The 114,000-nt window shown below is 49.1% G+C and overlaps 3 protein-coding genes and 1 long non-coding RNA gene across 6 annotated transcripts; 2 read left to right on the top strand and 2 right to left on the bottom strand.

The window, feature by feature from the left end:
• Positions 1-670: 670 nt before the first annotated feature.
• GLRX2 (glutaredoxin 2) lies at positions 671-5,248 on the bottom strand. Of its 3 annotated transcripts, none has more exons than XM_054712964.1 (4): positions 5,116-5,248; positions 3,424-3,487; positions 2,077-2,253; positions 671-887 (listed from the first exon to the last, which is right to left on the bottom strand). In XM_054712964.1, the coding sequence occupies exons 1-4, from the start codon at positions 5,220-5,222 to the stop codon at positions 747-749; spliced, it is 489 nt and encodes a 162-aa protein (XP_054568939.1). In that variant the 5' UTR covers positions 5,223-5,248; the 3' UTR covers positions 671-746. The 3 variants fall into 3 exon arrangements, with proteins under 3 accessions (XP_054568939.1, XP_054568941.1, XP_054568940.1); XM_054712966.1 differs by having other exon boundaries at positions 4,941-5,148; XM_054712965.1 differs by lacking the exon at positions 5,116-5,248 and adding an exon at positions 4,346-4,516.
• Positions 4,724-5,329, top strand: LOC114228708 (uncharacterized). The gene is made up of 2 exons (XR_003614840.2): positions 4,724-4,992; positions 5,155-5,329. It is a non-coding gene; the product is annotated as an uncharacterized LOC114228708 (long non-coding RNA).
• Positions 5,330-10,531: 5,202 nt separating this feature from the next.
• Positions 10,532-74,649, top strand: CDC73 (cell division cycle 73). Its single transcript, XM_028135373.2, has 17 exons — positions 10,532-10,834; positions 13,084-13,189; positions 14,127-14,196; positions 18,771-18,833; positions 18,914-18,966; positions 21,440-21,528; positions 22,729-22,945; positions 25,964-26,062; positions 27,203-27,281; positions 29,595-29,659; positions 58,023-58,080; positions 59,585-59,620; positions 60,108-60,195; positions 67,344-67,505; positions 70,277-70,377; positions 72,598-72,739; positions 73,973-74,649. Exons 1-17 carry the CDS (start codon positions 10,704-10,706, stop codon positions 74,007-74,009), a joined length of 1,596 nt encoding a protein of 531 aa, XP_027991174.1. The 5' UTR covers positions 10,532-10,703; the 3' UTR covers positions 74,010-74,649.
• On the bottom strand, positions 42,553-49,482 carry B3GALT2 (beta-1,3-galactosyltransferase 2). Its single transcript, XM_008158616.3, has 2 exons — positions 49,460-49,482; positions 42,553-45,110 (listed from the first exon to the last, which is right to left on the bottom strand). Exon 2 carries the CDS (start codon positions 45,003-45,005, stop codon positions 43,752-43,754), a length of 1,254 nt encoding a protein of 417 aa, XP_008156838.2. The 5' UTR covers positions 45,006-45,110; positions 49,460-49,482; the 3' UTR covers positions 42,553-43,751.
• Positions 74,650-114,000: the final 39,351 nt, after the last annotated feature.

The raw sequence follows: 114,000 nt of genomic DNA, 5'->3' as shown, positions 1-114,000 counted from the left end.
TCCTCATTTCTGTTGAGGAGCTGCACAAAATGAAAGGCTTTTATGGGCAGGAGGAGTGAGACTGGAAGCTTATGGTGGAGATTTGGGGGAGCAGGGGTCTCTAGGGGGGACCTCCCCATGTGCGGACCAGGCTGACCGGCTACCTTTGCATTCCTGGGAGGGGCCGAAGCTGCACTTAGTTCAGGTCTTAGGTGTTAGGTCTCCGTTGGTGACGTGGGCTTAGCACATGCGGCTCCATTGTGTGCCTGCCTTCTCTTTTTTCCACCCTGCCCATAGGTACAGTTCTGTTCTCTGGAACCACTTAATTCTTAAATCGTGTTTGTGTTTTTCTGGAATACGTTTCGTTCCATCCTACCAATTTCATCTGCTTCTCTGACTCTAGGAGTACTAAGTGGGAGGGCCTGTTGTCGCAATATAGGACAAGGACACGTCCCTGCCACGTTCACAACCGTATCAGTGAGAGCCTTACATTTTAAAGAGAAATTACACATCAGTCCTCATCAGTAAACCCTGTAAAAGGTAAGGAGTGAACTCCTTCGGAACAGTATACATAATAAAGAACACCAAATCTGTAAATCCCCAAGGAAACACATCCTTTCCTTTCGACACCACTCCCTTCCTCCAGTTTTAAACACCATCTCTTTTGCTCAAAAAATGGCAAGCAGGAAGATGAGGTTTCCACAGCGATTTATTGTTCATCATTTTAACAACGTTTTCATGAGGACTGTTCACACATTGAGACGTCCTCAAACACTGTCGCCAAAATGCCTGTTGCCTTTTTTTAAATAACACTGATGGACCAGAGGGAGCAATTTCCCTTCCTGGTGAAGCCTGTGGGTGTCGGTGGCACCTCCGATGAAAGTCCCATTGACAAATATTCTTGGCACCTGTCGGGTAAACAGAAGATCAGGTGTCACCCAGTGTCAGCAGCAGACAGCACTGCCCGTAATAATGATGGATGCTCACGTCTGGGTACTGTTATGGGCCCCGCACGACACTAAGAAAGCTCTTTCCCAAATTACCTATTTCAATCTTTCCACACCGAGTTATAGTTGTTAGCCTTATTTTGGAGGGAAATGAGGCAGTTACTTGTACAAGATCAAAATCAGTCAGTGATAGAGCTGGGATTTAAATTTAGGACCATCTGAGACTCCAAGCCCTTCCACCTAATCACAGTGTCATATAAAAGTCTCTAATTATTACTAATGTTTAACTTTCTTTTTTAAAAAAAAATATATTTTATTGATTTTTTACAGAAAGGAAGGGAGAGGGATAGAGTTAGAAACATCGATGAGAGAGAAACATTGATCAGCTGCCTCCTGCACACCACCCCATTGGGGATGTGCCCGCAACCAAGGTACATGCCCTTGACCGGAATCGAACCTGGGACCCTTCAGTCCGCAGGACCGACGCTCTATCCACTGAGCCAGACCGGTTATGGCTAATGTTTAACTTTCTTACAGTTCTTTACTAAACGGGAAGAGTACACAAATTTCTTCCACGCACATAAGAAGTTAAGTGGCAACATTGGATATTTTTCTGATAATGCATATTATGGAAAAATCCACCAATTTCAAGAATCTGCCCGGCTGGTATTTCTCAGTGGCTGAGCGTTGACCTATGAACCAGGTCACGGTTTGATTCCCAGTCAGGGCACATGTCTGGATTGTAGGCCCAATCCCCACTGTAGGGCATGCAGGAGGCAGCCCATCAATGATTCTCTCTCATCATTGATGTTTCTATCTCTCTCTCCCTCTCCCTGTCTTTCTGAAATAAATTAAAAAAAAAAAAAAGAATCTACACACATAGAGCACTAAAGCACTCCTATTGAAACAGTCACCTAAGAGCTCTGGTCTGTACTGTCCAGTCAAACACACACACACACACACACACACACGCTCTTGAAGGATAAAAATAAAACGAATTAACTCCCCTCTTTCCTCTTCTATGAGTCTGGTTCCCAGATCTGCCATTTCTTTATCAATGTCAGATTTTCAGAGAATGTCCGGGTCCTGTTCCCTAACACGAGGGTCAGCACCCACTCTGCGGGGGAAGCACCACAGAGCACGGACTCACGGTTCTCTCGCCAGTCATCTTGTCCAGCGCGTCCTGAAACTGGCTTCCGTACTCCAGCAGGTCCAGCTCCACCGCTTTGTAGGTCACGTTCATGTCCTGGAAGAGCTTCTTGGCCATGTCACAGTAGGAACAAGATGTCTTTGAGTAAATCACCACACAGTTATCAGAAATGGTTTCCTGGAATCAAACAAACAAATCATTTCAATGCCAGACGTCATCTTCTGGAAAGAAATGGTGATAGCGTGAAAGGGTATGAATGTTGGGGTCTCAGGACCGATTCAGGGCTCAGACTAAGTCTCCATCGCCTCCTTTCTCATCGGTGGCTAGAGGGTAATAGTATTCCTTTCCAAGGAACACTATTAGGAACAAAGGGTGCAACAGATGGGAAGTGTTGGCACGGAGCCCTAACAGCGGCAGCCAATTCATAGGCGGCAAACACCTGTGTGCGGGACACAACACTCAACATGTGACCTTCACCCGCTCAGTGAAGCCTTCCCTCAACCCTGAGAGAGGTCCTGCCGTTCTCCACTCCACACCGAGGAGAGTGAGGCCCGGAGAAGGGAAATAACTTACTTGTGGTCCCCAGCTACTCAGCGGCAGAGCCGGGATTTGAACCTAGGGTGTCTGGTTCCACAGTCCAGGCACATCCTCGCTGTTATTCTACTTCTCAGACATTCAGGATGTGTTCAGGGGTTAACTCCTCACCTGCCTCAACTGTCAGTGGTGAGGACTGATGCATGATTTCTCTTAAATGGCAGGCTTTGGCCCGGCCAGCAAGGCTCAGTGGTTGAGCATTACCTATGAATCAGGAGGTCATGGTTCGATTCCTGGTCAGAGCACATGCCTGAGTTGTGGGCTGGATCCCCAGTGTGGGGCATGCAGGAGGCAGCTGATTGATGATTCTCATCATTTATATTTCTATCTCTACTCCCCGTTCCTCTCTAAAAACAATTAAAAAATTAAACACAAACATGGATGAAGAAAGAGATTCCAGGGTGAGCTGAAACAGAGCACAGGGCCAGACGTTCTGGAACTCTCTCCTTCCCTCAAGCCCATCCTTGCTGAACAGCTCCTGACTCTGCCCTCACTTTAAGAGGCAGCTCCTCACAGAGGTCCTGGCATTGCGGTTACGTGACAGCTGTGCGTGAAGACGGTTTTCGCCAAAGACGTGAAAGGCGGGACTGTGATGAGGGGGGCAGTGGTCAGTGGTGAGGGACAGGGAAGGAGGACAGGACTGCCTTGTCGGCTGCCAGCGAAGGAAGACACGCAGACCAGAGGGATGTCCTGAGGGAACTCTCTGGACTGGGCTGTGCACAGCATCCTGCGCCCGCCTCCCACCCCACTCACCTGGATCTGACTCAGGGGAGCGGCTGCCGGCTTCCCCCACGGCGACGACGTGCTGGTCCCCATCCTAGGAGGAATTGTGAAGGTGGCGGTTCATCAGACAGAAAAGGTCACACTGCAGGGGAGGTTCCCTCCGCCAACAACCAAGCCCCTCGAGCCACGCCAGGGGCCTGGAGCGCCTACTGCGTGCTGAGCAGGCAAAAGGCGAACTGCCCCAGGGACGCATGTCCTTGGAAAAACACACCCTCGGGGGCCTCAATGTTACCCAGGTGATCAGCATCTTTCTAGCTCAGCACAGAAAGCTCCAGGGTTCCCAGACCTGCAAACTGGTCAAAGCTGCAGGATGAAGCGGGTGGGAGGGGATCCCAGGCGGATGCAGGGATGCACAGCGGCCGCACAGACGTGCCAGCTGGCAGGACGGCCAGGACCGTGGGGGCGAGCCCACATCAGCCTGAGAGCGGGCCCCCATGCCTGCCCGTAGCCAATGGTTATGGGGAGCGGGCAGCGCAGGGAAAGCACTGTCCCCGGTGCAGCCCGAGGCGACCTGCACAGCAATGTGGCAGCCCCGACCCTCGGAGACGCGGCCACTCAGCAGGAAGCGCCCCTGGCCTCCCTGCAGCGTTAGCAGATGGACCTGCAGACGCAGCAGCAAGTAACTGCAGCCCGGGACGCCCCGTGCAGCATTCGGGGTGTGCAGACTGACATGACGCCCCGTCCGGCTGAAATCCCCAATGGCAACCATCGGGGCAGGGCGGGTCCCAGCGGACGCGACTCCAGTGTTCGCACCCCGAGTTCCAGGACCCGTCAGGCGCTCAGAGCACCATCCTCTCCGCACCCTTTTGGGCCCAGCTGGATGGACTTGGGGCCCAGGTGGCGCCCCGTCTCCGCGCCTCGCTGAGCCCGCCCTGCCGGCCGCGCCCCGTACCTGGAGGCCGCCCCGCCAAGCCGGCCCGCCGAGCCGCTCCCGCTCCGGGCGAGCCGCGTCCCTGCAAGGACCGAGCGGCGCCAGATCATGGTCCTACAGCAGGACCGCAGCGAACCGAGGGGACACAGGGAAACGCGACCCGGGAGAGCCCGCCTCCGCACGCCCGGCCACGCCCCCGCGCATGACACCGCCCGAGCACGCTCCGCGACGCCTCCGCCAGCTGGCCCCGCCCCGCACGCTCCGCCACGCCTTCCGCTCAAGGCCACGCCCCCTCGCTCTCCGCCACGCCTTCCGCTCAAGGCCACGCCCCCGCACGCTCCGCCACGCCTTCCGCTCAAGGCCACGCCCCCTCGCGCTCCGCTACGCCTTCCGCTCAAGGCCACGCCCCCGCACGCTCCGCCACGCCTTCGCACTCCGGGCCCCGCCCCTCGGGTCTGACAGCGTCGCCGCAGGTGTGGGCGCCGCCGAGGGATTCTGGGCGCCGCCGCGAGGCTTCTCCCTCTCCCGTGGCCCCCGGGAGGCGGCCAGGAGCGCGGATGCCGGGCGAGTCCCCCCCACGTGCACGCAGCCGCCAGGTTGCCCGCCAGCCTCTCACCTGTCGGCCTCCATGTGTTTGTTGTCCAGGCCCCGCAACTGGTTCTGTGAGGGTCAGGGCCGCTCCTAAGGCTCACAGGCCGGTGCGGGCGGCGCGTGGGATGGGGGCCCACATCCCGGGGAGGCTGAGGAGGAGAGGAACGCCGGTCCCGAACAGCCCGCGCCTGGATGCTCACCTGAGGATGACAGCCGCCTCACTACTTCCTGTCGGACAGGTCTCCGTGTTGGTGACGTCACAGCCTGGGTGTGCCGCCTGAAGATAAGCCCTGGATCCGGAACCCATCGTAGCAGTCCTGGGCCTGCTGGGCTTTACATTCACAAGTGAAAGGAAGATGGAGAACGCTCATCCCACAGGTTTCAAAATAAAAGTAAAGCGAAGGTGAAACTTAAGGGGCCCAGAGGCGTGTTGCCATGGCTTTAAAAACAGGCCGGCGCTCCTAACGCCCAGCCTGCCGCTCAGCCAGGGTGATCATGGCCCTGCTGGCGGCAGAGTAAGAGGACACGGTGGGCCTTTGTCTTAATGGACAGGACATGGAAATCTAGGGTCAGAGGTCCAATGGCACGCCTAAAACTCTCAGCAAGTATTGGAACCATCCAGGCCTTTTGGATCCTTCATGCGCAACTAGCTAAGTTTAAGATTCACGTTACCAAGGTAAAAAGATTAGAATTTTTGACCATTCTCTTTCTACTTTTGCAAGTGGGCTCTGCATCATGACTTCAAAAAAGGGTGGAAGTTAGCTGTAAAATTACGTATCCCAAAAGGCGTGACGTCATTCTTCATAAATCCACAACTAACTTTAACCATTAAAGCATGCCACTTATAGTGCTGTGGGTTTTTTTGTTTTGTTTTGTTGTTTTTATAAAATGATAGGTGTTTAGACTGGACTGGCAGCGTGGCTCAGTGGTTGAGCATCGACTGGCCTGTGAACCAGGAGGTCGGGGTTCAATTCCCGGACAGGGCACATGCCCAGTTGTGGGCTCCATCCCCAGTGTGGGGCGTGCAGGAGGCAGTGATCAATGATTCTCATCATTGAGGTTTCTATCTTCTTTTCTGAAATCAATAAAAAATATACGGTATTTTTAAAAAATATAGCTACTTAGGAAATTTACTGTGCTGTTTTGGTTTTGTGGTCGAATTTCACCTCATTTGCCTCAAATTGTTTTACAAGATAAAGGCCATTATGAGGTAAAACAATCATGTCATAATTTAATTCTCCTATAGTAGAGATGTCCTATGCCAGTGGTGGGCAAACTCATTAGTCAACAGAGCCAAATATCAACAGGACAACGATTGAAATTTCTCTTGCGAGCCAAATCTTTTAAACTTAAACTATATAGGTAGGTACATTGTTATTAACTTAATTAGGGTCCTCCTAAGCTGGCCTTTGCTAAAAACGTCCTCAATCTGATTGAGGTACGTTCGCTGAGGTCGACCCCTTCCAACTCTCCCATCCACACTCGTCTTGTGTACTTGTTTCGTCTATCTCCTTTCGTCCATCCTCTCTCTGTGTCCAAACCATCTCAACATACCTTTCTCAGTCCTCGACACTACCATCTTCTTTCCCTCCACAACGTTCCCTAAAATTAACTTAATAAACTTAAAGTTTTAAGTCTTAGTTAAACTATAGGTACGTTGAATAAAACTTGATATCATACTTAATAACAGTATTATTTATTGATAAAATTAAATTCCTTACAATTTACCCTACAATATCCATAAAATTAAATCATGACAATGACTGACAAACACTAATGCAGGGGTCCTCAAACTCTTTAAACAGGGGGCCAGTTCACTGTCCCTCAGACCGTGGGAGGGCCGGACTATAGTTTAAAAAAAACTAGGAACAAATTCCTATGCACACTGCACATATCTTATTTTGAAGTAAAAAAACAAAACGGTAAAAACACCCGCATGTGGCCCGCGGGCCGTAGTGTGAGGACGCCTGCACTAATGTGAACAATGGCTTTGCATCTCCATGGAAAGTTTGGGTAAGTCAGGTTTGTATGTTGTTGTTTTTAATTTTAGGAACGATTCCAGGTTCTCATCAATAAGACGACGTCTCGATTTACTCTTGATAAGGTTCATGCTTGAAAATGATTGTTCGCATAAATATGTAGACCCGAATAAGGAAAGAACAGCAAACGCTAGTTTTTTCAGTTGATTATATGAGTCAGGAATACTATTCCAGGTGTTAAAAATCAACATATCTTCCTTTTCCAGGTCTTTCAAAGCAGACCACTTGTGCTGTGAACTAAGCTCACATTTGTTTTTCTCCAATATTTCTATATCAGCACAAAGACGTTCAAATTTCGAGCTCCACAATTCTTTGTTTTTTAAATCCAGCAATTGCATTTCAAAGTTGCCAATGTCAATATTAAAGGGAGAAAAATTTAATTCTGTTACAGTAGCATCAAGAGGTTTTTTAACAAAGGCTAACGTCGCTTTGCTGTTTCTGATTTCCTGAAACCTGTTGAGAAAAGCTTCCCTCATATTTAAAAGTGTTGTTTTGAAATAGCAAATGTCAATATCAGAATTATTTTCTTGGCGATGTTTCAACAGGCTTGGAAAGTGAATCAAAGTTTCTCTTTCAAAATCTTGAGCAAAAAGAGATAACTTGTTTTCGAATAAAATAACTTCTTCTAACATTGAAAAAATTGTGTTTCCTTTCCCCTGTAGTTTTCGATTAAGCTGACTTAGATGAGACGTAACGTCTACCATGAAATAAAATTTTTGGATCCACTGATCGTTCGTTAGTTCTGGATAGTGAACACCCTTCTCAAGGAGAAATGCTTTAATTTCTGTTAATAAGGAAGCGAAACGTTTCAAAACGTTTCCTCTTGATAACCAACGTACCTTGTTATGCAGCAGCAGATCTGCATACTCACTCTCCATTTCAATTAAAAATTCTTTAAACTGGTGATGATTAAGAGCTTTAGCTATAATGGAGTTGATAATGTTAATCACCAATTCCATAACTTTGCAAATTTCTTCTGGAAATGTCTGCGCACAAAGCGCTTCTTGGTGAATGATGCAATGGTACGTAAGTATCTCGTGATTAATTTTTTCTTTCAAAATAGCAACAAACCCGTTTCTTACGCTGGTCATACTTTTCGCCCCATCTGTTGAAATTGAGACAATTTTATCCAGTGGAATATGATGTTTTTCAATGCACTCAATTACAGCATTTGCTATATCCTCTCCACGTGTTTGACCTTTGAGTGGCAATAATCCTAAAAGTTCTTCTTTAGGACCTGTAGATGAAATAAATCGTACAAAAAGTGAAACTTGCGCTGTATCATTTATGTCACAAGACTCGCCAACTGCTATTGATAAAGCTGAAACCAACTGAAGATCTTCGACTTGCTGGTCGGTTATATTCAAAGACATTTTGACTGTTCTAGCTTTCACTGTTTTAGCAGACAATGGTAACTCTTTAATTTTTTTTATTATATCTGCTTTGTTCTTAAAATCCCGAAATAGCTCTTCGGATGCATTTATAAAACAACTTTTTATGTATTCACCGTCTGTATATGGTTTTCCTCTCTTAGCAATCTCTTGACTAACCACAAAACTTGCAATATTAACATTGTTGGAAGATTGCATCCAGTAATTAAATCCAGAACTTGATTTTTCTTGACTCTTCTGAAGTTCCTCAACTGCTTTCTTCCTTGCATCACCGACAGGATATTTAATACTAAATGACACGTGTTTAGTTGTAAAGTGTCTCTCCAAATTTGATTTCTTGTTATGCGCCAATTTTTCCTGACAAATAAGACAGGTCGGAAGGCCATTTAAGTTTTGAATAAACGCGAAAGTCTCGGTCCATTCAACTTTAAATTCACGGTTTTCGTCTTCCGTTTTTCTTTGCTTCTTCTTTGTAGCCATGTCAAACAGGGCACCTAAAAAAAAGTTTCATTTTATAATAATACTAGAGGCCCGGTGCACTAAATTCGTGTACGGTGGTGTGTGTCTCTCAGCCCAGCCTGCACCCTCTCCAATCTGGGACCCCTCGAGGGATGTCTGACTGCCCGTTTAGGCCCGATCCTGGTAGGTGGGATCGGGCCTAAACAGGCAGTCAGACATCCCTCTCACAATCCAGGACTGCTGGCTCCCAACTGCTCGCCTGCCTGCCTTCCTGATTTTCCCTAACCGCTTCTGCCTGCCAGCCTGATCACCCCCTAACTACTCCCCTGCCAGCCTGATTGATGCCTAACTGCCCTCCCCTGCCAGCCTGGTCACCCCTAACTGCCCTCCCCTGCCAACCTGGTCACCCCTAACCCCTAACTGCCCTCCCTGCAGGCCGGGTACCCTCCAACTGCCCTCCCCTGCCGGCCTGGTCACCCCTAACTGCCCTCCCCAGCAGGCCTGGGTCCCCCTCCCCCCCAACTACCTTTCCCTGCAGACCTGGTCGCCCCCAACTTCCCTGCCCTGCAGGCCTGGTCACCCCTAACTTCCCTCCCCTGCAGACCTGGTCACCCCTAATTGCCCTCCCCTGCAGGCTTGATCACCCCCAACTGCCCTCCCCTGCTGGCCATCTTGTGGTGGCAATCTTGTGTCCACATGGGGGCAGCTATCTTGTGTGTTGGAGTGACGGTCAATTTGCATATTACTCTTTTATTAGATAGGAAAGCCACCAACACAAAATAATTACAATTCTTAAATTGATGACAAAAATACCTGTAGGATTTGCAGCTGGTTGGACAAATACAGATAACTTTATGCTTTGAGTAGGTACTTTTGTCACCCCCGCGCGATTTGCGGACGCGACTAGCACTAACCACTGCACAATGAGACTGCTGACTGACTGGCTTACTCAACTCGTGCATGAATTGCGCGCACACCTCCCCCGCGCTGCGTCTCCCGTCACCCGCCCGACCGACACCCCCACTTCTTCTAACGCCACTTCTTCAAAATAGACTCACCCAGGCCGAAAACCGACTTCTGCGACTTTCAATCGCACTGTACATGCGCGCCTGCACGTGGAATTTTGGGGAAGAGCCACACTCAAGGGGCCAAAGAGCCGCATGTGGCTCGCGAACCGCGGTTTGCCGACCACTGGGCTATGCAATAGGACCTTCCAGGAATCACCCCATCAAACCTAAACTCATGTACACCAGAGAGGGCCTTGTTATGATAACAGAAGACTTCCACCGCCCAGTAAATTCCAAGGGTTTTAGGAGCCCAGTGCCAGGAACCAAACCAGAAGCCAAAACCGTGTGGGGGCAGAAGAGGGGGCTCAGAGCGGGAGAGGGGACATGAGATACTGTTCTGCGCGTGCGCTGGACAGTGACTTCCCCTTACGTACGTCGTACGTGCGCGCCCGCGCTCCGCGTGTGTGCGTCATACGTGCGCGCCGGCGTCCCCTGCGCCGCGAATTTCGCGCTGGGAGTCCGCACCTTGCGGAGCGGAAGGCTGGGCGGGGCGTGTTGCTTGGCGACGGGCACGCCCCCCTGGCGGCGGCGGCGGCGGCGGAGCGGCGTGGCGCTGGGGGCACGCAGTCAGGCGTTCTCCGCGGGCAGCCGGGGGCGGGGCCTCGCTTCCTAGCGCGGGGTCCTCGGCGGCCTGGGCGGCTCCTGCCCCTTTTACTGGCGACGGCGAGCGCGGCGGCCTCAGTGGGTGCGCGGCGGCGGCGGCGGCGGCGAAGAAGAAGGCGGGGGAGCGGCAGTCGGACGAGGCGGCGGGCGCGGCCGGAGGCGGGCGAGGCGCGGGCGGCGGCGGCGCGCGGGGCCGGCAGCGGCGGCGGCGGCGGCGGAGGGGCGGAAGATGGCGGACGTGCTGAGCGTCCTGCGACAGTACAACATCCAGAAGAAGGAGATCGTGGTGAAGGGGGACGAAGTCATCTTCGGCGAGTTCTCCTGGCCCAAGAACGTGAAGACCAACTACGTGGTGTGGGGGTACGTCTGCTGGGGGGGGGGGTGCCGGGCAGAGCCGGGCGCCCCGGGCCCCTGGGTGCCGGCCCCTCCCCCCGGGCCCCTGGGGGTGGGGACTCGGGGGGCTGCGGGCGGGCGGCGGGTGGGAAAAGTTTCTCCGCGGCCCAAGTTGCACTTTTCCCGGGGGGCGGGGGAGCGGGGGGCGCCGTGCACCCCTGGAGGTGTCTGGGCAGCGCGTCCCTGCCCCGTCCCCCCGAGCTACCTGCCCGGAGCGCCGGCGGGGCGCGGGGGTGCTGCGGGGGGCGCCCCCGGGACGCCCCTTGTCTGTTCCTGAGACTTGGGTTCCCTCGCTCCGGGTCGCGAGTTGTGTCCGCCGCCCCTCGCGGCGCCCGGCCGGGCTCCTGCGCTTTCGGGGTTCCCTGGAGCGAGGAGGCGGGGGGCGGGCCCCCTGGGGTCGGGACCTGGTCCCCTTGGGCGGGTCCCGCAGGGGGTGCGGCCGCAGGTGAAGGCAGGGGCTCCCGAAGGGAAGGGAGGGTGCGGGGAGCTCCAGGTCCGAGGTGGACGGGGGGTGTGATGTCGGGAAGAGAGACCTGTTTTGGGGTGAGGGGTGGGGGTGGGGGTGGGGGCGTTGATCCACGTGGGGCGCCCTGAGTTGAAGCCGTGCAGAGAGCACGGAGACCCCGGTCTGGCAGCCGCCTGGGCCTTTTCGGGGGGTCTCTCTCTCTCTCTCTCTCTGTCCCCCCCCCCCCCCCGTTGGTGTTTCCATTTGGGGTCGGAGGGGCCCGCGGCCGGAGCGTCCCTGCTCGTCGGGTTGGGTTTGGTTGGGTGGGAGCCGTGGGTTTTGGGGAGTCGCTGAGCAGCCAGGGGAGGGGATGGCGGGTGTGGGTTGGTTTTGAGGTGTTTTTTTCCGCTCCTTTGGTCTCCGGAGCTTTGTGACATGCGGATGAAGTGGCATTCTTCCGATTTTTCCTGTGTGTTGTTAGAAGGCTTTGCAGAGACAATTACATTGGCTTGAAGTTTTAACTGTTTTTTTTGTTTGTTTGTTTGTTTTAATGGTTAAAGAGTACTCTCGGGTTCAGTCTGAGAAAGGGGAACATTTTAGGGCCCTGGTGCCCAGCTGGAAGGAGGCTGGCTGGATGGGTCACCCAGATCTTGGGGGGTCAGGAGCGGCTTCATGACTCAGGTTTGGCCGGTAGACATGCAGGTTTTTCTTGAGTGAATGAATGAATGAATGAATGAGCGCATGGACAAGCTGTGGAGTGGGTAGGAATTCTGAGGGGGCAACGCTGGGTGGGGTGCGTCTCTCAGGACCAAGGAACTGGCTGCCTAACAGGCGTGAGAGCCGGAGAGCAAATGTTTGGACAGCAGCGCGGTGGGGCCGGGAGTGGAAAGGGGGTGCAAAGGGGGTGCGTGGAAGAGCAGCCTTCAGACTTTCCCGGCAGCGACTCCCCCGATAAGCGTCTTTGCACTGACTGTCCCCCTCCACGTGCCGTGTGAACATGTGCCTCTCCGTAGCGTTTCTTACCCTGGTTGCAGGCGGTGCGTTCGGTGACTTTTGTTACCCGTGTGTTAGATTGCACAGCGCGGTAATGGACAGTGATGTGCGGATTGAAATAGTCCCCCTTAGAGGAGACGTGGGGATAAAGGCTAGACAGGGGGGTTTGGGGCTGATTATACCGGGTGTGTTCAGATGAATTCAAATCCTCAGGTGTTTCTGGGGGGGGGGGGGGGAGTGTTGTAGGGAGGCTGGGAGTGATGGCTGATGTTGGCGCTGTTCCATCACGGAGAATTCCTTGTGCTTTTACATCATCGCTTTAGTCTGAGGGCCGTCAAAAGGATTATACCTCTGGAGCTCATCGCTGTGTTTGCTGTAAGAATGTTGCTTAGGAGACAGAGTCAGTTTCTTGAAAGTTTGGCACCTGGTCATAGGGTGCTGCTTTCTAATCAGTTTCATTCATTCTCGGTGGGTCCTCTTCAATGTGTTACTGATTAGTTTCTCCCTCGGCAAAGCCCAGAACCCAATGTGGGCCACATTCTGAAAAAGGCCTGGTGCCTGAGGGTACAAATATGTGTGCTTTCCTGACTTCCTGCTCTTTGTCGTTGTCTGCCTTTGTGCTCCTTTTGCCCAAATGACAGCGCCACTTCCTGGATCTCACACTCGGTGTCTCCTTAGCCACCTTAGGTCCATTGTGGGAGAGCAAACGGGTGTCGGGCAGTTCACGCGCAGAATTGAACTAGAATTGTGAGTAAAACGCTTGCCGTCATCATTTCAGGACCGGAAAGGAAGGCCAGCCCAGGGAGTACTACACGTTGGATTCGATCTTATTTCTCCTCAATAATGTGCACCTTTCGCACCCTGTGTATGTCCGACGTGCAGCCGTAAGTATAACTCATTTTAAAGCGTTTTTAGTTTAATCGATGGCAGCTATCATCTGGCACGGATAACTTCCCTCCCGGCTTTCAGATCCACAGGATGAGAGGCTCCTAGCGTGTCCTAATCACACCATTGTGATTAGTGTCGATTTTTTCACATGTAAAGGGGGCGTGGTGGTTACGACAACAGAAGTTTTGAGGTCATTTGTAGGGATGTTTTAAAAAACTTGTCTGTGGAAGAACCCTGGTATTCAGAACTCGAGTTTAATCGCTAGAAAACGTTTTTGACATCAGAGAGAATTAAGAATAGCAGACAACTTTTAAAACTAAATGTTTAATCAAAGTTTTCACACTTTATTAATAATTAATTAGTTTTCAGTTTTGCCTGATTTTTGCATTTCAGTGTTTGAACACCACTTTTCTGAACAAGAAATACATACCTAGTGTCAATTTTTAAAAAAATGTATTATATTAATTTCAGAGAGGAAGCGAGAGGGGGAGAGAGAGAGAGAAACATCAATGATAAGAGAGAATCATTGATTGGCTGCCTCCTAATGGCTCCACACTGCGATCGAGCCTGCAACCCGTGCATGTGCCCTGACCGGGAATCAAACCCGGGACCCTTCAGTCTGCAGGCCGACGCTCTATCCCAGGCGAACTCAAACTGCGGCCCGCGGGCCACATGCGGGTGTTTTTGCCGTTTTGTTTTTTTACTTCAAAATAAGATATGTGCAGTGTGCGTAGGAATTTGTTCCTAGTTTTTTTTTTAAACTACAGTCCGGCCCTCCAACGGTCTGAGGGACAGGGAACTGGCCCCCTGTTTAAAAAGTGTGAGGACCCCTGCTCTATCCACTGAGCCAAACCACCCAGGACATGACATTTGTCTTTACCAAGTTTCTTATCATGGTTACTGATTTCATTTCTAACAAACGTTTGATTTCAGACTGAAAACATTCCTGTGGTTAGAAGACCCGACCGAAAAGATCTGCTTGGCTATCTCAACGGTGAAGCATGTGAGTACTTTTTAAATGGCTGTCACTCTTGGGCAGACAGTTCTTTTCCCTCTGGAATAAGAAGCAGCGAAACCCCGACCTGCCTGCACCGTGTGCGTCGGCTCTCCTTTCCCTCCCGTGACGGCGCGTGCGTGGTCTCGGCTCCCGCGGCCAGGCACCCCTGGGAATGGGCTCCATCACCTCGCGCACGCTCACAGGTTTTGCCTTTGGAAATCCTGTTTTTAAAAGTTCTCCTTTTATTTATTTTTCTTTGTTAATCCTCAGCCAAAGATATTTTTCCATTGATTCTTAGAGAGAGTGGAAGGGAGGGGGAGAGACAGAGAGAGACATCCATGTGAAAGAGACACATCAATTGGTTGCCTCCTGCACACGCTCCAGCCAGGGATTGAGCCTGCAACTGAGGTTCGTGCCCTTGACTGGAATCGAACCCGTGTCCCTTCCGTCAGCAGCTGACGCTGTATCCACTGAGCCAAACCGGCCAGGGCTGCCTTTCAAAATTCTTGCTTTCCTCTTGTAGCATCCGTTTTCTCTGCATCGTTCCCTTCAGAATACAGACAGTAAGGGCTCATGTGAAAATGAATTTCGACCCCTACATTCCCACTGTCTGCTGCCCCACCGGCCTGACCCTTTGGCCGCAGAAACCTTTGCCAGCATTGGGTGGCGTCCCTGCTGCTGCCTTACCTCTGCTTCTCTCGGAGGCCACTCCCGCCCGGCCTTCTCCCTCGCCACCCGCTAAAGCCCTCCCGTGAGGTCAGCACTGACCTCCGGGCCGCCAGGCCTGGCCTCTCGCCCACAGCCACTCGCCTCTCAGCAGCGCCTGACCTGTGCTCTCGCTCTCCGAGAGCCTGTCCTCCTCGCATCAGGGCACTTCTGGTGTCTTTCTGCTCATCGTCCGCCTCTCATTCTGTTTTGCACACTTCCTTCCCTCAGTGTGAGGGATCACTCTCAATCCCTTCCCTCCGAGATTTCTAGGCAGATTTCTGGAAAAAAAAATTTTTTTTTTTTTTATTGATTTCAGAGAGGAAGGGAGAGGGAGAGAGAGAGAGAAACATCAGCGATGAGATAGCATCATGGATCGGCTGTTTCCTGCACGGCCCCTACTGGGGATCGAGCCCATAGCCCGGGCATGTGCCCTTGATCGGAATCAAACCCAGGACCCTCAGTCCACAGGCCGACGCTCTATCCACTGAGCCACACCAGCCAGGGCTGGGCATCTGGAATTGAACGTATCCAGAAATGCAGTGCCTGTCACTCTCCCGTCTCCTGGAAATAGACCTCATACCGCACCCTCACTCTCATGGTTCCACTCGGAAAGGGTTGCCTGTTCGTGTAGTTGCTCATCCGTTCCATCCTGACAGTCTGACAGCCTCTGGCTGGCCTCCTCCCACCCTGTCCACGCTTTCTCTTCAGACCTGGCATGGCCCTCCCACGGGTCCCCACACTTTGTTTTCTTCCTTCCTTCCCCCCCCCGCCCCCGCCTGCTGTCAGTGACCTGCTCAAGGCCATCCTGTGGTTTCCCTTCACACTTACCCTGCCCTACAGCAACTTGCTTCCGCCTGAGTCTCTAACCTCATCTTCCTCCAATCTTCCCTGCTCAGGGCGGTCCAGGCTTACCGGCTCTGTTACTGTCCTCACCGGAGAGCCTTTGCAGTCGCCGTCTCTCTGTGTTCAGTTCTGAGTCTCAGTTGTGACATGGCTCCCTTTGTCCCACTCCGTTCCGATCTGTGGTGGTCTGTCAGGGAGCACTTACCCGATTACACTAAAATAATAAAACACTGGTTTCTCTCACCCCCTTGTCTGTGTACTTCCTGACTTACTTGTCATCAAATCCCTGAGGTTGGCCTGAATTATGCATTTATTTGTTCACTTAGAGATGGTCTGTCTCGCCCACGAGAGGGTAAACTCTGGGGGGCAGTTGTTAATACCCCTCTTTCGAGCAGTGCTTAGTCGTAGGTGCTCACCTGGATAAGTGAGTCGTTTCCATTTGCATCTTGCGGAGCATGACTACAGCGATTCGGAAATGTCTGCTCTTGCCTTTCCCGGGGCGTGGTGTATTCTTGGGGTCCTTACTCGGTGTCTTGTCACCTGTTCTGCTCCACGGCTTTCACACGAGGGTGCCTTGCACAGTCCCGCGCGTCGTGGAGAGACCATCGTCGAGAGCATGGCCTCCTGCACTGCCCGCACGGAGCGCAGCCGGCTCTCCCGGGCTTGGCCTTGGGTGCTGCGCGGGCTGCTGTCGGGAACAGGCTCGCTTGGCGACCGTGCTTTAGAGCAAAGGTTTCTCTCCACAGCAGAACGGCCCTGACCCATCCTCCTCATCTCCTGTAGTTTCCGTGGGAGAGATCATTTTGGTCTTCAAGCATATCGCTTTGCTAATAATAATAATAATAATTATAAAGGCTAGTTCAGCGGTTTAATGAAAAGTTGACCAGATCTTAAGACAGTCCATGTTCTCAGAGGGGAAGACATAACAGCTGAAAGATACCAGTTCTTAACATATTTATATATTTAACGCAATCACAATAAAAATTCGGAGGGGTGGGTGGAACTAGCGAAGATGATTCTAAAATTCCCTTGGTAAAATAAATGTCACAAAAATTTGAAAAAGAGCAATAAGAAAATACTAGCCGTTCTAGAGTTTAGAACTTACAATAAAGCCCTAATAATTTAAAACATGTGAAAGAATAAGCTGATAGAACAACTTCTTTGTTAGATGTTAAGGTGTGTGAGTTCAATGTGATTAAAAAGACATTTCCAATTAGTGGTGAAAGGGGATTATTCAGTTAGTAGGTTGGTAAAAAGTAAAAATTGTGGCATTATACGAAAATGGCAAACTGGGAAAATGTATTTCAACTCCAAAGTAAAAGGGCCAGTCTCACTGATAATATGAAGTGCCTTAAAACATAACCCCAGTGCATTATGTTCCCACAGTTCACAGAAAGGGAAATAAAATAATGTGAAAAATGCTTCATCTCACTCATAATAATAGAATTGCAAACTTAAACTATACAGAGAAGCATTTTTTAATCGATTAAAATCTGGAAGCTTGATAATACACTCTGAAGCTGTGAGGAAACATATATTTTCATACAGTGTTGGTTGTAGTGTGAATTGATGCAACCCCAGTGAAGAAATTTTGCAGTAATCTATCATTCCAAAGCGACACAGAAATCCTGCATCTGGGGCTTTATCCAGAGCTCCATTTGGAAATGGATGAAGCAGTGTATTTATAAAGTTTTCATTGTGCCCTTGCTTGTAGTGGCAAAAGACGGAATTGAGCTGCCCATTAATAGGGAACTTGAAATTACAATTAATCCATACAGTAGAACACTGTGCAGCTATAAAAAAAGTAAAAAAAAAAAAACGCTCCACATAAAGGAAGGCTCAGAACAATGTGTAGTATGCTATCATTTGTGTAAAAACAGGGAAAAATAAAAGGGTGATTGTGTATTTCTTGTATCTACAGAAGGAACTGTGGAAAGCTGCACAGGAGATTAGCGGTAGTCACATGGGGGGTGGGGACTAGGTGAAGGGACAGGTACACCCCTGGGTTACCCTTCCGTTATTTTGAACCATTCAAAATCAAATGGTTTGTTTAAGATAACTTTTCTATCAATTATGAGTAAACATTGCATTACAGAGTGAATGCTAACTTAACAAATAACGCTTCTCTCGTATATGTACGTATGTGTACTTACTAATGATTAACTGCTTCCGTGTGCATGTGCTGGGATACTGGAGTGTGTTCTTTGAAGTGACCAGTGATTTTAGTCAGATTATATCAATAATTTGTAAGTTAAATTGTTAAACATAGTTTGTCCTACTAATAGACTTTCTAATACAAATTAATCTTTTTTTAAAAAATAAGTTTTTATTGATTTCGAAGAGGAAGGGAGAGGGGGAGAGAGAGAGAAACATCAGTGATGAGAGAGAATCACTGATCGGCTGCCTTCTGCACACCCCCTACTGGGGATCGAGCCCACAACCTGGGCATGTGCCCTTGACCAGAATTGAACCCGGGACCCTTCAGTCCACAGGCCATGCTCTATTCACGAGCCAAACCAGCCGGGGCATAAATAATTCTTTTATAATGAAAAGCACTTACAGCCCTGGCCATTGTGGCCCGATTGGAGTGTTTCCTGTTCACCAAAAGGTGGCAGGTTCACTTTCCAGTCAGGGTGCATGCCAGAGGCAACCGATCTCTCTCTCTCTCTCTCTCTCTCTCTCTCTCTCTCTCTCTCTCTCTCTCTCTCTCTCTCTCCCTCCCCCCCCTCTCCCCCTCCCTGTCCCTCTCCCTCTCCCTCCTTCTCCCTCTCCCTCTCCCTCTCCCTCTCCCTCTCCCTCTCCCTCTCCCTCCCTCCTCTTCCTCCTCCTCCTCCTTGCATCTCTCTAAGATTATAAAAATAAGTTAAAATGCATTTACAATGCTGCTTTAAAACTTATTTTTTACTTAGGAAAATCATTGTATGTGAAGTAATATAACAAAAAAAAACCTCCTTGAGCTTTTCATTTGTAATAACATCCACTATATATGTTCAAATATTGACCTCACACGAATCTTTTTAAATCTTCAGCAACGTCGGCAAGTATAGACCGGAGTGCCCCTCTAGAAATCGGTCTTCAGCGATCTACTCAAGGTATGTCTTGTTGACTGTTTACCTTGAGTTTTTAAGAGCCTGTTCCCAAACTGTACATTTATTGCTTTTTTCCCTTACAGTCAAACGAGCTGCAGATGAAGTGTTAGCAGAAGCAAAGAAACCACGGATTGAGGTAATAGAGTCTCAATGTAAAGTGGTTCATGTTGTTAAAGAAATTGGGATTGTGGAGCAGTAAGAAATCTCGGCTCAGTATCCTAGGAGCTTGTTTTCTGGAGAAATTGTAGACTGAGGCTACGTGATGGACCAATGAGTTTATATTCCTTATTCATGAAAGAGTTGGAATAGATCAGGGGTCGGCAAACGTTTTTTATGAAGAGTCAGACAGTAAATATTTTAGCTTTTTTTGGGTCATTTAGTCTTTGTTCAACCACTCCACTCTGTTCTAATACAATTTTACAAAACAGATGGAGGGCCACATCGGGCCTTGGGGTCGGAGTTTGCCTAACCCTGGGTAAGATGGTGTGGCAATTGGCTTCACTCTTACGAGCTGTGACTATGAAGTGCTTATTACAGTTATTTCTTGAAATATCGACACTTCAGGTTTGCATGTACAGCCACTAAGTGGACGGTTAATATCGGTAAATAAGGCAGCTCTTCGCCTGCAGCAGAAGTCACCTAGGGCAGGTGGTTACCTTTGGAAAGAGCAGTTGTTGACAGCTAGTGTACTGCCTACGACTAGGAATTGTATGATACTCTTTATTTAAATTTGTCACAAGCTCCAGATCAGTCACATATACGTCCCACTGAAATGGAGGCTTGTACAGCAGGGCCACACTGAAGGTCTGGAAAGTGACTCAGCTGGTCGTGTCTCAGTGAAAAATACAGGGACGACACCGTAGTCACCACCAGGGTCAGCATCAGGAGCCCGGTAGTTTATTTCCCACTGGCCAGGGGCTTGTACCTTTTGCCAGCTCTAGAAATAGCAAAGCACCTGTGGTTAAGGATAAGAAAGGTAGCTGTTAACGGGATAGGGTTGGTTGGTAAGTAAAAACACAAAGTGATGGGCAGTATTTGATGGTAAAGCAACGTAATTTTAATTAGCGTCCTCTGAGACATGGGTCTGCGTTTCAGGAGCCATCACAGTGGTCACTAGCTCCTTGTTCTGACTGTGGTGGGTGGTGTCCTCTGTACTTTACGCATATTAACTCCTGTCATCCCCCCGCCCCGCAAGCTCCTGCAATTGGCAGGACTGTGCGTGTCATCGGTGAGCAAGCCGGCTCGGAGAGAGGAAGTGACTTGTGAGGGCACAGAACAGGGACTAGCGCCCAGGCGGGCTGCCTGCTGGCCATTCCTCTGCTGGGTACAGGTTTTGTGGCACGAAAACTGAAATTTTCCCAAATCTCTGTATGAAAGGAGGCGGTGACCCTCAATACAAAACGAGTGAACTTAAGGATACTATTTATTTAGAAAAACCTTAAATCCACAGTATAATTATTAAAAGAACTGAACACGTCAGAAACACTAATTTTCTGGGATTCTGGTAATTTGAAAAGTCAGCAGGAAATAGCATAACAACATTTCTTCCAGAGCATTTGTAGAGTTAAATGAGCATCTACACAGCTACATTGCATAAACAGTTTTCACTGTAGCAGCTATAGATTGAGGACCTGCAAGGCTCTATTCTGGGAGAGAAAAAGCTTGAGGTGGGGTTACAATTAGGCTGCAGTTGTGTTTAAAATCTCAGGAGTCTCCTAAGGAACTTGAGTAGTAGTATGTTTTTGCCTTTGTTACAAATGGCAAACATTTATTGCGTCTCCTAAAATATTATCCTTGCAGTCATGTCAGCAGTCTGTCTGTTTTACGAGTTTCACATGAAAGATTAATATTGGAGCTGAATTGGAGCGTGGCATCTTTTTAGACCCAAATGCACTGATGCTTTTTATACCGTTTCCTATTCCATTGGTCAGAGACACTGACTCTGGTCCTCGGGTTCCTCACTTGTTGAAGGAGGAGATTAAACTAGGTCAGAGTTTACTCAGTTTTGTTTTTAAGTGACCAAACATTTTCAGACTAAATTTTATCTGAAATTCTAATGTGCAAATTAGGTAAAAGGTTGAATTCAAGCAAGAAGTGGCCCACGGGGCACATTGTGGGCAACTCCTAATGTTTGGAGGAACAGGCTAGGAAACCATTACAGTGTCACTTCTAGTGTTTTGATCTGCCCTGGCGGATTCAGGACCTGTGGCAACAGATGAAGACAACCTAGATCCAAAATGAGATTTTGATTGTGGTGAAAGTTTTTATAAATGTAGTTATAAACTTTCCCAAAGAATAGGAGCTTATCTGTTGTGTGATATCTTTCTGAATAAAGGTAGCTATGCTATCTTATGTGAAGACCTCTTAATCATAGAAAAAAGTAACTGAAGTTTTTTGATAAGTGTTTAGTCAGTTCTACTCTTACGTGATCCCACATATATTTATTATGATTGTCTTTATGGAAATGAAAGTAATCTTGAAGCTGACTTAGGGCTAGCGACGCCTGGAACTTTATAGGCGGAAGCATATGTGAGGGGACGTTACCTGCAGTGCTTTTTCCTTCTAAAAATTAAACTTTAAAATACTCACCGAGCTGCGACTGTCTCCAGGATGAAGAGTGTGTGCGCCTCGATAAGGAGAGATTGGCTGCTCGCTTGGAGGGTCACAAAGAAGGGATTGTACAGACGGAACAGATTAGGTAAGCATTTCTTTAGTAGAAGGCAGTTCAGGTGTGTGTAAGTGTATGGGGAAAGGAAGTTTAATGCACTTTAGGAAAGTATTTGATTTGGCTTAAGGTATGCTGGTATGCCTTAGATTTCTAGGGAAAGTTGCACTGTATTATGTAAAAGGAGTCAAATACTAGATGCATCTTCAGCATCTGCTACAAAGCACCTGCATCCTAATAGAAACAAACCAGTATACTGTATCAACTGTTAAGGTACCCAAACACTTCTTAACTTTACTCATTTTACATTGTGAAAAATGACTCTGAGGTTCAGATTGTTACCTTAATGAAATCTATACTCAGTGTTGTCTGTTTTTATGGTTCTGAAAGTCTCTGTGTACTGTTTTGCCTATTATTTGAAAATCAAGTAAAGAAAAGGAAACATCACAATATGGTTTCATCTTCCAGACATGAAAAGGAATATGTGTTTATGTGGCACATAAAAGCCTCCTGTTACAGTATATTGTACATTATGACATACAGGTTTGAAACCTTGAAGTAAATTTCAGGGAAAACCTAAGTTTTGAATTCTTTACAGATTGAATTTTTCACCCCTAGTCCCTTCCAAGGGTGTGTGTGTGTGTATACTTTGCATAGGTAGAGGGATGTAAACAAATGAGAGTATCAGAAAATATATAAATTAAAGCACCCATAGTAATGAGTTCTATTTTGGGTGGAGAAGACATGAAAAAATGTGAAGATTTCTGTTGCATTGGCCCGTCTAAGAAATTAGTAATATTTCTACAGGGGCTCTATAAAATCTTACATGATCATAAAATATGAAGTATGTCATTTTTGGATAAGAAGAAAACCTTAATTATTGCCACTTAAAGTATTTTTGCCGTGAACTTACAAATGTAACCCAGTGTATTTTGATGTGCTCAAGAGATCCTTTAAAAAATGATATCATGCCCTAGCCGGTATGGCTCAGTGGACAGAGCGTCAGCCTGCGGACTGAAAGGTTCCAGGTTTCATTCTGGTCAAGGGCATGTGCCTTGGTTGCGGGCACATCCCCAGTAGAGGGGTGTGCAGGAGGCAGCTGATTGATGTTTCTTTCTCATCGATGTTTCTAACTCTCTGTCCCTCTCCCTCTCTGTAAAAAAGCAATAAAATATATTTAAAAAAATAAAAATAAAAAATGAGATCATTTAAAAAAAAATGAATTGCTTTCAGGTCTTTGTCTGAAGCTATGTCGGTGGAAAAAATTGCGGCAATCAAAGCCAAAATTATGGCTAAGAAAAGATCTACCATCAAGACGGACTTAGACGATGACATAACTGCGCTGAAACAGAGGAGTTTTGTGGACGCTGAGGTAGACGTGACCCGGGACATTGTCAGCAGAGAGCGCGTGTGGAGGACGCGGACAACGATCCTCCAGAGCACGGGAAAGGCAAGTGAGATGTTTGCCGTGTTTGTGCAGTGAGCGTGGCCTGAACCTGGCATTGCCGATAGAAGAGGTTCAAGGTGCTCTGGGAGGTTCCACGCTGACCTCGGAAAGATCAGGAGAACGTGGATTTCTCGGTGGCGTATTTGCCGTGTAGTCTGCCTAGTGGTTGGTTGTTGGCCACCGAAGAAGCTGATGAGAAAGTCTTGATTTGCCCTCATTTGTCAATCCCAGGAGGGGCCCACTTTTCCTGTGGGCCAGATTTTTGGGTAAACCCAATGAACAGGGAATATTACTGTCAAGCTCTCTAGGTAACACTAATTTTTCTCTCCACAAAGTAGAGAACTGGGGAAATCAGTCAGTGAACATTTATTGCATGTATTTCATGCGTTATATTCCGGTTTGTGGATGTAGCAATATTTATTTGTTCCTTATTAATGGAGTCATTCTGTTTTTTAATCCTCACCTGAGGATATTTTTTCCGTTGATTTTTAGAGAGAGTGGAAGGGAAAGGGAGAGACAGAGAGAAACACTGATGTGAGAGAGACACATCGATTGGTTGCCTCCCACATGCTCCCGACCAGGGCTGGGAGCCTGCCACCGAGGTACGGGCCCTTGACCGGAATCGAACCCGGGACCCTTCAGTCCTCAGACAGATGCTCTATCCACAGAGCCAAATCGGCAAGGGCTATTTTTTTGGCTTTTTTGTTGCTGCTGGATTGTGGGATTTTCTTCTCTCTCTTCTCCCTTCTTTTCCCCCTTCCTAGTCACGATTCCAAATAATGCATTAAAAGACACCCTTGTGGGGGGGCGGTAATGGTAAGATATGTACACATATAATACCTCAATAAAAAAAAAAAAAAAAAAAAAAATAAAAATCCTTCCAAAAAAAAAAAAAAAAAAGACACCCTTGTACATAAACCTCTGCATTCATGTGCATGCAGCAGAAGTTTAAACTCTAGAAGCAAATTGCTGGTTAAAGGAGATGCGTGCTTTAAACTTTGAAAGACGCTGGTGTGTCCTTATCTTAAGGGGTCTCCAGAAAGGTGGCGTTGGTGTTTCACCTACATAGTGTCGGCTGTCTTTTCCTCCCCACCGCCCAGTGTTCCCCTAATGTTAGTTCTCCCCTGACGCCCAGTTGTTAACAGTGATGAGTGGTAAGACAGTTTGTAGAGGTGTGAGATTACTGATAAAACTGGACTGTCATACGCGTTTCATTTGCAGATTTTGGGTTCTGGCCTCACCTTTACTCCACCCTTTTAGCAGGAATACAGCTGCTAGAAAAGAGAAGGTGAAGCAAAGACTTGTTTTGTGCTCTGACTTGTACAGAGGACTCATTCCCCAGACCTTAGGTTATGGAGAAGTCAGACTGCGAGTAAGCTTCCACTTGTGTATTTACAGGAAATGGTCCGTTTGGTACTCGTTCTTCTTGCCTAAGGTGGGCTCATAGTTGAATATTGTCACTTACATTGTTCGACCAACATTGATTATAACTGCTGAAGAATCTGCATTTTACAGCAACGGAAGGAAACATAGGTGATATGCCCCATCTTCCTTTTAGACCAAACATGAAGTTTTCAGAAAACTGAGATGAACAACCTCTATGGAGCTCTAGGTGGCAGGATTGTACCATCATTCGAAAACGTAGTGTTATAATTTAGTGTTGGTACCCCGGTTACAGTTTGAAAAATAGGTTAGTTGAAGAATTGCTTGGTAGCTAGGTTTGCTTCTGTTTTACCATTTTTAAAATAACTAATTTGACTGGTGTTTTCTCTGTAGACTGTTTTTTTCCTGCTAAACTCAAAAACTTTCTAGGTACTCATAGCCGTACAACACCCTAAGATTTTAGACAGACCTTATTTTCTGAGTTTTTGGAATAAAAGATAGGTTGAAGATTCCATGAGAAATAGAAGTATGTACCCTTATGGTTATTGCAGGCACCCCACATAAAGCAACCAGATTTTATAATGCCATTAAAAACACATTTTTAAACGTGTACATTGGTATGTGTGCACTGCTGAAAAATTGACAAAAAGATAATTTCCGCCATACAAATATAGCTGATAACATTTTGACTGATTTTTCCAGACTCTGTGTCTCTCACACAGTACTATATTAAATTGACAGTAGTGAGAATTGATTTTCATCACTTGAAAATAAGTTTGGATTAAGACTTCATTTGCATTTGTCACTGTTGACCTTTGCACTGTCGGTGTGAATGGGGGACCTGGTGCACTGTGGCCTCTGGGCACGAACAGGCATTGGCCCCACTCTGCCAGCGGCCGGCCCTGTGTTCTTTGCCGCTGGTGATGCCTGTGCTGAGTTTGGAGATGGGTTGGCGTGATGTGAGAGGAAATCCACAGCCCCTGGAAAAGCTGTTGTGGTCCTCCTTTTCCAGGTGTCTGTGTGAGGCCAGATTTTCTTTCATACACTTAGACCAAAACAAAGCAAGATAAAGCAAATATTAACTGTAGAAATACAGCTCTCTCCTATTAAGCCAGACATTGAGCCTGGCAACAATTTTAAATAGCGCCCCTCTTTCTTGTCCTTACTTTTTGTGCATTTTGGAAAGTAGTTCTTCAAACCAGGGGCTGCTCCAGAAGGCATTGAGATTTCAGCCAGGGATCCCCTGAAATGAGTGACGTGAAGCCATTTCCTGTGAGGAATGGATGGTTACACAGACCAATTAATAAAAATCAATGAAGTTAAACAAATTAAAATAAAATTAGAAAAGTAAAAAATAATCAATTAAAAACATATTTAAGAAAAAATGGGGGAGGGGCATATGTAATGCTTTCAACAATAAAGATTGTTTTTTAAGTCCTGGAGAAGCTGTGCCTGCCAGTGAGGAAGCGGCTGCACATTCCTGGCGGAGTTGGAGAAAGGATTCGGGTTTTTACACTCTGTGCGATTCAGCATCCACTGGAGTTTCGGAGCATATCCCCTGAGGATGAGGGGGTTGTTGTAGCTGTTGATTCAGAATTAAGCCTCTCTTGACAACACATCTGTCGTGTTTTATTTTAGAACTTTTCCAAGAATATTTTTGCAATTCTTCAGTCTGTGAAAGCCAGAGAAGAAGGGCGTGCACCTGAGCAGCGACCGGCCCCCAATGCAGCACCTGTGGTGAGAATGGTTTACTGCTTACGCTGTAATTTTATTGAAAATGACGCTTGGTTTCCAGTATTATAATTTTGAAGACATGTAATCAAAGGTTTTCAGTTAGTAGGTTCTAAACCTTATGCAGCTTCAACATAGCCAAAGGATGTGAAAATCCTTCTCACCATTAAAAGTTACTTGAGCAATAAATCTTACCTGGAGACATACCTGTGTGGACTCCCATGACAAAGTAATCTTCTTTCTTATTGGCTGGGCTTTGAAGCTGCTTGATAGGTCAGTTCATAGTAGTTAAACAATCACATGCCTACCTGGAGGAAGGTCTCCATTAGAATATCACAGGCATCGTCCTTATCCTGGGCAATAGTCTTCCATAATAATGTTTTATTACTTAATTACGTAAATGCTTAATGTTACGATATAATAAATACACTTACGGCTACATTTTATTTCCATAATAAGCTAGATATACCAGCTTCTTTGTCACTTAGTCATCCCAAGAATCCTGTGATGCAAAAATATTATTCCCATTTGATAGGTGAGAAAACTGAGACATAGGTTGCAATTGCCCAAGTCAATAATCCTCCTATTTAATAAAAGGCTAATATGTAAATTGACCAAATGGCGGAACAACCGGTCAGTCGATTTACATATTAGCCTTTTATTATTTAGGATTATTGTTACAGTTGTCATTGTCATTGAAGATTAACAATTTGGAGAATAATTCAGTTAAAAGGCTCTAAAATGCCAGCTCAATAAACTTTGAATTAAAAGTGTTTTTGGTTTATTTTTTTTGTTAAAGAAAAAGTTCATAATTGGAGGAAGCTTATTATTTCATAAAAAGCTGTAAGTAATTGGAATGAAAATCCTAAGCACACACCCATGTCGTTTCTGCATCTCTAAGAAGTGTTGCTCTTTGCTGTGGTTTACGTTTACTTGGGGTCCTTTGCCTGACTTGGGTGGCAGTTTCCTGGTAGTGACCAGTATCTTGAAAATAAGCATCCATGACTCACTTTTGTCTACTTCCCACTTTGGTCTTATTGTCTATGGTAAGAAAAAAAGCTTAGAAAACAATATTATTATGGCTTTTGTAGTGAGTATAAGTAACAATAGACTATTAACATGTAAATCACGGTTAATTTTCTACAGGATCCCACATTGCGAACCAAACAGCCTATCCCAGCTGCCTACAACAGATACGACCAGGAAAGATTCAAAGGGAAAGAAGGCAAGTGACGTGATGTTTGTCTTCCTTTTCCTGGGGTGGGGCTCCCCGGGAGAGGCGGGAGGCTGACGCTGGGCCGCAGTTGGCAGCCCATCCGCCGCGGCCACGCTCCTTCCTTAGGTGCTTCCATGGCTCCCTGGGTGCTGTCGCCGTGGCATCGAGTTGTGACAGGGTTTGTGTGGTCTGCAAAGCCTGGAGACACCATCTGGTTTTTACGGACTGGTCTGCCTGCCCCTGCTTCAGTGCGTGGCTTCTGGACCCAGATTGCTTCTGTCACCGTCACTTTGTAAAGTGTGAATTTTGAGAAGTGACTTTAACTGCGTTCTGCCTCAGTGTCCCCCTTTGTGACATTGCAGTGCTAATAGCAGTGGTAGGTGCAGTGCCTGCCTCTTAGAGTTGCTGTGGGGAGTGAACTAGGTGATATAAAGTCCATAGAGTGCATGACTGGTATGTAATTAACCATACACACACACACACACACACATACACACACACACACACACACACACACATATACATACACACACTGGAGGCCCAGTGCATGATTGAATCATGCACGTGTAGGGTCCCCTACACGCTTTCGCTTTTCGCGGTGGAGCTGGGTGCCTGTCTGCTGCTGCACCAGGCCTTTCAGAAGCCTCCGGCTCAGCGGAGGCTCCCAGCTCCCCCATTTTTGATGGTCCGCGGCCGCTGAGGGGGGCTACCCTGCTGTTGAGAGGCGCAGCTACTCCCGCCCCCTGCGCCTCTCAACGGCCACTGAGGGGGGCTGCGGCAAACACCTGGCTACCCTGCTGTTGAGAGGCGCAGCTGGGTGTCCGTGGCAGGCCCCCTCAGCGGCCTTGGATCTGGCCGATGAGAGGCACAGGGGGCAGGGTAGCCCCCGTTAGTGGCAGTGGATCCGTGCCTCTCAATGGCCGGATAGGCCACTCCGAGTCCCGCCCCCCAGCCTCCCACTGCCCAATCGTGGGCATAGCAGAGTGATGGTAATTTACATGTTACTCTATTACTAGATAGGATATTATATTTATATGTTGTATTTGCTATTAGTTCTAGTTCTGCTTCTCAGAGGTTTGTTTTAGAGGGAGGTTCTACATATCAGTCATGTTCCCCAGATTATAAATCTGTACAATGAGCGCTTGGGAGGCGGGGATTGGTCAGCATATGAGGATGTTTTGTGGAAGCCCACGTGGCGTGCTGGCTAACTCGGTAGGATGAGTGCCACGCTAGTGAGGTGGGTAGTAAGTGGGACTAATGACGGTGTAACTTATTTATCTTGACTTGCATGAAAAAATGAGGTAGTAGCACATGGAAGTTTAACAGTTGTCATTTTTTTCTGCATAATCTGAAACTAAGTTTCATTAAAGGATGTATTACCTTGATGCAGTGAATTTTGTGTGTTGACTTCCTTTACTGGACAAAGGCATGTACTAAATACTAGTGCATTCTTTTATTCACTGCGATGTTTTTCTTGTGGAATGAGTTATGTGCACTCTAGGGGTTGGCAGATTACAGCCCACAGACCAACTCTGACCCTCGTTCATCTCGCTTCTGCCACCACACTGCAAAAGTCACTGGTGTGACAGCGACTGCTTGGCGTGCAACATGTAACATGTTTAGTATGTGGCGCTTTACAGAAAGGCATATTGGGACTCTGCTCTGGAGCCCTTATCTTTGTTTACAGCATTGCTTTTCTACAGTGTACAGACCTAATCATTGTCATTTTGGAACATGACTTTTTCTATATGTTACGGACTTCTTATGATAATAGGTACTCTTAGTGGTACTGTAATTGAGTGTTAGATGTGAATAATTTGGGGGTTACATTATAAAGTTTATTCAATCTAATTTTTAAAATATATATTTTTTTATTGATTTGAGAGAGAAAGAGAGAAACATCAATGATGAGAGAGAATCAATGATCGGCTGCCTCCTGTATGCCCCACACTGGGGATCAAGCCCGCATCCTGGGCATGTGCCCTGACCGGGAATCGAACCCTGACCTCCTGGTTCATAGGTTGATGCTCAACCACTGAGCCACGCCGGCCGGGCTCAATCTAAATTTTTGACACTTCGAACCAGCTACATGAGTGTTGAACACAGTTGTGGACATAGTGTGAACCAGCTTCTGCACACTGGGCTCGTTGGTGTGTATTGAATATATTTTTGAGACTAGGACCCTTACAAGTTTTTATCTTCAGAAGTGCGTGATTCAACTTTATGTGTATGGTAGATTCACGGTTTTATTATACTGCTGACCTGTTAAGATATATTATGGGTTATTCCTTTAGTCTAATAGAAAACCCTCTTTCTTTACAGAAACGGAAGGCTTCAAGATTGACACGATGGGCACCTACCACGGGATGACGCTGAAGTCCGTGACGGTAAGTTCCTCTGACCACAGAGCTTCCCTCCTCCAGCCACTCTGTGAGCCGCGGGTGCTGACGGAGAGCTTGGCTCTGTGTGTTTTCTGTTTCAGACGTTTGTCTTTAACGCCAGTTGTGCTGATAGATGTGTGTGGAGGTGATGGATTCACAGGTGTCCTTGTTACCTTTATTTAATTGTGTTGAGTGTGTGTGAACCTGCTGTGATTAACTGCAAGTAGGTGGGATGCTACCTGGTGAGAGGATTTAAAGACAACAAGGGGTCGCAAGGTCAACTTGGAGAGTTTCTTGCTCTGGTGTCTTATGCTCTTTGAAGTGAAGTTCCTTACACTCTTTAAAAAGACATCAAAATTCATTATTGTTGGCGTTTTCTTGGGGACAGAACTTGCCTACTGGCCATTCCCCAGTCGCACTGTTGTGGGACTGAAGTGGTTTTCCTTTGGCAGCCACCAGAGTAAGTCTTTTATGGTTATTGTCCTTTTTACTTTGGTCTCATCTGAAATGCCATTAAATTGGTTTCATTACTGAGCTGTGCAAATAGGGAAGTCAGTGATGGTTCTTACAGTGATTCTTCTGCAGAACAGTTTTTCTCAACTCCAAGGACAGCGTCTCCATTAAGAGTGTAGGAACGGTGGGGCGCTGCTGCCCACTTTGTGGTGTGTAATGTTACAGAAACAAGCACAACGGAGTGGTCAGGTTGCTAGCACTTCTAGTATTTTAAGACTCATTTTTAATCTCTGCTGTTGATGACCTGATTGCTTTGAGCAGGTCTTACAGAATACTTAGAGAAGTGTGAACTTGACACTTTGAAGTTGCTCTGATCATTGTTTCTTTTAAAAAAATATTTTTAAAATATTTTTTTTATTGATTTCAGAGAGAAAGGAAGAGAGAGATAGAAACATCAATTAAGAGAGAGTCATTGATCAGCTGCCTCCTGCACGCCCCCCACTGGGGATGGAGCCCACAACCCGGGCATGTGCCCTGACCAGAATCGAACCCAGGACCTTCCAGTCCACAGTCCAACGGCTCTATCCACTGAGCCAAACCAGCCAGGGCTGTTCTTTAAGTTTTTGCCTTTTTTCTTCTTCTTTTGGAATATGAGTTTCACCAGTTTGTTTACCTTGTTCTCCAATTAAGAAAGTTTCTCATGTGATATCCGCCCAGACATACAAAGCAGTTAAGTGTCTGCTAAAGACTTGGTTGCAAACATATGACTTCTTTCTAACTTATGTGTGGCTCATTTTTGCTTCCATTGTTCTTCAGGGTTTTGGTGCACCTGGTTGATGGACATAATTACTAAAATTAGGATCATTCTGCATTAGGCCTGATCTACATAACTTTTAAGCCCACGCTGTCAGAGTTCTGTTAGATGTAAGACCAAATTAATAAATTGACTTCTGCAGATGACTAGGAAATTTTTATGCAAATGAATTTTTCTGACATGTATTTTAGAGAAGAGGTATGTGTTTTGATGATAATATTTCATAACAATCATAAGTTATTGAGATTTATAGAAATTAATGCCCAGCCAGGGTATTTTGGTAATATTTCACAAAGCTAATAATTGTTATTATAGGAATAGAAGCATCCCAGGTGTCTTTAAAATTACAAGTTTGTATAGTTGGGTTGCTAATTAATTTTGACTTAGGCCAAGAAATGCATTTCCTAGTAAAGGCTCCAGAGGCCAAAGGCACGAGGGTTGCAGGTTGTTAGGGGCATTTTTGAGTTGGGAGTCTTTCCCCAAGGTGTGTACTTGGGTTCTATAATGTGTAAGAAACACGGGATTAAACAGATGTTGTGGTGCAGGAATCGCATCGTTTTAATAGTTGAATCACAAGTGCGCACTGTATCCAAGCTGATCTCGCCGCGTTTGCCTGTCCGCCCTCCGGTGAGCGTACTGGTAGACCTAGTGTGGCACCGATCAGTTCGCGTGAGGCCAGCGTAGGGTTGTGGGTTGAGAGTAGGAACAGTTTCGAACAGGAACACTTGAATATGTTGTCATGGATTCCTTCCGTGAAAGGGGCCACATTACACTAAGAAAATGCCACGGGTAATGCTTTTCGGTACATAGTGAGTAAGCGGAGGTGATGAAGAGCTTTCTTTGTTACTGGATAGCAGCAAGGAACTTAGCAGGACCAGAGAGAGAGAGAGAGAGATAAGCTCAGAGTTTCAGAGGTCAAATGCAGCGAATGTTCCGCTGTTGCAGCACAGCGGGCTGAGTGTGCAGATTCCCCTAGTTTATCACCGACCGGCAGCACTGGCCAGGTCAGTCCTTCATTCTTCTTCACCCGGAAGCTTCAGGCTGCTAATCTCCTCGTTACCCGGTGAGAGAGACTTCCTTCCACAACAGTCCCTGCAGGTCCTCCTCCGCACCGGCTCCTGGAAGCCGGATGTGACTGTCCAGTCATCGCCGGTCTGTGCAGGGAGGCAGAGGCAGGTTTTCTCTGGCCTCTCTCCATCCTTGATTTCTTCACTGTCTGACCAAGTGGAACGGATGTGGAGGATGGGAGACAGGCATTAGACCGTTCCCGCCGGCCTCACTAGCAGCATAAGGTGGCCCTGACTTTCCACGGAGAATAGCACCCTTCAGAACTTCTTCATAGTTTTCTTAACTTTATTTTTCTGAACGAGAGTGGCCCACTCCAAGGAAACAAAGAAACCACTTCCTTTCTTGTCCAGTTCTTCTTGCTGTGTTTGGAGAAGTAGGGTAACTATTGAACGTTCTTCAGCTCTCAGCAGTGAGAGACTGTGAATTACGATAAAAGGATTCCCTGGCTCTTCATTAAATAATCTCCCACTTTTTAGAAACATTATTTGCACGTTCACTTGTTCCAGTGAGAGAGAATCTTCCAGTTCATCCGACAGGGTAACCCAGGTGGGAGATGGGAAGTGGGTGGATAGATGCATAAAGGCTGTTGTGGAATCCTGCCAAGCCGGGGGAAGTCGGGACACCTCTCCCGGGGCTCCGCAGGCGGTGTGCAGCCGCTCTGTCAGGTTCATAGTTCTTCCCAGGTCACCTCTGGGTAGACACTGTCTTGGTACCATGAGTCACAGGGCAGGTAATTTTCTATTCCAAAAGCACAAGACAGTATCGCTCCTTATTATAATTATATTTACCTTCATCAGTACAACTCCAATCCCTTCAAGTTTAACGAAATTATCAGTATTGAGCATGTTTTACCACTTCTGAATTGTAACTCCTCCTCAGTGTCTTTGTAGATTAACTATCCACCATGTTTTTAACATAGATATGATTTTAGTGTGTGTGTGTGTATATATATATAATCTTAATATATTTTTATTGATTTCAGAGAGGAAGGAGAGGGAGAGAGAGAGAGAAACATCAATGATGAGAGAGAATCATTGATTGACTCTCTCATGCATGTCCGATGCTGGGGATTGAGGCTGCAACTTGGGCATGTCCCCTGACCACTGAGAAACGAACTGTGTGATCTCCTGGTTCATAGATCGATGCTCAACCTCTGAGCCAAGCCGGTAGGGCTTATTTTATACTAGAGGCCTGGTGCACTGCGCCCTCTCGCAATCTGAGACCCTTTGGGGGATGTCAGAGAGCTGCTTCCGGCCTGATCCCTGCAGGTCACCCAGAGGGACCCCACCAGTGCACGATTCGTGCACCGGGCTTCTAGTATTCATATAAGATCTTTGGGCCCTGACCGGTTTGGCTCAGTGGATAGAGCGTCGGCCTGCGGACTGAAAGGTCCCAGGTTCGATTCCAGCCAAGGGCATGTACCTTGGTTGCGGGCATATCCCCAGTAGGGGGCGTGCAGGAGGTAGCTGATTGATGTTTCTCATCGATGTTTCTAACTCTCTATCCCTCTCCCTTCCTCTCTGTAAAAAATAAAAAAGTAAAATATATTTTAAAAAAAAGATCTTTGGTTCATCTCTTCCTGCCCTCCCCTCCCCTCTCCCCCCTTCCTTCTGAGAGTCATCAGTCTATTCCATGTTTCCATGCCTGTGCGCTGAGTGTCTGCCCCTTGGTGGTCATTGTGCATCATAGCTACTGGCTAGTCGACTGGTCGGCTGGTCTCTTAGGCATATGTGTGTGTGTGTGTGTGTTGTGTGTGTATACACACACACACTAGAGGCCCAGTCATGAACTTGTGCACCGGTGAGGTCCCTCTGGGTGACCTGCAGGGATCGGGCTGAAACCCGCAGTCCAATGCCACCTGCAGCTCCTACCTGCTGCTCCTGGTCATCCCGTCCCCACTTTGCCTGCCGCTGGCTCGCACCCAATCAGTCCCGATTGGGAGAGGCTTGCGCTGCCACAGCAGTGTCGCCAGCCATGACCCCTGCATCTGGCGCCCTCCCAAGGGGAGTGGCCTGCAAGATAGGGCTAAAACTGGCTCTCCTACATCCCCCGAGGGGTCCTGGATTGCGAGAGGGTGCAGGCCAGGCTGAGGGACCCCACTGGTGCACAATCGGGCCAGGGAGGGACCATGGGAGGGCTCCAGGGCGTGTCTGGCCCATCTCGCTCAGTCCCAATCGGCCAGACCCCAGCAGCAAGCTAACCTACCGGTTGACTGTCTGCCCCCTGGTAGTCAGTGCATGTCATAGCCAGCAGTTGAGCAGCCTTAGCATATCATTAGCATATTATGCTTTGATTGGTTGTTTGGTTGTTCTGCTGTCCAATCTATTTGCATATTACCCTTTCATTATATAGGAAGGATAGATACTTCATTTCATTACTTAGAGGGAAAAAGGATTACTATTTCCTTTTACTTATTGATGAATTATTTGCATTCATTCATATGAAATCCTAGTCCTATCTAATAAAAGAGTAATATGCAAATTGACTGTACCTCTGCTACACCCACAAAGCTGTGCCCACCAGCCAATCAGGAGCGAGTATGCATATTAACCGAGATGGCTGCAGCCACCAAGCGAGCAGAAGGCTTAGGTTTCCCCGGTGATAGAGGAAGCCAAACTTTCTGGCTGGCCCAGGCCTCCGCTCAAGGCTACAAAGTTTCATTTATAGAAGATAAATAAATCCCAACAAAAATGGTTGTGGCCACTGAGCGAACAGGAGGCTTTGGTTTCCCCTGCAATGGAGGAAGCCAAGCTTCCTGCACACCCTGGCCGGCCCAGGCCTCTGCTCATGGCTACAAAGTTTCAATTATAGAAGATAAATAAATCTCAACAAAAATGGTTGTGGCCACGGAGCGAGCAGGAGGCTTGGGTTTCCCTGGTGATGGAGGAAGCCAAACTTACTGGCTGGCCCTGGCCTCTGCTCAAGGCTACAAAGTTTCAATTATACAAGATAAATAAATCCCAGATACCAGGGCCTCTGCTTGGGTTGCTGGGGGGCGTGGCCAGCCTGCAAACCACCATAGACCCCTCGCCCAGGCCACCCCACACCCCAAGGGAACCCCCACCCTGATCCGGGACACCATTCAGGGCAAACGAGCTGGCCCTACCTGTGCACCAGGCCTCTAGCCTATCTAATAAAAGAGTAATATGCAAATTGACCGTCACTCCAACACACAAGATGGCTGCCCCCATGTGGACACAAGATGGCCACCACAAGATGGCCAGCCGAGGAGGGCAGTTGGGAGGGACCAGGCCTGCAAGGGAGGGCAGTTGGGGGCGATCAAGCCTGGAAGGGAGGGCAGTTAGGGGTGACCAGGCCTGCAGGGGAGGGCAGTTAGGGGCAATCAGGCTGGCAGGGGATCAGTTAGGCATCAATTAGGCTAGCAGTGGAGTGGTTAGGGGGTGATCAGGTTGGCAGGCAGGCGAGCAGTTGGGAGCCAGCAGTCCTGGATTGTGAGAGGGATGTTCCAGATTGGAGAGGGTGCAGGCTGGGCTGAGGGACACCCCCCCACCCCCATGCACGAAGTTCGAATTTCGTGCACCGGGCCTCTAGTATATTTAATAACATGCTGTAATTGGGTGTTTAGATATTTCCTTGGGTACTTTTCTGCTGGCTCTTGGCAGTTTTAGTTTGCTGTATCAATACCTAGGTCTTCATAGATTGGTTTAAATCTTCAATGAATTTCCATTCTTTTATATAAATCCACATTCAGACTTTATTTTCTTAGCTGTCTTAGTATTTCTCTCTTTGCATTGGATTGTCTAGTTAGTTCATCCCTTCCCCCTCCCCCACTGTGCCAAACCTCATGTGATCTTTAATTCTAAGTTTTGGTTTTCTTCCAGGTCTTTTTCTTGATGGATGTTTCTTTTGTGTTGTTCTTCTTGTCTTTCCTGCTTCTCATGTTCCTCTGTGAGTGACTGCTCCCACTTTTATTTTAAAAATACCTGTTTTTAAACTCTTGCTTCTGGTCTGGATAAAACTAAGTTCTCATTTAAAATTTTAGAATGCTCTTTTACTGTCAAGTTGAAGATCTATTTATTTCGAATGTTTAGCAATTAAAGCTTTAAAGATTTTTATTTTAATTTTAATTGAAGACAAAGGTCATAGCAACCATAGAAGTCAGATAATTGTCTCACTATTGAGGTTGTCATTGAAAAGCTTTACATTTAGGTTTTTGCAGTGGTATATAAGATCAGATATATAATTATCTTGATATTAAATCAATTAGACATTTTACATATTGCAATTTAAGTCAGAAATAATTGATTCAATTTTTTTATCTACAACTGAATGAATTTTGGACACTATCAATCTAATTATTGATTTCTCTAAATTTGGTATTTTTAGATAGAAGCTTCAATTTTCTTACAATGTCTTTTTGTCATATGTATGTGTTGTCATAAACATTCTGGTATTGAATTTCATGTATATTTTAATATACCAAACTTGAGAACTAAAATTAAGCAGGTCTTTAGCATTTGATTAATGTAGAAGCCTTTTAGTTTTCTTCATTAGAAAATCCAAAAATTCAGCTTCTGATATGATTAGAATATTATCATTTATCTTAAAATGCTGTACAAAATACTTCATAGTGTCCTTAGGAACTGTTGACTTTTAACATAGGTTAATATATTGTAATAACCAATCATTCTGATAGTAGATTTGTGGGTACATTATAATTTACCAAAAACTTTGGATATATATTATCAGATGTATTTCTCCCTCTAAGAGTTGCTTTAACAGAAAAAAAACTAAAAACTTTACCATTTAAATTGATTTGGGGAACATTTTTTAAAATCTGGATTAAACATAATATATAGAATTGATCTAATACCTTCTAATAAATTAATAGATAGCAACTTTTGGGAGGCGTGTGGTATACATTTGATTTATTTTTTAAACTTTCAGAGTCATTAGTAATTTTTAAAAGTTTGTGCAATTTTTTCCTAAAGCTCCAGACACCAGATAAAGACCCCAGTGCAGTAGATGTGACACACACATGCTTCCATGTGGCATACAGGTAGCATTACGTTTGTATTTTGTACTGGGACCTCCCGTACATCCCTGAGGACCAAAGCACAGTCATCCTGCCTGCTTCTAGGTGCCTGAGCGTCCTCAGCCCTCTGTACGGAGCCGGTCCCAGCACACGGCCCTGCAGCTGGGAGCACAGGGCGGGAGGCTGTGGCTCATTGCTCACGCGTGTGAGAGGAGCATTTGAGGGCTAAACGCCCGTGAGGAGTGTAATTGCCAGGGCCACTGAACTCTGTCTGGCCCATACATGTTCTCTGGGTAAAAGAGCTACCTGGGAAATGACGGTATAACGATATGGTTGCAAGGTGAGCCTGTGTTAAATTACATCCTTCAGCTTTTGGTGGCGTTAGAGTACGAAGGCTTGGTGTTTGCATCTCTTCAGTACAGGCCGATGGGCCAGGCCTCGCAGCCTCTGACCGTGGTCACTGCTGCACAGGCTTCCTTAAAACTATAGCTTAGTGTTTCTCCTCAGCTGCTGCTGCTTCCAATGCCAGGATGTGCTAGTTTGATCAGAGATTAAGTTTTTAGGCCCAGACGGCTGAATACTGAGAGAGAGTTTCTTTGCTCTTTGCAATGAGTGCTGTTAGACCCGGAGTGCATCCTCAACAAGATGTGAAAACGCCAGGGCAGGTCTTCATGAGGCCGCTGTCTTCCCTGCGCGATGGGGAGGGAGGGGGGACTCCTGGGGAGCCTCATCAGGTCCGGCGACCTGGTCCAGGACCTCCCCCGCCTGGAGAGGGGCGCCTGGCTCCCGTCTGTTCTACAGCAGACGGCCCTCCTGGAATTGGTTCCCTCCGAGGGGCTGCTTTCGGCAAAGCAACTACCGATGCCTTTTATTCCCCCCCTTTTTCTTAATTTTGAAAAATTTCAGACATCAACACAATTAGAGAATGATAATTAGTCTGATTTTCTGTCTGTCCATCACACAGATTCTGTAATTGTTTTTTTAAACCACTCTTCATCTGGCTTATTTCCCTGAATTATTGTAAAGCAAAACCCAGACCAGGCGTCCTCAAACTACGGCCCGCGGGCCACGTGCGGGTGTTTTTGCCGTTTTGTTTTTTTACTTCAAAATAAGATATGTGCAGTGTGCATAGGAATTTGTTCATAGTTTTTTTTAAACTATAGTCCGGCCCTCCCACGGTCTGAGGGACAGTGAACTGGCCCCCTGTTTAAAAAGGTTGAGGACCCCTGACCCAGACACTGGCGTGTGTGCCTACATACTTTGCTTTTTCTAAAAATCCTGGCCTTTTTTTTTTTTTTTTAACCCAGCCACAGAGGTTATCGCACATGACAACACAAATAATAATATTTTGGTATCAGCTAATACTCGGTTCATTTTCCAGGTTCTTTGATTTTTCTGAAAAGTGTCTGTTGTAGTTCATCTGATGGAAGTAGGACCCAAACAGGCACCACAGTTGCGTGTAGTTGTTAGCATTCTTGTTTCTTTTGCTGGGGATTAGACGTTCATAATCTCTCCTCATGTCCGGGATCCATTGGTGGACTGGCCAATCCCATGAGTCCTCTCTCTGAGTGTTTTTAATACACAAAGTACAAAAGATGACAAAGAAGGCTAACACTGATGAAATAGTATTACCAAGCTATTTTAAAAATGCAAATTTATGACATGGTAGTTTATACTTCTTTACTAATGCATTATATAACAACACCCAGTGACAAATCTAATAATTGCCAGAAATTTACAGCATGCGCATATACAATATTTCAAGATATGTGTAACAGTTGTAATGTGACATGGGAAGATCTGATTTCTGTTGGTGACAAAGTCACAGCCATTGTTATTAGTTCTGCGATTTGTTGCCTATATTCACTAGGGTTGGAAATGTTAACTTCTGTCAGAGGTTGGTGAAAATAAAATTTCACACCCACATCAGGGACCCTCTGAATTCTATCCACAACGCCCTGCCGTAGGGAAAGGTTTTATGAAAGGTTGTTCTGTGTCAGTGGCTTTTTTCTGTTTCTCTACCACCTGGTCAGGTTCTCCTCACCCTCCTGGCCTGTGTGTTTGCAGTTCTGTTTGCCTGGATCAGTCTTCTTCGTTTAATAGGCTGGCTCCTCCTCATTCCTATCTCAGATCAAGGTCACTTTCCTGGGAAGGGCTCCCAGCTTTCCCTTCTGGTGATCCTCCTGTCTGTTTATTTACGTTGACGATTTCCTTTGACTATGAGGGCCTGAAGGCAAGAACTACACCTTCCCCCACTGTATGTCCGCGCTGGGACCGAGTACTTGGCCCATTGCTTGAAACGTGTTTATCAAATGAATGGTTCTTTTTTAAAAAATATGTTTTATTTTTATTTTTTAAAATATATTTTTTATTGATTTCAGAGAGGAAGGGAGAGAGAAACATCATTGATGAGAATCATTGATCGGCTGCCTCCGGCATGCCTCACACTGGGGATCGATCCTGCAACCTGAGCATGTGCCCTTGACCAGAATCGAACTTGGGACCCTTCAGTCTGCAGGCTGACACTCTATCCCAGGGGTCCTCAAACTTTTTAAACAGGGGCCAGTTCACTGTCCCTCAGACCGTTGGAGGGCCGGACTATAGTTTAAAAAAAAACCTATGAACAAATTCCTATGCACACTGCACAGATCTTATTTTGAAGTAAAAAAACAAAACGGCAAACACACCCGCATGTGGCCCGCGGGCCGCAGTGTGAGGGCGCCTGGTGTAGAGAGTAGTGAAGTTTCTATTGTTGCTGGTGCTTTATAATCTGTAGGTTCTCAGTGCCACTGGACAGTCCTTTTGTGTGTTTCCTGATGGCTCTTTATTGCGTTGTCCCTAGTGAATCAGGTTCTTCCAGATTTTCTCTCTCGGTAAATGGTACCACCATCCCTCAGTGCCCAGGCCAGGGTCCTGGGCATCATTTCTGCCATCATCTCCCTGCCTCACCTGCGCTGTCTGGCTGTCACCCTGCCGCTGGCCTTCCTAACACCTGGAATTCCTTTCTCCGCGCACTGCCCCCTCCTGGCCCAGGCTTCTCGCATCTCCCTGGACCGCGCAGCGGCTCAGAGCTGGCTCCTCACGCCGCTCCTGGCTCCTCGCTCTGCTCTGCAGGCTGCTTGGCTTCACACCTGGGAGGTGGGAGCCCTGAGGCGTGAGCCAGCCTCTGCCTTCTTCTGTTTTCCAAACACTTCTGTTTTGTAATGGCTTCCCATCACGCATGGGGTGAAGAACCATAGATAGTTCTTTCCGTGCGCTGCAAGTCGTCATGCGGTTTCCCTGCCCCTTTCTTTTCTCACCTTTTTGGCATCAGTTCATACCAACCTCCCTCTCTCATCTTGGGCTGTGGTTTTTCCCCCCTCAGGGTTACTGTTCCGGCTCCTTCTTCCTGGAATTGCTCCCATTTTGCCGATTAGCATCTCCTAGATGTCCGCTTGGCCATCATCCCAGGCAGGGCTTCTCTGAGCCCAGGGAACACGGGTGGGTGAGATCCCCCGGCCCACGCTTCATGGCAGGCACCACGGCTGTCCTCGCCGTGCGCTCTGTGGCAGGAGTGTCAGTTATCTCAGCGACCCCGTGCTGCTGCTCGCTCCGGGGTGTGCAGGTCACACTCGGTGCTTGGGAGCCGGTACATGCCCAGGAAGTGAGAGCATCGGGGCCCCCTCCGCTCTGAGAGGCCCGGCTCGGGGTTCCTGCAGCCGGATGCGGGGCTCTGGGATGGAACCTGGCGCGCCTGGTCGTTGGCAGTGGTGCCCGCAGTGTCACCTGCATTGAACTCACAGCGGGAACGTCACACCCCACTGCTCACCCAGCACCAGGCGCTCTGCCTAGACGGCCCGCGACGGGGAGGGCCTGGCAGCGGAGGGGCTTTTGGTGCGTTGGCTCGTCAGAGTGCGACCATTGCTTCCCTGTTCACGATGCAGTTCTAACGGGGGGCGGGAGGGGTGTGTGTGAACCCGTTCGTACCATCCGAGGTGACGGAGGGATGAGTCTGTCACTGATGGCGGTTAGCATTTCCGTGATACTTGGTAGCTGCTTGTATGTTGCTTTATGTGCAAGGTGGGTGAGCCCATGTCCAAAGCAGTGGAGTCTTATCACCACAAAGAAGCGTGACTGTTTCTCAGTGATTGATTGATGTTCATGGAGGATCATGCATGTAAAGCACTGGAACTCAGTACCGGGCACATCCTGGACGCTCAGCCAGGAAACCGCTCCTGTTGCCCTGTCACTGTTTTCAGTGATCGATATCAGTGATATTCCAGTAGAGATTGTATGTGATTATGCTATATAGTAAGAGGTGACAAGTTCAAATTACTTATTTGAGTTAGAATTTCATTACTTATAATCTTGATCAAAATAAACTAGTGTAAATATTGAAGATTTTGGTATTTTTATCTTCTAAAATATCTATTAACACTGAGCATAAAGATTATTTTATAGTTTTTTTCTTTGGCCTAATGCAGCATTGTTATTTAAAATTATATTCTCATGTATACGAAACGTTACATAGTTCTGGGCATGAGTAAGGCACAGTACTTGGTGAAATGTTTAAATATTTTAAAATGTTATAATGTAAAAATTCTTATTTTGCTGAGGAAACCAGCTTGCATATTGTTGACAGGGGAAGGTCAAATATCAACGGAGAGCAGGGTGTGAGCTTCAGAGTAGGGATGTGAGCAGTCCTCAGAAACCCCCTCCTTCAGTCCAGCGCTCTTCGAGACCTCAGAGTGTCGTCCGGTTACCATTCGTTTCCAAGATAGCATCGATCTAGAAAGGATCTCAGAGTGAGGCTTGAGATAAGAAGCATTTAGTTGTCTGTTAAGAATTGTTCTTCCTAAGTCAGGCTTTTAAACTTGAAGTTTTCTGGAAGGAAGATGCGATCTTTTAAAGATCCTGCACTTTGACCCTAGAAGACACTGGAGAGGGGGTGCTGGTGTCTGTTTCTGTGCACACTGCGTGCGTATACCTGTGCGCGTGCACATATGCATGCACATGTGTGCGCGCACACACATGTGTACATACACCTTTTTTAAACTTTAGGAGCAGAAAGGAGCGATTTACTCTACACTGAGGGAAGGATTCCTTTTGCCTTTCATCTAACTTACCCACTTTGGCATTACTGTCCTATTCTGGTGGTCTTTTTGTAACATATGGAAATGAAATTGCTAAGAGCTCATGGTGTTAGATAGCTCAGCGTTCAGAATTACTTGTGTAGAATAGAACACAGGACTACTGAATTGAAAATGAGCAATAAATTGCTTACAAACAATTCAGCATCTTAAATACTAAATACAGTGTCTGTGATTCTGACATTTACAAATGTTACAATTCTGTTTCGATACAGTATCTTCAGAATTGAAGGTAAAAATGATCCTTATTAGAATAAGGATAACTAACATCCTGACGAAATTAAGATAAATACGTTTAACTACTTGTATTAAATAAAAACACTATTTTAGAGTTAGTAGGTTTAGTATTTCCTGATTTTAAAGTGTATAATGGAACCAACCAAAATGACTGTGAAAGTATTTGTACCACACACTCAGTAAAGGTTTTCTGTTCCCCTTTTTATTAAAAACTTGATAAAAGTGCATCGTATACATTGCTCATCCTAGCATCAAGTGTTCATCAAACATTTGTAGTTTCCCCCATTCCCCCCAGAAGGTGTTTAACAGGTAACGCAGACTGTTTGTCATCTCCCGAATTAGAACCTGCAGGTTTGTAAACTTGGCACTCGGCGAGCGGTGGGTGCCACGGAGTGATTAAGTGTTGGCGTGTGTACACCTGCTGTCAGGAAGTAAACTCCCATATGCCGCCGCTTGGCAGGCTGCATCCTAGAAATGGATTGAGTGGAGCGGCTCCGCGCTCTGCCTTTATCCGCTTCCAGCAGCGCCTTCTCTGTGCCCGTGAGCGATCGCTCTGCTCCGGGGAGAGGGACCTGGTCTCTCTTCGCAGATGTGCTGAGGGAAGGACAGGCACTCCTCAGAGCCAGGCCCGGCTAGCGGGTGGCTCGCTCAGTGCAGCGGGGCCCTTGCACCAGCCGGAGAGCACATCTGTCCCTTTGAAACCTCTGATTTGTATAAAAACTTAGCCTGAGACACATGGAATTTTCACATTTTATCACGTCATGTCAGAAGACTTTCCCCCGGTATATGTGAGTCTTAGGAAAAGAAAATGAGTATCTCAGTTGTGTTTTTTTAAATGAGGACTTAGATGAGAACTCATTGGTGAACCATCTGAACTTTATAACTGTTTCTGGAATGACTCAGCTGAACCTTATTGCATGGAATACAGTGTTCAGATCCCCAGAGTAGTCAGGTCACATTTGTCGTTTGCACAATTACAAAGTCTCCTTAAAATCGACGGTGATGTTTTATTTACATTAATTATGTACTGGATCTAAAATGAAGGGTCTTTGGACTGTCTCCATTTCTGAAATTAAAGTTTATGAGGAAAATATAGGCAAATACATCTTACTGGCCCCTAACATGAGACTTGAGTCATTGACATAGGCATGCTTGTTATTGCATGTTAATACACAGAACCCCCTTAAACAGTTCTTTTATAGATCCCCTCGGGGTACCCTTTTGTTTTATAATGTATTTTTAAGAATTACCGTCTTCAGAAATTAAAAAAATATTTTTGGAATTCTTGTATGTGATGAATTTTAACTAAAACTTGTCCTATGTGTATGATCAGCTTTAACTATACATGCTGTTAGCGGTATTTTACAGATTGCACGTTTGAACAGCAGAGTTCCGTGTTTCCTAGTGCAGTTTCCGGTGGCGGTACCGGCCTGCCTTGTCCTTGGCCGCGCTGGCGCAGGCGTTGTGCTTGTTTTGTTGCAAATGGTTCCAGTACTTGATCAGCTCACTGGGCTGGAACTGATGAGAGGTAATCAGGTGGCTGTATTTACAGCTGGAATAAGAAACTCGCCAGTGGTTGAACACAAATTCATTGGGCGGGGGCACAGGATCAATCCTCAGCTTGGCAAGACAGATCCCCACATACACATCCTCCAAGTGCAGACGGCGGATACTGAGAGAGACTCTGAAGATCTTCTCGGCCAGATCTCCCGAGAACACGTAGCCAGTCCCCGAGCAGAAGACGGGGTAGCGCTCGCTCGGGTAGAGGTCTGGCGGCATGTACCACTTGCTGTCTTTGTTTCGATTGGGCGCGTAGCCTCTCATCAGGTAACCCGTGAAATAGTTACGTCTGGGAGGCAGGTCTGGCTTCAGGAGCTTGTGTATTAAGTATTCAGTGTTGACAAACATGTCACTGTCAGTTTTCATCACATACGGAGTGTGGGGGCAGTATGTGGCAACCCAGTTCATGCCCATGAGCGTCTTAATGGTCAGGTTGTAGTATGTATCTAAGTAGTCCTGTTGAATTATATCGTGATGCTGCCTGCTCTCTTCCAGGATGGCGCGTTGAAAGTAGCCATTTAAATTAGTACTTACTATGCCCAACAGGAAAATGCGTGTGATGTGGATGCCAGGGGCCAGGCTCTCGTTGCCCCAGGTTTGCCGAATGGCCCTTCGGGCCTCTGTCTGTTCGGGCTCTGCAGCGATGAGGAGGATTAAAAAGGGGCTCTTCTCCTGGCACTTGGCGGGCTCGTTGATGAGATACTTGAAGTGGTAAGAGTGGGGGTGTCCGGCCCCCTTCTCATTGGAAAGGCTCCCGTTGGCACTGAGCGTGTTCTCCAGCCCCGTAACTCCCGGCGGCGACAGGTCCGTGTTATTGGAGTTGGTGGCCGTTTGCGGCCTCAGCGTTTGAGGGACCGCTTCTTTCCAGATGTTCCGGAGAGAGCTGTGGTTTGTCTCGCTCTTCGTAGAGCGAAATCCTCGGAAAGTGTAGATCACAGGGTTCTCCTTGAATGCAGCTCTGCCTGGCAGCCAGGCATGGTGGTTGAAGAACAAGAACATGGCAAAGAGCAAGGCCAGGGAGAGCGCCCCGACGAGGGGGGCCCGGAGCAGGGAGCGCTTGGCCCAGCAGCAGTGCCGCCGCCGCCACTGGGGCATGTTGGACACCCCGGGAGGCGCGGCGGCCGGACGGCTCTCCTCTGATCAGCGCTGGTCTCTGGCCATCATCCCCGAGGCGGGCACGTCGTCTCCCTTGCAGCCATTCTGCGGAGGTAAAGCACACAGGTTTACAGGACGTCAGCATCCCAGAACGGCCTGAGAGACACTGGGGATGCTAATAGGACCAGGGCAGGTGGGAGCTTGGAAGCTGTGACGACATCGCCCAGGAGCAAGGCTTATGACTTGTTTTCCCTTAGTAACTTCCTAGCAACACGCCTTTCAGCAGTGAGCACCTGGAGGGGAGGGGAGGGAGGGATCACTTCCGCTTCCTGGCTCAGTGGCTCTGGCCACGTGGACTCGGGGCCCAGGTTGAGGAGGTAAAGTTGTGTGCCTGCCGAGGACAGTGCGCCTCGGTTTCTGGAGAGCCGTGTCGGAAGGCCGCGGAGCAGGTGGGAGATGGTTTGACATACCGTTGGGGTTGTGCATCAGCGGCCTTTTGTGTAAACCGGCCAGCTATCATTTCGTGGGACAGACGGTGCGAGGCTGGTTATGGCCGAGTCTGTCGGTCACAGAGCACTGCCCGGCGTGTGTCCAGCGGCCCCCACTGCTGAGGGAGGGAGTCAGTGAGGAGGTGCCCCTGTCAGAACCAGTTGTCAGGCTCCACTAACTTCCGTGCGGGATCTTAAGAAGGCATGAATGATGACAGTTTCAAGCACTCTTTCCTAATTGTAACCTTGCACTTCCAATGTGAGGGATTAGGAGATCATTTTCCTTCCTTGCACGTAAGATGGATTTAAAAAAACATACAGCAACTAGTTGTCTTTAATGATCTGTGACCCTGGCAGACTCTCACATGTCCCAGTCAGTCTCCATGCTAGGACCAAACAGTCTTTTCAGATTTCTTACAAAATACAGGTCCTGCTTACTACCTTATCCAAATACTCAAAACGTCAAACGGCACAAAATGCATTTGAGAGATCCTCCGGTCACGCTGTGTCTAAGTTTGTATGTGGAGCATTTGTTACATTTCTAGGACTTCTGCGAGCATCACATTTAGAGCCCTAGATTTTTAATACAATTATGGTGTCCCTGTGGGAGGGTCGTGACCCCGCATCTTAAGAACTGGCTGTGTTATCTGCAGTCAAGGCGTCCGTGAAAGGACAGATTAGTTCATGGTTTCAGCTTGCTCTTAGTTTTTGTGGATCAGGGCATGGGGGTGGAGGTAGATAAAGCCGCTGTGGCTTGAATTCTAGTGAAAGAAAAAACTTTTCCAGTAGAAGGCTAAATATGTAATTTTATTTTTTTTCCAAGTTTTTATTTTGCAAATTACTTCTTTAAGCAAAATAAAACTAGTTAATTAAAATTTAATGTATTAAAAATAGTCTAGTAGGACCATTAGTTTTATTTGAAATAAACACACATGTATCTATATATATAGATACATGTGTGTTCATCAGCCTGTGATGTTGAGAGATTCGTGGTTAATACCAAATTTGCTTAGCTCTGACATGAAATTTAATTAGTTTTGGGAAAATAATGTTCTTATATAACTGAATAATAATAGAGTAGAATTAGCATATATAATGTGAAGTACATTGAAAGTACTGATTGATTGAAAGGGTTAGGCACACGTATGTGAGTGAAAGTATTTCTGTTCTGGTAACAACCACTAGAGGGAGCAAGTAGCTGGGAATTTGAATAAAGTGTAACGTGATCTAGTCCAGGCACCAGCTTTGGATGTTTTCAGTGATCTGAAATTTGTGGCACTTTTAGAAGTTACAGTGTTTCTCAAATGTAGGAAATTATCTAATCATTTTGTGAGATAGTGATTTTTTTTAAGTTTGGGGTTTGTAAAAACAATCTAGTTGGCTATTTATTGGAGTTCACTGACATGAATTTTAATGTTACATTGCTACACTGAAGACCAAGGCTCTTCATTTTACCAGCAGCACAGTTCTGCGGTGAGCTCAGCTGGAAAGAACAGAGCTGAGTGTTCCGATTTAGAAGCTCACGCTTCCTTTCCTGTACCGAGTGGGAGTCTCCTAAGCTTTGATTTTCAAATGAAGTGTTTGATAAGCAGTCACGGTTCTTCCTCCACCACAAAGAAGCAGTGATAGAAGTGGGATGGGTATGAATGTGAAAGAACAAAAGTTGCCTTTAAAATTTATTTGATAACGGATTTAAATATTCCAGAGCTAGATGAAACATGTCTGCTTTCTGTTGCCATAATAATGCTTGGAATGTGATTGAAGCCCCCATCACAGAGTCTTTTACAAGTTTAAGTTGGTCGTTTAAGAAGAAATAAATACAAGGCCAGGTGTTTGAAGGAATGTTTGAATAAAGGACTGAAGGAGTGACTGAAGATAAATAGAGTCATAAATTGTGGTGTTTTTATGAAAATACACCTGAAGTGATATCTCTGAAGTATTTCAGTGTTACAGAAAACGCAAAGTATTACATGTTGTAACCCAGCATAAATACATGGTTTCTGGTTCTGTATGGCTTTGTAGCAGTGGGTGGTGGCGGTGCATCTGAATTTAAGTTCATGGTGTTTGTATGTTTATAAATACTAAGCTGCTCAGGCTTGAAATCAGACACCCATTTGTTACTCTCCCATTGATAAAGTGCATGTGTCTAGCCTTAAAAATCATTTATTAACAGTTTCTCCGATTAAAATTTTCCACTAAAAAGAAAGTAAAGTTATGCCCTTTTATTACATAGTGAAATTATTCTTGAATTACTGCCTGTTGTATTTTATTTCTTAAAAAGTGGGAACGAGACAAAGTTCAAATGGTTTGGCATGCTAAATAGCTGTGCACTTTCAGATTTCCAGCATAGAAATAGCTTTGATTTATCTCCCGTGTGATTTGTATGCTATTTCCAAGCTATTAATGTGTATTCACGTTTTATGGGCTGAAGTTCTTGGAGAGGGAGTTACTGTCTAATATTCAGTTGGCGCGCGCGTGCGCGCGCACACACTACACACACACTGTTCTTATCATTTGTCTTTTAAAAGTGTTAGTATCTTTAGTCTATTGAAACAGTTCTAGATTTAAGTGGTGCTTGAATAAAAAGTTCTATACTTTTGAGATATCTAGCTTATAAAAATGTCTAGTAGGTGCTTTTAACATTGAGAGATAAAGCCCCTAAGAGACACTTGAGATTTTCACAACCATATTTTTTTAATACCATCTGATTTCATTCTTTTTTTAAAAAAAATTTCATTCTTAAGTGGAGTAAAAATTAATGGTATGAATGAGAGTTGATGTTGTGATGTAATAATAATAGGGCCCGATAAATTGTTAAATCTAATTTTAGAATGGCATGCTTCCATGTCTTTAAAATGTTTGCCTTTTATGATGATGAAATAATAGGTTATTGACTTTGGCTGTGAAAATGAGCAAAAATTAAGATCTTTGATAGACCTCTAAAAATTTTTTAGAAATATCCTTGAGTTCCTGAGTCATGAGATGTTATTACAACTCGGATTGTTGCCAAGGTAGTTTATTAGGTGCATTTGCCCTGCCCACACAGGCCTGGCAGGAGTTTGTTACCTTGTGTATTGTAGCCTGGTTGCACAGTGGCTAGTCTTATATTTAATATCTTGACCTTGTAGTGCTACTTAAGGATATGTTTGCATCCAAGTGTTTTCATATTATGTTTTTGAATTTCACTTTAAAAATGACCACCAAGAACAAGCTTATCTATTTGGTCACTGGGAACCAGTCTGTCGCCTAAAATTGAAGCTCACTGATTTAGGGGGGTTTGCACCCCCATTGGCATTTCTTTGTTGCAGAGTTGTTTTCATGGGCGCGGGGACAGGCAGACCTGCTGTGGGCGCCGTGCACACTCACACGCCCATGTGATCTGTGCAAATCTCCCCGCGGCTCCACCGCACGGCGGTGCCGGCTCTGGCTCGCCCTCTCTCTGGGCGGAGGGTTTGGAGGGAAGCCTGTGTTTCTGAAAGCTGCCACAGAGCCCGGGTTTGTTCTAGAAGGACTTGGGAGAAGCCCTTGCTGTGAAGAGCATCTCCGACCCTCTTTCATGTAACTTCCTGCGTTGTCTCTCGATGGCCATTTTAGAGGGAGCCAGCCCTGTGGTTCAGGAGCTGGGGTTCCATCTGACCTAATTTGGCAGAGGATTGCCATGTTTTCTTGGGAGGGCTGCCGATTCCCTCTCTAAGTTTTCATTTCTCAGAGAATCCTTTAAGCACATCCTGTTCCTGGCTGCCTTTTCTCCCCTGTCACCCGTCATCACTCCGGCTGAGCTACATACTCCCTGGCAGAGAGCAGGGACCGTGCCTTCCGAACAATGACACACGGAAAATCCCACCCTCGGACCCTCCCCTAGCTTCAAGGGCAGTAAGCCGGGTGCACTTGTTTGTCAGACAGAGCCCGGCAGCTCAGTGCAGGAGAGACATTTAAAGGGACATCGCACACGAGACATGGACATACCTTCCCCGGTCAGGCCACTGGTGTGGAGAGGATCCTGCCCACCGAGCACGCTTTGGGCTCCAGCCCTTCAGCAGAAAGGTGCCATCGAACATGCGCACATCCCCCCGCGGTCTGCCTCCGGCGCCTGCTGGGCACGGGCTCCCAGGGTCCACCTGCCTCCTGCCTCCGGGCACCTCCTCCTTCATGGGGGCGCCGGGCTCCGGGGGCTCTTCCCTGCTTGCATCCTCTCCGCTTCGGAACAAAAGAGCGGTGGCCGCCGCGCTGCGTGGAGCGGGGCCGCCTCTCCGGCAGCTGCTGCGTGGAAGGAAGCCCTACATCTGTGCTCCCGGCCGGACAATGCAGGGCTGTCCTCCCGGCTCGGGATCCATGTTCCCGGCGCCGAGCTGCAGTGGGAGGCCGCCGAACGCCTCTCCGGGGGCCTGGCAGCTGCAGGGAGGCCCGCGCAGGGTCCCGGGGGCTCCGTGTGGAATGTGAGGTCCAGGCTCCTCGGCTGCTGCCCAGGCAGGCAGCAGTGTGACTGTGGGCTTGACAGATGTTCCCTCTGACAGAGCAGAATCGCACGTCACTGCCTGGCTGGGGCCCACGTGATCGTTTGCATTAATTTGGACGAAAAGCCGAAGGTAGGGAGAGGCTTAGCCGTGGTGCTTCTGTGTGATAGAGACTCAGTCCCGGCGTGGGGATGCGTGAGGAACGAGAAGATGGGATGATTGGGAAATGAATGGCTGGAATTTTATTGTATTTTTTTTTTTTACCTTAGGTCCCTTTTTTTATTTTTTACTTTATGCTTAAGCACAGGCTTTCTAAATGTTTTCAGCGTTAGATGTTGATTTTCCTGTGTGTGTGTGTGTGTGTGTGTGTGTGTGTGTGTGTGTGTGTTTTGCACGGTTTTATAGGACATTACAATATAAGCTTTTATATGTAACTTGATCTGATCTCATCCCTTCAGTGCACTGCTTCCTTTGAAGTTTTTCTTTTTTTCCTCCAGTTGGTTGCCTCCCCTTTGCTAACACCTGGTTCAGACTCCTGGGCCATTTTCTTTGATCTGTAGCTTGGACCCCACCCCCATTTCTGGGGCTCCTGTGAGCCCGCTGCCGGCTGCTTCACTGACACGCGGCGTGGCACAGCGCACCTGCTTTGTTCTCCTCTGTGTGTCTGATGTCCTGGAAGGCAGGAAAACTTCATTCTCAAGCACTTTTAATGTGAGCATTTATTTTTTATTTATTTTGCCTTTGTTGAAAATCACATGGATGGTGAAATTCAGCAGAAGGATGGGGTAGACAGCGCACGTGCGAAGGGTCTTCTGTGGGCGGGTAGGCTTTTGTAATCGGGTTCCCCGCTCCCGGTGTTTCGGGGAGGGATAGTCGCTTGCTGTCAGGCAGGTTTTCGGGAAGCACAGACACGCGAGGATTTCTTGGTATTCAGTCTCTGGGCACCTTCTTTTTCTCTGCGGCGTATTCACCTTAAACATGAAGTAGGCAGTTATTTCACCGGCATTGTGTTTTTTTAAAATAGCTCGAATTATCAGTTTTCCCCACACATTAGGGTCACTAACTCCTAGAAATTGATAGTTTGGGGACTTAAGCTATATGTTCGTGGTCCTGTATCCCCAGCAATGTCTCTTAAATCAAATATAGCCTTTCATTTCCTGGAATAGTTTTGATTATTGCATGTCAGTTTATGGAGGAAATAGAGATGCTAGAGATTAATTCTAGTCACTTGATTGCTTTTCAGGATCAAAGGAGAATCCAAAAGTCCGCACACTATTTATTTACACAATTACTTTCCCGTTTGTTGTTCAGGAACATAAAACTCAAATACAGAGAGATGCCCAAGTGAATCTGAAAACTGTTCTTGTGAATTTTATTTCAAAGGGCGCTGGCTCAGGGTCAGGAAGTGCGGTGGCGTGGAGGAAGGACAAAGATGGGACATGGAAAAGACTGCTTTCGCTACATTCCATTTTCTTCTTTAAAATCCTCACCCAAGGACATGTTTTTACTGATTTTTTTTTTTTTTAAGATTGAAGGGAGGGAGAGAGAAACATCCATGTGAGAGAGAAATATTGATCAGTTGCCTCCTTTTCGAACCCAGTAGGGAATCGAACCCTAGACCCTTCCATGCACAGGATGATGCTCCAGCCCACTGAGCCACACCAGCCCGGGTGTAGATTTCATTTTCAGAGTTTCACATCTTTCCAGCTTTTAACAAGGGCCCCTCCCCCTGAGCCTGGGTTAACCAACGTTACAAACGTAACCCACGGGGAAGCGTGCTGCCGGTGCCCCCGCCGCCCCTGCCCTGCACGCAGCCCGCTGCCCACACCCCGGCCGTGGCCCCGGCCTTCGCCCGTGGAGGGTGGGCCCCGGAGGCAGCCCGAGGGACAGATTGGGTTTTGTGTCCCAAACCAGCCGCTGCTCGTGCTCGCTTTCCAGTTCAGTGCCAGGCCCTCGAACATTTTTATTTGTGTCCGTTAGGTTTTTAGTGTATTTTAGGAGCTTATGACTGTGATGTGCCCGGCCTGGGAATCAAACCAACCTTTCCGTATATGGGAGGGACGCCCAGCCGACTGAGCCACCCGGGCCAGGCTCAACCCGTTTTTTGGGCCTTTAGTCCTCTGTCCCCCCGTGCACATGCTCACTGCCGTTCGCTTGTTTAATCCGGAGTCATGCTCCAGCGCCTACTCACAGTCACTTAGTGTACAGAAGCGGACGTGGGGTCAGTAGATCACGTTTATCGGGAGCGCCTCGCTCAGGCTTTGGCTGTGTAGCCAGCAGCATGGCCACTGCTGAGGTCGAACCCAGGAGCGGGGATGCCGCCTGGGCTGTCACATAAGCCTTTGCTCCTCCGCGTCATTGCAGTGCCCACGGGAAGATGGGACCACGCTGAGGGCTGTGGAACTGTCCCCAGTGGCAGCTCAGCTGCATGAGGAATTCAAGCAAGGTTCCCTCAGCCCTTCGCTCTGTGCGCAGCCACGACGTGCCCGGCGCAGCTGGGGGAGGGCGCTCGTTCTGCTCGTGGGCAGCAAACCCGGAAATCACTCTCAGAAGCACGAGTGGATGTTCACATTTTACTGTGTTCATTTGTCCAGCCCGTAGGCATCGATGGACCGCTGTGCGCCAACATTTGCAGGCGGCGCAGCTTACTCAGTGTTGATGTTAGGGTGCAGAGAGCCACCATTTTGTGCCAGTCCTTTTGACTGGACTCTTGGATGCCCCATTGGATTGACTTTGGACCTGGATCATGAAGAGAGCTCCGGCGGTACCTTGCTGGCTGGGGGGAGCCGTCGGTACCGTCCGGAGCCCCTACATTTCCAGGGGCTTGTTGATCACACTGGCAGGGGGGCCAGTGTTTGTGCAGCCAAGGGCCTCCTGGAAGCTCCTAAGGGCCTGTGCACCGGCAGAATGGACCTGACGCTCTCAGGCCACACCCGCGTCTGTCTCCGAAGTTTAGGTTCCGCCGGTGGGGAAAACGGAGCAGGCACGACATGAAAGCCCCTTTAGTGGCTTTTCCAGCACCCTTCATGTTTCCAGCCAGGGAATCTGTGGAAACCCTATGACAGGCAAGCTTGTAGAACTTCCCCCTTTAGTCCCGCCGCTTTTAACATCTGAGTTCTCTGCTGAAACTTTCTCGGTGAATGTGACAAGTTTTTGTCAGACTCGGCAAACTGGCAGCTGTTTTGTTCAGTTCTATAGTTCTGCAGAACTGTCTTGTAGTTCTCACTGGCGTAGGCCTGCTTTCAGACCCGTGCCGCAGCCCGGAGGGGGACTAGGGAGTCATTTCTAACGCCCTTGGTTTTAGGGTGTTTCCCGGGCCTGTCGAGAACAGCCCCCCGGGAGCCAGAACTTAAAGGCGGGTTTTCAGTGCCTCTGACGACCTTCAACATGAAGCAGGCAGTTATTTCACCGGCAAAAATGGGCGTCTTCAGGAATGGCAGCGGGATGGCAATTTGGGGCACGGAAGCTATGACAAACCACAGGCATGTCCAGAGGACAAGGAGAGGAGCCTTCCTTTACCGAGAAAAGGGGGGCTGGGAGGCAGTGCTTTCAGCACAGCCCACTGGGGTGGGGGGAGTCCAGCGCTCCAGCAGTGGGTGGAGGGTGAGAGGGCCCCTCTCCAGGGCTTTCTGACCTCGCTGTCAGGGAGGTTTCCTCTAGCATTTCACCCCTCCCAGCTCTTAGTTTCTCCTGGGCACAGAAGTAACGGTTTCATTCTGTTTGTGAGGGACCATTATGTGATGAATCAGGTATAACTTTATTTGTTATCTAATAGTAAAGATAAGTCATTTCATGGACTTACTAGGTGTACCGGTTAACAATGCGGATTTTTTTCAATCGATGGAGTTACACATACGTTGATCTATATGCAATTTGATATGTATGCTGTTTTGTTGTATTGACAACAAGCTTCAAAACTTCATATGTCAAATTTTCTGAAGGTATTAACATCATAGATATTTTTAGGCTTAAAAATGTCGAATTTCGTGCCAAAAAGAGCATTTGCGGGAAGTTTTAATTCATTGCTTTATTTTGAAGAAAAGTGCTGCTGAAAGTTATTGTATACTTCGGGAAGCTTATGGTGAACATGCTCCATCTCAAGGCACTTGTGAACGCTGGTTTAAACGCTTTAAAAGTGATGATATCGATGTGAAAGACAAAGAACGTCCAGATCAACCGAAAAAGTTGGAAGACCAACAATTACAAGCATTATTGGATGAAGATGCATGTCAGACTCAAAAACAACTTGCAGAAAGATTAAACGTTGCTCAGCAAACAATTTCCAATTGTTTACAAGCAATGGGAAAGATTTTAAAGGAAGGAAAATGGGTGCCACATCAACTGAAAGAAAGTCTTTTTTGCATCGAATTGTGACTGGCGATGAAAAGTGGATTTATTTTGAGAATCCCAAAAGCACAAAATCATGGGTTGATCCAGGTCAGCCATCAACATCGACTGTAAGGCCAAATCACTTCAGAAAGAAGACAATGCTCTGTGTTTGGTGGGATCAGGAAGGTGTGGTGTATTATGAACTTCTAAAACCGGGTGAAACCCTTAATACTGATCGCTACCAACAACAAGTCATCAATTTGAACCATGCTTTGATCATAAAACAGTGGTTCTCAACTTTTTTAATGCCACGACCCTTTAATACAGTTCAGGTTGAGAACCGCTGCTGTAGAGCCTAAGACCATCGGAAAACACAGATATTTACATTATGATTCATTAACAGTAGCAAAATTACAGTTATGAAGTAGCAACGAAAATAATTGTATGGTTGGGGGTCACCACAACATGAGGAACTGTATTAAAGGGTCGCGGCATTAAAAAGGTTGAGAACCACATAAAACGACCAAAATGGGCCAGAAGACACAGCAAAGTAATTTTGCTTCATGATGACGCACCAGCACACACTTCAAAACCAGCTAAAGACACGTTAAAAGATCTTGCCCGGGAAGTATTAACCCACCTGCCATATTCACCAGACCTTGCTCCTTCAGATGACCACTTGTTCTGATCGATGGCACACGCACTTTCTGAGCAGCACTTCAAAACATACGAAGAAGTGGAAAATTGGGTCTCTGAATGGTCTGCCTCAAAACAAGAAAAGTTCTATTGGGACGGTATCCACAAATTACCTGAAAGATGGGGGAAATGTGTAGCTATCGATGGACATCACTTTGGATAAAGCACATTTGATGAAGTTATCGTGTTTTCTTTGATTACAATAGTTAATTAACCGGTTAACTAGCTATTAACCAGTTAATTCGTGTTGACTATTAACCGGTTAATAATGCAGATTAACTATTATCCATTTAATAATACAGATTAACTATTAACCGGTTAATGCAGATTTTATAATCAAAGAAAACATTGCTATCAATTAACAATTTTGCTTGTGGTTTATATCTCTTGACTGTTCTGACTTAAAATTAGATGAAATCTTTTTTATTAAATTAAACTATTTGGATGAATGGCATATTTTTTGGTTATTTAAATTCAGTAAATAGTGTTTCCTTTTGGAAGAAAAGTTACTGTTTGTTAAGAATTTAGAGTTTCCCTTTGAGGACAGTAGATGATAAGAACCAGGTTTACTTTCCTTTGAGCTCACAAAGCAGGAATTAGCCAGTGGCAAAGGAGCAAGCTCCGAATGAAGGTGTCAGTGTTGCCTGCCTGGCCTTCTCCTTCGCTTTCCACCACCTTGTGGAGCAAATGAAGTTTCTTGACTTGAAAGCGGAGCTAAATTTAAGTGTCTCTTCCAGAACTAATGAACGGTAGACACGTTTATCTGTTTTAGTTCATAGAAGCTACCCATGATCCTAAGGGGCGATGCCAGCATTTAAAACCAGCAGTAATTCGGCCCATGCTTTGATCAGGAAGCTTGTATTATTCTTTGGCTTCTCAGTAGCATAGCCATTTCAGTTGAGCACAAACCAACTAGAATCTTCTGGTTGTGTTTTGGTGCATACAGGGATACTTTTGGGTAGAGGGGTGGTATGGGGGCTAATACGTTCTAGGAGACGTTCTAGAAGTTTATGGGGCAGTTTTTGGCTGACAAAATTATTGGATATCGTTCAGTGTGGGGGACAGTCTGAAAACAAGTTCCATGCTCTGCAGGACCGACGTCTGGTTGCATTCCCGTGTGTGGTGAAAGGCCTTCTTTATAATTAAACTAGAAGCCCGGTGCATGAAAATCCATGCACTGGAGGGGGGTCCCTCAGCCTGGCCTGTCCCCTCTCACAGTCCGGGAGCCCTCAGGGGCAGGAGATGACCCAGGGATCAGGGGAAGGCGACACCCCATCACACCTCTGCTGCTGCCACTGCCAGCAGCGCAAGCCTCAGCCAGCCCTGGTTACCTGAGCCTCGGGTGGCCCTGGGCAGCTTGGCAGCCGCTATCTGAGGCTTGCCTGCACCTCGAGCTGGCCCTGGGCGGCTAGGGGGCTGAGGGGACTGGGGGACTCTGGTGGCAGGCGCGTGGAGTATCCGGGCCCACCTCGGGGCGGGCCCGGCCTTGCCACGTGCCTGCCACCCCAGTGGGGCTGAGGGGACTGGGCACCGCCATCTTGTGGCTGTGGGTGCTGCCATTTTGAGGGTGTGACAGTCAATTAGCATATTCCCTCTTTATTGGCTGTGGGCATCACTATCTTTGAGGGTGGGGTAGTCAGTTAGCATATTCCCTCCTTATTGGCTGTGAGCACCTCCATCTTTGAGGGTGGGGCAGTCAATTAGCATATTCTTCCCTTATTGGCTGTGGGTGCCACCATCTTTGCGATGGTGTGATGGTCAATTAGCATATTTCCTCTTTATTAGATAGGATAACCCTGAAACACATTGGAATACAAAGTCTGTTTTCTAAAGTTGTAAACATGTACTGAACTTCCCTAGGAATTGAACTGCAATGTGTATGGAGGGAGAGTGCACTTCACTTTGGCCAGTGAACTTGGCCAGTCGCTCACCGTTTTGAGAAGTCACGTTGCCCGAGGCGCTGACGCTCATCGGCATTGAATGACCAGCACAGCACACCTGTCTGTGGGCACTTGCAGTTGTTGCATCCACTTTGGTCTTATGTGTAGGTGCTGGTCGCTGATTACCTCATTGGTCTCCTGGTATAATCAGGCCTGAGGCTCAGGTGGAAATACATATTGTTACCATAAATTAACATAAAATCTTCATTGTTGAAAGGATTACATATGTCCCCTTCTTCCCCCCATTGACCCTGTCTAGCGCCACCCCCACTCCAGGGCCTCACCACCCATTGTCTGTGTCCATGGGTCATGCATATATGCATACAAGTCCTTTGGGTGCTCTCTTTCCCCCTTCCCTCAAAAATTTATTTAAGGGAAAATGTTTTAATGAAAAATAATGAGCATGAAAATTATTGAAACTAATGCACTACAGATAGATAACTTTTAAAGTGCCTTAAGTATTTCAGCGTCATCTACTCCTGAGTAAATGGTTGATAAAATTCAACATTCAGCACATTTTCTTGTATATATCACAAGCTTAGTAATTAGTTGAGATTTGCTATTCAGTTTTTAAGATATTTTTAATCACTCTTAAATGTAACAAATCTCATCTTTGTAAATGGGATTATTTATTTTCCCTGAATATTTTAAAGGCATTCAGTGTCAAGTATTTGTGGTTTTTAATGCAAAGTTACATTGTTTACATCTTCCTAATCCGAGGTTATGTATTACTCATTTTGAGACTGTTTAAGGGGAAAAAGATTGACTTGATTTAAAAAATGATGACATTTCTGAGATGTTAAAATTGTCAGCAATTACACAAATCATTGGATATTTGAGAAATACTACATGCTCATAATAACTGCTGTAGGGTAACCGTTTTAAATTTATGTTTCACTTAAGATTTCTGTTTCCACTTCATGACCAATAGTATAAAAATAAGGAAAGGTGTTTTGTTTTTAACTCTTAGGATCGACAAGAGCATGTTTGGTGGGGTGACTAATTGAAAGACGAATAGATGTGAAACTTATTTGCAGTAATTAAGTGAAAGTGTCTAACTATTTTGTAAAGAAACTTCAACGTCATATATCATTTTTTATTCTTTTAAAGGAGGGTGCGTCAGCCCGTAAGACGCAGACTCCTGCAGCACAGCCAGTACCGAGACCAGGTAAACATAAGCAACTTTCCCCCTAAATGATCACAAGGGTGAAACATTTTTGGTATTTATAATGCTATCAAGGAACTGAAACTGTACGTCAAATACTTCTAAAGTAATATTACAAGAACATTTACTTGACAGTAGGTATAGTTGAAGAGTTAAAGAAAAATGTAAGAAAATGATTTTAAATATTTTAGAAAAATGTTTTAAAAAGCAGAGTATATATAGCACCCCCTCACCAATTCCTTGTTTGAGTTCCGTGATGGTGCATGTGGATGATTTTTTTCCCCCCTAATAAGAGCATAAAACCATAATCTTAATAGATTGGTATACAGCTTTGTTGCTGAGAACTTCAGATGTCTGTGTTATTTAGCTCATAAGGTTCTGTAGTCATTGTTTTAAATGGTTGAGCAAAGGTCGGACTGTGCCTAGCGAGGCCCACGTTTTCCCGTGGACTAAGAGGCACAAGCCTTCGCTAAGCTGGGCCTGGGCCCGGCTAGCCCTTCCTTCTATAACCGCCCACGTCCCGCATATATCACTGCCACTCCCCTCCCCCCCCCCCTTTCTGACGCACACCGCACTCCAGGGCCCGCTGTAACTCCTGCCTTCACGTCCGAGGTCTCGGGGATGGGGAGGTGGCCTGTGGCTCCAGTTCACCTGCTCATTGCTCGGGAGAGATTGACAGCCAGCCTCTGTGTGTGTCAAACAGAGTCCTTACGCGGTCCAGTCACCCACTTCCTGAGCTACGTGTGGGTTGGCGTGCCTCGTTCCGTGGTTTTAAATGGATGTACTGATGATTCTCCAGTTCAGACATCTCTTCTTAGGTCTGGTATCCCACATTAACTGGCTAACATTGGGGTATGCCACAGGCATCTTAAAACTGATGAAAACCTTTGTTCCCTGATATTTCCCCTCAATGGCTGACTTCACACTTCCTGCTTCATGTATAAAGGGCACCGCCATCCACTGTTTCTTCAGCCTGAAACTTCGTAGGAGTTATTCCTTCTTCGCATTTGCTGCTCTGCCAAGGGCCGTTTGGGTATTTATGACATCATTCGCTGGCATACAGAATGGTCACCTTAAACGTTAGCCTGCTGTATCTGGTCCGACATTTCATGAACTCACCCTCTAGAGCCTCGGCAGGGCCAGACCCAATGATTTCGTGGGCCTTCCATGGCCCCCGGGCTGATGCCGCCCATTGCTCTACATCCGTGTGCCTGCGGTCTTAGTCCGTGACTGTGACTTCTGGTCCCCACGAGAGCATATGCGGGTGGAGGGTGCAGTGCTGCTCAGCATCCCAGGGCATGGCATCTGCATTTAGTCATTGACCCTGGACTGGGAGTTGAAGAAACACACCCTCGTCCTAACCCGCCCCCCACACTCCGTGTAGCAGCAGTGCAGACTGCTCATCTGTAACCAGAAATAGTTTTTAGGCTTTACTTGCTTTTGAAGCTTGAAAATAATGTGATTTTTATAACATTCAAAAGTTTGCTTTTTATTTTTCTCTCAACAGTTTCTCAAGCAAGACCTCCTCCTAATCAGAAGAAAGGTAAGATTCTGCAAATGATTCTAAACTTATTTTACAAAGCAAATGTGAATAAGCTAGATGACAGAGCCGGGCTGATGCTATGCCTGTGCAACTTGTATCGAATGCGTGTGCTTGCTCTCTATTCGGACTAGTCGGTGCGTAGGTCATACTGACTGTTTATTTATTTATTTTTTTATTGATTTCAGAGGGGAAGGGAGAGGGAGAGAGAGAACCATGAATCGGCTGCCTCCTGCACACCCCACACTGGGGATCAAGCCCGCAACACGGGCATGTGCCCTGACCAGGAGTCTAACCGTGACCTCCTGGCTCATAGTTGAGGCTGGCCGGCTGATAGTGAAATATTTTGAATATCGCTGCTAACTTAAAGTGTTTTTTAGGTCTAAGGAGTGAAAATGATACATTTACAAGCTTTTGATTGGGAAAGCAATTATACTTCCTTTTCATAGAAATACTGTGCTTACTACCCTTACGAATGTTGCCTTTGCAGGTTCTCGCACACCCATTATCATAATCCCTGCCGCTACCACCTCCCTAATCACCATGCTCAACGCCAAGGACCTGCTGCAGGACCTCAAGTAAGGGGTTTGGTCAGCTCTCTGTTCACCGCGTGTGCAGACACGGCTGTGCATTAGTAGTCACATTCTCTAGTTCTTATTGGGAGGATACAGAATTTTAATTTCTGCTACACAGGTAGTCTGAAATATAGTTTTCAAAATGGAATGTAGTCTTTTATATCTGGATCCTTCCATTCACTGTTAGAATGACAACAATATTTTACAATTTGAGTGGTGTTACACTTAAAATTCTTTTTAAATATTTTTAGTTGTAACTAGGAAAATATATTCCCTCAGTCACTATCTATGGGAGGAGTGTGAGTGAATGATCTATCTTTTTTAGTAAAATAATGATGAATGACAGTTCTTAAAGAAGGAAAAAGAAGTACCCTCACCTCCAAAAAAGGGTCTACACTGCTTCTAATTAAAAGCCAGAAGCAATTGAGTTGTGGTACTAGCTGATTTTAGGTTTTACCAACTGCAGAATTGGCTTTTATATGCCTGCTACTTAAATTAGACATGTAACAATCCATGTAAGCTGGCATATACAAGTTTACCCATTTATTATTTTTTATTTATACCTTTGAGTGAAATATTTAATGAACTTCTTTCCATTAACGGTATGGAATAAAGGAGTTTTTTGAATTGGATTTATCGGGGCAACATTGGTTAATAACATTACAGGTTTTAAGGGTACAGAAGGAATTTTTATATTTTGTATTTTACTAGTAGCCCTGTGCACGAATCCATACGCCAATAGCTTGCCAGTAGCTCGCTGCTGCCCTCCAGTAGCTCTCTGCCCTCTGCCCCGCCCTCCTGTAGCTCCCTCCCCCCCCCCCCCCCCGTTTCCTCATCTCCCTACCCCTCCTCATAGCTTGCTGCCCTGCCCCCTCCTGTAGCTCTCCACCAGCCCCACCCTCCTGCTGATCCATGATCTGGTCGTTATGCTTCACGGCGTAATGACCATTTGCATATTACATTTTTATTTTTATTTTTAGGAAGCCAAGAAATAAATGTATTGGTAAAATTCTTTTTATTTGTTTTTTGTTTAATAAATCTTTATTGTTCAGATTATTACAATTTTTTCTCCTCCCCCCCCCCCCCATAGCTCCCCTCCACTCGGTTCCCATTCCACCCTCTGCCCTTACCTCCCCTGCACTGTCCTCATCCATAGGTGTACAATTTTTGTCCAGTCTCTTCCCGTACCCCCCACACCCCTTCCCCCCTGAGAATTATCAGTCCACTCCCATTTTATGCGCCTGATTCTATTATATTCACCAGTTTATTCTGTTCCTCAGATTTTTAATTCACTTGATTTTTAGATTCACTTGTTGATAGATATGTATTTGTTGTTCATAATTTTTATCTTTACTTTTTCTTCTTCTTCCTCTTCTTAAAGAATACCTTTCAGCATTTCATATAATACTGGTTTGGCAGTGATGAACTCCTTTAGCTTTTTCTTATCTGTGAAGCTCTTTATCTGGCCTCCAATTCTGAATGATAGCTTTGCTGGGTAAAGTAATCTTGGTTCTTGCTGTTCATCACTTTGAATATTTCTTGCCACTCCCTTCTGGCCTGCATAGTTTCTGTTGAGAAATCAGCTGACAATCATATGGGTGCTCCCTTGTAGGTAATTAACTGTTTTTCTCTTGCTGCTTTTAATATTCTCTCTTTTGTCTTTTGCCCTTGGCATTTTAATTATGATGTGTCTTGGTGTGGTCCTCTTTGGATTCCTTTTATTTGGGGTTCTGTGCGCTTCCTGGACTTGTAAGTCTATTTCTTTCACCAGGTGGGGGAAGTTTTTGGTCATTATTTCTTCAAATAGGTTTTCAGTATCTTGCTCTCTCTCTCTTCTGGCACCCCAATAATTCTGATGTTGGTACGCTTGAAGTGGTCCCAGAGGCTTCTTACACTATCTTCAACTTTTTGGATTCTTTTTTCTTTTTGCTTTTCTGGTTGAGTGTTTTTTGCTTCTTTGTATTTTAAATCTTTGACTTGATTCTTGCGTTCCTCTAGTCTGCTGTTGGGTCTCTGTATAATATTTTTTATTTCAGTCAGTGTATGTCTAATTTCTAGTTGGTCCTTTTTCATATCCTCGAGGGACTCGCTAAATTTATCGGCCTTTTCTGGGAAATTCTTGAAAAACCTTATAACCGTGGTTTTGAACTCTACATCCAGTTGTTTGTTTTACTCCATTTCTTTCCTTTGTGATCTGTTTCCTTGTCTCCTCATTTTCACTGCTTCCCTGAGTTGGTAGGGTAGCTTTGTGTGCTAGGTGTCCTATATGGTCCAATGGGTCGGCCTCCCAGTTGCCTGAGGTGGACACTCTTGGTGCACCCCTTTGTGGACTGTGTGTACAGCCTTGTTGTAGTTAAGTCTTGATTGTTATTGGTGTCACTGGGAGGAATTGACCTCCAGGCCAATTGGCTGTGAGGACCCGCTGTGTCTATAATGGAAGAATTGCTGTGTAGGAGACACGTTTATGGGCCGGGACTTGTTCCAGTAGGGCTTTGGTGCTCACTGAGTCTGCCTCCTGAATGTGTCCCTTATGAGAGTGGTTGAAATCTGGTGTCGTGTCACACAGACCACTAGATACACTAGCTTCTGGATCTCCAATGGGGTGCAGGTCAGCTACTGTCTGAGGCCACCCAGCAGTAGCTACAGCAAGAACTACAGTTTTCTCCTCTTTGCTTGGGGTTTGGAGGATTTGGAGCTGTCTGACCGGAGCTGTCTGACCGGAGCTGCAGTTTATTTGGTTAAGCTGTGATAGGGCAGGCCATTTATATGCAAAAGCGGCTGCACGGAGCTTGGGTGTGTTTGTAGATTGTGCGGGGTGGAGTCTCAGGGCGTCACTAGGCTAGGGTGTGGCAAACAGCGATGGCTGCCAGTCAGCCTTCTCTGTTTTTCTGCGTTTCCCAGTCCCCACGCCCGCACCCCAGCGCAGTAAACAATGATTCCTGGGTGCACCTCTGCAAGAAAGTCACCCTCACTTTCCGACCCGATGGCCGACAGTCCAGCTTCTCCCTGTAGGAGTTTGGGTCCCCAGCGTCTCCCCAGAAACTGAATTGGAAGCTTTTCTCCTTCCGGTTGAAAAAAAGCAATGCCTTCCGCCAACCCGGTTCGCGCGCGTTTCAGCGCTTGTACGCGTCTCAATGCTCTTTTCTCTTTCCTTCTAGTTGTAGAACTTCCACTCAGCCAGCTTTCCCGTGGTTCTGGGTGATAGACATTTTGTCTTTTAGTTGTAGTTTTGAAATGGTTGTGGGAGGCAGCAGTTTAGGTGTTTACGTATGCTGCCATCTTGGTTTCTCCAAGCATATTACATCTTTATTATGAAGGATTAGGCTTGTATACTGAAGTTTGCTGTTCTGACTGTATTGTGGATTACTCTGGTAATCCCCCTGATAATCTACCATCCCTCACATTATCTACAGTTGGGTGAATAAGAAATAGAATAATTTCCGTCCACCTCTTGACATAGCTCTGATAATATGAGACGGTTAGACCCACATGAACATGGTTTTTTTTTTTTTTTTTTTTTAATGTATTTTATTGATTTTTCACAGAGAGGAAGAGAGAGGGATAGAGAGTTAGAAACATCGATGAGAGAGGAACATCGATCAGCTGCCTCCCGCACACCCCCCACTGGGGATGTGCCCGCAACCAAGGTACATGCCCCTGACCGGAATCGAACCCGGGACCCTTGAGTCCGCAGGCCGACGCTCTATCCACTGAGCCAAACCGGTCCTGGCTGAACATGGTTTTGATTTAACTACGTTTTAAAGATGTGTCTGCTTCTCCCCTAATCCGTGTGCAGGAGTGGGCCGTGCACCGTTTATTCTCTGTGAAATACGAAACGCCTCTAGGTCTGGGTTTGGTTTGGTGCAGGCTCTGTGTCTGGCAGTCTGGCACCCAGTCTTTTCCAGCTGTGTTGTGATTTCCTCAGAGAAAGGGACTTGTTCTCTCGTTCTTCTTGTGTCTCTGCTGGTTGAACCAGATGTTGCCTATCATGGGCACTGAGTAAATGTGTAGGAAGGGGGAAGGGAAAGGGGAGATGCATTGAGACCGTTGGAGAGTGCGGAGTCTGCATTGGAGAGAGTGCCGGCTGTGCATTTATTAGTGCACTCGTCTCTGGTTTACGCTCTTCCTTGATGCATGGCAGTCATGTCTGCACCTGTGACTGGACTTCAGTTCCCAGCATGTGTCGTCATACTTGGGGTTGGGTTTTTTGCACTTACTGTATTTGGATCTTTACGGTCTTTTCTAGCTCTTGGTTTTTATGATTTGTGAATTTGGTATTTACGGTTCTCATAATTTTTAGTAATTGACAACTGTACTTTTATAAATGTGTCTGCATGGTTACAGAAAATTTACAGTAAGTTTGAGATGTTACAAAGGAAATCCTGCCTTTAATTTTTCATTCTCTGAGTCTTTTGGTGCCTCTCTGCATATATTACAGGTCTAATACTTAAATTATTTTATAATAGAAGGCAGCGAATAGTGCCGAGAAAACCACACAGTGAATTTTAAGGTCTTTCTTTCTCCTTCGTCGGGCTGCAAAGAAGCCAGCAGTCCCTCAGACCGCATCCTCAGGGCTGACCATGCCCAATTTTCCTCCCAAGTTTGAAACACTCCCTTCATTGTTTAACACCTCATTGCAACTGACATATCCCCTACAGAGTGAGTCAGCTGGAGGCTGGGCTGTGTAATTAATGCATAATTGAAACCTCCTCCACACAATTACAGGACTGGCTGTAACCCATAGCTCATGTTGGCATGGATTCTTCCATTTTTAGCCCTACAGTAAGTAAAAGAAACAAAACAAAATAAAGTCCACCATAACTTTTAACATCCTAAATAGCAAAATTAATGCCATAGTAATTAAAAAGCACATTTTACATTTACCAACATGATTTTGAGAGAGGCTTGGGTGGGACTGTAACTGTATTCAAAATAAACTGACTGGAAGGCATTCATGATTCTGGCCGAGATGTAGCTTCTCAGGGCAGAGTTCCAGAGAGGAGCGATGGCACGGGGGAGGGGGCCTCAGGGCCACGCAGGGGGCTCTCCTGGCTCAGCACGGGGGTTTTAGGGGGGAGAAGCCAGGCAGAGAGGTGGCGGAGTTGACACGACCCGAGTGGCCCAGGCCCCGGCAGCACTGCAGATGACTCAGCTGCTGTGGAACCGGTGCCGGAGGTTCTTGTTTCTCTCTCCCGGGAACACATCCCACTGCCTCCAGCTTCCACTGGTGATGACAGCAAGTCAGCTGTCAGTCCTCGAAGGAAGTCGGCTTTATCTGGGGATTTTAAAGATCGTTTTACATTTGTTCATCTGCTGTCCCTCGCTGTAGATTTCTCATCTGTCCCACTCTGGGAGTCGTTAGAATTAAATCGGAGGATTGTCTTCCGTCCTGGTTCTTCGTGGATACTGCCTTTCCCCCGTTTGTTCTCTTCCTTCTGGGACTTAAATGAGATATACTTCAGGCCTCTCATTTCCCATGTCTCTTTCTCCCTTTAAAAGTGTTTTTCATTTTAGAGAGAGGAAGGAAGAGGGAGAAATAGAAACACTGATACATCTTTTTTCCATTTTTTAAAAATTAAGCAATGATCTTTGGTCAGTGCATCAGAGAAGTCCTTCATTGTCTTTTGACTGTTGTTTCATTCATGACACCTCATTCCTTGTGTGGTTTTGGTTTATTGAATGTTTTTCATTGTTCTCACTTGCTCGTTTCCTTGGCATTATTTTTTCTGGAAACGCTCTGACACAGAGGGAAGGCGGGGCACTGGAGAAGGGGTGCACTGGTGTCCGCGAGGCACTGGGCATCACCAGCGACACCACTTTGCTCCCAGGCGAGGTGGCTTAGCATCCAGACATTAGTTTATCGCATTTTTTACAATTTCAACTTCAGTTATTTAGGAAAATAACCTCACTTACCTAGCTTTATCTCATCTGCATTATATTCTTTATTTTTTTGTTGAGTTTATTGGGGTGACATTGGCTAATAATGTATTGGTTTCAGGTGTACAATGCTGTAATATATCATGTGTATATTGTATTGTGTGTTCACCACCCAACTCAAGTCTCCTTCCATCACTATTTACCCTCCCCCCCCCTTTACCCTCTACCTCCTCCCCTCCCCCCTCTGGCAGTCTCCATACTGTTGTCTGTGTCCATGAATCTTTCTGTTTTTTTGTGTGTGTGTTTTTCTTTAATCCCTTCACCCTCCTCACCCAGCCCCCAACCCTGTCCCCTTTGACAGCTGTCAGTCTGTCTCCACTCTGTTAGTTCAGTCTGTTCAGAGGATTCTAGCAAGTGCGAGTTCTCGTGTGTCCCCTCCCCCGTGTCTCCCTGAACTTTAGAAGCAGAACGACCCACACTCCATGCGCTGGTGGCATCACCCCGTATAATGGCAGGGCACCCCAGAGCCAGGAAAATGTGCCAATAGGCCGTTAGGAGAGTGTGTGTGTATTTTTTTAAAGACGGTTGCGAAGCGCTTTGTGATCACCAACAAGCCTGGAGCTGGTGGCAGCTCTGCAGATGCCGCGGTGTCGGAGAATCAGGGTGATGTGCAGGAGAGAGTTGACCTACACAGATTTGCTCCTTGACTACGTTAAGTTGCAGCAGTATTGACTAAAACAGACAATTGGCATACACAGATTTAATTTTCTTCGTTTAACGTTTGCAAAGCAGCCCTGAGATTGGATGGCACTGCCCTGACTTTGCCGAGGCAGACACTGTGACGGGGTGTTGGTGACGCTCTTGGATGGGCTGAGTCGCCTGTCCGGGAGGAAGCCTCGCCAGCCACGTCACCCCCAGTTCAGCCACCTTTCCGTTTAAAGTAAAGTCTCTCTGATGGTGTTTGAGAAACCAAGGGTTAGTGGGTTTTCTGTGTGGCCTTGGAGAAGGCTAATGCTCGGTGAATGTGAATGTGTGTGTGAGAGGCACACCCACATCGACTAGGGCTGAACGAGCTTTCGCTCCACGCAACATGCGAGGGAAAGAAGACCCCTGCTCTTCAAGCCTCCCCTGTACATGCAGAACAGGAGCATTTTAAACATAAATGTTTTTGACTTAAAACTCAGTATTTAAAAAGTCATTTCAGAGTAGGACTTGTTTTTTCTGTTTTTATCACACTGAGCCTTTGACCTTTTCCCTCCTCTGTGCTTTCCCAGGTTTGTCCCATCGGATGAAAAGAAGAAGCAGGGCTGCCAGCGGGAAAACGAAACGCTGATCCAGAGAAGGAAAGACCAGATGCAGCCGGGCGGCACCGCGCTCAGCGTCACGGTGCCCTACCGCGTCGTAGACCAGCCCCTGAAACTCATGCCTCAGGACTGGTGAGATATCTATTTCCCACAGGCCCGTCATGCCTGTATCGTGGACTTTATCACGAGGTATAAATAGAACCCGTTTGTGAAGCCTAATGCCTAATTGGGTCATCATTAATATAGTCCAGTGCCCGGCTGGTGTGGTTCAGTGGTTGAGTGTTGACCAGTAAACCAGGAGATCAGGACTCCATTCCCTGTCAGGGCACAGGCCCGGGTTGTGGGCTTGATCCCAGTAGGGGGCATGCAGGAGGCAGCCGATCCATGATTCTCTTTGATCATTGATGTTTCTCTCTCCCTCTCCCTTTCCCTTCTTCTCTGAGATTAATAAAAATATATTTAAAAAATATATAGACCAGTGATACCTAATCAAATCTATATTTTATGTAGCTAAACTTTATTTCACTTAAAAGAAGAAACACTAACTTCTGGAAAACTTAGTAAAAATTCTTTCCACTGGTCCATTGGTTCTGCATCAGCTTTTAGAGTAGAACTTCAAGCAGACTAATGTTGTGAGGGCCTGTTTCAGATTTTAGATTTGGAAAACTCAGATTTCCTGGTAAGAAACGGTAGTGAAGGCATTGCTACATTTATTGCAAGGGAATAACTTAAGAAGAATAACGTGATCACCTGGTTTAGCTCTTTTATTATGTTGAATGTTCTTTAATAAAACACTGAGCTATGTGTCATATAAAGAGCCTGAAAGGGAAGATAAAGGAATTACTCTTAAATTACTTTGTTAATCTAAGCTGGAGTGGAAGTACGAAGTCCTGGAGTGCGGCTCCTGTCCTCTGTGACATGGGGAACCTCCTGCATCGGGGCAGTGGATGGACTGCCCTTCCGGGTGTTGGTTGGTCCTCAGACACAGGAAGTCGGCCATTGGCAGTATCAGTGTTGGACATCTGCTAGGGAATAAAGGGGCCTGTGGTACGTTCTCCCCCAGGAGCCAGCCACGATACCTTGAGTCACATCTGAAGTGAGCGAGAAGAGAATTTCATGTATGTCGAGGCTAAGGCTGTGGGAAGGAGGGGTGTTACATACTTGCTTGTATGGTTGGAGTTATTTGCAGGGAGAGAACCCAGCAGCGTGCACAGGTGCCGTACCCGCGACACAGAACGCCTCCCGTGTGACTCGCTGGGTTCCTCGCCGCTGGTGCATAGCCTGGGAGGGGTGTCCCTTCCCCTCGTGTTGCCCTCCCGGGAGTTCCCGGGGACGAGTCTTCCTCTTGTCCTGCCGCCCTGCCGCCCAGGGGACCTGGCGAGCAGACTCCCCTGAGGTGGCAGGCGCCCGAGCTCCAGCTCCTGCACGGGCACGCCGCCCGGTCGGAGGAGGCCGCGTGGTGCTCCGTTGGCGGTGGCTGTGCTCTGTGCTCGGCGGCCCCGGCCCCACGAAAGCGGGCACTGTCCACGGGAGACACAATCCAGCCTCGGGTTTGAGCAGGGTGAGAGTAGCCTGCGGTGTTCCCAGCACTGGTCCCTCCGGTAGGCTTCTCACTTGCACAGGAAGTGTGTGTTTGGTGGGATGTGTAGTGTTCATCTGGTGCAGTGGTTATCTGGGGGCCTCCGGGCGTTCCCCAGACCCTCTCCAGGCGGCGCGAGGTCACGTGACGACACTGACCGCCGTTCTCATGGTTTCTCAGTCCGCACACGGGGACAGGAGCACCAGCGCACCGGAGTCCTCTCTCCCCCTCGCTCCCCCTCCCTCCCCTCCCTCCTGCTTCGGGCATGCCCCCGCACCTCTGTTTCCGCCTCTGTAAGCGGGTAATGACGGTAGCCCTCGCCTCGGTGGGGTGTTTGGAAGACGCAGTGTGTTATCGTAAGTCACGTGTGAACTGCCGAGACCAGCCCCGGCCCAGGGTACATGCACGAGGGAACCTCACCAGTGTGAACGTTGGGATTTTGTTCCCACCTCTTCGGTGGTGGGCTTAAGCGGGTTATGGCAGTTGTGTTTATTATAAATTCTCAATTTAATGAAATAATTTTTATTTTTTAATTTTTAAATATATTTTTATTGACTTCAGAGATGAAGGGGGAGAGAGAGAGAAGCATCAATGATGAGAGAGACTTAGTGATCGGCTGCTGGGGCTTGAGCCCACAACCCGGGCATGTGCCCTGACCGGGAATCGAACTGTGACCTCCTAGTTCTTAGTCGATGCTTAACCACTGAGCCATGCCATCTGGGCTAATTGCTTTTTAAAGTAATGGAATATGAGGGCCTAGAAGGAGATTTGTTCTTTTGTTGGGAAAAGAAACTTTAATGGTTGGTAAAACAAGTTGCTTTAAGGAAAACTTACAGAATGTGTGGTGAATGAAACAGTTTTAAAACAATTGCAAAGTTTAAGAAAAGGCTAGATGGTTTCTGTACTCAGATTACTTCCAAATAATCAGAATTTAAAAATAAGGCCTTGGCGCTTTATAAAATGGTTGGTGAATTACTATATTGTCTGGTGTTTTTAATTAAAGTAAAATATCTAAAGTTTGAATTTTAAGTGATTTCCTTTTAAAACCAGCTTTTTGATTAATAGATCAGCGACTGTTTCCTGCTGCATTGGAAAAGTGGGCTCTTACTGTAGTTACTAGAAGGGCAGAGATAAAGGCTAACGGGCCACCTGAGAGGGTGCATGTCATTAAGGATAGGGAGGAGGCTGGGGTGCAGGCCCCAGGCAGGCCCGGACGGCAGCCTCGCAGTGAGAGGCTGGCCGTGCGCCGTGAGCCGCGTCGACGCACGGTAAGGACAGCTCCTGGCCGCTCTTCTCTGACTCTCCCGCCCCTTTCTGTTCACAGGGACCGGGTCGTGGCCGTTTTCGTGCAGGGTCCTGCGTGGCAGTTCAAAGGGTGGCCATGGCTTTTGCCTGATGGATCACCAGTTGACATATTTGCCAAAAGTAAGATTCTGTTTTGTGCCGCGGATCCCACACAGGAATGCTCTTGCTTTGTTTCAGAGGAGGAGCCATCTCTGTCTCTGCAGATGAGAAGCGTATGTCAAATGGTCCCTGTCAGGTCACATGCATGATGTTCATTTCTAAGCACCTGTGGAGTATTTTTAAAGCCTTTTTTGAACATCACGTGCCCTCCAACATTGGTAATTACTTTTTAGGCTGCTTTACAGGCAGGCGTATTGCTGCTGTCCAGACATTTTAATGAAAACCCAGGGCCAGTCATATCTTTGTTGTGAGGCTCCCTGCTGGAGGGGCCGCCTCTGCTGGGTCACTGGGCCGCACAGGACGGAGTGCGAGGACCAGGCATTCCCCACCGTCAGTTAAGTAGGGGCTTCACGGGTTTCCACCCTTCAGAGACCAGTCGTTGGCCAATAAAAAGGAGATGACTTGAGCTGGCTCTTTTGCTGGTAGGGACATTTCAATTATTTAAACCCGAGTACCCAGGGGAGTTAGTGGCGTCCTAGAACTACTTCATAAAAAGCATTCTCATGAAGCGGATGTCTATTAAAAGTGAACACTTTTTTATGAGTGTAGATCGGGCTGCTGTGCAATCAGCTTACTTTTAGCAGCCTCTGTTTTTGTTAGTGGTTCCACCATTCCCCCAGGCTGGAAACGGACACTGGGGAGATTACTCATGTGATGAATTCCAGCATTTCTACCACGAAGGTAGCTTTCCCTGCTATCTCGGAAACTCGAGTAAAGCGCAGAGCTGATAGATAAAAGCTGAGAGGTACAGAGAGGGAGAATTCTCATGCAAGTACGACGTCAGTGAACAGGAACGCCGTGCTTTACGGCTTGCGTGCTCGGTGAACAGTGTTCGAAACAGTGAGTAGAATGTGTCCAGATGTCAGTGCCCTCTGAGTTTCAGGAAAGAGTAAGTGTTTTCATTGTCATTTTGTCCAGGTTGTTAGTTTCTGAAATTGAGGTGCAAGCTTAGTAATGAGCAATTCCACGCATTGGTCTCTTCTCTTCATCCTTCCTTACTGCCTCCTTGCTGGTCGCATTTGAAGTGGAAGCCTCTCCCCTCTGGCCTAAAACCCACAGAGCAAACGAGCCCTCCCCCTGCCCTGGCCTTTCCTCTGGCTCCCGCCTGTCGGCGTTCACAGCCGGGCCTTTGGAGGAATTCTCTCTGCTAACGCACTCTCTTCTGTCCCGTTCTTAACCTACGGTAGCCTCGCTTTTCTTGCTCCCACTAAACTGTTCCCACCAAACTCACTAGTGACCCAAATACTGGATACCTGGACCTCCTGATCAGGATTTGACTCCCGGAGTCACGTTTTCTCTTTTTTAAACGTCCTTTCACCTGGCTGGGTAGCTCCATAGGTGGAGCGCCGTCTGATAGGCACAGGGTGCAGGTTCCATCCCTGGTCAGAACCTCGACAGGCCTTCCGTGTTTCTTTCCTCCTCACCATCATTTCTTACCAAGCCCCGTTAGTTCTCACGCCCTAATTATCTCCTTCTTGAGTGTTTTTCTTGCCATACATGCCTTCTCCCAGCTGATCCCGCCTGTCTCCTCTGGATTCCTGTGTGGGGCCGTTCCTGTCTGCTCAGCACTTTGCAGAGTCTCTGCGTGGGCTAGGTAAAGGCCCAGACTCCTCCGTACGGCCTGCAAGCCAGCTTTGCTCCCACCACTGCCGTCTCCTCTTACTCGCTCCCTCCAGGAGAGACTTGGCACGGGTGGTTCCATTCAGTTTGCTTAGGTTCTGGAGGGACTGTTTTCTCTGAGCATGCCCTTACTGCAGACTGGGTCACTTGTTCCGTGTTAGCCCAACTCTTCCTCACCTTCCGGTCTGAGGTTAGACATCACCGCCCGTGCAGCCTGTTCTGAACCCCATGTGTGTTTCTGTGCTCCCCGCCTCGATCGTGCTGTGGGGAATAGTCTTCTTTCCACGGGACCATGCACTGCACCTCGGCCCTCTCTTCAGTCCCCGTGGCTGGCAGGTGTGAACCCTTAGTAAATACTTGTCAGTTGGATGTTGTTGAGGATGCCGCAGTTTTAGCATCTACTTCAAAGATCACTTTGTTGTAAGAGCTTCGGTTGGTGGAAGAAAAATGTTTTTGTTTGTTTGTTTTGCTAATGGCTGTGTTGGGTATTTTAATGATTTTAGAGCACTTGAATAACCTTGCTTGCATTTTGAGTAAAGAATGTTGTCTTCCCCCATGCAGTCAAAGCCTTCCATCTCAAATACGATGAAGTCCGTCTAGACCCCAACGTGCAGAAGTGGGACGTCACCGTGCTGGAGCTCAGCTACCACAAGCGCCACCTGGACAGGCCGGTCTTCCTGCGCTTCTGGGAGACACTGGATAGGTACTGCTGCCCTCGGCCCTTCCTTCTGCTTCACCGGAGCAGCGCCCCGGCTGCAGTTCCCGCTGAAGTTCCTGAAAGCTGTGACCGTTTCTCCCGGTGCCTGACTCGGTGCTGATCTACAGCAGATAACTGGCAGCTGTCCCCCTTATGCTGACTTTAGCGTCAGGTGGAGAAAGGGCTTCTAACGCGGGAGAAAGCGCACCAGCCTCTGAGCAGGAAGACCTGACCGGCCCCGACCCCGTGGTCTGGCTGGGGGCTGGGTGACCTCTGACCCTGGTGTCTGTCCATCTAGGGAGCTCAGACTATGAGAGCCCTGTGTTTTCTGGCAGCACAAAGGGGGCTCTAGCTGTGTTCGAGTTGTGGGCAGCCCGTGAAAGGAATTTAGTTGCTGGATGTATTTAATTCCTGGTCTAGAGGATTTAAGATCCTTTCCTGCAATAGGAGTTTTATAGTTGGGAACTGTAAGAACAGCATACAGTCACAGTTAGTACCCCTGAACCTAACTTTCTTGGTCTTAAGTCCCCCACTGATTATTACGGGTTTCCTCAAAGTCAGGTGTTTGAAGTAACCCGATGATTATCTATACTAATAAAAGGGTAATATGCTAATTAGACGGGACATCTTCTGGACGCCCTTCCAGACAAAGCCATGGTGGCAGGGGTCGAGGCAGAGGCGGTTAGGGGCGATCAGGCCTGGGGGGAGCAGTTAGGGGCGATCAGGCCAGCAGTGGAGGGCAGTTAGGTGACAATCAGGCCGGCAGGGGAGCAGTTAGGGGCATCAGGCCGGCAGGCAGAGGTGGTTAGGGGTGATCAAGCAGGCAGGCAGGCAGGCAAGCGGTTAGGAGCCAGTGGTCCCAGATTGCGAGAGGGATGTCAGACTGCCGACACTCGGACATCCCCCGAGGGGTCCTGGATTGGAGAGGGTGCAGGCCGGGCTGAGGGTCACCACCCCCCTCCCCCATGCACAAATTTTGTGCACTGTGCCTCTATTAATTTATAATACACTAAAGAGAAACATTTAGAATTCTAGCCCGGCGTTCTTACAGACTTCAGCAAGAGGAACGGTGCTTCTCGCTTCCTCCATCAGCCCCCCTCTTCCCCAAGGTCACAGCAACAAGCTTCCCAAAGACAGCCAGCCTCTCTCACTGTTGATTTTAAGTATCTTTACATGTAACATTCTAAAGGTTCTAAGATTCCTACAGCCATTATAACGTGTTGTCATACTATTTTTCAGGTACATGGTAAAGCATAAATCCCACTTGAGGTTCTGAATTGCGTGGTCTCCCCGGCTGGAGATCTGGGTGAAGAAGCATGGCTATACCTTCATCTAAAGACTGAGTGTCTATGAATTCATCCAACACTCACCAACGAAGAAGGTCACGGGCGAGCACACGATCTCATCCGATGCTTTTGTCTTCAAAGGGATCATATGATGCCTGTCATTCATAGAAGCAAACTTTTTGGCCTACAACTATTTTTTTAATATTAGCCTTCTAGTCTGTAATGGAAATTGTATATTTTGATAGAAGTTTTTTCTCCATTGGTTAAACTAGCATTACTTAAAATGTGTTTCTTTAGCAAATGCAGGTTGTTCATGTGTGTATATTTGGAGGTGATGAGGCTCCAGGAGCCATCTTGCTTCTGATTTTTCATTGCTCTATAATTCCTCGTACTGGAAATGCTGTGTTATGAATGGTATTAAATATTAGTTTCTGGAACTTGCAAAACCAAGCAAAGGGATGTGACTATTTTGAATGAATCAGAATGTCAACCTGTATGTAGACCATATCTATACTTAGTCTTTATTTAAAAAGGAATAATGAAAAATCAAGAACACTTCTTCAGCTTTGGTTGAACTACTTAGCCTTTTCGAGACTTCTTTACTTATATTGAATACATTGAATGAATGTACGTTCTTCTCACTGACTTGGCTGATTTTAAAATTTAGGAGGATGTATTTCTATCTGGGATGCCTTCCCGCTGGAAAAATCTCCAAACCGGTTGAGAGCCCAATAGGCTAAGGACTCTAGCTGGGAGCCAGAGTGTGACTTGGGGGAGGAAGTGCTTCAGCCTACTGCAGCGTCATTTCCGCTTCCTCCCTGCTCTCCTCACCCGCCTCTGGTTCTCGCCTTAGCGGGTATGGGATTCTGAGCCTTCTGCTTCTAGGCATGTTGGCCTTGGAGTCCTCTTCCATTTTCCCTAAATGCCGACAAATTCTCCCGGCACCAAAGAACATATGCTTAAGAAGTGTCTGAACAGAAACAAGATAAAAACACTGGTATTTTTATGTGCGTATTCAATATCGTATGAAATATAAAACCTCTATTTTAACTTAGTGAAATATTTTACTACTTCTCTACTTCAGACAGAGTGTTGCATCCGTGGTACAATGAATGAGCATTTCCCTTGAGTCTTAACTTCACCTTTTTTGCTACTTAAAGTAACTTGGACCCTTTATTTCCCTAGAGAGTTTTTACCATTAGAATCGTTGCTGATCATTTATATCATCCCCTCACCCCACCTCCCATTCCCCTCCCCCCCCCCCCAGGCATCTCTCTTAGGTTGACATATTTTTTGTGTGAACATTTAACTCCTCCTCCTGTTCAGATGCCATTACCTAGCCTCCTTTTGAAATTGAACGCTGTCATAAAAATGAGAAAGCACTTATTCTTTAAGTAACCATGAAAGTCCATACCAACAGGGAATGGGAAAAGTACTTACCCATCTGGAATTCACGAGGCTTTTCGGGAGAAAAGCGTCCGCATTGAAAGTGACTGGATTTTAGGGTGCTGATGAAGTTTGAACAGATTCTCCTCCCCCTTGCTTTTTCTTCTCTGCATCCCCCCTTCTTGGAAATAAAAGAAAACTTAAATTTGTTCACATTAGGCTATCTCAGCATAGAAGTCTGTTTGCAGACTGAATTATGTATTGCATCAACTTCCTCCTCCATGGTGAAATAGTCAAGGTGTGGACTCTGTAATATTTTAAGCTTACTTATTGAGACTACTACCAGTGGACCGAACTACCTTTCTATAAAGATTTTTAGTATTTATACTCCGGTGTGAAATTTACTTGATACAGAGTGTGGTTAAAATTGGGAACATCTCCTTCAAACAGGACTTATTTTTCTATCTTGCATCTGCCTTACATGTATTGGAAGGTTCTGGAAGTACCGCACGGAACATTAGGAAAAGTGCGACTGTGCTCTGCCATGTATTTTAAAGTCAGACCCGTGGTATGTAACTGTTTCCTTTGTCTTTTTTTTCCGCAATTCAGTCCCTTGTTTAGGTCCATATAATCAGTTTGTAGCCATTCATTCTAAAAAAGAAACACAACACAAAACAAACAACCCACACCCACCTCATAGCCAGCCAGTCATCATCCATTCTCTCCTGACGCCCAGTGGTGCCGCCGCACTTGCCGCAGTGCCTTGCACATAGTAGGCATTCAGAAAGCATTCACACACACGAATCAGTGGTGTGTTTTCAGGGGAACTGAGGGGTCCAAGGCAGTTCTCTGACTGTACTTCGTCTTAGGGTCTAAAAATACAGAATGCAGGGAGAGAAGAGGCACAGGAGAACACGTTAGTGGACGTGAACTAACCCATGAATAAACGTGACTCACCCATACGTTACTGTAGGCAGGAGACCCCCTGTCTTGTCCCTCCGGTGAAAGCGAGCTCCGCCTCATTATCCGGGGGGGGAAGGGAGGGGCACTTGTAATAGCGAGAAGCATGTAGGGTTCCCCGGGGCACCCAGCCCTGACCCGCGGCGGGACTCGTTTGGGGACCTTCTTAGAAACAGCACTGCCTGAATTCTGGTCCTGATTTCATTAGTCTGGGATGAGACCGGGGCATCCATGTTCCTTAAATGTTCTTCAGGACGGATTGAGAATCACTGGTTTAATTTGTTACCGAAAACAATACCAGTATTAAATGTTGTGTTTGCTTTCTTTTTTTTTTTTTTTGGATTACCCTTTGCACTAGACCATCCCCATTGTTGGTGGTATTGGCCTCTGGTTCCCATGACAAATTCAAGTTTTATTTATTTAATATAGGAGTATTTTGCTGTTTAATATTTAAACAATGTTTAATATATTTCGTGATAAACTAGTATTATAGTTTCTGATTTGTTTTCCATGTGTCCCTATCTTTCACTGGCTTTTTTTCTTTCTTTCTTTCTTTTTTTTTTTTTTTTAACAGCAGCATGACAACAATCCATGCAGAAATAACGAATTCATGACGAGGAAAACTTGGTAATTTTTAAGGTAGAAGGAAGTAGAGTGTTAATTTCTTATCTGCCATGCAGAACTAGAGTTTGCTTATGAAAGGAAAGAGGCATACTTTTTGATTGGTCTGCACAGAAAAAGTAAAAGTAAATTATTTAAATAAAATTCATTATCTAATAAACATTGAAGGAAATATTTTTCCTAAATAAAATTTTTTGTGACTCCTAAAAAACCTAAAGCGACGGCATTGTTCTTTTTTGGAGGGCCGGGGTGGGGGTGGGGGGGGGGGGACGACTTGATGTGTTTCTTACCCTAACAATTCCCTTCTATTGGTGCCCGCGGTAGGCACAGCGATGGCAGGACACACCGTGTGGCCGGAAAGAAAGCGCCACTGTCAGAGGCCTGTGATCCGAGTCTCACTGGTAAAGCTCTAGTCAGTCTGTAAAATTCGTTGTGACCGACGGTGTGTGTCACAGTGTTACAATGACAACAGGTGCAGAAGCTGGTCAGTAGAACAGAAAACAAGAAGAAGAGGCATACGTGGGAGAGGTTTGGGATGGGAATGGGGGGATGAGGACGAATATGTGACACCTTAAAGAAATTTAAAAAAAGAAAACATGAAGAATAAATCTGATCACATTAGCCTTAGTGTTACTTGACTGAGTTTTTATTATTCACCCAGGTTTGATATTCAGCGGGTTACTCCAGTTGTATTCGCTGTAGAAGTAAAGCGGGGAAATAACAGAATTAAAGTCGAGGTTTGGGTTGGAGGTTTTGAAATGCCATGTCCCGGCCTGCTCACTGGCCCCTTTGGGTGCCCATGGGCTTCAGATCAATCCGCTGCGGTAACTATACGGGGAAGTTGAGGCTGTACAACAGGTGTGGAGAGAGTTCTACCTAAAAAGTGCATGACGGGTCAGCATACTTCAGGGTTTTGATCTGAGCTTTTTTATGTATTAGGTAGTGTTTTTAACAATATCCTGGGAGTTACAGATATGTGCCATTTAAATGAGTAAAACTAATGAAATTAACTACTTTTATTACCAACATTAAAGAAGGGGGGCGGTGATTGTCAAATTTAAATGATCTGAGATTTGTTTTCATTTTTTTTTTTTTTTTGCCATTGAACTTTTTTTAAAATACATTTTTATTGATTTCAGAGAGGAAGGGAGGGAGAGGAGAGAGAAACATCCATGATGAGAGAATCACGGATCGGCTGCCTCCTGCACGCCCCACACCGGGGATCGAGCCCACAACCCGGGCCTGTGCCCTTGGCCGGAATCGAACCCAGGACCCTTCAGTCCGCAGGCGGACACTATCCACTGAGCCACCCCGGGCTGAGCTTTTTTGTCCACTTTAAATTGACTAAACCTCCAAGTGTGATCGTGGAGCTTAGCGTGTACGTGGCGTGGGCACCGTGACTGCTTGGCCTCCAGTGTGTACTCTGGAGAAAAGTGGTTCCTTTTTTTTTTTTCTTTTTTTTTTTTTAATGTACACATATATTTTATTTCAGAGAGGAAGGAAGGGGGGTGTGGGGGGGGAGAGGTAGGAACATCAACGATGAGAGAATCATTGACCGGCTGCCACGGGGCCTGTGCCCTCGGCCGGGAGTGGACCCTGCCCTCCTGCCCCACAGGCCCTGGCCCAACCACGGAGCCACCCGGCCGGGCACGCGGAAGGGGTTCCCGCGGGAGGTGAGCTTTGACCCGTGTTCGTGGACTTGGACCCTCAGGTGTAGTTGTTCCTGGGACCCGGCTAAAGCCCACCTTCACCCCAGACGGCTGTGTTGTGGGGGGACCCGGTGACGGGAGGCGGCCAGGAGGGCTCTCTCTGGAAAGAGTTGTTCTTGGGCAACTGGGGGTGGGGGTGGGGGTGGGGGTGGGGGTGGGTGGGTGCAGGCGGGGGGGGGGGGTGGGGGTGGGGTGGGTGGGGGGGGGGGGGCGGGTTTGGGAGGAGCGCTCCTAACGGCCCACGCTGGTTGGCCGCCCTCACGCATCCGCACATCCCGCAGGCGCCGACCACGTGGACATGCGCGCCGACCACGTGGACAGACGTGCGCCGACCACGTGGACAGACGTGCGCCGACCACGTGGACACACGCGCGCCACCGGCGGTTGGTGGCGGTTGGGGGCGGTGCTGTGCGCATGCGGAGCCCGCGGGGCCCCCGGAGCCAGAGCCGGGCCGGTGGGTGCGGGCGCTGTGCGGGCCCCTCCGACGCAGAGGACGTTTTCACCCCAAAACGAGCGAGCTCGGCCCTCAGGGCCCCGCCCTCCGCCCTCCGAGAGGAAAGGCGGCCTCGGCCCTCCCGCAGGACCTCCCAGGTGAGCGTGTGAGTGTGTGTGAGTGTGAATGAGGGGGGGACACACGGTTCACGTCCTTTCCGGGCCCAGTTTACACGATTAACCCTCGATTCGGGGTACAGCCCACCGGTCGGACAGTCATAGACTTTGCAAAGTGTCCCCCAATATCTCAGGTCCCGGCCTGGCACGTACACGGTTACCCCAGCATTCTTCCCGGATGCCCTGTGCTGTTCCGGACACCCCGAGACTGCCCTGGGGCTCCCCACTGGGCTCTCCATCCCTCCATCCTCCACGCCGCACCCCCCGCCTCCCCATGAGAGAGAAACATCCATCAGCTGCCTCCTGCACACCCCCCACTGGGGTATGTGCCCGCAACCAAGGTCCATGCCCTTGGCCGGAATCGAACCCGGGACCCTTCAGTCCGCAGGCCGACGCTCTATCCACTGAGCCACACGGGCCGGGGCCTCTCTGGGGTCCACATGTCCCTGGAATCGCGAGGTCTCGGCCTTCCCCGGACCCCTGTCACCCCGCACAGCACCCCTAGTCCACCCACGGGGCCCCCCCGGGCAGTCGCGGTGCACAGGGACCCGGCCCCCTCATCCGCGGTTCCTTGGGCGCCTGGGTTGCTTCCCGGGCCTCACGTCTTACAGTTTCGAGAAGAAACTGTTCTCGCAGCTGAGCCCATGGGCGACAGCGCCAGGGACCACGGGTGGGTGGGGTGGGGTGGGGGTGGGGGGGGGGTGCCTGGGGCACCCGCAGAGCTGAAGGGCATGTGGCCTGAGTTCCAGACGCCGCTGTCTTACGGCTCAAAGGTGCGGGCAGGGCCCGGCCGCCCTGGCTCCGTGGTGGAGCGTCCGCCTAGGAACCAGGAGGTCGGGGTTCGAGTCCGGGTCACGGCACATGCTCGATCCCCAGTGTGGGGCGTGCAGGAGGCAGCCCATCCATGATTCTCTCTCATCACTGATGCTTCTGTCTCCCTCTCCCTCTCCCTTCCTCTCTGACGTCAATAAAAAAATAAGGCGCTAGAATATAACAGCACACAGCCCACTAAACCCGTCCCTCTTACTTTTCTGAAAGACTTGGCTCTTACATTTAACGGTGTGGGGACCAGCGGTTCATGTTTACCGGTCCGGGCTGGAAGGCTTCTCTGGATTTTAAGTGACCCCCCCCCCAGAGGACGGAAGATGGGCTGCAGCAGGCCGTGCTGGAGTCTGCCTGACAGGTAGGTGTCTGCGGCCAACACCTCGCCCGCAGCCAGACCCACGTGGGGACCCGCGGGCCACGGGGATGGGGGTGGACGGGGCTGGTGGCCGCACGGAGCCGCCCGCGTGGGGTGGACAGCGTCAGGCCGTGACCGGGGCCGGCCTCTGGTCGCTTTGTGAAGCTGTGGGCGCCCATGAGCTTGCTCTTCCCCGTGGGACAGTTCGGAAGTGGGACCCGTCCGGGTGGTACAGCGGTCAGCGACCACGTGAGCTTCCCGTAGCTCCGTCAGTGTTTCTGCCTCTCCTCACTGATGGTTCTCTCTCCCTCCTCCTCCTCTCTGAAAGCAATAGAAATGTTTTTTCTTAAAGAAAAAAACGGTGGCCCTGACCGGTGTGGCTCAGTGGATAGAGCGTCAGCCTGCGGACTGAAGGGTCCCAGGTTCGATTCCGGTCAAGGGCATGTACCTTGGTTGTGGGCACATGCCCAGTGGGGAGTGTGCAGGAGGCAGCTGATCCATGTTTCTCTCTCATCGATGTTTCTGACTCTCTATCCCTCTCCCTTCCTCTCTGTAAAAAATCAATGAAATATATTAGAAAAGAGAAAAAGAAAAACACTGGGGTGTAAAGGAGGGAGGTGGCCGGGCGCTGTGGGGTAGTCGTCTCTAGAAGAGCGAGGCCGAAGACGCGGAGGTCACAGCCACAATGAAAAGCCTCCCAGACCAGCGCAGGGTGTGTGTGTGTGGGGGAGTGCGGGGCCCCAGGAGGGAAGGCAGACGGCCTGGAGGCGCAGCTGGGAAAGACGGGGGAGCCTCTCCCCAGGTTCTAGGCACCGTGGTGGGGGGTGGGTGGGGTGGGGTGAGCAGGCAGACGGTTTCGTTCCGCTGTTGAGCTGTACTGCAGGCCAAGGACAGGCCGTGCCAGTCACGGGGAATCGGGGGACAGAAGAGAGCCGGTGAGGAACGGAATGAGTCTGTCCCGAGGGAGCGGGTGATGCGGAGAAAAGGAGGCGGGGGCAGAGGTGGGGTCAGGGGCGCCCAGGTGGGGTCACTGAGCCGGGGGCGGGGGACGCTCCAGGTCATGGAGCAGCAATCCAGACCATTTCAGTTTTCCCTTCTTCCTTTAAAATAAGCCCGCCCCCCGAGAGTTTAAATACCCTGTGAGATTATGTTGGAAGAAATATTTTATTTTAAAATCTAGAAGCTTTCACCCAATTTCACATTAACTTTATTGTTGGCATTTAATACAATGCCTGGCAATTTAAAATTAAGAATGTTAATACGACTATCTAGGAAGTAATTGCGCTGGAATTCAACAGCCTTTTCAAAAAAATTAAATTTTCTATCAAACGCAGAATCAGCTGGAACAACCAAATGCTTAATTCATCTTGATCAGTAATATTTAGGAAGCCCCGTGAATACATTCGCAATACCGTGTGTGTCCTGAAGACACTATGAAATCAGCTGTGACTTCACGTAGACATTTGGGGAGAGCTTTCATATGCCCCACACTCATCTTATAACAAAAAGCCAGCTTTTCAATCAGATGAGAAACTCGGATTATTAGAATGTGATAAAATTTAAATTAACTGGTTATTTTGCATACCCACCAACTCTAATTTAATTATAATTTCCATATATTTCCATAAATTATTATGAGCAAACATCAGATATGTGTTCCGTTATTTGAGTGTGAGAATTCCGGGTGTGTTATAGAAACTAATGAAACGTGGTTTTTGCCATTCAGGAGTTCATGTAAAATAATGGTTGATTCGTTCAACAAGTCTTGAGCCTGTACCTGCCGTGTGCTTGGCGTTGTCCGAGCGAGGCCTGAGGGGCGCGGCATAGCCTCGCACACAGTAGGAGCTTGCTTTCCTGGGGTGTCGTGGGAAAAGCTGAGTGGGAAAGGCCTTAGGAAACGCTGAGAGATTAGAGCGGGAAAATAAAAAAGGACTTTGGTGTTTAGGACACAGGTGGGGTAGAAAAGCTTCATGGAAGGTGAGCTCAGTAAGTTGCACCCACAGGAATGGGGGAGCCAGCTCCGAGGCAGGGTGCGAGGCGGAACGTGTTCCCGGGCGAGGGCGTGGAGCAGGCGTGTGGTTGTGTGAAGAATCACACTTCTTCTGGAACCCTGTGACAGCCTGTTGGTCAGTTTCTAATGGTAAACAGATCCCTCCCCATCCCCCACTCAGTATGTGAGGAAGAGACACGTTCGCAGAAAGACTCAGGCATGTTCCTATCGGCTGTATTGATCATAGTCCCAGCGCATCAGGAGGAGGGGGTGGTCTGTATCTACATGATCAGAGTAAAGGGCTGCGGATGCCCGGGGAGGTTCATGGACGAGGCTCAGACACAGCCGAGGCGGAGGAGTCAGACACACAAGCGCGCAGGCGGAATGATGCCGCTGGGAGGAAGTTCTAGAAGGCCCAGAGCCAGCCTGTCAGGGTGGGGTCAGAATGGCCTGGGCGTCGGTTCTCTGGAAGGGGTGTGAGAGGACTTGATCCGGACGGTGGTTAGTGAGTGTACACGTTTGTCAAAGTCCACGGGGCGTTTCTGCATGTTGCCAGCTCTGGATTATACTCAGGATTACACTGCAGTAAAGCGAGTTATGAGAGTCACTTCTGTTATAAGGATCGAGATCTGGCTCTGACTTTGAACTTGGAAAACCGGTTCCCAGGAGGGGATGTGTCTCAGGGTCGTTTCACGAGGGGAGAGCTCGTGTGGGAATTGGGATAGGAGCTGCTCAGTGTCGTCAACTTGAACTTGTGCCCAGAAGGTCACCCACAGCGACGTTAAACCGTGGCCCCAGGATTGGTGTCTGTTTACCAGGTTCCGTGAGGCTGGAGGAGTGTTTGACTTCATGGCCTGGCTCATGTGGACTGATCATTAGATGAGTCACACGAACCGAGGGTGGGCGAGGGGATTTCTTCCTCCCCCGCAGTGTCTGATAGGAATCACATATATTTATTAAATATATTTTTTATTGATTTCAGAGAGGAAAGGAGAGGGAGGGAGAGAGAGAGAAACATCCACGAGGAGAGAGAATCCTGGATGGGCTGCCTCCTGCACGCCCCACACTGGGGATCGAGCCCACCACCCGGGCCTGTGCCCTGACCGGGAATCCAACCGTGACCTCCTGGTTCCTAGGTCGACGCTCAACCACGAGCCCCACCGGCCGGCAGGAGTCTCAGCTTTGACCTGTCTCCAGCACACCACAGTTTCTCAAACCTGATCCCCTCTTAGTCAAATCCTCGTCTTGGGCGTCTCAACTCAGGGGGTACTCGATGCCCGTTTTCTTTTTTCCTTCACTCTTGTGTGCAATCCGTCCAAAGAGCTCTGCCGCCTAGAAAACTCTCAGATCTGCCTGGTTTGTGTCACCTCTCCCTTTCCATTCGCTGAACCTACCGAGTGACCCCGCAGACGAGGAAGAAGGCAGAAGGCAGATGGCGGGGTGAGCTGGGGCTCCCTGGGAGGAAGGCGAGGTGCGCGCCGTCTGTGCGTTCTGGGGGCTCGAGGAGAAGGCGGGCGCCAGCGTGCGAGGCCCTGGCATTGCTGTGAGCCCTCCTGCCGCTGCCGCTCTCCCAGATCCCAGACGTGAGGGTATCGGCTTGAAAAGGCCACTTTCCATAAATGTTACCTAAGTGGCAGCCGGTGCCTTTTCTTTGAAAGAAGTGAAAGTTTCACTGAAGTTTGAAAAGCAAGGTGATCGCCGCTGTAAATAATACCCAGCGCCGTGCCCCTCTGAAAAGCCGAGTGCATTAGCTGGGAATGTGCTGAGCTCTGGTAAGCTGATCCCCAGCCTGCCGTCGCCAGGGGCGTGGGGGGGGGGTTTGCCTTGTCTTCGCTCAGAGCAGAAATGCAAGGGAGTCGGGGCCGCTAATTGCCTGCCGGGCTCTGCCCTATCTATTTCAGGCAGGAAAATGGGGGGCCAGGCGGGGGCTGGCTGGTTTGCTCTGTAAGTAGCTGCTTGCCCAGGGGGCTCAGTTTCAAAATCCTAGAAGCCATAAGTGTCCCTTAATCAGAGTTCGGCCCCGGGGGGGTGGGTGGTGGTGATGGTTGTGGGGATTAGTGAAAGGAGAGCCGGGTGAGAGGTGTGGACGGGGGAGAAAGCGGAGCGGTCATCCAGCCCTGGAGAGGCAGGGAGGGCCGGGAGGTTACATTCCCAGGGTCCCCCCTACCCCCCGGCCACGTGTGCACTTCCAGACTCTGCATTCTAGCGGAGGGAGGCCGCCGCCCAGCTTTCTCCCCTCCAGGCCCAGGCCCCGCCTTTGGGGTTCTCCCTGCGACTGGGAAAGGGGGGGGGGCACGGGGAGGCTGTAGCCAAGGCCTGGGCACCATGGCAGCTGGGAACGAGGCTCAGGAGCGACGGCAGCCGGTCCAGCCGGGAATTGTGCGACTCCCATCCGCACGGGCGCCTCTGCTGCCGGATCGCCCCCCCCGGCTCCCGGCCTGCCCGCCTTCCCCACCTGCCCGGGAAGAGAAGCGAGCTCTGCGGTTCCCAGAGGATTTGGGGGCACAACACTGTGCGCCTCCGGATAGTTAGATATTCTAGGCAGGTAACTGTCCATGTAAGCACATGTGATTGTATGCAGCTTGGAGTAGAATGATCTAAGGATGTTCCGGGGCAGAGAGAGCGCTGACGGGGAAAACGCTGGGACCGTGGGAGGCGTTGAAGGGGCTGTTGGGGTGCATTTGGGAGGAGGGCCGCCAGGCTAGACGGATGGCTTCCTTGGGGGCCTGGCTCCTTTATCCGTCAGAGGGCGGGAGCCTGCTGAGTCCAGCTCTGTTCTGTTCACTTCTTGGCCAGGCCCCCGAGAAAATCCTCAACCGATGCTGGTACCGTCGTATGGATGGAATTCTGGTAGAGAGTTCACGTAGGCAAGTCGGTGACATAGAGGGGTTCTTTCAGTCAGAACAAATAGAAATGGTAGCCCATTGTTTATGGGTGTGTCTTTTTTTTTTTTTTTTTTTGCTTGGTTTGTCAGCTTTCATTCTCGTTTGCACTTAGGCCTTCTCTTTGATCTGGAATCAGAATGTGTCCTAGAAAAAACAGCCCCAACGCCGGAGAAAGCTCATTTATAACCGGACCCGCACCAGGTCCGGGCTCGGCTTAGCTCGCGCACACTAAGCTGCTTTGACCTCTGACCTCTGACCTCCGTGAGGCCCGCTGGCCGCTGCCCGGGGGTTTACCGGGGGCGGGAGCGCTGAACCAGAGCGGCTGTCAGATTCACCCCCATCAGACCGCGTGGTCATCCCGGCCGCGGTGAGGAGGACTCGGGGGGAGTTCTTTTTGCTTTTAGTCAGTAATGACTTTGCTTTAAGTCATGTTATTCAGAGGCTCCTGGAGCGTTTATAAATTATTCATTCGCAAAGATCTAGCCATCTCAAGCCACATCCCCCGAAACGGAGCGGGGCTCAGTCCGCGGCCTCCTGCTGCTGCAGCCTGAGCCTCCCTTCGCCTGGTCCTCTCCTCCTTAGTCCCCTTTCTAGAACAATCTGGGACAATTGGGAGCGACCTTTTTCTCATTCTGTCTGTCACACCGGCTGCAAAACTGACAGGAAAACCAACTGCCTCGCCGGGAATGTCGGCAATCCTCGAGTCTCCTACGCGAGCAGCCTTTCCCTTCTCATTCCTGACCTCATTTATTCGTGATCTTTCGGAGAAGAAATGGGTGTTTTGTTCTTGTTTTCCTATTTATGTCGATTTCGGTTGTCATCGGCTTTTGCCCCGAGACACTCTCGTTTGTGTATTTCTGTTCCAGCTAAGGAGGGCTCGCCATTGAGTAGGAACATCTCCAAGGACGGTGTTTTCGGGGCAGATTTCCTTAGTCGGAAGCCGCCCTCTCCCTCACAGGACACACATGCTCGGCTGGCAGTGGATCCGCCACGGTTATGCTTTGGAAGAGCCTCATATGCAAAGCCCGCCACTGTGCAGTCATACCTGCCGTCTGTCAGGAATCCCGTGAAATGTGTGTTCTCTCACCCATCGGGAAGATGAGCTCGGTGACCGAAAGACGCCCGCTTCCGGAAAGGATTGTCTAGCACGCGGGGTGCTGCTGAGTGCGATATTGTCACGCTGGGCGAGTTCCAAGCTCTGGGTCATTGATCTTTGCCTGACCCTCCCCGTCCATGTGCAGAGTCACTGGACGGCAGGTTCTGCTGCCCATGAGTGACTGGTGGTAAATGAGACGTGGAGACAGCGGGGTGTAAAGTCAGAGCACAGGACACAACGTCCGTGAAATGGCCTGAGGGCCCCCCAACAGGAAGAGGTAGAAGGCCGGAAAGGTGATGGGAGCCAGAGAGCCAAGCAGGGGGATGTGAACAGGTGGCAAGTAAAAGCAGCAGATGCAGATCACCTCGTTTTGCAAGAAACTGGATGCGAAGTTGAGGAGACTGAAGAGTGGGAGCTGGAGAGTGGATTAGAGAGAGGAAAGGTGTGGGAAGCTAGTGCAGATCTGAGCAAGCTGACCTGGAAGGAGAAGCCAGTGAAAATGGATGATCTCGAAGAAAAGAAGAGTTAAGAATTCTTGCAGGAGATGGAAGGGGAGATGAAGAACTCATGGGGAGGGTCAGCAATGGCAAGGAAGCAGGACACCTCCGGAGAGGCTCGGAGGAGGTGGGAGGGTCATGGAGCAGACAGGATGATGGTTAGTTGCAGGTGTCAGCTGGGCTGGGCTGGGGCAGCAGTGGTTTGGGCCAGCCCCGTCTGGAATGTGCGGTGAGGGAGTCCTTCAGGTGTGAGCACCGAGTGAGCAGACTGAGGAAAGCAGCTTCCCCTCCAGAGTGGGAGGGCCGCCTCTAATCAGATGCAGGCCTCAAGAGCAAGCCGGGGTTCCCCGAAAAGAAGGGGTTCCCCTGTTAGCCGTGAACAGCAGCATCAGCTCTTCCCGCGCCTCCTGCCTGGCGAGTTTGGACTCCTCAGCCCCACCGTTACTTTAAGAAGTTCACCAACATCTTAACAGAGATCCCCTCTCTCCCCCCACATGTTCTCCTGGTGCCGGTTCTCTGTTGAACCCTGACACACACATGCCGTATGGAGTGGGAGGGTTAGAAGAGGTAGAGGCGGGCGATGTCAGTGTTTTCGGTGAAATGGGAGGCTCGGATATAAAGGAAGTGAGCAGTGGACTCAGACTTGGGAACTCTCCGAAGACTTGGTGGGTGGGCAGGGAGACTGAACGTTTCCAGAACAGGAGCCCGTCCGGTCCCTTTGCCCCCTGACCTCCTTGCACAATCGCGGGGCCTGCCAGGCTCCGAGCGGGTGTCATGCTGGCAGCACCGAACTCGGACTTCCATCCGAGTCTAAGCCCAGGCCTTTCTGGTTGCTACACGCGTGAACGTGGGCCACCCATGTGGCCTCTTTAGACTCCTGTCCCACTGGCACGCGTGCTGGGCCTGCAGGACTGGCGTAAGGCTTCCGGAAACGGCGAGGGCTCTTGCCACCTGTCAAGGTGGACTGTTCGGTCATGTCTCACCAATATTCACCGGGCACAGTGCTGTCCTTGGAGGAACATTCTACCTGGAAAGAGAGGCAAGGCTTCAGCCTGGTCACCGGGTCCTGCCCATCGGCCGCCCCCGCTTCCCAGGGCACCGCGACCTCTTCCAGCCTCAGCCCTGTGGGCACTCCTCCTCGCCCGGGACGTTCCCGCTGGGTCTCTGCGTGGCTGCTCGCCCCCCCTTTCTGAGCAGTGTGCCGTGTTCCCAGGTGTTGTTTTCCACACCCCTTGTTTATCTCCCTCATAGCACTCATTGGATTAGTTATCAACCCTGTTTGCTTGTTTATTGATCCATCGATCAGTTGTCTCCTCTCATGAGAAAGTGTAATCCTTAGGAGCAGCCTGCTGGTCTCCCCGATTCTGGCACTTCAGAGGGGCCCAGTGGTACTGAGCCCAGTCACTGCTGAGCGGGCGACTGGGTGAATTGGGTGGGTTTCACGCGCTCCTTACAAATAAGCATGTGGTAGCCGCGGCAAGGGGAAGGGGGCGGGGGGGAGGGGGTGCAGGGGAGGGAGGGCGGGGGACCCGGTGAAAGAGCCTCATGTGGGTCCCCATCCATCGCTTCTGACTTGGCGTCTGTGTTGCATCTGAGCCGCGAAGTTCTCAACCGCAGCTGGTGTATCGCGGTGTAGCCCCTCTCCTCTCCCCAAGTGACGATCCTGTCCTAGTGCCTGCACCCCTGAAGGTGACCTGTCTTTGCAGATGTCTGTAAGTTCAGGATCTCGAGATGATATCATCCTGGATTAACTGGTGACCCCTAAATCCATTAACCAATGTCCTTGGAAATAGGGAGAAACAGAAGGGGTTGGTGTGAAGACAGGCAGAGATTGGAGTCCCCGAAGCTGGAGGAGGCAAGGAGGACCCTCCCCTGGGCCCGTGGAGGGGTGAGGCCCTGCTGTCCTCTCGTATCATACCTCCGGCCTCTGGAGCCGGGGGAGAATGCACTTCCGTTGTTTCAAGCCACCGGAGTACATTTTAGTGTAAGGACATCCCAAGGAGTGCATGGAACATGCTTACACTAAAAAGTCATTTGCTGTTTATCTGAGATTCTAATTTCACTGGGCATTCCGATAAATCTGGCTGCCTCACTGCAATCCCGGGAAAACTCGGAAATGAAGAATTGGCTGCGAGTGATATATAGACACTGTCAAGTGAGAACTGCATCAGGTTTTTAAAAAGTGAAGTAACTAAAAGAAAATGAAGTTGGTGTCAGGGGAGTTTTATATATGCTACAAAATCCTGACATTGTGCCCAGAAAAGTTAACCAAGCAAAATGCTTAGAAATAGAAAAGGTTGCTCTTCATGGTGTAAGTCTGATCGAAAACTACTGTGGAAGTGGCTGGTTTGTTTGTGTCCGTGAACAACAAGAACTAAATCCATCTGATCCTGACTTAATTTTGGAAGAAATCTCTGGGGAGCTGGGGCTGAGTTGGAGACTGCTCTTACTTCTCCCGGTGAGAGCTCCGCCTCGCCCCGGGCACCGCCTGTCACCGGGGCCTACAGCCATCTCATTTCCCACCTGGGAAGGGGCCATGTTCACCGTGTCTCCCTCCTGGGAAGTCGCTGACGGTCTTACGAAGACCCGCACCAGTCCGGCCGGCGTGGCTCAGTGGTTGAGCATCAACCTACGAACCAGGAGGTCAGGGTTCAACTCCCGGCCAGGGCACAGGCCCGGGTTGCGGGCTCCATCCCCAGTGTGGGGCGTGCAGGAGGCAGCTCGATGGTTCTCTCTCATCACAGATGTTTCTATCTCTCTCTCCCTCTCCCTTCCTCTCTGAAATCAATAAGAATATATACTTAAAAATAAAAATAATAAAAGAAAAGACCCACACCAGATTCTCCATGGACGGGACCCAGGCTGCACCCGGGGCCACCACGTGGGTGTTACCAGTTCCTAAAACATCACCCGCCTCCTCCTCGGGCAGATTCTGGGAAAGAAGGGCCTGGCCTCTGGGGATGGGGCCACGAACCTCTGTGAGGTTTGGGGGGAGAAAGAAAAAACCAGGAGAGGACGAAGGAGCATTTTGTTGAATTCTGGCCCATCCTTAGAATTTTCTGAAACTTAAAGTTTTCCAATTACACCTTCAGTAAAGAAAGTTAATAAATATAATCCCTTCCATCTAGGCACTCTCACTGATGGAACAGGGACTTGCTTTTTATTCATGAGGCGACGCGGAAGGAGATGAAAGCAGAGTCCAGCAGCGGCCTCACCTGGTGAAATTACGAGAAAGGATCAAGTGCCTTCTGAAGTGCAAATAGGATATTTCTTTGTGATTCACGTTCTTTGCAGAAACATTGTTTTGCAAGGTTTTCACATCAATTGGACTTAGAACAATTCACGTCTGGTCCTGTATTTGTCTCTCTTCTTTTGTTGTAAACCCTTGATTCTAGCAGCCCCCGGACTTGGTCCTCACAGTTCACTTTTCTACCTGGACCTGCAGGGTTAGGGCAGAAACGTGGGGTCCGTGTTGCCGAGTGCTGAGGGGCCGGAAGTGCCGAAGGGGACTCCGGATAGAACCGCTACGGCCCGGTGACACCTCATTCCACGCCGTTTGTGGGCTCCTCCTGCAGGGTGGGTCTCAGTCCTGGCTTCGCTCGTCAGTAGTTGTTTAACTTCAGGAAATCCTCAACTTCTCGGGAAATCCTCCGTTCTCTTTACCTGGAATTGGCCTCCTGGCTTAGGGACCCGTTGGCACCGAAATCTTTCTGGATAAAGAGTCCACCCGCCTCAACGCCTCTCTGCCTCCTGTCTGCTGTGTGTGTGCTAATTTTAATTAAAAAAACCATGAACTTCATTCAGATCCGATCTAAAACGCTGTCTCTGGGAAGTCAATACTCTGATTCATTTGGTGTTATTACTCCTGCGATGACGACGATGATGATGATGATGATGGCGATTCTGGTCAGTGAAGCCTGAATGTAACAGTCCTCACACGTCGTTACGATGATGGCGAATGTTGGAGGAGGTGATGGGAGTGCTGTGAGTGGGTAGAATTTGATGGCCAGGGCATGTTTTTATCCTTATTCTTGCTGTTTTCCAAAAAAACCAGTTTGCCTAAATACTTGTCTTTCAGTGGTGATGGAATATAAATTTATGTTTGACTAAAAATACGTGTAAGGCTCTCTTCCCAAGCCAGAGTCAGACAGAAACCCTGATAAATACAGCTACCCCTGCACTTGGATCTGCACCGTCATCTGTTTGGCTATTCACACGCTAGATAGATAGTCACAAACACCTGCACCTGTGAGGACCAAAGAATGGACAGAATAGGAACAAAATCTTATAAAGCTTGCTGATTATAATAAAAGAAAATGTTACTTGAGCTTGAAAGACATTTTTAAAAATGTTTTTCCCACCCTAGCTGGTTTGGCTCAGTGGATAGAGCATCAGCCTGCGGACAGAAGGGTCCCAGGTTCGATTCTGGTCAAGGGCACATGCCTGGGTTGCAGGCTCGATCCCCAGTTGTGGGGCGTGCAGGAGGCAGCCAATCAGTGATTTCTCTCATCATTGATCTCTCTCTCTCTCTCTCTCTCTCTCCTTTCCTCTCTGAAATCAGTAAAAATATTTTTTAAAATATTATTTTCCCTCAGAACATACCATTAACAATAGTCTTTATTACTCAAACGGCTTATATCCTCTGTATCCAGAGCTTATATCCTCTGTATCCTCTGTATCCTCTGTGGAGCTGGCCTCCAACAGCTTCACACTCCTTCGTAGAAGAGCACTTTCCACATGATTCTTGGGGGATGGGACAGGGCCCCGCGGTCCGTCTGTCTGGGGAACCCTGGGCCGTGCGTCCCATTAAGAAGAAAGAGGACTGTCTGAGCATGCCCACGGCTGAGGGGAGCACGCTGCATTTCAGGGGTGTTTGCACAGCATCTTCGGTAGCGGAATGCCCACTGGTGCCCGCGGAACATCACACAGGGCCAGGGATCTCCCCAAACACCAACCCAGCCCCACACCCCCCCCAAACGCATCTCAGAGCAGCTCCTGACCAAAGCGAACACAGCACCCTGACCTCTCACCCGGAAGGGGCCTCACTAGTGTTCCCCAAGCGGCTCTCAGAGCATGGCGTGGCGCCGGGAAGTTAACTATATTCTCGATGGTTCAGCAAGAACACGGTTTTGGAAAGGTAGCTGTAAAAATGACTTTAAAATGCCTTGTTTGAAATGTCTGTTTTTCTGGGAAACTTCTGTCCTCTGGGAAGTAAGTTTCTACAAGTGTCTCATTCCCTGCTCACGGGTGGGTGCCGGGATGTGGGGGAAACGCACGTGGCCGGGCCGCGGGCCGCCTGTCGGCTCTGTTGTATCGGCTGCAGCTTCCCCTCCTCGGACTTGAACTTCTCTCAGGTGTAAACAGAGATGGCATGTCTGCCTCACAGGATAGACACCGAATGGGACTGAACACGCAGAATCATCTAGCCCTCGCTTAGGAAACAGAAGACGGTGATAAAGCGTCTTGACAATAATTGGCCAGTGCTCTTCGAAGCCTGAAAGTCCCGGATCCTTTAATTTTCCAGAGCCTTCATCTGTGATGGCCCAGCGGGTTTGAGTTTTCGGGGGGGAATACACACACACACACACACACACACACACACACACACTCTGAGTGGCCAGATGATGATGACCTCTGAATGTATAATAATCTGGCCACTCAGTGTATATCCTATAGAATAAAAGGCTAATATGCAAATTGTCCTCTCGACCAGGAGTTCGACCAGCAGGCAGGCCGGCCAACCGCCCATGTCCCCTCCCCCTGGCCAGGCTGGCCGGACCCCACCCATGCACGAATTCAGAGATCATCATAATCTGGCCACTCAGTGTACATATGTACATATACAGTTCTCAGGGCCCAACCCCGAAGGAGGGTGGGAAGATGCAGTCAAGGAAGGGAAGTGGACTCGGCAATTGGTGATTTTCAAGACCATTTCACGAGTGGTGAGGATGGAGGCCAGATTGTAGGCGTGTGACCAGCATCAAGGAATTTTTTAAAGAAGTGTACGGAGGCTGAAGGTGTTAGGCAAGGGACTTGTTTTCAGCTTGGGAGAAGGTGACATCCTTATATGTATATTTAAAAAAATATATATTTTTACTAATTTCAGCAAGGAAGGGAGAGGAAGAGAGATAGAAACATCCATGATGAGAGAGAATCATGGATCAGCTGCCTCCTGCACACTCCACACTGGGGATCGAGCCCGCAACCCGGGCGTGTGCCCTGACCGGGAATCGAACCCTGACCTCCTGGTTCATAGGTCGAGGCTCAACCACTGAGCTGCGCCGGCCGGGCCTTCTGTTTCTGGACGGCCAGCAAGAAGCAGAGCAGGACGGTGGGAGAGTCCGGGATCGGGAGTCAGATCTGCTTCCAGTTGGGCTCAGCGGCTGACTGACAGCACGACCTGGCCTGGCCCCCGGGGGGCCCTTGACCTGGAGCCGGACATGCCCGGAGCCGCAGAGCCTGTCCTGGGAGAACGGGTGGCCGCGCCCGGGGCTTATCTTTACGGCCGGCGCTGCGAGGTGTCCCCTCCTGTTTACCCGGCCAGGCGCACCCCGACGTGTTTATTGAACCGAATTGAATTGACGCAGGGCGCACCCCTCCGCCCCACTTGGAAGGACCCACCCCCCCCCTCGCCACTCTGCAGGCCATCTGGCGGCCGGGCTCCCGTTCTCATGGCTTACCACTGCCTGGGCCGCCGCCTCTCCCAGGTCCCCCAGCAAGTTTCTGTCTGAAAAAAAAATTGCACACTCTGTTCTCAGGGAGGTAAAATGGCACCCACGTAAGGTCCATTTGCACCTGGAGGAAAGAGCAAGGAGACTGTTTAGAAACCTGCTGTGAGATTCGGCTTTTCCAATCCGAGCTGCGCTTTGAACTCTGGTATCAGCAGTCCAAGGTCATTTTAAAATATTTTTCTTGAGTAGAAGGACTGTGAAAAGTCTTGAGTCTGGGGTAAAATTGACACACAGTGACTTGCACATACCTCGATATCTCTGTCTCCCTCTCCCTCCCTCTTTGAAACCAATAAAAGTATATAAAATAAAATATAAAACCGCACTTTAAAATAGAAAACCGCATACACAAGAACATCGTATTTAAAAGCAAACAACAAACAACCCCTGTTGCACCCGGCTGGTGTGGCTCAGTTGGTTGAGTGGCATCCCATGACCAAAGGGGTCACCGGTTCGGATCCTGCTCAGGGCACATGCCCGGGTTGTGGGCTTGATCCCCAGGGGGGTGTGTGTGTGTGCAGGAGGCAGCCAGCCCATTGATGTTTCTCTCTCATCCAAGTTTTTATCTCTCTCCCTTCTCTTCTCTCTTTAAAAAAATCAAAAACAGCCGAAACTGGTGTGGCTCAGTGGATAGAGCATCGGCCTTCGGACTGAAGGGTCCCAGGTTCGATTCCGGTCAGGGGCATGTACCTTGGTTGCGGGCACATCCCCAGTGGGGGGTGTGCAGGAGGCAGCTGATGGATGTTTCTCTCTCATTGATGTTTCTAGCTCTCGATCCCTCTCCCTTCCTCTCTGTTAAAAATCAATAAAATATATTTTAAAAAAATAAAAAAATCAAAAACACTTTTTTAAAACACTTTTTTTACAACACGTTGTGGGTGTTGTAATTCTGGAGAACACCTGTCAGTCCCATATGCACTGTAAGGAGTTGGCCGTGTTTCCTTCCTGCAGCTCGGGGGTCATCGTCCAGGTGAGCAAGTGGGGGGTGCGGGAAGGAAGGCTGAAGCGTATGGCGTTGACTCTGCCACAGAAACGCCATGACATGAGGGGCGTTCCTGGTCCCGCCTTCTGCTGGCCTCCTCTGTGGTTGTCTGCAAGTTCCACCGCTCCGGTCGGGCGTCCCTCTGTCCCCGTGGCGGTCCCTTACCCGGTGCGGCCCCGGACAGGGATCCCGCTGCCCTAAGGCCGCTCTGGGTGTGCGGACCCTCCGGCTTCTCCGCGGGGCGCTAAGGAAGCACTCGGGCGGCCGCAGGGCGGCTCGGGTTGTCTGTGGTTTGGCTCATTGGCTTTGCTGATAAAAGGTTCGGAAGTTGAATACAAGACACAACATCCGCTCCTGTCAACGCCCGCCCTGTGTTAGTGTGGCCGTTAACACAGAAAGCAAGTGTTGATTGGTTTTAAATTTCAACTCTTGTTGGATCAATACAACCGACCCAGATGCAATAGAAAGAGAATTCCTCGCCAGGGCCAGAATTGACCCTAATGAGAACCGGTTTGTACCTTAGTAGTTGAATGTTAGGAATATTTTAACCTCATTGCTGTGGACAGTTGGCTAAACACAGCCCATTAAAGCAGGAGTCACATTTACTCACTTTCTGGGGATCCGCTGGTCTGTTTAGCAAGAAATTGATCCCGATTATCTGTTATTTGCTCAGATTACTTGTAATCAGTCAGGTGTAGCAAGATTTTTTTTGCGTCCAGAAACGTGTAATTCTGACAAAACCTTCCCCCCCCACCCCACGAGGGTTCTCCTAGTTTTTGCTTTCAGGTGTGTTCAAGAAATCATTCTTTCCAACGTCACATAAAACGTACCTGCTCTAGGAAATGTGACAGTGATGTAAGAGAATGCTCAATTATTTTTATATTTCTAACTTTAGACTTATTACTCTATTACAGAATCACCCAGATAAAAATCAGTATATATATTTCAGACAGGAAGGGAGAGGGAGAGAGAGAGAGAGAGAGAAGCATCAGTGATGAGAGAGAATCTTGGATCGCCTGCCTCCTGCACGCCCCCGACTGGGGATCAAGCCCACAACCCGGGCATGTGCCCTGACCGGGAATCGAACCCTGACCTCCTGGTTCATAGGTCAATGCTGAAATACCGAGCCAGGTCGGCTGGGCAAAACCCTATACTCTCAAGAATAAAATCAAAATGTTGGCATGCTTTCTTGTTTTGGTCAATGAAAGTGCGTGTAGAAAATAAAGCTCTAAGACAACGTGTGCTCAGGGGACTGCGTGTCTTTCAACCTTTGGAGGGGAAGGAAAACATGTCCGGATGGAAGGATTGTCTTGAGGCATTCCCACAGTCTGTCGTAGATTGTGGATACGGCAGCTTGGAGCAGGAAAAATGCATCTTTCATAACTTTTGTGTGAAACTGGCTATAATCTTGTGGATCAGTATCCCTTTATGCATATTAATTTTATGAAAAATGTATTCATGATTACGGAGTAATATTTATTTATTATAGAACAGAATAGAAAATTTGTCTAAGAAATCTATAATTCTGCCCTCTAAGGATTAACCTCCAATCCTTTGATGATTTATTATATACCTGCTAGATAAGCACACACATAATTTTTAGTCATGCTGGTAGCGAGTGTTACTATTTTACTTTGATTTTAACTTTTTAATGCAACAATATTTTGCTGACACATTTCTTTTTAATATACATGTCATTATTATCATTCTTATTGGCGTATTAGTATTTCTCTACATGGATGTACCATAATTTGTTTAACTAGTTGGCATCTATCTGTTGTCTCCCATATGCATGCTGACCTGGGCTCGAACCCACAACCTAGGTATGTGTCCTGACCTGGAATGAAACTCATAACCTTTTGACGTACAGGACGATGCTCCAGCTGACGGAGCCAGCCGGCCAGGGCTCAGCAGGTAGCACTCTGATGGTCAGACTCCCAGTTCTAGAATCTGAGTCTAGAGTTTGGTTCTTCATAAGGTCTCGTTTTCGGAGAACATGTTACATTATCGGAAAGTGTCATTAAAGTCTGTGTCGGGTGTTAGATTAACCATAGGATCGTTGCTGTAACATACGAGGTGCCAAAGGGATTTCTTGGGTCATTTGCTTAAAACCAGTCACTGCTTCATGCACTCGTGGATGCTGACACAGGAATTTTAGTTAAAATCGCTTTTCTTTGCATCTGGGTTGACTCTGTCAGAATTTCGTGTTGCTAATTGTGTAGATGTCTTCTTTTGTTCTTTCTGTAGCGTTCCTCACCCTTGATTGTGTAAGGAATAATTTTCAGCATAATTACTATCCAACTGAAAAGTGTTTTTAAAATTTCCAAATAAAGAGAACTTTATAACTTTACTAGACGCCCGGTGCACAAAATTTGTGCACGGGTAGGGTCCCTAGGACTGGCCAGTGATCAGGGCTGATCAGGGCCTTCCTTCATTCCACACTGCCCCCTGGTGGTCAGCACATGTCATAGTGAGGATCGAACTCCCAGTCTCCCGGTCGAACTCCCAAGGGGACACTGCATATTAGCCTTATATATATATATATAGAGATTAGTTTTAATAAAGAGAACTTTTATTTGTTGGGTTTCATGAATGAAATGTCTCAAACGTGTTCCCTTTATTCACTTTAATTAATTTTAACTGTACGAACCATCCTATCGTGTTAGTGACATCATTCTCCAAAGCAATTCAAATGAGAGGAATAAGTTTAATTTGGTTTTCTCCAACACACATTTTATATAAAGATATTTCTATAATCACGTGGCAGTTACGGAGCTGATCCAGATCTCAGGCCAGGGAGGGTGGATGGGTCTTCTTTCTTTTGTCAGAGAAGACATTTCTGTGTGGAGCTGGGCCGCGGTGCTCATTGCTTTTCCGTAGGTGACGTGTGCAAGTTCATCGTGTTAATAAGGGCAGCACTGCCATCTGGACGGTGGAAGGAGGCTGCCTCCGGGGAGAAGCCTTCTAGTTTCCAAATTCAGTGAGTTTCCCTTTGGCAACCTTTACCCCGTCTGCTGTGGGTGGGACACGTCGTCTCAGCGTCGGTTTAAAAATAGTTCAGAGTGAAGGCTGGCTCCGAGGCTGTGGAGTCACGTGATGGTGTCAGCAGCGCGGAGAGAGCGCTGAGGAGGGTGGGAGTGAGAGATGGACCGCTTCCTGTGTTTGCTGGCTGCCTTTGCCACGTCTCCTCCAGGCGTCCTATTTTAATCTCTCTTCCACCCCGAACTGTGTACGTCTCGCCTCTCTGGGGCTCCTCATTGATCAAAGGCACCGTGTCTTCTTTCCCTCTTCTGCTGATTCTCTAACGCAGCCCTGCCTGGCCAGCTGTTTCCATGTCTCCTCCACACCCTGTCCTGACCTCTCCCAGCCCGGCTCCCTCTGTATTCGCCATAAGGAGGCAGGGTCTTCTTGTGTTAGGTTAAGTTAAACCCCTATTTTATACGGTGTTTTTTAAAAATTGCAGTTTTAAACAATCACTTTTTTCCTATGTAAAGTAAGCACAGGGAATATAGTCAGTAATGTCATAACTGTGTATGGTGTCAGGTAGGTACGAGAATTATCGGGGGATCACTTGGTAAAAGATGTAATTGACCACTGTGTGGTACACCTGAAACTAATATAAAATAATATTGAATGTCAACTGAGTTGAAAAATGAAATAAAAATCCAAACAAAACCAGAAAAACAACCTTTCTGATGGCTTCCAAATGAACCAGGCGACAGCACTCTGTAGACCAGCCTCTCTCACATGTGTAACTGTTGGAGCAGGTAGAGATGGCTCAGAGTGGGGGTTACGGCACATGCGTGTAAACCATTTAAACCGTAAGGGATTTGGAACAGGGAGGATCAGATATTCAGTGAGAGAAACATCGGAAAACCCCCTCTGATGTGTTGGCTCACAGATGACTGCGGACTGGGTTTCATTTTAATCCGTCCGCCTCGGTCTGGGCAGCAGGAGAGAGACCAGCACACGGGCCGCAGGAGACAGGCTGCCCTGCGCCGGGGAAAAGGCCTGGGCGTTTCAAGGCCTGTTTCCCTGGGAGAGAGAGAGGGAATTGCTGTTCAGAGAGCCGTGCTGAGGGCAGGGGTTTTAGGATTTCCCCATGGAAATCCCGGAGGAGGGGGGACGGAGGGGAGGGTGCCCTAAGCATATTCTTCTGAAAAGTTCAATATAGTTCCCAAAACTCACGTCTTAAATGAACACGGCCTCTCCTGTGTGGGGGTCAGGGTTTTCAGGGACGGCGGCTCCCGACCTTTATTCTGGCAGATGCATGCATTTGACCACGGTGAGGCGGACCCCACGTGCTTGGTTTTTGGGGGGCTAACTCCTAGCTTGTCCTGATAAGGTCTCTAATAGGAAGGAAATGAGATTTAGCACATAGGACGGAATGGTTCAAGAAGCAAGCATAGTCATTGTATTTCTGCTTTTCTTAATTAAAAATATGTTTATTGATTTCAGAGAGGAAGGGAGAGGGAGAGATGGAAACATCAATGATGAGAGAGAATCATGGACCGGCTGCCTCCTGCACGCCCCACACTGGGGATGGAGCCCACAACCCGGGCACGTGCCCTGACCGGGAATTGAGCCGTGACCTCCTGGTTCATGGGTCGACGCTCCACCACTGAGCCACGCCGGCCGGGCCATTGTGTTTCTTCTTAAAGAAGATTCCTAAACTCTGAGATACGAGGGTACTCCAAGGAGCGCAGGCTAGAGAGGCCCCTAAGGCTTGGATGGCTTTCGCTCCTTTAGGGACAGGTGAAGCTTTGTTTGAAACTTCCTCACCACTTCTTTTACCAGAAACTTCTGGCTTAATTTTGATATCAAGTGCAGTTTACCCACGCCCATAAATACAAAAATGACATGATGTGATGTCCACCTGGAAGATGGACTCTTCTCATCTCTTCTGGGTGGAGTGTGGCGGGTGGATGACGGATGGTGTGAGCAGCAGTGAACATCAGCTCGGCCCCCACAGTGATGCTCCCTGGTGTTACGGGGGGGAGATGGGGCTTTCCGGCCAGTACGACCGCCGTTAGCAGCCTCCTGAGTGGTGATCTGTGGCGCGCTCGCGGCTGCTCAGCTGTGTCTGAGTTACATGTCCTTCCACACCAGCATCGGGCCGTGGGAGCGGAGCTTCAGATAACTCCGGGCATTGGGGTTGGAGAGTTAGACACTCTTGTGTATGGAAATGGCATTGGCGACTGTATTTGAAAACGATCTCTGTCCAGTTGGCGGGCCCAGAAACGTGCTTTATGTCACACCTCCTGTTATTTCTTTCCCAATTTAGCGGGGGGAGTCGGTGAGGGGGTAGGACTATGTATGTAAATCCACACGTTTTCAGAGACACATGCTACACAGCATCAGGGATGTTACGTCCAAGAAACAAGTTCAGATCAATGCCATGCTCTCCGGTAACTGCCCGAGAAAGCAGCTGGGAGGTGCGCCTTCGGGGATCACGCAGGTCCGCAGCACCCGCCCCCCTTTGCGGGGAGCGCGGGCGGGGTCCGGAATCCCGGCTTGACGGCGTGGTCCCTCGGAACTCCGTGGGCTTCTCTCCGTGGGCTTCCTGCGTGGCTCTGGAGAATTCGGACGGATTCTGACGCCTGGGCCTTTGAAGGAGACTCGTTCTTCCTCTCTGGAAGCTTCCAGAGTCGGCTCTTTACCTCGGGTGGTTGGAAATGGGGTGAGGTGCCGTAGTGTGTGGTGGCTGTGGCCAGGTGTCCACCCACATGCACTCTTCTCCGTGGGGCTGGAGGGGGAGCTGGGAAGACGCTGATGGGTGAGAAGCCTCCCCTCCAGCTCTTTGGGACGCGGTCCCGGCCGTAGGCTGATTCCCCCGTGACCGTCCGCACACGGGGCGAGTGCTGTTCGGGCCAAAGCGCTGTGAACCGTCACGTCCCTTCCTCCGTCCACAGCTGCAGCAGACACAGCGGTGATCGGGGACGGCAGAGGCGGCGGGTGGAAAGGTCACGGAACCGGAACCGTCTCTCATGTGATTCTCCTGCAGGCCTGGCTCACACGGGGTGGGCATTCAGCCCCAGCGCTCCGGGGCTGCTCACCCGGTGAAACGCCGACCTGGCCCTTCACCTTCCGGGAAAGCAGCGCTAACCGCTGAGCCCTCGGCCTCTTCCCTGCCCGCAGGGCCCTTGCTCACGGCAGGTGGGAGCCAAGGTGCCGGTGAGAGCGGCACGCAGTGCTCCTCCAGCTCCCCTGCCCGTGGGGCCTCATGCTCCGGGTCTCCGTGTCCCCAGCCCACAGCGCAGACCGAGGGGAGCATGCTGGCCCGGGGACCGGAACCCACACACCACTGGACGGCGAGACGCCGCCCTGCCTCGGCTACACAGACGCCTTTTCTGTGAATCCACGTGAGGTTCCTGGAGGCGGGAGCTACGTTACATGCTTCCTTCGTGTGCCCTCTCCTCCCCAGAAGAGTTTTCTAAGTTTTTTCTTTTTTTTCTATCCACCAGATGAGTGTCTCCTGAATCTGAACCTCCGTGGAGCGGCCTTCAAATCGGACTTTCAAAGGCGTCCAAGGTGATGCTCATTTTTCTAGAACCTGAACCCACCGCCTGGCCGGGCGCCAGGCAGTGACCACTCTGTGTGTGACTGTCAATCCCCTGACACCCGCCACTGAAAGGTGTTCACTGAAAAGGGAATCGTGACGACGACAGGGAGGCTTTGCTGAGCAGAGGCCCCTGGGAGCCCATGAGGCTTTAGAGTGGGAACATTCTTCCAGAACTGGGCGGGCCCTGTACAGGGTGCGAGTGACGGAATCGTGCTGTGTGTGTGTCACCTGCTCTTGAGTCCCGAGTTTCCTGTGAACGAGACCAGGCCCCCCTGCCTGTGGGTATTTCCATGATCTTGCTAGTATTGCTGCTTCTGTCGTGTGTCGCTGTGTCATAATCGCCCAGCTCAGTGCCCGGGACAACCCTCCGCTTAACGTGCTCTCAGGTGCCGGGGGAAGGTCTCAGCTGGAAAGACTCGGGGACGCTTGGCTGAGCCTGTGGGGGCTGCTTCCCTCTGTGGGAGCTGAGGGCTGGGGGCCTGGCTCCGGGGAGACCGCTGGGGTCCGAGGGGAGCACCTCCCGGGGCGTGGCCCAGCCCAGCACTTCGGGGGAACCAGGCGTGGCCTCTTATGACCCAACCGCAGAGGTCACAGGGCCATTTCCGCCCTGAGCAGTGACAGGTCCACCCTCACCAAGGTGGTGGTGGGGACACGGACCCCGCCTCGTGATGGGAGGGGCTCGGAGAATTGGAGGCCATGTTGCAAAGGTACTACGTTAAAAAGCACTTCTGATCCTGTAATTTCTTTTTTTTAATATGTCTTGATCATTGGCAGTATTGCGGATGTCCCCGTTGTTAGTTTGTTTTTCCCATTGGGCCCTCCCACCCCGCACCCGCCCCTCCCAGGCCTTCCCCACCCTGTTGTCACGGGCTGTGCACATACACATATGATCCTGTCATCTCTAAGGTCTTGTCTCAGCCCTCTGTTTGATCTTTAGCATTTATTTTTAATTTTTTTTGTTAATCCTCACCCAAGGATATTTTCCCATTGATTTTTAGAGTGGAAGGGAGAGGGAGAGAGAGAGAGAGAGAGAAACAGTGATGTGAGAGAGACACATCAATTGGTTGCTTCCCACACGCGCCCGACCAGGGCAGGGGATTGAGCCATCAACCGAGGTACCTTCTCTTGACTGGAATCGAACCCGGGACCCTTCAGTTCTCAGGCCGAGTCTCTATCCACTGAGACAAACCATCTAGGGCTGATCTTTATAATACACTAGAGGCCCGGTGCACGAATTTGTGCACCGGTGGGGTCCCTCCGCCTGGCCTGTGCCCTCTCACAATCTGGGACCCCTCGGGGGATGTTGGAGAGTGGATCCCCGCAGGCCAGGCCAAGGGACCCCACTGGTGCACGCAGTGCACGAATCCGTGCACCGGGCCTCTAGTATGCATATAAGATCTTTGGTTAATCTCTTCCCGCCCTTCCCCCTACCCCTCTCCCTCTGAGATTCATCAGTCTGTTCCATGTTTCCATGCCTGGGCATTGAGCATCTGCCCCCTGGTGGTCAGTGCGCGTCATAGCTACCAGTCGAATGGTCACTTAGGCTTTTTATATATATATATATACAGAGTATTTATCTGCTTTTCTGCTGAAAACAAGTATAGCCAGCCACTGAATCTCTACATTCTTCCTTGCATGTGTCACTTTCCCAGCCCCTCCACAGTGCCGATGCTGCTTCCATCCCCATTGCACAGACGAAGGCGCGGGCCGTGGCAGGGTGAGTGGCTTGGCCACGGTCATGCAGTGGAGGGGGCGGGGCTCCGAGAGCGGGCGCAGGCCCTGCAGTGTCTGGCCCACAGCACGGTGGTGCTCACGTGGGATCCTCGCTCGGGGACGTTTACATAACGTAAATGTCACCGCAGAGCAGGCTGAATCCATCCCGTGCTGTCAGATTCCGGAGCCTTTTAGAAAGTTGCTTTTGGCTAAAATGAAGGCTGGATCGTAAACCTGTCATCTTAGGAAAGCACTCGGGGCTGCACACGGAAGGTCTCATTCCTGTGGAAAAAGAATGTTCTCCGTTGGCCTCTCTGCTGATCCTGGCCTGGGAGCAGAGATGCGTTCCTCGCGGGGGTGGGGGGGGAAGGGGGGGAAGGGCAGGACGTTCCATCCGGTTTCCCCGAGGGCGTGGCCGTGCGGTTCATTTTTGTGATAAGCCCACGAAGGGTCAGGGAACGTCAGGCAGGAGGAAGCTGGCCTGGCGGGGCCGTGACAGATGCCTGTCCAGCCGGGCTCGGACCCGGCGCCGGGTTAGCCAGCTCCCGTCAGGCGGAGCTGCGCTTGGCCTCTGCGCACCAGGCTGGCCGGCATTTGGCCAGTGAAGCTGAGGTCCAGACCGGAGAGGAAAGGGGAACCGGGGAAGGCGCACAGGTTACCGGGCAGCCCGGCCGCGGGGCTCAGCGCTGGCGCGTCGACCCAGGAACCAGAGGTCACGGGTGTGCTCCCAGGACAGGGCGGGCGTCCCAGGTGCGGCTCCGGTGAACGTGTACAATGAAGAAGAAACAGGCTTTTTTCTTTTTTTTTTTTGCAAATCACTGCGATTTTGGAGTAATCTGTCACCACCGCATAGCTTAAGGCTGCCCTGACCAATAAGGGAACCTGAAAAATAATTAGCTCGGTAGTTCCCAATCTTGTGAACTACAGATGTGCCAGGGAACATGTTACCCTGAGCAGTTGGAAGTTGTTATTCTCATTCAGGAGGTTCTGGACGGAAAGCGGAGCTCTGAGTTTTCGAAGTCTCCCCGACGGCTCTAATGAGCTCGCTGCGCGCCACAGCAGGCTGGCAACTTGGAAAGGTGTCTGTTCTTTAAACTAATTTGTAAAAAAAAACACCCACAAAAAAACCACCACTATTGTGATATAGGTCAGAGTTTGAGTTATTTATAAAATCTTTTCTCCCAGAGTGCCACAGTGCAAGCTTAATTGTACACCTGAATAAGGGCAAGTCCGGAATAGTTTCCCTAAATTAATAAAGTTTAATTGTGTGTCATACCGAGGCCATCTGGGTTCAGACCTAATCAGAATTACAAATGTGATGCGTTACCAAGGCCATGAGTGGGCCAGGAAGCCGGGGAGGAGAGGGTTTCATAACAGAAATGAAACCGGTCGCATAGATACGCCCAGAAAATTGCATCCCCGTCCTCGCTGTTAGGAGATTATGGCTCCACGAGGAGAACTCGTCATGGCGACCAGGAGGTCAAGTGAAAGGGGTTCAAGGGCATCTGAGGAAAAGCTGGAGCATCGCCCCAGCAGCCAGACGCCGCCAGTTGCCTGGGTCACCGCGCATGCCCGCTGTGGAGAGGGCGATCTCGCTCAGGCTGACCGTGGCTCTGCGGCTTCTCGGGAAGGCGTTTGATAGCTGCTGCTGATGTCCTCATCCTGAGTGGGGAAGACGGGGGAGGTAACATATTGGCCCACATATGAGGGGGGTGGGGGAGCAAAAGTAGGTTAACCATCCTCATAATAAATAATGTAGTAATCCTATCTAATAAAGAGGGAATATGCTAATTGACCATCACTCCATCACAAAGATGGCTGCACCCACAGCTGAGGCCATGTTCCCATAAGGAGCCTTAATGCACAATCAGCAGGGACCTGAGGCTGTGCCCTCCCCTGAGGGGCTTGACAGGGGACCTCAGGCCATGTCCCCCATCAGGTGGGGCTTGACAGGGAACTTCAGACAGGAGGAAGGTTTTCATATACATTTTACCATTTTCCTTTCATCTCTGACACTTCTATTATAGAGAAGGCAAATAGCAATATTAAATTATTTTCTCTAATTAATCCCCTCTTAATGTGCACGAATTTCGTGCCCTGGGCCACTAGTTAATAAATAAATAATATGGGAGTAAACTGTGTGTTCGCGTTCCCACAGCTGCCCACCCACCTGCTCTGCCCCGTACAATGGCAATAGGAGGCAGAATGTCATCTCCCTAAGACGGGAGGGAGCGGTCTCTATACTGAAGGGCTCCTCCCTGATCTCCGAGGGGACTTCTGACTGTTCCCCTGGGGTTTCGGGGTCAAGGACATTGTTGCACCGCCTCACCGCTGCCCGGGCAGCTCTGAAGGGGGGCGGGGCTGTATTCCCAGCGTCACCGCCTCACGACCGTCCTCCCAGCTCCTTGCCGTCGGGCATCTGACTCCACCCTGTCTCCCAGACGGACCCCTCCGAGCTCACCCAGGAATTGCGATCCATCATCCCTCCAGCTTCTGACGCCCTTGACAAATCTGTGTTCTCTTCGTCTTAGCTTCTGCAGTGCCGAGCCATCCTCTCCGTGTCTGTCCCCTGTCCACCACGTGATGCAGGATGTGATAGTGAGAGCCTTCATTTAGCAAGCACTCGTTATGTGTCAGGGATGTCATATGCATAACATTTTACTTTATTAATCCATCAAAGAAGCTGATAGGATCCCACCATCCCTATGAGGAACCTGATGTTAAGAGAAGTTTGGTTCTTGGCCAGAGTCACGCGAGTCCGTGTCGGAGCTAAGACGCATGCTGAGCTGGAGGAGGCGCGGGGGTGCGTTCACTGGCCACAGGAGTGGCTGGCTCAGGGTCTGAGAGGGAAATGAAAGCACTGGAAAACCAGAGTTTTTTATTTTTTATTTCAGAGAGGGAGAGGAAGGGAGGGAGAGAGAGAGAGAGAGAGAGAGAGAGACAGACATCAATGACACATCGGCGGGGTCACATCTGGGGCTTCATTTCCGTTCTCTTCCCACCCCACTCCCGCTTTTCCTGAGAAAACCCCAGCAGGTGCTCCTGGGACGGGCTGTCTCCCAGGGGCCGAGTGAGGCCCACGCGCTCCGGTCACTGAAAGGTGGTGAAGGAAAGGTGGGTCCAGGTCAGGGAGGGGGAGAGGAACCTCCTGGGTGGACTCCGGGGGCCCTGGCCGCTGTCCGGGACCGGGAAGGACTCCCGGGAGGGACACTTCCTGACCACTGACCGGGGGGCGTGCGGCACCGGCCCGGACAGCAGAGGCCCGAAGCAGTGCCACGGGCCGGTGGTTCTGACTCCCCCCTCCCGAGCTCAGAGCCCCCCACGGGAGGCCTCCCCACGGCACCCACGCAGCGCGTGCTTGCTGACGGTGCGGGCTCCGCCATGGCTCCGAGGATGGGGCCTGAGAGCCAGCCTTTTATTTCTTTTATTTTAAAAATATATTTTATTGGTTTTTTACAGAGAGGAAGGGAGAGGGATAGAGAGTTAGAAACATCGATGAGAGAGAAACATCGATCAGCTGCCTCCTGCACACCCCCCACTGGGGATGTGCCCGCAACCAAGGTACATGCCCTTGACCGGAATCGAACCTGGGACCCTTACAGTCCGCAGGCCGACGCTCTATCCACTGAGCCACACTGGTTAGGGCAGGAGCCAGCCTTTTAGAAGACGCTCCCTGATGATTCTGAGCATAATCTTTTTTTTTTCTCTCTTTTAACATTTTTATTGATTTCAGAGAGGAAGGGAGAGAGAGAGAGAATCATCGATGATGAGAGAGAATCATGGACCAGCTGCCTCCTGCACGCCCCACCCTGGGGATGGAGCCCGCAACCCGGGCATGTGCCCTGACCGGGAATCGAACCCTGACCTCCTGGTTCATAGGTCAACGCTCAACCCCTGAGCCACGGCGGCCGGCCGGGTATTTCTCGTGGTCGTGTTTCAGCTGTGCGGGGCAGGCAGCGAGGGCGGGGCGGGGGGGGGGCTGACCTGGGGCTGGGGGATGCAGCAGGTGAGGCGATGGAGGCAGAGGGAGGCGGGTGAAGGGGGTGGAAGCCCGGCCTGACTCCAGTGACGAGCTGGGCGCCGAGGAGACGGAGGACAGTGGTGGAGAGGCCTGGCGAAGGACCCGGGTTGTGGGACACTTCTGAGCGGGGACGAGCCGGTGGCCAGGGAGCCTGGACTTGAACTCAGGGAGGGGCGGAGCCCTGGGACTCGGAGGGGGCGGAGCCCTGGGACTCGGAGGGGGCGGAGCCTGCAGGCCCAGTTGGGCCCAGCTGACCCTCCTGCCCAGATTGCCCGTGGGGCCTGTGTTTGGGGCAGAGGCGGCCGCACTTGGCTTGTTCTCAGGCTCAGAGACACACGGGGGCCCTGCCTGCTGGCTCCTCTCCCTGCTGGGGGCAGCCATTCCCGCCGCCCGCCGGGCCACCCCAGTCCCTGGCCGGTAAGTGTGGAGCCCCCACTTCTCCCTCCCCCGGGACGCCCACTGGGCCCGGGCATGTCCTCCTGGCTCTGACTTCATTTGTTCTTCTCCGCTTGATCTCCAGCTCCCGTCCCCGTCTGACGGCTGCGCTGAGGACACACCGGGACGCAGCCTTCATCCCCAGTGAGTGACCAGCTGCGCGCGCTCGCTCTTCTCTCTCTCTCTCTCCCCCTCTTCCTCCCTCCCTCCAGGATTTTCACAGCCACCTCAGGTCTCAGAGCCCACATTCTGAGTCGGCACCCCTCCCTCTCTGCAGTAACACCCACAGTCTCACCCGCTTCCCATCCCCGCTGTTCCCTTAAAAACAGAGGATGTGGTAGCTCCCTGCGTTGGGCAGACCCCTCCTCTCTTACACTCTGTGTCCCCCGAGTGCACGCTGGCATCGGGGGAGCCTCAGGTGGCAGCGTGGTGGTGGGCAATCCCGTGCTTCACAGGCCATCTCTCTCCACCTTGGCTTCCAGCCTCCTCCGGGGTGAGCCCTCCCAGCGCCGCCTCCGTCCCCCTTCCCTGGGTGTGACCCCCCTTTGCCCCTGGTTCTGGTCCTCTCCTGCCCTCCCCCGCCACACACATTCATTCGTTCCCAAGCCCACTGAGATCCCAGCCGCTTTCTGCCATCTTCCCCTTAGAGCACTGAGCTCCTCTGGCTTCTGAGTCTCCCCCCCCCCCCCGCCCTGCCCTCCCCGTCGCCCGCACATCCTCCTCTGATCACTGCCTTTAATGAGGGCGCCTGCTCAGAGGACATGCAGTGAGTCACGGACACGCAGGAGCCTCGGGTTTTAGGCTTCAAAGCCCGATCCCCTCATTTACCGCGTCCTCTGGGGCTGAGGACCTGACATCCCCGGGTGCGGCTCCCTGCTCCGCGCCCTTCGCTCCCTGGAAAGGACCAGCGACGGCGCCAGAGTCGGGGGTGGGGTGGGGGGGTGTCACGTCTCCTGCAGGCCCCCTCCTCCCCCGGGGCTGTGGTCAGGGTGTCCGTGTGGATGTGCCCTGAGAGCAGTGTGATGGCCTCTGGCTTTGGCCTAATTGCTTCTCTGTGTCGCCGGAGGCTGGGCGGGAGCGGGACACGGCACGTGGCTGAGCCTCTGTCGCCAGGACCCCCGCCGCTGGTGGTGCGGCTTCACGTTGGGTTGTGACTGATCTCAGGATCCGGGCCAAGGGCACGCCTTCCTCTCTCTGTTGCTTTCTGTTTCTCTCCTGTTCGGCGGCTGATTCAGGGCCAGGAGAGAGGGATGAGGAGGAGGGGGGGGGGAGGCAGGAGGACAGAGGGCGGACAGCGGTGGGGTTTCACCGCGCAGGTGATGGCGGTAAGTGGGAAGACCTTGGGGGGCGCCTCGTCCCCGCAGTTCAGTTCTCAGCTTTGGTGCCCCCCCTTGTCCTGTGAGGGCTGTCGGCCCAGAAACCTGCTTCACGGAATAAACATGGGTTGGTCTTGTTCACGTCGGAGACAGTCACACCTGGAAGGGATTCTGTGCGTGCGTTTGAGTCCGGCTGTCAGCTGCCGGAAGCAGGATCTCTAGGGACCGAGATGCCCTCCAGCGAACGGGGGTGTTTACCCCCTCGCGTACATCACAGTCCGAGCTGGGGACGTCCGGGGTCACGTGAACTCCGCTGGTGATGGACGGGGCGGGAGAAAGCACAGTGGGAGGGGGGCCCCTGGGGTTGGAGGGAGGTGCGGTGACGGGCACATGCTGCTGTCACACAGGAGGGCGCAGGACACAGGTTAACAGTCAGCAGCTAACATGGTATCCCCCCCCCCCCCCTCCCCGCATTGGTTCTGCCCTGAGGGTCAGGAAAAGGATAGGGGCCCTGACATCCCACAGGCCCGTTACCCTAGGTCTGTGGTCGGCAAACCATGGCTTGAGAGCCACATGCGGCTCTTTGGCCCCTTGAGTGTGGCTCTTCCACAAAATACCACGGCCTGGGCGAGTCTATGTTGAAGAAGTGGCGTTAGAAGAAGTTTACGTTTAAAAAATGTGGCTCTCCAAAGAAATTTCCATCGTTGTGCTGTTGATGTTTGGCTCTGATATTTGACTGATGAGTTTGCCGACCACGGGCCTAGAATGCAGAGAGCCGTGGGCACAGTTAGGATCACAGCTGATCGTGGTCAGGGCAGGACCAGCCTAGGACGTGGCTCCCACTCCCTGCTTCCAGTCAGCTTCATGTCAGCGTCCTTGGGGTTGCCTTAGGTCGGAGTTCACACGCCGCCGCGCAGGCCTCCCGGAGCGAGTCCGGTTAGCCCGTGGCCTCGACTCCTCACGTGGATCATGGCTGCACCTTAGAGCTTGGTTCACTCGGACAGAGATGGGAACGGGCTGTAAGATGTCTGATCGCCTGAGCGGTGGCTCAGCTGGGTAACAGGGAACAGCTGGGGTCGCTCCAGGGGCTCCTGTACCTCCCTCCGAGCCAGCGGGACCCTGCTCCCAGGAGGCCTGGCGGGCTCACCACGCAGAGAGGAGGGCTGTGTGCGGCAGGGTGTGAACTTAGGAGATCTGAGCTGCAGAATTTTAAGTGCTCCGGCGTTGACTGTCCAATCACAGGGTAAGCCAGCACCTGACCGAGGCAGGGGCTGCTCAAACAGGGCTCAGCTGGAGTTTGGGACCGAGTCAGCGAGCCTTTCTGACCAGGGAAGGCCAGAGAGGAAATGAGTGAGGCTTTGCGGGCCGCGTGGGCTCTGCCGGGACCCCTGACATGAAAGCACATCAGCAGAGTTCTTGGAACAGTCAGTAAACTTGGCATTTTACCATTCGTTCCTGTGTCAGCAGACAAAGGTGGAGGCACAGCACTGCGTTTAAAACGTGGAAGGCCGCCCGCAGGCACTCACTTCCTCCGTGTGCGGGGAGGCGCGCAGGATGGGCCGGCCCGTCAGGGTCAGACTCCCGGGAAAGCCGGGAACAGAGTGCGCTGCACAGAGCTTGTTGAATGAATGACTTGATTCCTTGTTCCTCTCGCCTCTCAGAATGCTCCTCTGTGACATGCTGATTCCTTTCGTCTCGAGGGCCAGGTCCGGAGGAGTTTTATTCTCATTTCACGTGTAAGGAGAACAATACCCAGTAGCGGGATTGATGATGGTTTTTCGTGGTGTCCAGCTGCTCGCTGGGGTCATTGCTGAAGGTGATTTAAAATTCTGCTTCAGTGTTTAAGTCTCATTTACACTCAAAGTTTTGGAAATAACTTAAGCATGGGATTCACAGGTTATGACCCTTAGAATTCTCATCAAACATTTAGTTTTTTAAATTACGTTTTTATTGATTTCAGACAGGAAGGGAGAGGGAGAGAAAGATACAGCGGTGATGAGAGAGAAACATTGATCAGCTGCCTCCTGCACGCCCCCCACTAGGGATCGAGCCCACAACCCAGGTATGTGCCCTTGCCCGGAATCGAACCTGGGGCCCTGCAGTCTGCAGACTGACGCTCTACCCACTGAGCAACACCAGCCAGGGCTCTCATCAAACTTATTTAAGTAGCATGTTGCAGTCTTTGGTTGGGAACTGGAATGTAATCAAGGGGAAATACATTTTTTTATAACCCAATTGCATTTGTCTACTGTTCAACCTCCTGGTGCAGAACAATGCACAGGACCATGCGTGGCCTTCGGTAAGGGAAGGAGAACACGGAGAAGCTTAAAGTGAAAAGAAAATGTAGGTCATGTAAAAAAGGTATTGCCTTAAAGACTCCACATGTCCATGTGGCTATGCAAATTATTACTCCATGCAATATTTTACTGGGAAAAAATTTAAAACGTGTAGCAAAGTTTAATATCACAGCCCTGGCCAGCTTGGCTCAGTGGATAGAGCGTCAGCCTGTGGACTGAAGGGTCCTGGGTTCCATTCTGGCCAAGGGCGCATGCCTGGGTTGCGGGCTCCGTCCCCTGTCGGGGATGTGCAGGAGGCAGCCGATCGGTGGTTCTCTCTCATCATTGATGTTTCTGTCTCCCTCTCCCTCTCCCTTCCTCTCTGAGATCAATAAAAAAGTACATTTTAAAAAAGTTCAATATCTCAGGACTTTAAAAAAATCCTCACCCACATGTGTTTATTGATTTTAAAGACAGGAAGGGGTTTTGGGGGGAGAGAGATTGATGTGAGAGGGAAACATATGAGTTGCCTCCTGTAGGCGCTCCAACCAGGGGTTTTACTCACAACCCGGGCATGTGCCCTCCCCGGGCACTGACCTGTGACCTCGTGGTGCCTGGGATGGCACTCAACCAGCTGAGCCACTCGGGCCGGGCAGGGCTGGGCAGCACTTAGGTTTTTAATGTGCTGCTTAATGACGTGATTTTTAATTTAATTTTTCCAGGGAAAAGCCACCGCTTCATTGCGAGTCTCCAAAAGCATCCAAAGGTAAGTGCACTCAGCCACCTCCACCTCCACCTCCACCTGCCATGCCTGCAGCCGGAGCCTGAGGGTAAGTGAGTGCCGCGCCGCTGTTTACACTGAACACCCCGCCGGCCCCTGTGCTGGTCTGGGGTAGTTCCCCCGGATGTGAGTGAGGGCAGCGGGGTGTGGCCTCCACTTTCCTTTCAGTTCCTCCTTTCTTCCCGGGGCCCTGAGGGGTGGGTGTGGATCTCCCCCACCGTCATCCGGGCCTGGAGCTGCAGGGCTGACATCGGGCAGTGAGGTTCCCAGCTGCTGCAGGAGCGGATTCTGGGGGGACTGGAGTCCGTGTGCCCTGCTGACAGCAGAGCGGGCGGGAGGGTGTCTTCTGTGGAGACGGGGATGGAAGTCCTGCTTGTGTTAACACGATAGACGCACAGCTTTCTGACTGCGTTGCACTGTGGCTTTCTGATTATTGAGGGCAAAGATGTCATGTATGTTGTTGTTCAGCACAGCCTCAACTCCCACAAGTGAATAAGGCTGATAAGACATGGCCTCCCATTGGAACTAGGTCTCTATCAAAGGATTCAAGGGAGAAAGTGGTGTAATGAGTTTTAGAAAAGTATAACGAGGCATCAGCCATACAGAGAATTTGCTGAATGATGACACTGTCTATGGTGCTAGGAATGTGTTGTCAAAAGTTTTGATCATAAAATGGGAAGGAAAATGTTTTACAGTTGTGTTGTCTTCATGGAGACAAAGTACTATAATTCACATTTGATTCCAACACTATAAAGTCATTTATCAAAGAGTGAGAATGTGTTATTTCTCTGAAAAGTTCAATTGTAGTATCTGTATTGTAAGCAACCCCAAACTTTCAAGCAACAAATATGCAAATTGAAGAGAAAGACATTTCAGTTTTCTGGGGGAAAATCTTAAGTGATAAGTTCTTAGAAATGCAGGCATGCCCACACTTAAAACCTTGTTCATTTCCTGTATTTCTTCTCCCTGGGCCTACGGGTGAGAACGGGGAGAGGGAACCAGGCCTTTTCTCTGAGCGCCCACATACCCAGGGCGGCCGCAAACACCGCCAAAGAATAAAGGCCGGAGCGGCATCAGTGCGGGGAGGAAAGGGACATCGTTGCGGGGAGGAAAGGGACATCAGTGCGGGGAGGAAAGTGACAGTGCTGATCCCACACTGGGTCCCAAGGAGCAGCAACACAGGGAAGTCACACGCTCACAGCTAACGGCCGGAGAGATGTCTGGGCAGTTGTGGTTTATGAGGAACTGGCCGGTTGGGTTCTGAGGGGATGTCTCATCAGACTTACTCTTGTGGGCGGGCCATTCAGGTTTGAATTTCTAGGTGTGAGACTTGCTAGCAGGTAAGTTTTGCATTTTCCTGCGGAGAACCACAGCGGAGTTTTGCATTTTCCTGAGGAGCATTTGAAGGTGAGTTTTGCATTTTCCTGTGGAGCATTTGAAGGTGAGTTTTGCATTTTCCTGTGGCGTGGGGAGTCCTGCAGGGTAAGATTTGCATTTTCCTGTAAAGCACGCGCCTGCATGTTCTGCTCCGGGGGGCTGACTGCGGCCTCTGCTCTTGGACTTGGCACACGGAGGGGTTGTCTCAGCTGCTAGGACTTTCCATGTTGTTCCTTGATATCCCGCAATTGTAGGATTCCTAGAACTTCCCCCTTTGAACAGCCCTTTAATGACCCCTTGGGTCAGAGGGATTGCCAGGTGCAGTCGGCCCCTTCTGAGGGGGCATGGCTCCATGCGCTGCATCCAGAGGGACACCTTGGAGGGCACTGATTCTTTGTAATGCTGTTCACTTTGTAATGCTAATGGCCGTAGTGACTGTCAGGTTAACCTTCCATACGTATCACATATACACCTGACACTTAGCACAGTGACTGAGTATCATAAACAGGAATTTTACTCACACGTATTTTCTTATCGATATCTGTTCATGAAGTATTCCTCTCTTCTTGATTGGCATACATTGTTATTTTCAGAAAAAAAAAAAGCAATTTTCAGGGGTGTCCTAGGATGTGGGTCAATGTTTATGAAAGTCACTTAGAATCCGAAGGGGCTCGGAACAGCTCCCTTTAATGGGGCGTTTGAGTTGCTTGCACCCCCTCGTGCTGTTCCGTCCTAACCGGCAAGGCTGGCCCAGTTGATCAGCATGTGCATTTCCTTTTGCCAAAGGGCCAGGTAATAAACTGGGAGCCCGTATGTGAGTAATGTAGAAAGGATACTGTCTTTGTTGCACAATCTGC

This window comes from Eptesicus fuscus, chromosome 24 (assembly GCF_027574615.1).
Source record: "Eptesicus fuscus isolate TK198812 chromosome 24, DD_ASM_mEF_20220401, whole genome shotgun sequence".
NCBI classification, from domain to species: domain Eukaryota; kingdom Metazoa; phylum Chordata; class Mammalia; order Chiroptera; family Vespertilionidae; genus Eptesicus; species Eptesicus fuscus.
The sequence above is the reverse complement of the archived record's forward strand: the minus strand, read 5'-3'. Positions and strand labels throughout refer to the sequence as shown.

Bases quoted from the DNA above. Each gene is read 5' to 3' on its own strand.
- B3GALT2 (XM_008158616.3), bottom strand. From the start codon at position 45,005: ATGCCCCAGTGGCGGCGGCGGCACTGCTGCTGGGCCAAGCGCTCCCTG.
- CDC73 (XM_028135373.2), top strand. From the start codon at position 10,704: ATGGCGGACGTGCTGAGCGTCCTGCGACAGTACAACATCCAGAAGAAG. The intron at 29,660-58,022 runs GTAAGTTCCTCT...ATTCTTTTAAAG, and splicing joins TGACGCTGAAGTCCGTGACG to GAGGGTGCGTCAGCCCGTAA. The intron at 67,506-70,276 runs GTGAGATATCTA...TTCTGTTCACAG, and splicing joins AAACTCATGCCTCAGGACTG to GGACCGGGTCGTGGCCGTTT.
- GLRX2 (XM_054712964.1), bottom strand. From the start codon at position 5,222: ATGGGTTCCGGATCCAGGGCTTATCTTCAGGCGGCACACCCAGGCTGT. The intron at 3,488-5,115 runs GTGAGCATCCAG...AATTCCTCCTAG, and splicing joins GAGGCGGCTGTCATCCTCAG to GATGGGGACCAGCACGTCGT. The intron at 888-2,076 runs GTGAGTCCGTGC...TTTACCCGACAG, and splicing joins AGATGACTGGCGAGAGAACC to GTGCCAAGAATATTTGTCAA.